The sequence below is a fragment of the Strix uralensis genome, chromosome 2, assembly GCF_047716275.1.
Source record: "Strix uralensis isolate ZFMK-TIS-50842 chromosome 2, bStrUra1, whole genome shotgun sequence".
Classification (NCBI taxonomy): domain Eukaryota; kingdom Metazoa; phylum Chordata; class Aves; order Strigiformes; family Strigidae; genus Strix; species Strix uralensis.
The window spans coordinates 62,898,224-63,042,402 of record NC_133973.1 but is presented as its reverse complement, the minus strand read 5'-3'; the positions used below and the strand labels follow the sequence as shown (position 1 = coordinate 63,042,402).

The following is a 144,179-nucleotide window of genomic DNA, read 5'->3' as shown; positions in this document are numbered from 1 at the left end:
ATTTTTTATTAAATCATTGTACTTGAGAGATGTATTCATTCCACATCAATGTGTTACCTCAACACAGGGACTTAAACATACTTTTTCAACATGAAAGTTTATGTTTTACAGAACATCTAGACAAAAAAGTAAGCCTGAACTACTCCTCTTGCACATATATAGAATAGGAATGTCAAAAAAACATACATTAAAAATCACAGTAAGTTTGAGTCCCTAAAGAATCTACAATCTAAAGAAAGTTAAAACAATCTTTTAAATATTAAGTATTCTGGGAAAGGTTAATGTTTGAGGCAATGTAAAGGTAAAAGGAAATGTAACTAAAGGAACCATCCAATATTATAACATACACTCAATGTGTCTCACTGATGTTTTAAAGTGCTGAATGCTCAGATACATATAAATGCTGTCCAGAGACACTGCACTATTTGCAAAGTTTGACTAACTTTTAATATGTAATATTTTATTGCATACATGAAAACTCATCCTCTCAAAATAACAGAAGTGCATTAAACTATTCTAGAAAACATTTCTTGTAGAAAAATTGCATTTTACCTGCTCTTTTGAAGAATTCTTGAAGCAGTTCTTTTGTTTGAAAATAAAAATCTCTGAAACAAACAAAAAAGAAGGTGCAGAGATGTTAAAAATAAGACTTGGTTCAGCTGAGGGAGCCGCAAGATGCCTGGTGTTTTCTGAATAGAGAGATCATTTGGGTAAATGACTTTGTTGCTGTGGAATTCAGCTCAGTTCTTTGTAGTAAGCATCTCTGGATGGGGAGAGAGTGACATTGCATCCTGTGCACACTCATAAATGGAGCAGGAATTCCCAGATTTGCCATCATGTGATTTCAGTGAGGAACTAGCACTTGACTTACTCCCGGCACCCGTTACTCTCTGCCCAAACACAGCTCTTCCACAGCCTGAGATGGTTGTAACAAGTGGCAAAGAGGGAAAGAGTACACAGATCATGATTAGCTTCACTGAGCAAACACTTCAGGCACTGCCCTGAGTTTGGGCAGGAAGCAGGAGAACAGAGCAAAAGTACCATCGTTAAACCACCACAGAAGTTGTAAAAGAGCAGATTTAACAGCTCTTGCTGTGAAAAAACAGTTGCATTTGAAAGGGGGGACAAAATTCACTTTTTCTGCCATCAGAAAGTACTAAAAAGATTATCCTGACAAACAGTCATTCTCATTCTTTGTACTGGAATTCCAAAGATTTACGAATTATTCTGCAGTACTCAATGCAATGTTAATTAAGCACCACACCAGCCACACTCTTTTTGCCTGTATCAGACAAAAACTGATAAAAAATAATATAATCTACACTCCCCATACAGTATATGCCAACTGGAGAAACAGATGCTACATTAATATCATAGCTACAAGCAGAATAACACAAAGGAAAATAACACAAAATTCATTCATCACAAAGAGAATGGTGCTATTGACATTTTGCCTTGAAGAACTGCAAGTTATGAAGTACTAATGATGGCTTCTACTAGCTGAGCCTTGCTAAAGAAGCGATTGTTCTTGAAAGATGAGTAACCATTTTTGACCTTCTAAGATTCAAGGCAGTGATGAACACTTCCAGCTCCCTCAGGATCATCCATAAGGTCATCAACAGTTATCTCCACAGTTATCTCCAGTGTTCTCATTTGATGTACATCATGGGTGTACATCCATGGCCTGTCTCTTCTCTCTTGCTGCTGGGAAGAGGCGCTTACTACACAAGCCTGGTGAGGAAATGCAATAAGGTGACCATTGTGCAGTTTCTATTAAATTGTTCCATTTGTGCTGTTGCTGGAGGTATTTAATTGTCCTAAAGTGTGTTTTTCAAAGCTTTTCTTTTTTCCTAGGCTATAGAACACAGTAATGGATGCCTTTTTGTTGTAAAATAGGTTCCAGTTTAATCTGATTGCTTAGAAACACCAAGATGACAATATCTTGGGCTCTAGGAAATTATTTACACCCCTGTAACTCAAGAAATGTCTGATCATACTTTGTGAATGCAAATCTATTTATACCTATCCCCAGTATCACAGGACAGCTACTCTAGATTGCTCTAGTGTGGCAATAGACCTGCCAGTGTGAGACAGGCCTTTTTAATCACAGAAAACGTAATTTCCATGAAAATATTAATTTACGGATAGATTATAAACACACAGGTGTCCTCCCATCCAATTTTATGCAGACAAGTGAATCCAGTTCTCCTTTCAAAGATTATTCTGATACAAAAAAAGAATCCTTTTATTAAGATAAATTATTCACCTCCAACTTTATGTTGTGTTTCTATTGCTTGGATTCTTCAGCCATGGCTGAAGACCCTAAAGCAGGAAAAGCTGTAAAACACAGAAAAAAAGGTAAGTTTCCCTCTATAGAGATGATGTAAAACACAGAAGACAGCAAACATGGTAAGGAACAAGTAAGACATCGCTGATCTGCATAGTAATTGTAGTATTTCAAGAGGTCACACCTCAAAGGGATGCAGAGTATTGTTTGCTATAAGACTTCACCAAACACCCATCACTTCATTTAACCTACATTTTCATTAAGATTTGTGCTACATCGCTGGGATAGCCATACTAACAGTGGAAGGCCAGGCAGAAATCCTGAAAAGTCAAAAGAAATGTTTCCTGTGAAGTTTATATGTTAAATAAGCAACTTCATGCACTCTAGTGAAACGTGAAATTAAAGTCATGCTTTTGCACGTGTTTTCTATAAAACTTTAACTGGAGACCTAGCCGTGGAAGGCAGGGCATTTCCTCATAAAGGTAGAACTAACCTAAACCTGCATATAAATTTGTGATAATTTGTAGGCTGCTGTGCACACAGAAACTACAAGCTCCTGCTGATGCCGTGGACTCACTGTGCTCTTCCAGGCTTTCTGAAGTTGCATACACCACCGGGTTGGAAGAAGCTGCAGCGTTTTGCTACCAGGTTATAAAAAGCCTGGAAGAGTCAATTCTACCCAGATGAATGTACTGAAGACATTAACTGACGTGATTCTCACCAGTCTTCAGCAGCAGAAGAAAGTTGCCCAGCATCAAAAATAGGGGCCAAGATATCCTTAGGGAAAGCAGATAAAGGTGAACGCGAGACACTCATGATGCATGGGACAAAACAAAACCGAGAAACACATAAGCACCTTATCGTAGAAAGGGGTTTCAGAATTAGGTTAGCTGCAGATCCTGTGCGAACAGCAGCTGAGCAGACCTGAAAGACTCCATGGTTCAGAAGAAGACATCAGATGCACTTCAGTACCCTGAGTTATGTCCTGAGAAGCTGAGGCTGATGTCTGAGCAAGATGAGAAATTGGAAGAAAATGCATCTACGGTTTATTATTCTTTTCCTAGATCCATGAAGCAAGAGCAATAGGAACTTCAACAAAAGTGTACAAAACCAGGCAGAGCTTGTCTCCCAGAGTGGTAGAGCCAGCAACCAGGTCTTGGCCAAAGCTGTGGCAGAAACATAAAGTATGGGAATGGCTTTATGGGTTATAGAGATGCAGGTATTAATGCAGAGGCTGGAGTATAAAGGCTGAATACAATGAGTCCAGTCAGTTGTTTAAAAAGTCTACTCCTAGGAAGGCAATCAAATGATGGCTGAGGAGAAGCAGCAGAGGGAAGAATACAACCAGTGGACATGTGGGACAGACAGGCTTATGAATTAACGTTGGAAAGCAAAAAGCAAGGTGTCAGCAAAAAGATCCAGATGAACACTGAAAGGCTGGAGGAGGCTTAGGCTGTCAGAAGTGAATAAGACACTTAAGACCACACTCCAGCACACACATGGACAATGGAGTTGGCAGAAACACCCCAGATTAGTTGGCAGGTTATTGGCGCATGAAGTGCTGTGGCCTTTGCTACGCTTGTGTGTGGGTTTGTGACATTCTCATTCCTTCCAGGAATACACTGGGCATAGGAAGTGTGAAATCTGGGGACACAATGTTGTTGGATTTGTTTATATTGCTAGTAAAAATTATTTTGCTTCCCTAATTCTTAGTAAATTTAAGAAAAAACAGCAAAGTAACATCATATATTTGCACTAGAGAAAGTGGTGCTTAGCATATGCTTCAAGTCTCTGAAAATAATGCATTCAACACGCCACTGATGTTCTACGTGGAGCAACGGACCTTACACTTGCAGAAGAATCTGCAATGGGAACAAAAAGATGCACAAAAAATACTAGTAAATTATGAAATCACATCTAGAAAAGACTGCAAAGAGACAGCTGTGATGTTGCTCAGTTTGCTTTAGTATTTCACATCCATAAGCCTGTGCAGGACCTAACTGGTGTCCAGACTCAAACAGATCATTTTTTCAAATACTGAGTTTTGAAACTTCTTCGTTTCCACAGAACTGATCAGAGCTGGGTGGCAAACCAGGCTTGGTTCTGGTTTCATTATCTGTCTTTTCAGAGCAAAAATGGGGTTTCCAACATCCCCTATAAAGGTTTTTATGAAGAAAAATCTGGTTTTGAAGTTAAGATAAATAAATAAATAGATAAATAAATAAGATCATAGCCCATGTATTCTAAACAAGTCCCCACTGTAGAGGTGGAGGAAAGACTTATTTCTCAGTAGGGAATAATATGCCTGCACAGGTTGGCCATTGTGTGAAACTTATGCAACTCAGACCAACAGAGAGGGGCTTTTGCATTGCTGATGGACTTTCCAGGCAGTAGAGCACTTCCCGCCCAACCTTGGGGGCTGGGGACGGAGGGGAACAGCTAGGAAGACCAATGCCAGTGACCTCCACCCACTGTCTCATGCCCTCCCACTGTGCTGCCATTGATGTGTGAAAGCTGGGTGCCTAGCCCAACCGCTCTCCTACACGTTAAACAACAATGCAGACATCTCTAATGGACAAATCATCCCAGCCTAAACTAGAGAGGGGTTCATACTGGAAAATTTTGGGTGTCTACACAAAAGCTGCAGGTCTAAACTCCCACTTGTAGTCCATGGAGATGAAGGGTCAATGCAGTCAGCAGAGTCTAAAAGGGACACCCTGATCACAGCCAGCTGTCCACTGCAGGATGAGATTAAAAATTCTCCAAATTGTATCAACTGTGTTGATTGAGCCTTTGCATCCCAAAATGGGTAGAATAGACAGAGTTCACATGTGGACACCTTCACCTTGGACACCTAGATTTAGGAGGGATGAAGCCTTAGGTGACAGAGTTTAGTGGTCTTCCAGAGGGAGGTGCCTACATCTCCTGCACAGTGAAAGGGAAGAGGGAGATGACTTCACAAGAGGTCTTTCTAACTAGGACCAATTTGATGCCCCTAAGGCAAGTGTCCACACTGTAGCTGCACTGCTGTTTCCCTGGATTTCCTGATTTGCACTGAACAAATGCACGCCTGGCTCAGACAAGATCAAGTCCAGCTGTGGCTGGGCTCTTTCCTCATCTATCTCTTCTGTATGCTTCTGACTCTTCCTCTTGTTTCCTACCCCTGTGAAGGCCTGGCTGCAATAGAGAGGAGATATGGAGGGGAGAAGGACAGTGAGAGCAGTAGGAGCAAGCAGAACTTATGAAAACATAGGGTAGAAAAATCCATTTTTTGAACACCAACATGAAATAGCATAACTTCTTTTCAGAAAGAAAAGTTGAAAAGTAAAAGACACAGGGAAGAGGAGAAAATATATTCTATAGTTTATACCTGCAAACCATCTAGCTGTAGTGAGTGTGACAACTGGCTGGCTTCCTCTGCAGTTACTGAACAGGAACAGCACAGTTTTCCAGCAACACTGCCTACTAGTGGCAAGTTAATAGTTGAATGTTGACTTGCCATCTTGAACTGACCATCTGAGAAGCCTGTGCCAATGTATGGCAGAGCTGAACAAATGAAACTCAATTAACCAACGAACTTCAATGAAAGATTCACCTTCTGGAGCACATGGGGACAAGCAGTCTCTCCGGGCAGGGCTGAAGCAAGAAAAAAACAGAGAAAATTCATCTCTCACAGCCAACCCTCTCCTGTCATTCAGTCCCTGGTGATATTAAACAAACCTAGCCTTCACTCTATATGGCTACTATTGGAGGTCTCTGAGTGTTTCATATCAAGCTACAGTTTTCATCACGCTTGTCAGCCCAGCACCAAGTATGCCTTGCCAGCAGCGGGAGGGCCCACAAGGAAGAGCAGAGCACCCATGAACTTTCAATCCTTGCTCACAGCACGCTGCTGGTGAGGAGATGGGCATGCATCCCAGCTCTGCTGTCTGTGCCTGGATCCACTGTGAAAGACTCCACTCACCAGGTCATGGGATGTGGTTGTGGAGGGATGCAGATAACAGTGGTGCCCTTTCAGCTCTGGGCCCTGAAAGGTGGCATTCACTGCCTGCCCAACACTGCTCCTACTCCTGGCTGTAGCCCCCAGCAGTTGCAGCCCCCCCCCGTATGCCAAATGCTGCCCATCTTCACAGACCAGGTTGCTGCCAGACATCTGTGCCTTGCTTCAGGGGCACAAGGACAGGAGAGCAGCATCCAGGTGGTACAGGGAGGGCTACTAGGACCATCATGTGACTCTGTATAAGAAGATGCAATTACAAGAGCAAACACCCTTTTATGCATGAGCACATACGTCAAAACAAGCATGAGACAGTACTCATCTCACAAGAGGAGCTTCATGCTCAAAAGTCATCCCATATCCTTAGGTTTAATCATCACTCAGCTGAGGCTTACAAAGATAAATCTTTATCTGTGTGGATCTCTCATCTACATAGAGAAACAAATACTGAGTGGTTGCAAATTCTACATCTCTCACCTATGCGAGTCTCCACATCTATTCCAGAGTAACCACGTATGCCCCCTCTCCACTTCCCCACCCTGCACTGGTCTGGAGTGGAGCAAGAAAAATAATTACTCCAGGATAGTTACACTGGTGTCCATGCAGAGGCAAACCTCAGTCTTTGGGGTTATGGAGCCATTATTTCTGTGTGAGAGGCAGAGCAGAGAATACCTCTATGTCTCTAGCAGATGTGAAATTAATTTGCTTAAACTGGGAAGTTTTCTGAATTTTTCATAAAAGAAGGTATTTGACTGGTATGATTTTTCAGTAAAGTTTAATAGTGGTTCACCAGGTTTTTTCCTCCCATCAAAGTTACATATTCCTCTCCCATTTTATTGCCATATATCTGTACAATTAATAATACATAATGATAATTAAAGATACACACATACTTTATATGCAATTCTGCGAGAAAAGTTATAGCACTATTACACATTACCTAACTTGTCCCAGACTCATTTCACAGAATCCATCATGTTAGTCTGGTTGAGCAGAAACATCTCCACCTCTGCAGGGTTTAACTCAACATTTCCCAAACTGGTGAAAATAATTTTTTTTTTCAGGCTCTTTCAAGCACAGCTGGCTCCCATAAGCTCACCTATAAGAACATCTCACCATAAATCCTCATCTCCACATCACACTTGAATGGAGAGGTGTATTTCACAAGACACTGTTTCATCTCACTTCACAGTTTTTATTTCTGACCTTTTACTCTCCATGGGAAAGGAGTGTCTTTGGGAATGGCAGAAATGTCTCACATTAACATCAGCAGGGCTGTTAAAAGGTCCAGACCCAATAATGCCCACTGGCTTTTTTCAGCTTCTCCTTTTCTATCTGCTATATTGGGGATTTTTGCCGGCCACAGACCTTGTCAAGTCTCTTCAAGTGATAACTCATCATGGGTGACGTGAGCCTTTCACTTCTTTGAGGGTCCAGTATCCTATAACAGAAAACTGCAGGATTGTAATGACTGATTAACAATTTAGTAAAAATCTATTCACCGATGCAACTCCGTCAGACCAAAAGCCATACCAAAAGGAAAGCAGTTCTGCACCACCATGAGGGGCGTCCTCCAGGGACCGTTGCCGACTTTGCATTTCTGATGCAAATGCTCATCTCTGAAGAGTGGACCTCATCACACAGAGTACTGAGGACTGCTCAACACTGGCAATCCAAAGCCCATCTCAGTGGTAAGAAATCATCATTTCACTTCATGACAATTCATAACTCACCAACCAGATGAAAGACTTCTGTCATGCCAAAATCCCACCCCCACATAGTATAGCCCCTTCTCAGAGCAGTCTGTCATCCCCAAGGTGGCTTTTCAGGCTATTTGTTGATGTTTAATCCAGAATAGACACCTTGCAATCCCTCCCAGCACAGCAGTAGCACAGTTATGATGTTATTATTAGGAGCTACTGTCTTCTTCAGGAAACAGGCAAGTTACTGAAAACTCATGAAATGGCCCCAAGACCAGCCACATCAGTAAATGAGTGCTCAGTAGTTGCAACTCACCTCTTTCCTAAAAGCAGCAGGAAAGCTGGATCTGGGCTCTGATGGGTAGAGGGGTGTGGTGGATTAATCCCTGCCGGGGTCTGAGACCACGCGGCTGCTGCCCCTCCCCCACAAAGGGAGTAAAATACAAAGCCCTGAGACTGAGATAAGGAGAGGTTTAATACAACAGTGCAACAGCAACACAACAAACAATAACAATAAGAATAACAGTGATAACAATGAACAGAGCAAAGTATATATATATATTGATACAGCAGTGAGAGAACCGGCTGAGCCAACTCACGCGATCCGATTCTTCCTGCACTCACGCTAAGATGTGACATCAGCATGGTATATGAATAACCAGGCTAGAGCTTCCCCCCCACTGCTGGGGAAACTTAACCCTATCCTGGCTAAACCAGGACATAATCCACCCCTTTATTCTATACCATGTGCGTCACATCCAGCTGCCACTTAGCAATTAGCATTGACAAAGAAAAATTAACAAAAGCACAGTATAACTCACGGTGTGTTTTCACCCACAATCAAGTCCCCTTGTGGTACGCATCGGACCTCTCCATCCTTCTGCATCACCCACCAGGTGCACCCAGGTCCTTGAGCAAAAACAATCCCGTGGATGGGTTTGCCTTTGCCCAGCGGAGGACTAACCCAGACCATTTTTCCCAGCAGGTCCCTCATGCGCACCACAGGGACTTTATCCCCGTCTACAACACATGGGAGTTTTGACTGAGCCAGGCCAGCTCGATTGGCAGATCCTCTTGTGTTGACTAACCAAGTGGCCTTTGTCAGATGTGTGTCCCAGTGTTTGAAGGTTCCACTCCCCATTGCTCTCAATGTAGTTTTTAACAGTCCATTGTAGCACTCGATCTTCCCAGAGGCTGGTGCGTGATAGGGGATGTGGTAGACCCACTCGATGCCATGTTCTTTAGCCCAGGCATCTATGAGGTTATTTCAGAAGTGAGTCCCATTGTCCGACTCAATCCTCTCTGGGGTGCCGTGTTGCCACAGGACTCGCTCTTCAAGCCCAGGATGGTATTTCAGGCGGTGGCGTGGGACACTGGATAAGTTTCGAGCCATCCAGTGGTTGCTTCCACCATTGTGAGCACGTGGCGCTTGCCTTGGCAGGTCTGTGGCAGTGTGATGTAGTCGATCTGCCAGGCCTCTCCATACTTATATTTCAGCCATCGATCTTCATTCCGCTGGGGCTTCACCCGTTTGGCTTGTTTGATTGCAGCGCACGTCTCACATCCATGGATGATGTCTGCGATGGTGTCAATGGTGAGGTCCACCCCTCGATCTCGAGCCCACCTATATGTTGCATCTCTGCCTTGGTGGCCCGAGGTCTCATGGGCTCACCGGGCTATGAACAGTTCACCTTTACGTTACCAGTCCAAGTCCACCTGAGCCACCTCGATCTTAGCATCTTGGTCCGCCTGCTGGTTATGTTGATGTTCATCAGTGGCTCGACTCTTGGGTATATGGGCGTCCACATGGCCCACCTTCACAACGAGGTTCTCCACCCGGGCTGCAATGTCCTGCCATACTTCAGCGGCCCAGATGGGTCTGCCCTTGCATTGCCAGTTGTTCTGCTTCCATTGCTGCAACCACATCCACAGGGCACTTGCCATCACCCACGAGTCAGTGTAGAGATAGAGCCTCGGCCACTTTTCTCACTCAGCAATCTCCAAAGCCATTTCGATGGCTTTCACCTCTGCAAACTGGCTCAATTCACCTTGTCCCTCAACAGCCTCAGTGGTTTCTCGTGTGGGATGCCACACTGCAGCCTTCCATCATCGATGTTTTCCCACAATGCGGCAAGACCCATCAGTGAACAGGGCATATCGTTTCTCCTCCTCTGGCAGCTCGTTATATGGTGGGGCCTCCTCAGCACGTTTCACCTCTTGTTCTGGTGACATCCCAGCATCTTTGCTCTCTGGCCAGTTCATGATCATTTCCACTAATCCTGGGGGGTCGAGGTTCCCTATTCGAGCCCGTTGTGTTACCAACGCAACCCATTTACTCCACGTGGCATCTGTTGCATGATGTGTGGAGGGAGCCTTTCCTTTGAACATCCATCCCAGCACCAGCAGTCGGGGTACCAGGATGAGCTGTGTCTCAGTGCTGACCACTTCTGAGGCAGCTCGAACTCCTTCGTACGCTGCCAGTATCTCCTTCTCAGTCAGGGTATAGTTAGCTTCAGAGCCTCTGTATCCCTGGCTCCAAAAGCCTAGAGGTCGGCCTCGGGATTCCCCATCTGCTCTCTGCCAAAGGCTCCAGGAAGGGCCATTCTCCCCGGCTGCAGTGTAGAGCACATTCTTAATCTCCTGCCCTGTCCGGACTGGCCTGAGGGCCACTGCCTGGGTAATCTCCTGCTTAATTTGTTCAAAGGCTTGTTGTTGCTCTGGGCCCCATTTAAAATCGTTCTTCTTGCGGGTTACGTGGTAGAGAGGGCTCACAATCAGGCTGTAGTTTGGGATGTGCATCCTCCAGAACCCCACAGTGCCCAGGAAGGATTGCGTCTCCTTTTTAGTGGTTGGTGGGGCCATGGCTGTTATCTTGTTTATCACCTCCATTGGGATGTGGCGACGCCCATCTTGCCATTTTATTCCTAGGAACTGAATCTCCCTTCCAGGCCCCTTAACTTTCTGTCACTTGATGGCAAAACCAGCCTTCAGGAGGATTTCAATTATCTTCTTTCCTTTCTCAAAGACTTCCTCAGCTGTGTCCCCCCATACAATGATATCATCAATGAACTGCAGGTGTTCTGGAGCCCCACCTTTCTCCAGTGCAGTATGGACCAGTCTATGGCAAATGGTGGAGCTGTGTTTCCACCCCTGGGGCAATCGATTCCAGGTGTACTGGATACCCCTCCAAGTGAATGCAAACTGTGGCCTGCACTCTGGTGCTATTGGAATGGAGAAAAACGCGTTAGCGATGTCAATCGTGGTGTACCACTTGGCTGCCTTCGACTCCAGCTCATACTGGAGCTCTAGCATGTCCGGCACTGCAGCACTCATCGCTGGCGTAACTTCATTCAGGCCACGGTAGTCCACAGTCAGTCTCCATTCGCCATTAGGTTTTCTCACTGGCCATATAGGGCTGTTGAAAGGTGAATGAGTCTTGCTGATCACCTTCTGGCTTTCTAGTTGACGGATCAGCTGATGGATGGGGACCAGGGAATCTCGGTTAGTGCGGCACTGCCGCCGGTGCACCGTCTTGGCGGCAATTGGCACTTGCTGCTCTTCAACCTTAAGCGACCCCACCACCGAGGGGTCCTCTGAGAGGCCGGGTAAGGTGGACAATTGCTCAACCTCCTCCAAGCTATACCAAAGGCCCACCGGTACCCTTTTGGGTCTTTAAAGTACCCTCTCCTGAGGTAGTCTATACCTAGGATGCACGGGGCATCTGGGCCAGTCACAATGGGGTGCTTATGCCAGTCCTTCCCAGTTAAGCTTACTTCAGCTTCCAATAGGGTCAGCTGTTGGGATCCCCCTGTCACTCCGGAGATGCAAATGGGTTCAACCCCACTGTGGCTTGATGGCATCAGGGTGCACTGTGCGCCAGTGTCTACCAAGGCCTTATATTCTTGTGGTTCTGATGTGCCACGCCATCGGATCCACACCTTCCAGTAAATCCGATTATCCCTTTCCTCCACCTGGCTGGAGGCAGGGCCCCTCTAATCCTGCTCACCATCACTCACTTGATCTAAGAGTGACTCCTGCAAGAATGACTTCCTGGTCCCCTCAAGAGGGTCAAGCATACTGTTGGCCATTCTATTCTGTCTGGGGGATTTCCGACTAGACACTGGAGCTGCATCTCTCTTGGAAGACTCCCCTTTCATGGTGGTCTTCCCTTTCAGTTGCTGTACTCGTGCAGCTAGGACGGAAGTGGGCTGTCCATGCCACCTTCTCATGTTTTCCCCATGGTCGCGGAGGAGGAACCACAGGGTGCCCCGTGGTGTGTGTCTTCCACTGCCCTTCTCTTGGGTGGGGAAATGCCTGCTTCTAATAGCTGAGACATTGGCCCGTGCAGGTGGAACATAGGACATGTCCTGTTCCACTTTCTGGAGCCTCTGAGACAGTTCCTCTACGGCTGAAACCAAAGCATGTTGGGAGGAAGGGAGACTTCCCTCATATTGCCGGAGCTCGATAATCACTTCGTCCACTGTCTGAGTCTGGGTGTCTCGCCACCAGGACGCTACTGCTAGTGCTTTGGAATGTCCCTCTGTTCCACTTTGCAGGAACTTCCGCCACATCAACTGTGTGCAAGGGGCCTGATGTGGATCCATTGGTGATTGCTCATCATTCAGATCACCATAGATCATGTCAAACACAGCCATTTCCCTGAGGTTTTGAATGCCTTTCTCCATGTCGGTCCACTTGCCTAACCGACATAGAACAACATCCTTGTAGGGGTACCTCTCCCTCACAGCGAGCAGGAGTCGCCTCCAAAGGCTGAGGGTTTGAGCCTGTTTCCCTATTGCCTTGTCAATACCAGCCTGCTTGGCTAAAGGTCCCAGCTGCTTGGCCTCTATCCCCTCCAATTCCAAACCAGCAGCTCCACTATCCCAGCAACCAGGTGCAAATTTGCTCGCCTGGACTGCGGCCGAAATCCTTCCGCATATCTCGCAACTCACTGAGGGATAGAGATCGGATGATTACCTCTGGCTCTTCCTCCTGCTCTCGTGATGGGCCTGGTTCATTGTCACCCTGTACATTGCGAGGGGATTTTTTGGTATATTTGGTATATTTGGTTTTCCGTATCGGGGCGACTGATATTGGTACTGCTTGTCCCTCCGGCTCAGCTGCTGTGCTGGTGGAGGCAACTGGTACTGGCACTGCCTGTCCCCCTGGCCCAGCTGCTGTACCAGCAGGCTCACTTTCAGACCCTGCAGCCCTTTCTCCCCCTTGAGGGCAGTGATCAGTGTTAAGGGCGATGCGGTAAGCATGGGCAAGCCCCCAGCACATCGCAAGGATTTGTGTCTCCCGGGGTTTGTCAGATTGGCAGCACACCTTTTCCAAACACTCCACCAATTTATCAGGACTCTGCACTTGTTCGGGAGTGAGATCCCAAAGCATTGGAGGTGACCACTGACTCAGGCACTTGCCCATCTTTTCCCACACACCTTGCCATTTACAACTATCTGCCCTCGGGGCAGGTTTCCGGGTGGTGCTATTATTGAAGAAGTACCGCATGGCCCAAAACAAGATCTGGCAGACATTTAGAAAGCACAGAGCCGCAAGCACACTGGCCTGGGTGCTCCATGGATAGCTGAAACTCTCAAAAACCGAGAGAATCTCTTCCCCTGGCTCACCCATGGAGGGGGTGAGACCGTTAACAAAAGCCCAGGCAGCAAACAGGTACCGGTTCACCCCCACAAACAGCGATACAAGCATATTATAAGCGGTTTGCAGCCAATACAGCAAAACAAGACCCTTGACACATTTTCCACCAAAACCAAACATCAGCACTGGGAATGCACAATTGATATAAGGATTGATCCAGCCCCACCACGCAAGCAAATTGGCCAGCATTGCAAATGTTTTTTATCAAACAAATGCAAATAAAAACAGAAAAATTACACCTAACAGATGGTTCTAACACACCTTCTCCTTTTGTCCTTATCTCAGTCTTCTCCAGCCCCACGTTGGAGCGCCAAAGTTGTGGTGGTTTAATCCCTGCCGGGGTCTGAGACCACGCGGCTGCTGCCCTTCCCCCACAAAGGGAGTCAAATACAAAGCCCTGAGACTGAGATAAGGAGAGGTTTAATACAACAGTGCAACAGCAACACAACAAACAATAACAATAACAGTGATAACAATGAACAGAGCAAAGTATATATATATGTATCGATACAGCAGTGAGAGAACCGGCTGAGCCAACTCACGCGATCCGATTCTTCCCGCGCTCGTGCCAGGAGGTGACATCAGCATGGTATATGAATAACCAGGCTAGAGCTTCCCCCCCACTGCTGGGAAAACTTAACCCTATCCTGGCTAAACCAGGACAAGGGGGCACTGACTAGTGCAAACACTACTGTCTCAGAGTAGTTTTGAGACCATAAAGTAACCTGAATCTCGCAGAGGTGCCACAGAGCAGTTGTTTTATCATCTCCTGTAAGGCCTTAGCAGTAATTGTCACCACTCTGTAAAAGATGAGAAGGTGGTAAGACAGTCTGTACCACTCCCAAACGGAGAAAAACATCTCATACAACTACCTTTCAAATTAAACAGCCTGTAAGCAAGTTCTAGTTAGGGATTCTCCTTCTATGACAGGGCGACCTGCTTACTGGATGTGGGAAAGGCTGTGGATGTTGTCTACCTTGACTTTAGTAAGGCCTTTGACACCATTTCCCACAGCATTCTCCTGGTGAAACTGGCTGCTCATGGCTTGGATGGGCACACACTTTGCTGGGTAAAAATCTGGCTGGATGGCCGGGCCCAAAGAGTTGTGGTGAACGGAGTTAAATCCAGTTGGCGGCCAGTCATGAGTGGTGTCCCCCAGGGCTCGGTTTTGGGGCCAATCCTGTTTAATATCTTTATTGATGATCTAGACGAGGGGATCGAGTGCACCCTCAGTAAGTTTGCAGATGACACCAAGTTGGGTGGGAGTGTTGATCTGCTCGAGGGTAGGGAGGCTCTGCAGAGAGATCTGGACAGGCTGGAGCCATGGGCTTGTGAGAGACTGAAATGTCATATGACTGTCTCAAAGCTTGCTTGTGTCTGTGCAAACCTCCAAGGCAAGCTGCCGCAGCCTGTGAATTGGTCTGGGGAGTGTCTACCAGAGAAGCGGGAGTGTATTGAAGGATGTACCCCCCCACTTCTTTGCAATTGCATTGTCCGGACTCTTTAGATAAGCCTCAAAGGGGCAGACTGCACTGAGTTGGCCCCATCCTGTAGCCATTTGTGGCTCTATTGTGTAGGCCAGACCCCATGCATGCATTGCTAATGAACTGGCAAGAGGCAAACGTTCCTGCCCAGAAGCCAGATGCAACAAAACCTGTGGGACCAGAGAAAAAAAAAACAAAGGTGGGCAGATATGCTAATCAGCAGATACGATGAACTTAAAAAGGCAGCAGAAAAATTTGCTCAGTGTGCATCTGAGATGAGGAGCTAGGAAATTAAAATAGAATATAGAAATTAGGCACTCAAGAAATGAAGGTATAACTTAGTTTAGAGATAAAGATGGAAGACTTAGAGATCAGGCTAGGGGCTATAGGCCCATTAGTTAAAAGATAACTAAGATTGAATAGGATAATAGATCATAGTCGATGGGCCAGAGAGCAGAACAATATGGAAACCTTGATTAACGGAAACTGTGAGGGAACGCTTCCTGATGGAATAGGAAGACAGCCCTAAAAACTGGTCAAAACCAACTCTATGGTCCGGCCTGAGTCCAGGAGGCTACAGAGACTGCACAATGAATGGAGGTAAAAAGTTCAACAGTGAGGAAGAGGAGCTACTTCATCTCTGCGACCCCAGCCCACGATCACCGGGACACACTGCGCAGACGCGACTACGAGGAGACCGAGGCGGAACATATGAAAAAGACTTTCAGGCTCATTATAATACGAAGCGGGGATAGGTCATGCATATGTATAGGCATATTATGAATATGTAATGCTTTGTAGCATAAAGTCAAGACCAGGTGCCACGAGAGGTGCGCACGTTTGTGGTGGAGCGATCCCCCGTGCGTCTCAGCGCTGAATAAACATACCTATTTTATAACCTTATAGGTTGTGGAGTTGTGTTTCCGCAAGTCACATCTACCATCGAAGCCAGATCTGTGTGCACCCACCACCAAAGAACTGAAGACTGAGGACCAACGGGACGCTGCTGGATCCATGGTGGTGACTATTCTTGCAGCCCTATCCTGCATCCTTGCTTTATTTCTGTCTTTTCCTCCCATTCTGTCCTATCGTTACCCCTCTTCACTTTTTTAATAATAAAAACCCATTTTGGGTATATGGCATTTGACCTCGTTTGTGTCTTAATCTCGCTCTTGGGATCATATCGAAACCTCCCCTGACATTGGATCGGGACAGGGCTAAGGCCAACTGTAGGAGTTTCAATAAGGCCAAGTGCCAGGTGCTGCACTTCAGCCACAACAACCCCCAGCAGCACTACAGGCTTGGGAAGGAGTGGCTGGAGAGCTGCCAGTCAGAGAGGGACCTGGGGATGTTGATTGACAGCTGGCTGAACATGAGCCAGCAGTGTGCCCAGGTGGCCAAGAAGGCCAATGGTATCCTGGCTTGTATCAGAAATAGCGTGGCCAGCAGGGACAGGGAAGTGATCTTACCCCTGTACTCGGCACTGGTGAGGCCGCACCTCGATTACTGTGTTCAGTTTTGGGCCCCTCACTACAAAAAGGACATTGAATTACTCGAGCGTGTCCAGAGAAGAGCAACGAAGCTGGTGAAGGGTCTGGAGCACATGTCGTACGAGGAGCAGCTGAGGGAACTGGGGCTGTTTAGTCTGGAGAAGAGGAGGCTGAGGGGAGACCTCATTGCCCTCTACAACTACCTGAAAGGAGGTTGCAGAGAGCTGGGGATGAGTCTCTTTAACCAAGTAACAAGCAATAGGACAAGAGGGAATGGCCTCAAGTTGTGCCAGGGAAGGTTTAGACTAGATATTAGGAAGCATTTATTTACAGAATGGGTTGTTAGGCATTGGAATGGGCTGCCCAGGGAGGTGGTGGAGTCCCCATCCCTGGAGGTGTTGAACAGTAGAGTCGACATAGCGCTGAGGGATATGGTGTAGTTGGGAACTGTCAGTGTGAGGTTAATGGTTGGACTGGATGATCTTCAAGGTCTTTTCCAACCTAGACAATTCTGTGATTCTGTGATTCTGTGATTTTGTCCTCCCCACTTCTCCCTTCAAAGCCTTGCATAAATGGATATCCCAAAAGCACGTTTTGAGCATGTGAGACATTTCTGTGGCCATCTCCTGTAAACAAATATTTGTTCAAACTGTTTTCCATTAGTTGTCTCTACATTCTCTAACTCTTACATCTTTGGCAGACAATACCCAGTTCAACATTAATTTGTTTATAAACATGTAAGGGCAATCCTACTTGCATTTCTTGGCTGTGGTTATGCTGACCACATCCTTCCCAACTCTTGTGACACAGTGTGACACGAGTAAGCACAGTCACCTTTTGCCTACTCTTTCCTCTTTCCACTCAGTGCTCACCACTTTGAGGATACTTTCACGGACATCGCGATGTACATTTTACTGGACCAGTGAGCATCGGTGCTGTTTGTCCTTGCTCCCTTTCAGGATGGCAGCCTTTTCTAGGTGGGGTGAGCCAATTCTCTGCAGTGCACTGCCTGGCAAGAGCAAAGCCTTAGCCCCATCAAAGAAATGTGTGTAACACTTCTACAAGATCACTTTTATCAATGCAGCCTATGTGTTGAAACAGCTTTTCTGTACAACACAAACTTTGATCTCCTGACTCCCAGTCCTGTGCCTTAACCACAGAGGAAGCTTGAAAACCTCCACAGGTTTCTCCTCCCCTGGTCATGCCTATACACGGGTATCTTAACCACACTGCAAACTGCCTGGGACCAAGCAAGACCATCTTGGAAGCAAACATCAAAATGGTATTGACATTCTGCAGCATGCAGCTAGTTTTATTTGTTGAACCTAGACTGAGAGGCAAACACAGAGACTGAAGTCAAAAGTGATTTCACCTGGAGCCAAGACTGTCACCTGGAGTCATACTTGCCGATTCTTATGATGAATTTTATAGCAAACATTTTTTTTTTACTCCCAGTGCCTTTCCTCCCCTGACATATAATTCCCAGTATTTATCTTCTGACAGTGCACAAAAACGGTTAAACAGAATACTGCCATTCAAAAGAGTTGCCACAAGTTTTCACAACAAACAATTTGGATTTGTGCATAACAAACTAGAAGGACAAATGACCTGGCCGCAGGATGGCATTCTCACTGAAGTAGCCAAGACCCACGATACAAAATTTGAGTCAGCTTCAAGGGGCATCCCTTGTCCATGGCCTCCCTGCCTCTTGGGGGACACCGGGAGGATCCAGCTGCTGCAGATGATGGAGGCAGTCTTGCTGCCTCACCCTTCCCCACATGCAGCCACATGCTCCCACCTCCAGCCAGCCTCCAGCCTCAACACATCCCCTTCACCAGCAGCCAAAGCGGCAGCTGTCCATGAGCTTGTTCTCTGCCAACAAGAAGCATGGCTTCCCTCCCTGCAGCCTTAAAAGAAACAGCTGTGGCCAGCACACAGCTCCCGCATCCAGGAGGAGAGCAGGCATTTCGGCAGGTATTTGTAGTTTTGGGGGGCTACTAAAGATGAACGGTAAGAAGGAGTCAAGAGCAAATCTGGCTTAGCAGTGTTTGCTCTCCCGTCCCCATCTTACTGTGCCAGTGCAATTGGTTGTGGAACCACCTAATAAACCAGAGAAAGGAAATGATCCCATTGAAAAACAGTCACCAATGGCTTTTGGGCAGGAGGTGAGGAAGGAGTCACTTTATCGATCTGGTGTATGGGTCTTCCCTGTCCCGAGAGAGAGTAGCACCACAGCCCAGCCAGAGCTCTGGATGGAGCTGCAGGAAGGCACGAGAGGACTCTTGCAGCTCAGAACGGCAGCCTGTCTCTATCCTAAATGATCAGCAAGCCCTGATGGGGTCAGGGAGAACTGTATATGCAGAGGAGTTGGCATTTGGTTAAGGAAACTGGTATTGAAAAAGAAAAGATCCTGTTGAGGCAGTGGAAAAGCAGGCAGCTGTTACTTGTAATAACCAATAAACATTTCAAGGGTCTTGTCTACAGTAAGTTCGGATGTCTCAAGGCAACCTTGGTTAGAACATGGTGGACAGGGTACCACTGCAGAGTCTATGCTACTTACTGGAAATTCATTTCTAGAGAAGCTAGTAATGAATAGGGCATTGAATTGCATTGCAGGAATACCAAATAAACTGAGAGTACTAGAGAAATTGGTTTGGGCAGCTGCCTGACTGAGGGTAGATCAAGTATCATCAGATCATCACCAAGAGATGTCTAACAAGGTTTTAAAAATTCTTATTGTCCAAAATTAATGATCTGCCTAGACTGGGCATTCTGGTGCTTAAAAGTCTCTAAAGTTAGAAAGTGGGAGGGGTGGGGTGTCAAGTATCTCTGCTGTAAGGATACTATTTCTTCTCGACCTGCTTTGGATAACTGTGGAAAACAGACCATTCCCTTTTTTATCCCAATGTTTTACATATTGAAAGATTTACTATGGCATTTTTATCCAGCATTTCTGCATCAGACATTCCCACTCTTTTTCTTTTCCTGCTCTCTTTCATCTGTTTCCTAACACTGCCAGAGATTCGCTTCCCTTTGTACTTTTTCCAGGGAGCATGCTTGCGTCTTAGGGAATATCCAGGAGTACTCCAGCCAAGGCTTTTTTTGTTATCAGGTTAAAATGGACTTTCTGCCACTGAATGCCAATGAAACTCCCCTAGAAGGATATTTGCTCCTTTTGTAACTGTTCACCACTGCTGAATTGTTTGGTCTGTGGTCCTCACATCCTTTTGTCCACTAGCATTTCTTAATCAAGAAATTTTTGTGATGTTGTTTGGCTCTGACTACAGATAAAGGGACTGCACACCCTCTTGACTTCCTCATGAAGCTGCAGGCCACAGCTTCATTTACATACATCATGGTATCTAGAAAAGCCAGTATCCAGTATCCGGGTGCGTATTCCCAGTACAGCTCACTCCTAATACAGAAAATTTTGTCCACTACACCTGCAGGTGGAAACCTTTGGAAAAAAGCTCAGTGTGCCAGACCTCCCACAAATCCTGTTAGTGTGGGCCTACCCTCAGCTATGTTGGAAGTCCTGCAGACTGTCCTCACAGCTTTCACCTCTGCAGGAAGGAGTTTGGTCTTATTACATGGGAGCCTTCTCATTAGCCTACTGCCTGCAGGCCATACCCTCCCCAAACACACATGCAGTCTGCTGGCTGCCTCTGTGCCTCTCTACGTACCTTTCAGCTGTCTACCCAGTCCTTGTCAGACACACACCAGCACTGTGAAATGGCTCTTGCAGAGAACATTTCACCCTGCTGGGTATAAATCTGCTTCTTTTCATGCTTGCCATCAACACTGACATTTGGATGTCCATTTCTCCACGCCTCAGTGATCATCTCCAGATAGTGCACCGTACAGCTAATTCCTCAGCCGCACAGCCAACTAATAAATCATGTCTGACCATACTTGCAAGGGTATGTGGAAGGAGAGTGTCTGCTCCTTTGAGGGTATCTGGTCAAAGAAGCCATAAACAAGAACAAAGACAAACCTGACAGATACACGATGGGGGAGATCGGGATGAGGACAAACCTGGTCAGTCGTACTAATTGGTAAGGACGTGTGGAGCATGGGAATGCTTATTTTATCACTCAGGAGAATAAGGAAAAGGAGGGATACAAACACACAGAGCCCTGAAACCTGAGAAATTAGCATTAATGAACACAATAACCAGAAATTAAGCTGGTCAGTCACAGTAACTGATGGGCTAGCAAGAACCTGCAGGCAAACTGGGACTTTGCAACTGATGGGGATGCAAACCTGAGAGTCCATGGTGCCAGAAGGGTTGGGTGGAATTGTGCCCACTGATGAGGGATGCACAGGGGAAGGGGAGAAGGGAGGGACAAAGGGGGCAAACACAAAAGGGTATACAGGGGCCTGGTCATGGGTAAAATGGGACCAGTCAGCCCACTTCTCTGGCTGAGCTCTGCGCCTGATCATCACAGTCTGTCCTGTATTCTTATGTCTTCTTAGAAAATCTTTTATTAACTATCTCTCTGCATGATTACACTCTCTATCCCATGTGTATGTGTGCTGCAAGGACTAAGTGCCTGCTACCAGTGAGATTTGTGTGGGTCTAAGTGAAAATTGCTGCCAGCGGTCTCAGCATCAGCTACTGGAGCAGGTGGGTGTCTCTAACCCCTAACCACTGGTGTGGGACTGGCCATGTCAGTGTCCTGTGGGTGTCCATGTCCATGTGTGTGTCTCTGGGATATATGCACAGCTTCGCCACTGCAAAGGGGAAAGAGGCAGCCACATCACTGCCCCTGGGTCCCAGGGCTGGACAGGAGGGTCCTGGACCAGAGTGGCTGGAAGAGGTAGCCACATTCTTAACATCCCTTAACAATACTGTAACAGACAGAAAATATCCCACCACGTTCCTGTCACTCTGCAAAGGTCCCATGCACCCAAGGGGACCAACATCCTCCCAGGTAGCTGGCTTCTAGACCACACTGGTCATTTTATAGTGTATTTTCTTTCTCTAGTACATGTAGTATGGTCCATCATACAACAGATCTGTGCTATTAATTTAAGTCACTTGCAGTGACAGAGACATCATGACTGTTCCCTGGGTTCCACCATCCTAAATCCCCAATCTCTCCTACCGCTATCAGTGACTTATTGTACAGTAGGTCCACATCTGCAACTAAAATGGCTTCCTTTGTTCCAAAATGAAAAATTCCAAAGGCTGCTGAGCTCTACCCCATGTGGGTAACTCTGGTCACGAGTGCCACATACTAGAGCCTGGTCAGTGTTTCTGTCAGGAAGCAACAGCCCCCAGGATCACAGGAAGGAAAGGGCCTGCTTTGCACTACAGAAAGTCCATTTCCTTCCTGTTTTTGTCCATCCAGTTCTCCGCCAGGAATTCCCCGTTCTCTGCAGGAGCATGGAGGAAGAGCAACTCAGGCCAGCCCAAATCCCACCTGGCCTCTCCACACAGGTATTTCATGCATTTGATTTCTGCCTCCTTCTATGCACAACACTTCATAACCCACTGACTTCAGCATTGCTCAGGTCAGACAGCCCTTCTCCTATCAGCTTCATTTTGGACATGGACCCTGTTCTCTAGATTATTTTTAGGAGTGCTTCTAAGATGTTGTGATGAAACCGATGAAGAACTTGAGAAGCAGCAGAACCAGGAAGAACATGGGCAGGAGACTTACTCAAAAACTTTTTCCAGTTTAGGAGGGAAGTTCACACTTTGCCTGCAGCTTTACCTCCACCTCATTTAAGAAGCCTTCTTAGTTTACTTATAAAAGAACATTACCAAGGAAGGGAGTGTATCAAAAGCCATAATAAAGCAAACCTGCCTTATCTGTTAACTACTAGATCAAAGCATTAGAACAGTTTCATAATTTGTGGTTGATAAATCACATGTTCATGCCACAAATGTCAAGCAGATCAGAACAAATGTTAGGAAAATTATCACTTGGAAATTATGAAAAGAACTTGCTCAAAACCGATCACTTTCTGAAGCTAAAGAGCATCTTTTCTTCAAAATAGTGGTGAAATACTTTACACAGAAGTATTAATTCAAAATTGAGTTTGTCTTCTAGGAAAACAAATCACAGCTTCATCTACTTCGTCATTCTTTAATTTCTCCCCTTTTAGACCTTTGAAATGGCATGCTGGTTTGGAAAGAAGCATAAACTGGCATGTCTTGGCCACAGGTCAAACTTTTCGTAAGGAGTGAGAAGGGCAAGCAGCCTCCTATGGCTTCAAGCATCCTAATTTCATGTATTTTGACTTTATACTTTCTTGCATTCTCTTTTCCTAGGAGTTGCTGCTAATCAGGGTAACAAAGCTCAGCTGACGGCTGAGACCAAACCACATAGGCATTTTTTGCCACCTCTCCCCCAGATAAAATTGTCACAGTGAAACAAGGAGTTGTACTCCTATCTCAGACTTTATTTTCTAGAGGTGCTGCACCCCATCTCTATCAAGGCTTATCATCAGCAGTAAGTATATGCAAGTGCCGAATGAGAATTAAGTTTCTTTTCACTTAACACTGACCCATTTACAAAAGAGAATCCTAGAGGATTTTATATTTTATCATGTTCATGACTCCACCTCCTCCAAACAAACTTCTCAAAATCTTCTGCTGAAACCTTTTTCAGGTCATGATGCCAGTGCACCACACTCAAACTCCCCGGAGAGAGCTGATCAAGGATGACCACAGTCAGGAAACAACTGCGACCATTTTACTGTTTTTTTTCTGAGATCTTTGCACAATCTTATTCACTGGGCATCAGATGATGCAAAGCTGAAGAACGGTGCCTTGCACATACAACATCAACATTAACATTGGAGATGAACACGCTAATCAGCAGAATCTTTTCCAAGTATTAGGAGCATCAATTCACAAATAGTTTGCGTGTCATATTCACAGTTGTGTTGCTTTGCTGCAGTTTTCACTTAAGGTAAGGACGTGACTCCACAACAGAGTAACTTTTCCACCAGTCCCACACCCTTGAAGCCCAGCTGAGTAAAAAAAACTGTGTTGGCATGTTTTAGTTAACACCATAATTTTTAACTGTAAAATTCACTGTGAGATTAAGCTTCAAAGGCAACATCTACAGGAAACCACATCTGTACGTTTCCTTTAAACTAAAAAGTGAAAATATTTTATCAGTAAGATGTTTGGAAGCCACTGCCTCCCTTTTTTCTGGAGGAGTACTGCATGGTTTAGCTTTGTCTGCTGATAAATATGCTTGCAGCAGATGCAAGTACCTATATATGCTGGCCTAAAGATTTGACTAACATGATTTAAGGAACAAATATCGTAAGTGGTACATGTTCCCTAAACTCCCTGATGGGACTCAATGACATTCTCTCCTTATTCACAGGTTGTTTACCAGCCATTAGGTGGTTTTAGACATTCAGGAATTTACCCAGGCAACAAAGCCAATTAAGAGCAAAGTCCCATTTTATGACCACTTGAAACAGTGATTTTTCAAGAACAGCTGCTGGCTACTTAGAAATGCTGTAAGTCAGGCCGTAGGCAACAAGCATTTCACACTGTAAAATGGCATCTGAGACTATTGTTAGGATTGGAAAACAAAGGAGGCTTAAAAAAAACTTTTTATGCAGTTCACTAACTAACAACGTAAACTGCTTCCTTACATAAAAGACACTTCCTTTTTGCTTTTCTTTAAAGAAAAACTCCGACATTCTTTTTCTTTCCTAAGCAAATTATAAAACTTCTCCATGTTATAGTAGTTCATATGCTCCTGAAACAGGGTTTGAAACTCAAGAATGGCAACAGAACTCCAACTCAGTCCTTGGACTTGTGGCATTTAGGCATGACTCATCCATCACATCTCCTGAAAAGTTGAGTACAAATTCCCTTTGATCAAGGTGGATGGCTACAGGGCAGGGCTCCAGTATTACCATGACAATTCCACAGCGAAGGACAGCAGACAACCACATGAGCACTTCTGTACCAGATTCTCCACTCTTTACCCTCGGGAGAAATTCAATTCCACAGCAAAGACAAAAGAGGTTGCTCAAGGCTTTGGGGTTTTGCATCTTCTTTTAAAACCCAAAAAAGACTCAGTGTTTTTCAACAGCAGACAGAGAAAATCTCTAGGACAGGGCACAGGCCTGACTTCTGGAATCTCCAAAGAGACAGAGGATCAGAACAGCAGAATTTATTGCAAGTGATCTTCAGCACTAAATAGAGGCCTCTAAAGCTAATGAAGTTCAAAACTCTGACATCTTAAGAACAAAGAGATAGTTTCACTGGTATTTTGAAATATCAAGTATGTCTCAGGAAAACTGATTTCATGACCACAGTTAATTTTACAGAAGTTGGAATAGAAGTCAAATGCACACACTAAAAAAAATGAACCCACTCTCAATTGTAAAATGTTATTCACATATACCTAATAATTAGTGAAGAAATGCTACGACATCACCTTCTACTGGATTTTAAAGGAAAATATTAGTGCCTTGGCACAACTAAATCTTATTTGCCTACTTTGAAAAACTAGTGCATACACTGTGTGGTGAACACATAATACCTGCCTGAATGCCACTTGAGTTATTCAGTGAGTTATTCAAGCAGGCCACTGGATGCACAATGTTTTGTGATCAAGCCTTGTAAAATGATCTAATTTTCTCATATGTTTCTCGTGTGTCATACAAGTGCCATCATACTCTTCCACTCGCATTCAGGTACTTGAAGACATCTGTCCCTTACACTTCCTCAAAATCAATTTTTCCCAGGTGTCCAAGAACAAATTTACCATTACTGACCACAGTATCAGTAGAAACAACTGCCTAAGCGAAGTGTCCCTAATCACTACCATTAACATGTTGTGTAGACTTGCTCTGAGTTTACTATAGCTCATGTTGTGTCTATGGCAATGCACCTACTATTGGTGGAGCAGCACCAGCAATGTTTAGTCCACAACTATAAACATAGTGTAAACAGAAACATTTCTTAGCAGAGCTATTGCAATGTTCGTCTCATGTAACTGCTGCATCACTACTAAAAAACACATCCTATTTTTTTCTGTGGCAGAACTTTTATTTGGAGGGAAATTATAACTTTTGCATTTACATGGCACAAATTATATACATTACACTTTCCATGATAAGAATTATGATGCTGTTCACAGAAAGGTATCAAATTTGAGATAAATAATGCATAAGCTAAAATATACAAACCAGGGGTGGAGGTGAAACTATTGGCAATTTTTATTATCTATAGAAGAATTTCAAGGAATAATGTTAATTCAATGTTCAAAAATTTTTAACAAACTTCTAGTAAAGTTAATTGAAATATTTATAATACTATTCAGTTGTTGCACAGTATTTCCAATATACAGTCAAGAAGATGCACAGAACACAACACTTAATAAGAAAAAACCTATTGCACCCACAATTTAAAGGTTTCACTGCCTTTTGGATGCTGCACTACCATATTTATACAAACATTTACAACACTTCAGTAAACACAAAGGTTCTAAATGTAGTGCAGCATTATGGGGGGCCACTTTCAGCTCTTAAAATAAATGTTAAATGCCCATATACTGTGCCATTTATTCTAAGCTGATGGTTTAAGCTGTAACCTTTAATTCCTACTGTGAGTAGCAAACACACACTTTCCCCACGTTCAGAAGATTACCATCCCTCTGACTACACAGTCTATATTCCAAGACCTAAACTGTCCTTGGCTTCACTGCCATTTTGGCATTTTGCCTCAGTGCTTGTGACAACTATCCCTTATATTATTTTTTTAATGTCCTGTTAAGTAGTCCTGCGTAGAATCTGAAGCAAAAGAATCTGCATCTTCATTATCAGAATCATCACTACTGTCATCAGCTGCTGGCTCTCCTGTCAGTGCTATCCGGGCATAGTCATCAGTGTCTATAGACTTGCAGAAGTGGATGGCATACTTCAGTTTTTCCTCTAGTACTTGCTTACAGGAATACCTGGGCAGCTTCAGGAGAAAGAAGCAAGTGTATGACTCGGGAAGGAAGTGGTCTGGAGGATTGTATTTATCCAATACCTGTTGAAAACAAAAAGCATAATATTTTTGATTCACTGTCCAAAGCACAAATAAATATCAAGATAATTCTTGAGAATTTTTTTAACAGTGTCTTAGATTTGCAATTCTGATGCTGAAGTTTCTTTAAAAAAAAAAATTAAGAAAAACATCCATCTTCACTACACTAAGTAAATAAATAAAACCAAACATATATGAGCTTCTTTTATTATGAATATGTGGTTGGGAACAATATAAAAAAAGATTATATTACTTCAGCAAATACTAAAATACGATTTGAAGATTGTGGGGTTTTAGCCTAGCTGCAATGATTAACTGAGCTGAATGAAATGCTAAATAAATGCCTGCACACACAGTTGATGATTGACAGCAGAAAACTATCAAAATCCAGAGAAGCAAATGGCTGGGAAAGAAACGAATGTCCACTTTGCCAAGCCAAGAGAGAAAAATATTTATGCACATTACAGGTCTCTGTTACATTGTGGATTCAACAGTGCAAAGCTGCATAAACAGTTTAATGAAATCAGCCTGTTCTCCTGTTATGTCATACTACTCTCCAGTACCAGCTTTTTTAAATAAAAACCCCGCACGCTATCCCATGCACCTTACCTGAATAACAAAGTCCCTCCCTCTAAAGTCTGCAATAGTCCTGGGCAGCCTTGTTCTACCCCACACAAAACGCAGGAAGAGAGATCGCTCTGTATTGGAGAAGGACTCCATCACTTCCCAGAACCACTGTATCAAGGAAGCAGTTGGTTCAATGCCTTTATAAGTTGCTACAGATTTCAGAAGGTGAAGTGGAATATCTGGACTTCCGCATACCTGAAAAATAAAATATAGTGATAGGCTACAAAAGTCTGATCCAATCAATTACAGGTGATTTGTTCCCCCCATTCCTTTACAATATTTACATTCCTTTACAACTCACAAAATGAACATTCAAATATTTTGAGTGCTGTGCATGGTCTCCTATTAAAATACTACTAAATATACATCTTCCCATCAGCGGGCAATAATGAACCTTCTTTCCTATTTCTTTATCACATAAAGAACTAAACATTTGGGATTAATACCTCCAATTCACCTCCTAGGTCCCTGTTTTGTGACTTTGTTTGTTTTTTCTTGTTTCTTCCAGAGACAATTCATTACACCACTGCTCAGCTCTATCAAAATAACCTTATTAACACAAAGAGGGCAATTAAACATTTTCTAGTCTTCCCTTGGACAAAATGTTTGCAATCACAGAGCGATCATTGTAAACAGTATTTAATATGGGGTTTGGATTAGTAAGATAAGTGAAGAATCTAACTCCAAGTTAGTGTGACAGAGGTAGCGAAGCAGAAATTGATACCATAGTTTCCAGTTCATATCCTGTGAAGAGTGAAAGCAAAGGAACTGGAACAACACGGGCCATCCCCTCACGAACTGCTGCAACTTGTTCGTCAAATTCATGAAGTCTGCAGAGACACATTTTCAGAGTTTCTGTGAATGCCATTTCTAGCAATTATTTCTAGCAATTACTAGAATTATCAAGGAGACCTTAACCATTCTCCTCAGCTATACACCAAGGAACATTAATAAACATTTATCACACAAGATACTTGACTTATAACAGTTTCTAAATCAATTCATATTGCAGAGCAAGCTCAGTATGGAGAGATATCTCCCAGTGTTTAGGATACTTTATTTCCAGTATTATTCATATCATGTGCCTGACAAGAACAAACCAACACCCCATTTGGAAACGACACGCTCTTGGGAAGAGAAGGGCTGTGCTTTGAAACTCTACCCTCAAACATTCCCAACACTAGACAGACATTATGGTAACAGAAAAACAGGTCTGAACTAAAACATGATGTCTGAGGGGACGAGAGCTGTTTTATTTCAAGACAGGCACAGATAAGTCTAACATTTTGCTGCTTCTACTGCCACCCATTATTTGTGTTTTGCTTTTTTTTTTCCCTGTCAAATAATTTCTGAGATGTTTTACAGAGCTCTCCAGAGCAAAGATTCACATCATTGACAAGTCCTGTCCTCAGGAACAATGATGTCAGGACAAACTTGGTCTTTTGCATCCACTTTTTCACATGGATTCTATTCAGGTGCTAGTTTTACCTCTCAAGGGTTACATATAATTAAAAAACTTGATACTTAATCTAAACATTTAAATGTTTATCCCAAAGGCCTTTAACTGTAAAATCCTTTTGAATTGCTTGTGTCCTTTGAGGACAGCCAGAACTGGCAAGAGAACAAAACTGTTTCTTCAAAGAATTGTAATATTTTATATTGACATATCATTTATCTATTCCAAATGAAACTTCTCCCTACTGTCAAAAAGAGATTTAAATATTAGTTCATAACCATTTATAGAAAAAAAAAATAAAAACAAAGACTGTAATTCAGTAGTTGTTGGCAGACACTATAACTACAAGCTAATAAGCAAGTCTTACTTATGCACTCTCTAAAACTGTTAACTATGGAAGAGAGAATAAAACAACTAATAATCAGTTTCTCATCCAAACTATCTAAATTTCCGTATTTCAATTGGCACTAGGCCCGCTGCTTCACTTAACAAGATGCCTATGGTGGCTTCTTAGATGTACTTGTCTAGATGAGCTACCTAGGTATTTAAGTAACCAAAGGCCTGTCTTCTCAAATAGCGAACAATTATTTCCCAGTGATTTCAGTGAAATGTTCAGGTTTTGGCATCTCTGGGCGAATTTACTTGTCTGCACATACGTGTCAGACATTTTATGGTGTCCAAGGAATGAACATTTTGTTTTGTGTATTCCAACTTAGATAAGAATAGAGTAAGAATTCAGCTGGGGCAGCTCTTCACTGCTATTGATCAAGGGTATTACTTTATCACATCGGAAGAACTAGATGGATGGGGCATTTCTCCACCTGTAAAACTGTCTGCCAAAACTGCTCTGTCAGGACAGCTATTCAAAGCTAGAGCCATACCTGATAGTTTATTTTGCTTCCTAAAAATCAAGTTTAATCTTTTCTCCTTGGATAGATTAAAAGAAGTCAGAAAATCAACACTGTAATCACATGAAAATATTAAAACACTTGAATACAAGATGTTTAAGTAGTATGTTGTTTAAAAGCTTTTGCATGTTTTTTAAAAGAAAATGCTTATTCGCGTCAATAATTTGAATAACTTATTCAACAAACCTGTAGTTTATTGCCAGCCTCACATACTCAGCTCTGTTATCCAGGGTAATATGGGTGTATTTTGAACTCAACTGAATATCCTGACCACTTGCGTTGGGCACAGTGAATGGGAGGCTCATAGCTTCAAACTCTTCTGAAGTAGCTTCATTGTCTCGAATGTACATAAGTCCAGGAATAAAATCTTTATCAACCTTTTGAAAATAATCCCGAGTTAAAGTCAGTTAACTAGCACTATACAACAGCATCGTTTGCATCACGTGTCATCTACCAAAAGCATTATCAAACATCTGACCACAACCCATCTAAATTAATTTCAAAGCCATAAAATGGCTTAGTATTTTACATAAAATTTCATTATCCTGGGATGTAGGAGGGTGCATGGATTCCAGATTTCAATCCTTTTGGGGAGCATTTGCCAAGAAACTCTATTAAACAAGCAAATGGATTTAAAGCTTAAAAACATAATCTTCTCTACAGAGTCTACAGGCTGGTTTTGGTACAAAAGGAATCCCCTTACTGACAAGTAAATGACTCTGCTTCTACAGTAAGTACATTTCTACATTGCAGTTCTCTTCACAGTGAAGACCTAACCCTTACTCCATGTTTACTGAGCTCAGTAAACAGAAATTGAAAGTTTGTGATGTTCAGTATGTGGGCACAAACTATTTTCAGTAGTAGTTTGAACTCATTTTCTTTCACTTCAAAACAGTGTAGGTGTGTACACCCAATCAGTTACTGCATCTTGGCACAACAGACAGTAACAGCTACAGAAAGGTCTACTGGAAAGTAGGAGTTCGACCACAAACCCATGAGAAGATTTGAGAATGCTCTAGAATTCAAATAAGCTTATTTAACTACTACTGAACAACTTAAATTTACAGTTTTAACAGTGAGTACAAAGTCATCCTTATATACTGGCTCAAAACATAAAAAGGCAGACAAAATACAAGTATATAGAAACCAGGAAAACCAATCACTGGAGAAAAATTTATGCTAGAGTCTGCTTGTCTTCTGTAAGTTACGTCTTATTCATGAACTTCACACTTACCTCACTGAGATCAGCAATTGTTAGGTTCATTCCTGCAAGCTGTTTCCACACTGGCTCAGCCAGGTTGAGGCTCAGAGGGCTGCCAGTACGGATAGCAATGCCCAAAAGTACACCTGTAATTTCAAACACAGTGTTTTCAATTTCTGTTAGATTCCCAATATTCTGATAATGTAATGCAAATAGAATGTCACAATGTTGCTAAAAAATTACCAAGAAAACGAAACATGTTCATATGCAAGAGTGACTTGGCAGCAGGATTTAATAGGAAACAATCTCTGTTTGCTCCAGATTCATCTCTTCCATTTGGTGTCACAATTAACAGAGGGGTCAGCCCATTCTGAAGCTCCTCGCACATTTCTGCTATTGATTCACTGTAACCTCCGCCGCAATCATCCACAGATTCACCTTGGAGAAGAGAAAAGGCTCAAAATTAAATGTTCTTTCAAAAACAAAGTATTGCAATAAACTGTATTTCTTTCCACAGGGATGACTGAGTAAACGGAAGTTTACTAAAAGCTACGCTGTCATATCTGTTCATATGGAAACCTTTTATGTTTTGCGTTATATTTGGATATTTCCAGTTCATTGTAAATCATATTATTTAGAAGATTATACAACACATCACAGTGTCAAAAATACTATTTTGCCAGAGTGTAACTAACATTTTTGTGTTATACACTAATTAGAGAAACTCAAAGCAACATGACTCCTAAGTGACATTTTAAAGTAGATTTATATATCTTATATACAGTTGATAGAAAGGTTCATCAATCTCAAATATTTTTCCATCAAAAAGCCTGAAGTGGTATGTTAATTGTAAAAACAACCCTACCAGTAAAATCAGCTAGCCAGGATTATTTACCAATTCAGACAGCTGAAAAACAGGTTTAGGTTTTGCAGAACATTTGTTGTCAGCAGAAGAGTTGCCCCCAGAATTTGAGAATTACAGACACATTTCCACCATCTTCAGGTTTTTTATAAAATCACTTAAGAAGACTTTTTTACTTCCTAACATTTTAAGCACCTTCCTCTGCCTACACACACAGCTTTCCTGTATCTCTTCCTTCAGGTACTCAAAAAAAAAAAAAATCTGAAGAAAATTGTAAAGTTAAGTGCAAAATAGCCGGGGAGGTGGAGAATCCTCTTACCAACAAACTTGACTTTCCAAACACGATGAGGAAGCAGAAGGCTATCAGGGCTAAAGGAACTCATTTTAGCACACATCTGTCCAAACACTGACTTTGTACCATCAGGCCCAGCCAGTCCTCCTTTACTCCTAGAACGTTTTACCTATTGAGTAAGCACATTATAGAAGTCAGTGTAAGAACATATTTCAGCTGGCATCGCTGTGCAGATCAGACCATAAGATTAAGGTTTATAAAATACTAACATGTTCAGTGAAACATTTGCAGAGGTCCAGAGTGTATTTTATATATGTGACATATACAGAAGAGGAAACAAATTTCAAATTACAGCACTACAGTATTTTTCAGTACCATTTAATATCCATCCCTAGATATGGATATCACAGACTCCTATTACTTAACACGATCCTCTCCAGGAGGATGAAAGCACTTAAAACCTCAAACTATTAGAAGCCCAGAAGTATTTCAGAATCACATGATGGTTGAGGTTGGAATGGACCTCTGGAGGTCATCTGGTCCAAACCCCCCTGCTCAAGCACGGCCACCTAGAGACAACTGCCCAGGACCATGTCAAGATGGCTTTCAAATATCTTCACAAACAGAGACTCCACTCCCTAGCCTCCCTGGGCAACCTGTGCCGGTGCTCAGTCACCGAAGGAACCTGTCAAGCTCGATCAACCTGTGCCAGTGCTCAGTCACAGTGAAAAAGTGTTTCCTGATGTTTGGAGGGAAGCTCCTGTGTTTCAGTTTGTGCCCACTGCCTCTGGTCCTGCCACTGGGCACCACTGAGCAAAGTCTGGCTCCATCCTCTCTGCACTCTCCCTTCAGGTGTGCAAAAATATACATTAAGGAGATGCCCCCCGAGCTTTCTCTTCTCCAGGCAGAACAGTGCCAGCTCTCTCAGTCTTTCCTCTTAGGAGAGATGTTCCAGTCCCTTAATCATCTTTGCAGCCCTTCACTGGACTCTCTCCAGTATGCCCATGTCTCATACTGGGGTGCCCAGCACTGGACCCAGCACTTCAGCCTCATCAGTGCTGAGGGGAACGACCACCTCCCATGACTTGCTGGCAACACTCCTCATGCAGCCCAGGACACCCATTAACCTTCTTCATGGCAAGGGTACATTGGTGGCTCATGTTCAAATTGGTGCCCACCAGGACTCCCAGCTACTTTTTCTGCCAAGCTGCTTTCCAGCTGGGCAGCCCCCAGCACATAACTGGTGCCTGGGGTTGTTCCTCCCCAGGTGCAGGACTTTGCACTTCCACTTGTTGAACTTCATGAGGTTCCTGTCAGCCCATTTCTTGAGCCTGTTGTGGTCCCTCTGGAAAGCAGCATGACCCTCTGGTGTATCAACCACCCCTCCCTGTTTTGTATCATCAGCAAACTTGCCAAGGGTACATTCTGCCCCATCATCTAGATCATTCATTAATGTTCAAAGATGTTGAACAGAACTGGAGCCAGTATTGACCCCCAGGGTACACTGCTAGTTACTGGCCTCCAATTAGACTTCACGCCACTGATCACCATCCTCTGGACCCGGCTGTTTAGCCATTTTTGAACCCAGCTCACTGTCTGCTCATCCAGCCCGTATGTTGGTCAGCTTGTTTCTGATATAAAAATAGGACATACCTAAACATTAAGGAGAAAGAATTACTGATTCCAGGATAGGCTGCACTGCAACTTCTGCAGTAGGTCCTATCTCTGTGACATAGCTGTTTAACTGTCAGTGGTTACTACAGTTATCACCATTTATAAGCACTGCAAATGCCAGCACCTCTGTAATAGAAGAAATTTTTCAACTAATGCTTGGATTTGCACAAACATGAAAAACAGTATCTGGTTATCTAGATACTTCCACTACATGTCCTGAACTGACCTGACAATGCTGAATGACTGATTATTCTGGGTAATTTCTATGACCTGACATCATTATAACTATGTGAGACAATCTTAGTTCAAACACAGCTAACCACAATGATGGTGACTTTTTTTTCGAAATGAAACTAAAAATTTCGAGGTTGATTAGGCCTTAGTAATTTTACTGTTAGAGCTGGAAACATGCAAAAACAATAGGTGTGTTCACTGCAGCTGGACAGAATGATATCAGTTGACAACCCTGTGGGTTTTCTTCCCTAGATAAGGCATTTTACGTTCTCTCAACCACCAATACCTTACTTTATCTTTAATTTCAAACAGTTCATTGTTCATCTGTCTCTGTTCAGCATTATATCTGTTCATCTTTAAAGGAAAACAGAAAAACAGAGGGGGATCAATGATAAAATTTGTTAATAAAGTTTTCTTCCCCTATTTCTGAAGCAGCCACAATTGCCTGGGTAAATTCAATTTTTCTGGATTGCAATCAACTTAGTTAATGCATCCTATCTCTACTCATACATTCAATTGTTAAATTTGGGTAATTTTTCATACACAGAGGCTTTGTTGTTGGCCAGAAAACTAAATACATGCTATTCTTACATTCATTAATTGATAATATTTAAATACGCATCTACAATAGCCTCTAAAAAATAAGTAAGCACTACCAAAATACATATATATATACACAGAGTAATGTGTTTCTTAGGCACCTACAGAAGTTTATTTTAAGATTTGATGAAGATCCATAAGGAATGACATGCATGGAAAATCCCATGTATTTTGCTGCAAGAGATGCACAAAAGTAGGTAAGAATACAAAAAGCATTTCACCAGTATAGAGAAGAAAGAAATGGAAAGTAAACAGAAGGCTGGAGAAACCCAAGATATTTTTTTTCTGTCTGGTGTTCTGCAATTTATTATTCTCAACCTGCTCTGACTGCAAAGGGATTCCTACAGTGCACATAGTTCACCATTATCCATGAGACTGTTCATTCAGAAATAACCCTGACTCATCCCACTAATCTGTATTTGGTTCCACTTCAAGCTACGGTGCATCTCAAAATCCAGTTGGTCCGATGCTGCATACTTCTAATGCTTTGGATAAAATATCCACCAGATTTCTTTCAGGTTTTATTGAATGAAATGGCTGACACACTCAAGTTCTCCTTCTGTATAAGATGTTCTGTATGAACACAAGTGGGTTTTAATTCAATGGATTTCTAAGGAATTTGGATGCCCAAGAAGTTTTTAAGTTGAGAAATCACTGAGTCTTCTCTTAAAGAGAGGAACGTATGAGCAGAAGGTCTATAAAAGCAGTAGTTAATTCACTGTTTTTTTCAAACCTCAGACCTAAAATACAAATAATCAAGTGACAATAAAAAGGCAAGCAATCTTGCCTGAACTGAACAGGATGGCATGCACATTTACTATTATACATTTTATTTAGTATTTATTTACTAGCAACACAGAATTTTCATTTAATCTGATCATTTAGATGCAAGAATGGTTGCAATTTGACTTTTAACAAAGCAATGTAAGAACACAGTGAAGGATTATTGGTATTTCTACCAGCACCTTAACATATTACTTGCTGACAAAGACAGATGCCCATATTAAAATTTATTAGGTTATTAGCAAAGAGTAAAACACTTCACTGAAAAATGGCAAAAATTCATACAAATATGTTTAGGCCACAATCCACCACGGGTGTTTTAGCTTTTTATTGTAGAGGTCTGGAGCACAGCATTTTGCTCATGTTTCCAAATCACCCCCTGTGAAATCTGTTTTACTGAATAGGGTCAGATATGACCCTCATTGAATACATGCCTTATTAAACACAGATTATGCAGCATCTCAGATTTTTAAAATACAGTTCCAGCCTTCTTGGTGATGAGGTAACTTTTTAGCATAAAACAAGTTAATATGTTGATCAGAGCCCAAGAAGCATTATCATAAAACAGTCTGCCATCAGAAGATATCAGCTTGTGGAAAACCAACATTTCTTGGACCAGAGAGAAATGCAGCAGCTCAAAAGCAGCATACAGTGAAGTGTGGAAGAATCAAGGTCAAGAACTTGCCACAGTGAATAATCACTTATTGTGAGCAGAACCATGCAAAGGGGTAGATGTACTCAAGTCAATCTGTAATCTGGTTAAAGCATTTTGAAGTGACAAAGATCAAAATTTAAGTTCTTTCTCTGAATCTAAAGAAACAATCTTTTTGTCTCAAGCAGCCTGAGAGTACCCACTGAAATACTGGCCATCCTGTGGGACTCTCCAACCCACCAGGACTTGGAAGAAATGTAGTACATGAAGCCATGCACTCAGAGACTCACAAAAAAGTCCACAAAAAGATAGCAGCTTATTAGTTGGAATCAGCTAAGAAAAATGTACTGTTAACATACAAGATAGATATATATGAAGAAAACAAACACAATTCAAAGATATGTAATGAAACCAATCTCCAGAAGAGGTAGAGAAGTATCAGTGTTATAATACAAGAGTAAAGACAGTGTCTCACCTATACCTTGAGGTTTCAGTTATCTATGCTCGAACTGAAATGCTACAGAAAAAATACAGTATAAAAAGAGGAGTAGAGAAAGACTATTCTACACAAGCAGACAAAAAAGCTTAGCCTAATGAATACAGGAAAAATGAAGTCTGTCATGAAATGACTGTTCTTTAAAAACACATTTGATAAAGGAGAAAACAATAACCAGAAAGGAGGAATGTTGTTATTTAAACTGAAATATAACACTCACAAAAGAACAAATAATTCATTGATATGCTGTGCCTACTTTAAGATCAGATTATTTTTAATCATCATGCTACTGAGATTTCTGTAACCTACATTTAATAAGAAGTCTAGTGAAGAGGAAGAAACTATTCTTAAAGTGGGATTGCATATATCCATACATGTGACATTTCTCCCATAACAGTAGAGAACATTGAACCAGGAGATCATTTGCAGCATTACATTCGTGAAAGTAGACATTCTCCTTAACAACTGAAATTTGTTTCCCTTTTAAAAGGAAGAAATTCCTTTCAACTGCTGTGATAATCTCTTTCATCTAAAGGCAAAGATATGATTTAACAGCATTATGAATATGTCTGCCTATAGGTCATAATACACTGTCCATTTGACACCACATGAGCTTAAATACTAGGTAAATCTGATCTGCTAGTTAAGAGGGTCGGTAAGTAAACTCGAGCACTGGAGCCCTGTCTGCAACTTCTAGTTCACTTTCTGGCTCAGTCTTCAATTACTACTATTACACCTTTCCAGAACAAGGCCCAGGTGCTATTTTGGAACATCTCGCTTAATGACCACTCCCAAGAAGTAATACAGATAAAACTGCATCAAGCTTGGTTTCTTCTGCCCTACACAGCCATAGAACCATAGAATCATTCAGGTTGGAAAAGACCCTTGGGATCATCGAGTCCAACCATCAGCCCTATTCTACAAAGTTCTCCCCTACACCATATCCCCCAACATCACATTCAAATGACCCTTAAACACATCCAGGGATGGTGACTCCACCACCTCCCTGGGCAGCCTATTCCACTGTCGAACCACTCGTTCTCTGAAAAATTTTTTCCTAATGTCCAGTCTGAATCTCTACTGTTGCAATTTAAAGCCATTCCCTCTTGTTCTATTGCTAATTACCTGTGAGAAGAGACCAGCACCAACCTCTCTACAATGTCCTTTCAGGTAGTTGTAGAGAGTGATGAGGTCTCCCCTCAGTCTTCTCTTCCTCAAACTAAACAGTCCCAGCTCCTTCAATCACTCCTCATAGGATCTGTTCTCCAGGCCCTTCACCAGCTTTGCTGCCCTCCTCTGCGCTCGCTCCAGCACCTCGATATCTCTCTCGTATTGAGGTGCCCAAAACTGGACACAATACTCCAGGTGTGGTCTCACCAGTGCAGAGTACAGGGGGACTATCACCTCCCTACTTCTGCTGGTCACACTATTCCTAATACAAGCCAGGATGCCGTTGGCTTTCTTGGCCACCTGGGCACACTGCCAGCTCATGTTCAGCTGCTTGTCAATTAGAACCCCCAGATCCTTCTCTTCCAGACAGCTCTCCAGCCACACCTCCCCAAGCCTGTAGCGATGCATGGGGTTGTTGTGGCCCAAGTGCAGCACCTGGCACTTGGCCTTGTTGAAGCTCATCCCGTTAACATTGGCCCACTGATCCAATCTATCCAAGTCTCTCTGTAGAGCCTCCCTATCTTCATGTAGATCAACACTCCCGCTTAACTTGGTGTCATCTGTGAATTTACTGCTAATACACTCTATGTCCTTATTAAGATCATCAATAAAGATGTTAAACAGAAATGGTCCCAACACTGAGCCCTGAGGAACACCACCTGTGACTGGCCACCAGCTGGATTTAGCTCCATTGACCACCACTCTCTGGGACCGTCCATCCAGCCAGTGCTTGACCCAGCAGACCCTTCGCTCATCCAGGCCATGGGCAGCCAGTTTTTCTATAAGAATCCTATGGGGAACTGTGTCAAATGCTTTTCGAAAGTCCAGGTAGACAATATCCACAGCTTTTCCCTCGTCCAATAGTCGGGTCATCTTGTCATAGAAGGAGATCAGGTTTGTCAGGCAGGACCTGCCTTTCATGAATCCATGCTGACCAGGCTTGATCCCCTGGTTGTCCATTATATGACTTGTGATGGCACTCAAGATGATCTGCTCCATGACCTTCCCTGGCACCGAGGTCAGACTGACAGGTCTATAGTTTCCTGGATCCTCCTTTCTGCCTCTCTTGTAGATGGGTATCACATTTGCCACCCTCCAGTCCAATGGCCATGAATTCAGTTCTCCAACAGTGTCCCAAACTGTTTCTGTGCATTCAGGCTTTCCCTCATGCTACATCTCAAAGCATAAAACATCTACTCCTCAATTCTATGCTGTAGAAATACCAGGCTGGCACTTGGGTGAGTTGCAGTACAAACATCATGTTGTATTTCATACACCATGAACAAGAGAACTACATAAAACTACTGTGTCCTACTATCACAAGGCTCCCAATAGAAAAGATGCCAGGCCAAGTAGTAAGGTGAATGCGATCTACTCTAAAGGAATCTGATCCATGTAAAACTTGACTTCAGGGCAAGGGAATGGTGTTTGGCTTGCTTTTATACCGCAAGTTAAGACAGCTGTTATGTCCAGTTCTGATACTTCCAAAGAAACCACTGAACAACAAAGTAAGCTGAGGAAATATTTTTAAAAAGTCAGTATCTGGAAGACAACTTTAAATTAAAAACTCATCTGTTTACTTGATACGAAGGAAGATGAAGTGAATTGACTGCGTATATAAATCGTAAGAAGAGTATTCTGAAAGCAAAAGGATCTTAAAAGCCTAGCTGCAGTTAAACTCACAACTTCAAATAAGATGAAAATTCTTAACACTGACAATTAGCTGTTGGAGACTATGTAAAGCAGCTTTGAATCTTCAACTAAATATTATAAAGGATCAAACAGTTTATGATCCACATTTTCATTCTCTGCAAAAGCTAACTCAAGAAATTGTGACCCATACTTCCTGCTGTGTAATCAGGCCAGATTATGAACATGGTCTTTTTTAGCCTTCACTTGGCTCAACCTAGGACAGACTTGTGTTGCAGCAATATTTCACTTCCCCCAAAAGCTATGACAAGGGAAGCCCTGCAGCTACCAGTTCTTTTCCGGAGTTCAAGACAGATTCAAGTAATGAACTGGAATTAACTCAACAGGAGGAGGAGGACACTAGGAAATGGGCCCAAAACCTACTCACACTGGTTTCCTGCTTGAAGCTAAATACTCGCACTGCTTTATTGGACTTTCTGAATTCACAGACACAAAGTAATGAGAAAATCTCTTGCACTCTCTTCAGCTTCAACTTCCCAAATAATAAACTAAAATAACACATTTTAAGCATGTAACATTATCACAAGAAATTTTAAGTGCCCATAGAAAACAGCAAAGAAGCAGAAACAGGGTCCAGCCACAATAGGATGTACTTCTGTTCACTAAGAAAAAACTAATTAGTCAAAATTTTCACAATTTCTCCATTCTAACCTTACATAGAGTAGGTTTTCTTACTTTTCACAATATACAAAAAAAGAGAAAACCACCACTAAAGGAAATAAATGCATGAGGACTCTGTAAGACCAGGCTTCAGTCCATTTAAACAAAAAGTGTTTTATTATTCTATGTTGCAGAAATATCTATAAAAAAAGACATATCTGGCCTAAGGCACAACATTACATTTTCTAACGTCAATGATAAAGAAAAAAGCCCTTTTGTATCAAAGAGTTCTGCAATCAATATGACCACATGTGATGACCAGCAAAGGACAAGAATTTATCAGCCTAATTTTTAATTATATTCAAGGACTTTTTTTTTTCCTTGCCTTTTTTTTTTCCTTCATGTTCCCTGTTATGAAAGCAACAGCTGAATAATTCATCTGACCATTTGGAAAGGGAAGAAATGCATCAGAATCACTACTCTTAAATTGTTTAACGCAGTGAGTTTTGAAAAGTGGTTCTTTGTCAAGCAGGACATACTTCCTCATTAAAGCCTAAATTGTTCACTCAGTATTTCAACAAGTGCCCCCCTCCCCCAAACTACAGTGCAGATGAAAACATACTGAAAAGAAAATGAGCAGTCCTTGCTGCATTCACTTCATTGTTTGATTCTCTGATACAAATTCAACTCTTCAGTACTCAGATACCAAACAGCTGAAACAAAGGGACTTGACAAAGGTACAGCACTGTGGGCTAAATATACAGATACTAAAAACAAAACTTCAGCTTAAGATACCTGTATTCTGTTGAGCTCTACGACTGGCCCATGCTGACGATCTCTCACCATAGTTGCCTGCACAACTTTTCTGAAAGCTGCCTCCTAAAAAAAAAAGAAAATACAGAAAGTTAAAATAGTGGCAAAACTGCAGTCAAATAAGAAAGCTGCACATATTTCAGATGAACACATACTTAGTTCAACTCAGGAAAAAATAAAGACTCTTCAGCAGAATAGAGAAACTGATCCTGCAATACTATCCTTCAGCAATTTCCTTTGAGTACACCACAAACACTAGTAAAAGTGTAACACCTCTGAGTCCTTCTTTAGAAGAAATGGAAACAAGCATCAAATACTTTTGAAATGCTAAAAATAAACAAAAGCTGTTTATAGATAAAGCTGTGAGATGTTAGTTAAGGATCATGTTATTTGTGCTAATACAATTCAAGTCTGAAACAGTCAGGATACTAAAAAAGTAAAGAAAAAAGTCTCTCCTGTATCACTCAAAACCATGGCTTGAAAGGTTGTATTGCACCCAGATTCAGTTATTACTAAGCAACCAGCATGCCGCTGAGTGCAGTTATAAATTAGTTTATACCAAAATAACATAGGTATATGGAGAATAATGAATGTCAGAGAAAAACAATCAAAAGCACCAAAGATTAGATCATCATGCTATGGAAGGCAATAAACAAACAACAAATAAAAATTTAAAAAATAAAATTTTCTTGCAGATTCAAGTACCTGAGGTTCTCTCACTGAATATTTGGATCTAATTTTACACTGTCAAGTTTCAACCAAGCTTTAAAGAGATTTTTAAGTCTTTAGAATCTCTGAAGGTAAGCTTGACTTAAAAGCCTAGATATAAATATGGCATCACAACTTCTGGTGTCTCTGGTTCAATGCTTCTGACATAACATGCCTGATATCACATTTATATCTGAAGCCTTTCTGTAACTGTTCTGCAGACTCAAAGTAAATTATGTTGAATGTGCCTCCTGCATATCCATTCCTATACGTAACATCATACACCTAAAGACTCCCTATTAATAGCACTAACATATAAAAGTGTCACGAACAGAATAGGCAGGATTTCCCTTTCCTTTTTTCCAATTTAGGTTTTGATGAAAAATGTGAGGTATTCTCTTGGTCTGTGAAGCACGTATTCTGCTGGATTGCTCTACTACACAATTTTATTGGAGTCTAGAGAAAGAAACCGTGAGACAATACATGCTACCAGTCTAGTTACAGGCCATGTGTCTTGTTTAAGGACATGGAACTGCACTGCAGAGGGAAACTTAACTGCTTCTCTAATATATCTCCCAGCAGATTTTGTCTGTTTATATAACGTTATCATATTTTGTTAGACAAGTTACTATGACAGTGAGAAAATTCAGATCCAAAACTGATGATCATACTGAAGGCAAGTCATGTTTTCAAAGGCTTTCCATATCTGAAGTTTTGAGTAAGTGTTGTAAACTTGAAGCATTATGATTATTTAACTTTTCTCATGACTTGACTTTACTTACAACTATAAAAATCCACTTTCTTTACTGATTTGAGATTGAACTCCTACGTATTCTGTCTTCACTTTTAGCTCAGTCTAAAACAAGTTTGTACCTGCACAGAGCTTTGGATCAACTAGTGTATCACCTGATCATGACAACTGAAATAGAAAAAGCAGACAATGACCATTTCATACCTACCTTACATTTTTTCCCAGGATAGCATCTACTGAATACTCTAGAAGACTTTGGCTATACTACACCTGAAGATTTACAGTGTAAAGATCAACACACAAAAGCACTGTTATGAAGAACTGAGGAGAATGTAATAAAAAGAACACATTCACAAAGAAAGAGGTTTGCATAATCAGAATGCAACTAGTTGATATACAACTTACAGAACAAATTGAGATATATAGTTCTATTTCTTCAGAAACAGTTTAAACAGTACATTTCACTTACAGTGACAAATCACTCCCTTAAAAACATTCTGATAAATACCTTTCCCTGTGATATTAGTATGCCCCGTAATGTGTCAAACCCAACTGAGGGTCCTTGGCCAGTTTCATCAAGTCTTCCTTCAAGATCAAACATTGGAATGCAAGGACAGAAGAGTTCAGAAATGTGATGCAACAGCAGAAGCCTGTTTCTCAGTGAAATGATGGGAATTTCCTGCAGATGATTGTACTCCATAGGAACCTATGATAAGGCAGTGATATCCGAATGTAGTTTAGAATTATCATATCCTTTATTTTATTAAACAGAAGAACAATTTATAAAATTTACAGGTAAGTTTGTATTAGAAATTCAGATATTTGCTTATTCACACTGTCAAAACTTAATATACGGAGTTCAGTTGTTTATAAAAGATGTTAACAGTATCCATCTAAACCGAAACAAGTATTAGGAACATGACTGACTATTCTTGCTATTCCATATTTGACAATATGGAATGGCAGGAATAGTCTCTTTATCCATAAACATTTTACATTCCTGTCTTCACTGCACCCAGGCATTATAGCTGAAAGACAGAACATTCCAAAAACAATCTTCTCAACGTAAAGCAAGAAATGAAGAACTCCCTTGGAAGGCATATTATTCATAGCTGGAATACAGAATTAAAATGCCTGCCCATTTGCAAACTGCGTTACTGTTCTGCATTGGATTAACAACTGAATGAAGAGGCTTTTCTCGCCTCAGAAAACTGGAATCTTTCTTTGGAAATATGGAAGTAAAACAAAGTAACTGGCTGAAACTCAAAGACAAATCAAAGCACACTGAGCTTATGCAGGGATTTAGAAAAGAACTAAGTCTACTGGAAGATCAGTGATAAGCATACTAAGTATGTTTAAAATCTGAATTCAATAAGACAAAAATATTACCTGTGTAGGGAGCTTGCCAGCATTAGCAGGTTTACTGGTTGACCAAGCTAAAGTATGTGCGGATCCACAGGCTACTCTGTTGATCTTTTTACCCTGAAGTGCTGCAACCAAGCGTGGTCTTTGGATGGCATTAGTTGTTCCATCTCCAAGCTGCCCCTCATCATTATCTCCCCATGTATACACTTCCCCTAAACCAGTAAAAATAATTAATTGTTCTGAAGCTAAAATAGAAGCTTTTTGCCTTTTTTTTTTTTTTAAAATCAGCGTTTATAAATCATTTAACCAAATGAGGCCTTGGACTGTAATCAAGATTTCTGGGACTGATGTCCATTTTGAGATCCACTATCTAGCGCAGATAAATCTTGAATGGCATGGTTAGGCCCATGGTCTATATAGAGCAGCTAGTGTAAGATGCATTTATTTCCTCATAGTTTGTATAACTTTTAAGTTGTTCTGTAGAAGAAGGAAATGGTGGAGCAGAAGAATAACAACAGATATACCAGAAACAGCCTGTATTTGATAGTTTCATAGCAAAAAAAAAAGCTGATATTTAGAAAAGGCTTAACATTTTGCATGAGACAGAAGAAAAGATCCTATAATAGGTTGTATTATTAGACAGGACATTAAAATGGGTGCTTATTGTTGCAAGATAATTGGAAAATACTTTTAAAATAGCAACCTTGATTCTGAGCGTTCATGTTCTGCAGCTATATCCTATTTCACTAGCACCTATAGAACACTCAGATGCTGTGCAGACTTGTTAATTACGTGTGGGAGTGAGTCTGCTACAAAGATTATTTGGTATCTCAACCTGCTCTGTAACAAGCAATATTGTTTGTGCAGTGCTTCATGTAGCAAGTTAAACACCTCAGCAGGCTCAGAAAGCCCTATAAAAAAAACCCAAGTCCATTCATTCTACTGCTTGACCAATCTGCAATTACTTTTAGAGCCCTATATTTTTCTTTGGCCATCAGCATTTATGAAACTTAAACTCTTTATTTTTTATTAATTAAAAACTTTCAGTTGGTTTTACGTTATCTTTTAAATCAATTACATGCTTGCTGCTCAAAAAATACGCAACATCTGCAAACACAACATATGTCCATGCACATAGAGGACCAGCATTTTTAGCAAGGACAACCTACAACAGAAGTTTCATTTGTTTCAAATTCAGTACGGAGAACTAAGTAAATTATTTGATTTTTATACCATCTTCAGTGCAGCAAACACAGTGCAAAGACCCAGTAGCAATTGCAATGACTTTCTTTCCTTGCAGACCCTGTACTTGTCGTGGTCTTCTAACATGGTCATCAGATCCATGGCCTAACCGATGATAATCTCCTTTGCCCCTGCACAAAGGAGGTAAAACATTTCAAAATTGTGTTTAATTGTGGAAAAAAGGAAACAACAAATTGTGTCTGATATTTGATCTGTAGATATATTTATAAACAGTCCAATACCAAAATATTCTCTCCAAATATTCAACAGTAATCACCCTAGTTCATATGACATGGATGTAATTCTGCTGATATAGTAAAAATTCTTAAACCTCTAATATGCTGTTCCTACTTATTCTGCATGGGTCCTTTAGCCACTTTTGCAGGGGGTTGTTTGGGGTTTTTTCCCCTCTTAAAAGGATCAAATGTTAGAAGCATTCATCTGCAAAAACAGTATGTCTACCAACCTCAGAGACTGTAACTTTGTACAGTTTAAGGATATCTCTAATGCCATGCAAACAAGGGAGCAGAAGGATGTTTGGAACATATTTTGCTTAGTCTTTTTAAACACTTAAGTCTAGTAAACTACAAAATTTGGAATGGCATAGGAATATTAAAACTATGAACTAAAATCAAGTTCTCAGACTACAGCCACACAAGCTAGCCACAATTTTGATAATACAGGAGAACGTTATTTATGCTATCATCTTCCACCCCACATGACACTTCGGGTTTATACTTCCACTGACATCCTTGGAACTTCCACATCTTGCAGTGGTCAATGCCTGGAATGACAACCCTGTACTTAGGTCTCCAAGACAAAATACTTTGATTTTCATTCAAATAGCACTATAAAATGTTCCCCAAAGTGGCAGATTTTATTACTAATTAAGACAGAGGAACTCAAAAAAGTTTTTCATGGGGGGGGCAGGGGAAATCAAAACAGCAAAGGCAATGCAACACTAATACCTGTTGCAGACAAGGTAACATCTAACACTGTCAAATTAACTAATACAAATTACTTACCACGTATACACTGCTCCAGATTTCGTAAGAGCCACAGAAAACTGTGATCCACATTCTACTTTAACCACTCCAAGGCCTGTGAGGGAATCAATCTAGGAAAATAATATCAAATGAAATTCAAGTTAATTAAGGAGGCTATAGTTTCATAGACTACACTGTCTTAAGTAAAATATAATGTGCAAGTGTGCTAGGTCTATATGTATATTTATAAATTAAAACGTGTACATAGATCATTTAGCAGAATTCTACTCCTTTCATCTTTCTACCATTTACTACTGAAACATTAAAAAGAAACTCAGATTTGGCAAACCGTTGAAGATCATCTCTATGTTTTGTCAATAGTTACTCAGCAATTGTCCCACAGTAGAAACGGTAAGACTCTTGTCTCCAAATACTCAACATTAATGATCTCTAGCTCATATGACATGGATGTGATTCTGCCTACACAGTAAAAACACTCTAACTTCCATTCCTGTTTATTCTGTGTAGGTCCTTATGTCACTTTACCACCAATTCTACGAGATTAATGATTGATGAAACATGAACAAGCTATTTTCATATTGTGTTACATCATGCAATAAAAAAAAAGTTATTTCAGACAGCCTGGTAGACTTTGTCCATTTGGAAACAGAATGGGGACACGTGTATCCAGGTAATAAAGTGTGATTCTGGACTAAGGATCTAAAATCCACTGTGCATTAGATATACACAGTGACACTCACATATATTTCTCAAACACAAACAATGTTCATCTTCATAACAAGTGCTGGAATTCAAATTAGATGTCTACATGGATTTCATTTGTAACATATTCCAAGTCAACCATGCATTCATATGAAAGGTTTAATATAAAATAAGATTACTTTTTAATTAATTGATACCCCTTTCTGGAATGAAGTTATGACTTCAGTAGTAGTATGGAAATTTATTAAGACATGAAAACATGAAGATTTCTTGGCAAACATAATGTTTTGACAGGAACCAAAATGAAAATGAGAAATACTGCTGGAACCAGCAATGTTCTCCAAAGAAAAAAAACCTTCAAGTGCAACTTTAACAGTCAGCACAAAATTGAAATACTCATCATTGCAGCCTACAAAGTTCATTCTTAACCATCAGAAGAATCCTGATGTCCCAGGATGGGTGAAGTCTGCACATATTGGCAAATCTGTCTTCAGCATTCATCATCAACCTTATGTTTCTAAAACAATAAAAAAATTACATTCAAATACCTTCATTGGTACTTTACAGCCATCACTGCCTCCTCTCCCAAGTTTTCCATAATCTCCATCACCCCAGGACCAGACTGTATCATCATCAGTCAGGCACAATGTCTGTGCATCTCCGCTGCCACAGGCTATGTCAATCACACGGTAGCCTTGGAGAGCTTCCACCTGTAAAGAAATTGCCCATTTTTGTTCACAATAGAAGACTCAGTCATTCAGGTTCAGAAAAGATGACAAACCCAACTTGAAGAGGTATTTCACTGGAACTACAAGTCTGAAACACCACAGGAACAAGCAAATAAAGGCAACTGAAAGGGCTTCACTCTTTTAAAACCAGCAAAATTAAAACTAACTATGTATTTTAAATACTGGATTATTCTTTTTAATTTGTGAACTAGTTATGTGTTTTCTATGAATTGTTTTCCCTGACTTTAGGTAAAAAAACTTAAGGTTATTGAAGACCTTAAGTTGAAATAATTTCAGGCTCTCTGGGTGAGCATTGTACACAGTAAGAAAAAAAAGAGTCTTATTTTCAAATACTCTTTTACTAGTTTACAATTTTCTAGCACTTGCATCACAATCTTAATCAACATCTTTTGAAATGCTGCCATCTAGTGATGAAGTATGGCATTCGGATTCCCGAAGTAAAAGGATGGTGACCCACATAGATTGCATCCTTCCCATTCTCATCCCTACTTGAAATAGATTATAGGTCACACAATCCATCATCCGAAACAGCATGGAACTTCACATACTTCAACTCATCTACAGATTATCTATTCTCATACTAACCAAGAACATGGAGGGGGGAAAGATAGATATATATATATAAAAAGATATATAGGAGAGGTGGGTAGACCTTGGTTTTTTGGGGGCAGGGGAACGAGAATATCTGGGTACAGGTGATAAGGTCCCAAAGTAGACTAGGAATGTATGATACCTCGTCCCACAAATGCAAGAACTGAAAAAAAGTTAACGCTTGTTGTGAATAGAAATATTTGCACAGAGCTATGAATAAAAATAACAAACATTCAGTTTGTTTCAACTAATGTAATCTTATCCTTTGCTGTATTCTCAGCAAGAAAACACAAGTAGCAAAATGAACTCTCATTTCAAAGGCAAGGCAGTTCTCTTAATGTTGCTATTCTAACTTAAAGCTCTTACAGTCTAGTTCACAGGAGTTCGATAGTCTGAATTAAAACTCATCAGCTAATCAGTATACTCATTCTCCCTACATTCCATACCATCCAAGTTCTTAGATTTACCACTGAAGAATCAAATGGAAACAGCTACCTTCTCCATCAATAATTGCTTAATGCAAATTTCTTTAGCAAATAGCAATTAAATACTTCATAATTACTTCGGTTAAATTCTTAATAACTTAGTATATACTTTAGTAATATCTCAGTATTCAGTCATGAGAATTAATAGTATAATTATTATGGCAGAAAAAAAGCAGTTTGCAAGCGACTAAGTGGCTATCACTGTAATCACTGGTATATTTTCCAGGAAGTAAAGAATGAGGGGACTCAGTAGATAAGGAGCTCATTTGTTATTTTCAGTGCAAACTACTTCTGTGAAGGGATGGAATTTACTTACTGGAGGGTGGGATGTTTGATTTGGGGTTTTCTTTAAGTCTTCTCTAAAACAAATTCCTTACAGCTATTTAGTGACATCTAGAAAAGTTTTGCAGCTCCATTTTCATTTTATTCTTCCAATCCATTCCTGTTTTCTAAAGCAACTGTTCATTTCTGACAAATACATGCCACCATTTTGCTCTTTGGTTCTTTATATGCAGAAATGCAAAAAGTTACGCATCAGAAGGTAAGAACTGGACTAAGACTGTATAGAACTCCAAAGGTTTCTTACCAGTTTAGGTTTTAGTTGGTCTTCACTATCTCCATGCCCAAGGCGTCCGTATCTTCCCTTTCCCCATGTAAAAAGGTCTCCTGCAGCTGTAATACATGCGCTGTGTGCTCCCCCAGCAGCAATGTCAACCACTTCTATACCTCTCAGAGATTCAATTACACGAGGACGATCACAAGGGCTGAAATGAAAATATTTGTCTTCACAAAACTTTTAGAATAGACTATTTAAGTTCACCAGTGTATGGAAAGAGGTTTTTTCAATGAGTACAAGGACACCCAAAATAACTGAGTATTTGCTTTTGCTCCGGTTTAATATCCTAAAGATTTGTTTAATTAGTCATTCAGAAATATTTTTAGAGGCCTATAAAAGCTAGAGGTATTTTACTGTATGCTATACTACAGTATTACAGGTAAGCTGAAACTACAAAACCACTTCCATTAAAATCTAGTCAAAGCTAAGCATTTACCCTGGAAAATCAGTCCAATTTAAGATACATTATCAAAATTTCTAGCACAAAATGTACTGTTGCCTCCCATGGACTTCAGCATTCCTCTTTTTTTTTTGATCAGAACACTGTTATCTCGTAACACAACAGAACTTCTCCTTTAATGTACACAACAATGCATGTGGAGATCAGAAGCAGAATGGCAGTTTTGCTCCCTAAAGTGCCTTGAAATTCCACATACCTACAAGACAGATTCCAAAGGAAGGCCACTGGACTTTAGCATCCACAGATATGTTAGAACACAGTATCTAATTACAGAAATCAGAGTAACTGTCTAGCTGAAAAATATTTTGCAGTTCCTCAATTTAAAAATGTACATTTCCACATCACTAAAAAACAACTTCTGCATACAGACAGTACTCATACAACAGTTCAAATACATAGCAACTACAATAAGTATCCATTAATAGTTTTTAAAAATAACATTTCAAAAAGTGTTACTTACCTTCGGTTTCCATGACCAAGTTTACCATCTTCTGCTTCACCCCAAGAATAAACTTCTCCCTCAGAAGACAATGCCAAACAGTGCTTTCCTCCTGAGTTCACTGCAACCTTCTTTATAAACACATGTTGAATGGATTCCAGTAAAGTTGGAGTAGAAACTGACTCTGTTCCTCCAATTCCAAGCCTACCACCTGCTCCATATCCAGTGGCATACAGCTTTAAAGTGAAGAATAAAATTTAATTTTGTTTGCCTCTTGAAGAACATTCACTAGAGCTGTAGAGAAGAATTCTTAATGAATGTATACTGGAATACAGTTAAAGGAAAGCCTGAAAAAACAGTTTCTTACATGCCTCTATACCCTTTTCTGAAAAAGTAAGAAATATTTTGAAATATTTCAGAAAAAAAGGTGAAAATATGGCTACATTCCAGTCAATATGAACTGCCACTGACTTAACAGATTTCATTGTAAAAGTATCATGAAACCACAGCTTTATGTGATAACATTACAAAATCATCTATCACCTATAGCTCTCTTCCAAGCAGCACTATTCTAGTTTTCTTTCTTCTGTGGAGTATACACAGCTAAACAGTTGCTTTTTCCCCTTCCATCCCATAAATACAGCCTTAAGTACTGTTTTTCACTCTCTTTTTGTCTATCTGAAAGTAATTTCTCTCAACAAAATGATGTCAAACAATGTCATTAATCTGTCTTTTACCCTTCTGTGAATCATTAACAAGGATGATACTGACTGCTGAGGAATCAGCAGATACTGTAGTATCTCACTAGATGAATATAACTAGATGAATATTCATCACTAGATGAATATAACTGTTACAAAAAGCTCTAGCTAAAATTCTCGATCACATCCTTAACACAAACTGCCATCTGTATCAAAATAAAAACATTTTCAAATTTGTGAACCTTTTTTTTAGCTCCTATACCTTACACTAAACTTCTGCATGGTGCTCCTTTTCACTCAGGATTTAAGCATCTGCGAATTAGATCCTGCAGTATCTAACTTACGGGCATCTAGCCAACTGTGAACAATCTCAGATTCCCATTATACCTCTCTCCTGTCAGACACACATAATCAGCATCACATTTTACCATCTGTCCTGTTTTCCGGCACTCTGTGAGCACATCACTTGTATTCAGCTTTGTTTTCCAAAATCTGATCACAGTTTTGAATTGAGAACTAAAATACATGTCTTATTTCATGTGCTTAATCCTACAGTACCCTGAATTCCTAGACTGCACTTGCAGAGTTGGTATAGTTCAGTTTCTTTAAAAAAATAAAACTACTACTACTAATAAATCTGTGCTATGCACATTGAATTTAGCGAGGATGAAATATTTCATCCTGAGGATGAAATATTTCAAGGGAGTCTAACAAACAATCATCTACTGTATCCTTACTTTCCCATCAGCAGTCACTGCAAACAGAGTCTGTTCACCACCAATTAATTGCACTGGTCTAAGTGTGGCAAGAGCTTCACATGGAGTTGGGACTTTGACTTTTGCTCCTTCAATCCCACCAAGTTGTCCTCTGTGATTATGACCCCAACCATAAATAGTTCCACTGCCTCCAGCTGAAAGTGTCCAATCATCGGGTCGTCTGTAGAAAATGCAAAACAAATAAAGTTTTAAAAGAGATTTTAAAAGTCACCAAAAGTACAGTTTATCATTGTACAACAATGAAGCAACACAAGACCAAACCAATGACAGTTGAAAGAAATAACCTATTCATCCACTGGACAAGCTGCTCATCCTGTTCTCTCTTAAAGACATCATGGCACTCATGAAGAACATCCATATTTTCATTATCTGCCATTAATTCTCGGATTTTCTTTGCCACCTGTAAAATATTTTGGATTAAACAACATTTCTCAAACTATCAGTTATTCCTATCACAGTTGGCATAAAATACTTGAAACAGTGTATCTTTTTAAGAGAAATATTTTTGTACGTTCCATGACCATTTAAAATAATCCTGCAGTACCTCATCAAGGAAAAGGCGAGGTAACGGTGTCCTTTTATCAAGAGCCACAGCAACCCTGGATGCCATACAGTATCTCCTGAACCAGGCCCATTTGTGCGTCTCTGCACAGCAAGGGAGTGTGTCCAACTCCAGATCGCAAGCAAGAGCCACAAGCACCTGCAGACAATCAAAAACATTTCAGAGATGTATCAAAAATGTGTAATAAAAAGTAATATGCATTTGATGTAGCTGAACAGCTCACAGACCACAAGAGCCCAAACACAGTCTCAAAGACACATGAAGCACAAGGAACATTAAGAGCCATGTTCATTACCCTCACTGATGGGGCAGCATCAAGTGTACCCACACCATCTCACATGGTTATGTATCTAATTTCCAATCCAGAAATTTTCACAAATCCCCTGTGAAAAACACTCCTAATTAACTTTTCTATATTGAATACCATGTGCTGAACTTTTAACCTTCCATTTCTAAACTAAGTCTCCTTCCTACAATTAAATCAATTTTCAATTGATTTTCAATTTGATTCAATTTCAACTCAATGTTACTGATGAAGATTTTGAACAATGGATTCCTTCTTCCCTGTGTAAACTTTTACATATTTTAATAATTTCTTTTCCTTAAGATAGATGAGTCCTCTCAATTTAACTTTTACTACATGGGAGGCTTTTACAGCCTTTTACTCTTGTTGCTCTTCTCTACACTTCCTCAGCCTGTCTATTTTTACTTTGAAGTACAGGATCCAAAACTGAATAGCCTTCCTTTTAAGATATAGATGTAAATAAAATCTTCAGAGTATTTAAATAAAGATATACAACACTGCTATTAGGACAACTCAAAAATCACTTATCAAGAAGTCTGTACTTTCAATATGTTTTTTCTCACCTACCTACCTCTGCCTAGCTAGGTACTCCTTATTCTTTCTTTGCATATTTGATTCTCCTTTTAGGAGTAGTAATCTGATTTTGTCAGAAAGTGCTTCTGATATAGGACTAGGTGAGCTTACCACATCTCACAAAAAATCCAGAATTACACTAATGAATTCTTTCCTGATTGTACTCTATTACCTTAAAGAAAGGGCTGTGGAGCAACTGTTTGCCACCTCTCACAATGGGGTCTTCATAGTCAAACTGTCGCTGCAAAGCTTCTGGAAGACCTTTAACCAAAGCAGCTAAAGCACTCCCTGTGAAACTCTAGAGAAACCACAGAACTGTAAAGTTAGTCTTACTCTGTATTACAAAAAGTACATTCTTTAGATGACCATGACAAAACATTAACAACTTCCCAAACTACAGTTAGCTATGTGAAGTATCCTTTCCATCCATTTCCTAATGCAAAAGTATTTCTGTCACTTTCTGGCAATTCCAAAACCACATCTATACAGTATTGGAATGAGCCATTTTTTTCTAAAATGGAGTACTTTACCAACTTGCAAACCTATGCAGGAAGGCTATTCATTTACACATTTCCTATTTTGCCATTAACAACAAAAATGTTGTACATTTTAATGCTTTCCATACATCTTAATGTGAAAAATGAGGAGAGCATCACTGCCTTCTTACCAAAGCTCGTGTTTCTCCATCATTATCCCCTAAAATTCGGTTGATGTTAATAGACTGGCCAAACTCTGTTGTGAGCAGTTTCCGTAACCTCTGCAAAGCCCACATTCTGTGGCCAGCAGCTAAGGAAACACAAAGAACTTTATTATCTAAAACAATCATTTTAACTTCAAACAAACAGACTTAATTTAAGATTATACCTACCTAAGGCACTCAGTTGAGCACAAGCTGCAAGAGAAGCTGCCAAGCGAGGAACTATACTCCTGTTGGAAGCAAAATTTAAGCGAAAATCCAACAAACACGTAACCAAATCCATTGAGGGACATGAAAGAATGCAACGATCTGAGAGAAGGTCTTTAGGACCTGCAAGAAACATAAAGCAAAAACAAACAAAAAAAAAGGTGGCAAAGATTTGTCCTCAGACTGAAATAAGAACTGAACATAGGCAGGATTTAGCTGACCAAACACAGCAGTCAAGTGCCAGTCTGCATCTGAATTGTTCCATTCCACCTCCCTCTGAAGGGATTGGAAGAAAGAGGGAATCATGTTCATTACATAACTGACCCAATTCCAAAACAGATGCATTTAATAAAAGAAAAATTTCAGATGAATTGTGTCTCGAAAGCATCCTTTCTTCACTGATGAAGAGGCAAACTAGAGTGATTACAAAATATTTTTATCTCTTCCTCATGTACAAGTGCACCTCTCAGGACTTTGTTGAAAATGTTTCCGAAGTATGAATGAAAATGTTTTCTTAGTATGAACGTAAATGAACTATTGAACTTTGGCATGTAAATATCATGAAGTAAATGCAACTGCAAAAAACAGACAAGGAAATCACTCTCTTGCCCTTTGGTAAACATCATATATGATACCTTACCTGCAGCTGGCATGATAGGGTAAACAGTGAATCGCCATCCCCATCCATTCACAGAGCCATCACTGATGAATTTCCACTTTAGTTCATCCCCTGGAATTCGCAATTCACTAGACCAGTCTGACCACTCACGACCTGTTACAGCAGGTAATATGAACATATTCATCTGTACTGTCTGAGCCAATATGCAAGCCACTCATCAAAAGCAACTTCACTCCATGGTCATATATTATAAACATCACATAAACACATTCAAGAAAAAAAGCTATGTAAAGCACATATACGTAACTATAAAGATGTTACATTAATGAAACTTAAGTAAGTCTTAAACAGATCAATTAGCACTGTTAACAGATATCCCCAGTACTTTTAATACCATATTCGAAAGACAATTATGAGATCTTACTAAAATCCTTTGTCCTATTTTCAAATTATCTTTTTATATTACAAAAATATATAACAACATATACATTAAATAAAGCTTTACAGCTTTTTCCAACCAGGAATCCAATCAGAAATATCACAATAATGAAACATATGTGCATCTGAAACAGTCTGGGGGAAAACGGGTCAACAGTAAAAGCCCACATCACGACTGCTCAGAAATGTTATTAAGCACAGGCAGTAACTACTGAGACCCTTGCACATGATGTAATGTATGGGTAGTTTCACGGTAAAATTTAATGAGATTGAAAATATTCCTCTAAAATCTACTGCAAATTAATAGTACTTAAAAATTAAATCAGAGATAACAGGATAAAAGATGTGAAGATTTCATGTAGTGTCACATACATAGGCCAGAGCAGGAAACAGAAAGAGAGCGAGTCTAGATATTATTTTAGGCATTCAACAGCAGAAGAGCATTTGTCTTGACTGTATGAAAACTCAAATTTCCATAAGTATGACTTGAAAAAGAAAAAAGCTAACAAAAGAATCCTTTTCCAAATGTATTCCAATTTGTTAAAATATACTTTAATTATACAGAAATTTAGAGATATTGGCAGGGGTGCTAAACACTGATTTTTTTTTTACACTCTGTTCCTAGGAAGAGCGTGACAACACACTCTTCTGAGAGATTCTCTATATTCAAAGATGCCAGATCACTCTTACACGTCTGTGTCTAGATGCTATATATTTTTTTATTTTAAAACAGAGTATCAATTTACATAGTTTTTCCTCTTTTTTTTATTGGCATATCCCTCACAATAAGTCAGTCACAGACAGTGGTACATTTCATTCAACTTTTAACAGTAAATTACACAAGACATCTTTGAAAAGCACTAGTTCTCATAACCTGATCGGACGGAAACAATTCTGTTGACACCATCCATTATGGTGAGTGGATCATGACGCCGCTCTGTAGAACACTGGCGATCAAATTCTACCCTCAGTCCCTCAGCACCTAAACAGCAACAAAGAGTTTACACATTTCTACACAGCAATCAATACCACAAACAAATGCAGTATTTTAGAAATTCACATGAAATCAAACACAGTTGGTTGGAAGCCACAGCACTCATTAATAAAAATAATTTCCTTTGGTTTAATGACATTATCTGTCTGCAATTTCTTCTCTTTGAAAGGCTTACATCATAGCAAGCTCATGTGAGCAGGGGCTAGCAGACAGAAGACTATATTCAGAACATTCCAAACTAAAGTTGCAACAGACAAAGTGTCTATTTACAGTTAAGGCAAATAGCTCTTTGTTGACTGTACCTTTTGATAAGTACCAGGTAACATACTGAAGGAAGTATTAAATTAAAAGACAGAGTTAAAACAAAAAAGCATTTCCCAAATGCTCAAGACTAGAAGGTAGGTGTTCAGTTACTGACCCTGAAAAAGACTCAGTCCTTCTCAGCTTCGTAACTGAACGGAAAACAGCAGTGACATACAGCTGCAGTCATAGCCAGTGGGCCCAAAAAAGCACATTTCACAGGATCAAGATATTCATGCAGCATTTAAGTGTTTTAATAAATACTTTATTACAGCAACAGGATACATAAAATGGCTTTTAAAATAGTACACATTTCTGCAAGCTAAGGAAAAAGTTTATGCATGCAGGCTTGAAATTAACTGAATTTTAGTAATCTGACTTTAATAATCCTATACCTGGTATTTTAACTGTGCCACTAGAAGATGTATCATCAGTATATGGATGGCTGCTTTCCACCACAACTGGTTGCGAAGAGAGGCGACCACTTTGTGAATCAGTTGCTACATCTTCTAGTTCAGTAACACACAGCTCCAACAACATATCAGCAACCTAAGAAAAACATACACTTTACAAAAAGTTTGATTAGTCCAAGAAATCTATGCCAACTACCATTCTTCCCAAATTTAAAATAAATGAATCCATCACTTGTTTTCTGAATTCTGATTCATAAACCATCACATTAATTCAAAAATACTTTTTTCATGTTGTTAAAGCTAGAAAAATTCCTTAAACTAAAAGTCAATGCGTTGTTACTCATTAGAAAAAAATATTTGACGGGTAAAGCTACAAGAAACATTAAACAACTTTCAGTTCATTACTGTAAGCAGATATTCTATAAATAATTTATGATTTGTAACATTCTTTCACATAGCTGCTGGTATCCAATATCACAGCATTTATTAATTCTGCCTGTCAGTTGTCCCAGAAAAAAACACACCAATGGATACTTTGTAAATAATTAGAAACTTCAATGAATCAAATGTAAATTTTAAAAATTAAGAAGAATTACTGTATCATTAACAATATATTAAAAACATTTTTAGCTAGCAATGATGACTGCATCAATTTGAGAAGTAAACCCAGGTGCAAAACAAAACCAACGTGGAAGTTTCTAAACTAACACTCCACAAATCCAGGAAACAGGGCTTGGTTAAATTCAGCTTCATTCCGATAACAACAGTCACTTCTCCAATACATACATACAGTTCATTAAGCTTCTATTTTAGTATCTAATTTCATCATGACAAATCGAGAAAATAGTCTATTACTGACATTTGTAGCACACGCATGTATTCATGTTATGTTACCTTTAAAATCATAAAGGTTCACATGCATTTAAGTTCAAATCAAATTTTCATGCTTATTAAGTTTCCCAGTATGCTGAACTGCACTTCAAATACAAGAAAAAATTCTAGTACACTTCTAATAAAAAGGACAAATTTAAAATGCAACAGAAACAAAACCTGACCTGTGGGTAAGCTGTGCCCATACCAGACAGCACAGCCGAAAGAACATCTCTTCCCTTTTCACCTGCTCGATTGGACACAGCAAGCTTTAGCAGGTCAACCATGACTCGCGTGTCATCTGGTACTAAGAGACTAGTAAACTCATCCAAGTACTGTGGTTCTGGGCCAGATACTTTACTTTGACTTTCTACATCCTAAAAAAAAAAAAGTTGCAGAAATATTTAGACAGTGAAGATGAAAAATATTCATTGAATCTGAACAAGTTAACTTGTCTGAAGAAGTTTAAAGGTATTTTAAAACTCAATTCATAAATCTGGGATTATAAGGCCCCCAAATTAACCTACTGTTAAATCCATTTCTCAACTGAAAAAGGTTTCCTAAAACTAACCTCCTTTAATGTCAGACAAAAAAAATTTAAAAAAGAAAAGTCCCTCTGTCTTTGGATAGATTTTTTAAAATGCAGTAATTTACAGAATAACTTTGAAAGCACAAAAAAAGCAAAACTGCTTGATAAAAGCATGGTAAGGACTTAGATTTTAAGGAAGGTATTGACAACATTACTTCTTTGGTTTTTGTCATGGTTTCTGCAATGATACTGGCAGCTCCAGGATCATCTGTGACTGGAATGAAAGGACGGGAAGAGGCAGCAGCAGCCGAGGGAGTTACTGCAGACGGTGTCACAGCATCTTCTGAAGAAACAACCTAGCCAAAACAAATAACTAAGAAAAGCTGCAACAAGATACTGTAAGATCTTTAAGAGTCTAATTATTTACTAGAAGGGCTTATGTTCAAATACAGCAGCAAATGAAAAACAGCCATAAATTCAAAACCAACAGATTTGCTCCCTGTATTTTTAACTTCTATTTACATTCCTAGCACAGCAAACCAGGCAACACCCCCCCAATACCAGCTGCTACAAAAACATACAATAAAACATCAGTGCCTGCAGGAAAGCATACAATGTAGAAAAGCCCTAACAATACATGTTAAACTGATAGTTTGTTAAAGGAAAAGATCTCTTCAGTAGTAAGCCTTTTCTTTTTTCTGCTTCCGTTAGCAGATGGGAATCAACAGTAGAATTCTGTCAGGCCCTTCTGTCTACATTAGTTGAAATAAGTTTACAATTACATTTTATTAAATAATGATCAAATATTCCCTTAGTCTTGACTTTCTTTTTTTTTGAAAGATCACTCCTGTAAAATGGACTTAGTATCTGGTCAAATGGTTAATATTTTCATGTTAACTCTAAAATACTACTAGAAATCATCACAAATGCATTTAAATGACAGAGTGCATTCTGAAATTTCAAAACTGATTTCACACTAAATGTTAGTTTTTCCAAATTCAACATATGCAGAGTACCCACTCCTGAAATTAGAGCATGAAAGAACTGTTTAATCTCTGCTATATCAACCTAGATGAGACAATATTTTTCAGTTTTATTGTTAAATGCTGATGGAAAAATGAATCTGACACCTTACCTCCCCTCTCCTATCCTGCCAAGGGTTTGGGCTCAGCCTCTCTTCTATATCTCCTACAAGCATGCATTCATCTCCATTTGCAGGGCTTCCTGTAGAAGTAGCATCTGATGGGGGGGCTGGCGATGAAGAAGGACATTCTACTGGTGCAATCATACTTGCAGGCATCAATGCTCCAACAACTGCATCCCTGAAATCATTTACGACAGATTAACATGAACCTAATTACAGCCCCTTGTTGAACTTAGAAAAAGTCATATTAGCTTGTCTTAATAAAATAAGGAAAGTTTTCCAAGCTCTGGAATTTAGAGTAGTTTATCTCCATTCTCCTTCGGGCCTGACACTTAAAATACTGTGTTTCAGGGCCACTATTTTACGTGAGTTTCTCTTCATAAATTTTAGCACAAATACTCTGTTGTCTACCAACAACAAGGAGGGCATTGTAAAGTTTTATTGTTCTTTCCACCCTGTCCCCCACTGCTTGCTCCATATCATCTATCATGACTGACTTACACTTTTACATGATTTACTTGAGAATTTCTAAATAAACAGTTTTTTTCCCCAGGCACTGGAAGCTTCTGTAAAGAAAACTAACAGCATAAACCTAACATCGACATCAAAAGAAAATTTAAACAAAGCTTAGGCCTATCCTGAGAAGTTCAAACTTGTGAAACAATTTACACCTGACTCAAGAGACCCTAAGAGATGGTAAGCTATGTCATCTTTTGCTCTGCAAAAGACAAGAATGTTTGCATGCCTACCTGGCATACATGATTTGTAATGCCATCAGTATATGAGACAATGCCTGTTGTTTGGCAACATTCCCATCAAGCGATAGGAGAATCTTAGCGAGGGAAGGACGATTTGGCTTGGAACTGTTTGCCCCACTAATTTTGTTACTGGCAGCAGAAGAATCTGCATCTGAAGGAACACCTGGAGCAAGAGGAAAAAAAAGAAGGCAAGCATTTTTTAATGGTGTAATATATAACTGGAACTGATTTATCTAATTTCTTGTTGAAACAGAAAGATGACTCTAAAACTAACTCCACAGTAGATTCTTAAACTGCAGTGCCTACAGTTACAACATTGAAGTCAATACTGAGGCTTTTCAGCAAGCGCTTTTATAAAATAGTCTTCCACCCTTTTACTTACACACGAAGATTAAAGTAATACAGATATAAGTATTTGGTGATCAGCATCTAAATCAGGTTTTATTTACAAAGAAATTTCTCAAATGGCAAGAGCGTTAAGTACTCTTAAAAATACTAATCAAATAAATTATATATGTAGTTCTTGCTCTTTTTTAAATACATTGTCTTGTTCATGGAAAAGCTTAATTAGCAAAATGTTTGGTGCTTTTACATTCAACACAAAACATTGCTGTTTTGCCACCCTAATTCTTAAGTCACCTACCTTAGAAACAAAAGGTAACGGTAGCATCAAGAATTGTAGCAAGAGGTTACATGTAAGACCACCAATACTACAGTAGCATCCATCTACCATTACGTCCATAAAGCTCTATCCTATATTAAAGACAAAGTCTCTGGAACATTTGATAAAGCATCTTGCATTTTGATTTCCTGAAGAACAATAAAAGTTCAAACTAATGCTACTTCTGAAAAATTCCTTTACCACTTCCACCTTCAGAAAGAGGTTTTGTTGGGTTTTCTTTTTTAGAGATGTGTAGGTTTTTTGTTGGTTTGTGGTAGACTTTTTGAAAGACATTTTTCTTTTTGCACTCTTCTAGCACATATCAAACCACATACACAACTAACTCTCCAATGGCATTAAAAAAAAGTACAGTAATAAATACCAACCAAGATAAGAAGCACCTAAAGGGTCCCTCGCTGTCTGGAAAAGTACTGGTTCATGAACAGATGGTGTAGCTACATCCACTGTTGTCCATGCTACACTGTGGGAAGACCCACAAGCAACCCGAGTGATCTTCTGGCCTTCCAAGCCCTGGACAAGAGTGGGCTTCCTATTGACTGTAGTAGTTCCATTGCCTTGTTGCCCATGGTCATTGTCACCCCAAGCATAAACCTGCCAGTAAACATTTCCACATATTATTTTGCTTCACTGGTTGCCTCATTTAACTTTTTTCTTAAAAATTCCTAAAAAAGCATCTTGGCAATTTGTATTATTCATCTAGGACACTTTAGAGAGCCTATTGCTGTGTCTTTCTTTTTCCCCATTAAATAATGCAGGCATTATTGTACATTAAAAGGAAAAAAAAAAATCAAAGCAGCACTTTATCAGATGATTCATAAGTTATTGCCAATTCATAAATCATCAGTTGATTCATAAATTAATCAGTGTTCACAGTGAACAGTAAGTTAGAAAAATTAGCTGCACAGTAATTAGATTGGGGGTCTGAATCAATAAAATGACAATGTTGGATCACAGCAGAAAAATCTGTCCAGAACTGTAACTGCTTTTGCATTTCAAGAGTGAGAAGCAGGAAACTGATGATGAGATACTACATAAAGTAGAAAAATATTACAAAAGCTACTACAACAACATTTAAACTCTAATAATAATATGAAAGCTAATATATTTTAAATTACGATAATGCTTATATTTATTCAGAACTTTAAATGGAATAAAAAGTTCTAATGATACTTATTTGCTTTTTAACCAGCACTGATGCTTTTACACTCTTCTTCCTCAACAGTTTAGTTTATTCCTTTCTGGATCAAGGGAAAATGGGAAAGGTAGGTGATACACAACGTACCTGTCCAGTGTCAGTAACCGCTAGACAATGGAGTGCACCTACAGCCACATGCACAATTTTTTTACCCCTCAGTCCTTCCACAACTTGTGGCTTTCGTACATGTACATCTGTGCCATGGCCTAGCCTGAAGTAGTCACCCTTACCCCTGCAACAGATAATAAACATAAAATTCAAAACAATTATATTGTTTACACATCCCTCTGTCAATGCAGCTTTCCAAATCAAAACCATTCTTAAAGACTGTCAAATTTCCTTTCCTCTTACTCGTTCCGTCACTACAAAAAAAGAATTTAAAGACAGGGGAATGCGACAGAGAAAAATAGTTTGCAGTGGCCACACTGAGAAATGACATCTCTGCTAAAAGCTTTTGTCCCTTTTTATAAGCTTCTGCTATTCTTAAAACATAAGTTTTGTGCACTTCGTATCATTCATCAATTGCTGACAAATAATACAACAAAAATTATCACTTTAAGACAGCTTTGACATACATCAAACAGGTCACAGTCTTATTACACAAGGATGGGGTAAAACCATCTGGTCAGAGCTCTGAAGCTGATCTGCCATACATGCTCTGAAATTTTACAGAAATGTTTATAAACTAAAAAAAAGGTGTTTGTGTTCAAAACCAAGGAGAAGCCTCAGACAAACAGAAAAATCAAAAGCGTTTCTGAATAACTCTCAGTGATCAGCTTATATGAGTTCTTGCTTCGAGGAACCATTACTGACAACTCAGTGGCCTCCCAAGCAGCAATGAGCTCTGTAGAGATCCTGTGTTTCCAAGGAAATTCTTCCCACCTCCTCTGAACTTTAGCTTATTCCTTAGTCTACTATATCCTTACTCACAGTCTCTGCTTTAGCTGTGCACCACATACTGCAAACTGATTCTCAGGTTCTCTTTTTCCCACTCCACTCCAACAAGCTCCATTGCTCTCAAGAGAGGCAATGATCTTCCACTTCCTCCACTAATTCAGTAAGACCCAGGCATCCTAATAGAGTACAATACACAATGGAGCATGCTACAAGACAGGGTGTTAGAGTAATAGAACAGAACACAGGCTGTCTCAAAGAGCCATCAATTTAAAAGAGGAAGCACACAAACAAGGCACAGATGGAGTTAAGACAGTCAAACAGCAATAAATACAACACATACTTAGCAATTACTTTGTTAATGCTTTCTGGCAAATGTAACATACCATGTCCATACCACTCCTGACTTGGTCAGTGCCAATGAGAACTGCGCACCACACTCAATTTGACAAACGCCTTGGCCATTCAGTCTCTCAATGTTCTGAGGAATGTTGCATCCTTCACTTCCTCCTCGGCCCAGTTTTCCAAAATCACCATCACCCCAAGAAAACACCAAACCTAACAAACACCAAACTGCAGGTCAAACAATGATCACAGTATTTCCATGGGCTAGAAAGCTCTGAAACAAGATATTCCTACCTTCATCTGTCAAAGCAAGAGTCTGAGCATCTCTGCTTCCACAAGCAACCTGAATGACTCTGTGGCCAAGGAGCACTTTAACCTACAAAACAGAAAAAGCAAGCAAGGCATTTCAAAGAAACTATGTTTTAAAACCTTACAGACATTTTCAAGCTCTTATGACTGATCTTCTTCATTGGCCCAGTCTGAGCCATGCCATTTAGCAAAGGATTATCAAGCCTTCCTCACTCAGGATCCAACATCGCTCAATGACAGTAGTAGCTTCCAGCTACATATCAAAGTAGATGCAGGACACGAATGTTCAAAACAGCACTAGCCATTTCACATCATTTCCCAAGAAAAAGAGACTGGATCTTTTTGGTCTTTCTGAAATAGCTTGCCTTTTATTAGAGGTATGTGTACCAAAACCTGATTTAGATCACTCCAAAATTACGTCTTCATACTGCTTTCATGGTTTTTGGCTTTACTTTAGCTTTATTTTATCATTTATTAAACACACACACACATTCACATTTCATCAGAGACAAGAAACATTTATTTTACCATCTTGGGCTTCAGCTGGGTGGTATTATCTCCATGTCCTAGCCTTCCGTATTCTCCAAGACCCCACGTATACAGTTCACCACTAGAGGTAATGGCAGCACTGTGGGAACTGCCACAAGCAATATCACGGATGCGTTTGGTTTTCAATGCTTCTATCAATCTGGGTTTATCACAGTTCCTAGAAAAAAAATGAGTAAAGAATTCATTGTGTTAACTATGAAAGAGTCGCACAATGTACTCCAACCTTCATAATCCAAAAAGTTTTGTGCACTAACAGTAATCTAAAATAAGATGCAACATTATGATTCCAAGACGTATTCTTTAGTAGCACCATAAATCTAAAGTTTACACTATTTTAATGTACTTCAAAGTTTATTTAAAGAAATATTTTATGAATACACTGCAAAACTTAGGTGACAAAGCCAAAATACCAAAGTGATGAATCAATTAAAAAGTGTGTAATACAAAGTGAAAACTGATATCCTGTCACTGCCCACAGTTGAGCTGTGGACACAGTGTCAGATAGCAAGATTAAGAGAGGACACTCCCATACCAACTTTGCTCTTTACAAGAGAGAAATTAGAACTGGAATTTACTGTTAGGCTTCTATGAGTGTACTGGAAACTTTTACTATTCATATTATTAAAATATTCTCTAAATTCAGGGAAGAGTTTCAAGTCAAGGTTTTCTAATTTTGACTATGTATCAGAGTCACTATTAATGTTTTATAAAATTATGCATGGCCTCTGCAAAATTTGCTCCCATGAGTTCCAAGTCTCACTTTTAATAAAATTACAGAAAGCATGAGACAGTCGAACAATAAGCAACACTGATCTAATCTAGACTTCCCTTTTCATTGATCTGACACACATACGCCTAACGAACATTTATTTGTTGTCACATACTAACCATCTGAGTCGGGCACTGTCATTTTTTACGTATTCTGAGCAGGTCTTCAAAATATACCAGAATGACAAACAACGATTTCCCCATGGGCTATGTTTATCTTTTTTTTTGTTTTTCCTTTCAAAACATTGTACTGTGGTGCATACAAAGAAAAATCCTGAGACAATTCAGATTTTCCTCAAAGCTGTCGTGTGGAGAATTAAATTATGTATTACTGAAAAGTGGAAGAAACCTATTTCCGGCTAACAAGTTTGGGAACAGAAGCCTAAAGAAAAGGGTTACAAAGTACTCTGTCAGGCTTACATTACAAACCGGTACAGCTCAGGAGTGTAAAACCGCTATGGTTTTACACCTCAAGGCACCTCTGTAAACCTTACCATACAAGAGTAACCAAAAACTCTACGTCCAGAAGTGTGCCATTTCATCAGTGACATTCAAAAATACTATTAAAGACTTTATCCACTAAGTATTTTCCAAGTATTATATTAACTGAATGCTTCTTTTTTAAATGACTGAAGACTGCTACAAATGCTGCACCATAAACTGACATACACTGCTGAAAAAAAAAAATCTTTTCACAACACAGTTTTTTATTCCAGTTGTATTAAAAATCCTGTCATTGTCAATAGTGGTGGTCAGCTGTGCTGTAACATATTGTCTTACTGAAATACAGACAAATTTGGTATACTTACATTCGACTGAAGTGGCCAAGTTTTCCATCATCTCCTTCACCCCACGAAAATACCTTTCCGTCAACAGTTAATGCCATAGCATGCCGGCCACCTAGAAGCGTAAAGAAAAAGTTAAATTTTCAAGCTTTCAAGCAGACAGCAGGTCTAGCAAAAGTATCAGAACTTTGGCACTGCTGTACTTCTACAATGTAATTGTGCAAGCCTCTCAAGCCAACACACATTGTTTCTTTTCTTTGGCTTTTATGTGATTTAATTTAGAACACAAAACTTTTGTTAAGAGTAGGCTTCCTGGCACATTTAAAAAAATGAAATAATCACTCAACTTGCTATTTTCAATGCTGCAAGAAAAAAAGAAAAAAACAAGCCCACCATTTAGCAATACTCAAAAATGAAAACACTTTCTTTGGATCAGACTGAAGAACTATTCAGAAGTTACCAAATTTAACTTCCAGCAAGTAAGAAACCATGTATGGTCTAAATTCATAGATTTTAATAACAGAACCATTAGCTCTAATCTGTCAGTTTATGCAACAGAATTTAGTAACCTGTATTTGTTTTAAAAAAATTTAAATATATCAGATATGATGAGGCATCACAGCACCCAAGAAAATTGCAAAGCAACTATTTTCAGGCTTAATATGTTATGATTATGTATGTAAGAGTAGCAATAGTCAGTACCTGAGTGAACAGCCACCTTCTTTACGACATAGTTACTAAGAGCTGTAATCTGGCGGGGAATAGGCACAGTTCCACTAGATATTCCTAAACCCAGCCTTCCATTTGTGGCTTCTCCACAGGCATATACTTTACCCTCTACAGTCACTAAAATGAAGGAAAAGAAGTTTGAAACACCATTAATGTTTCACAACTGGAAATCTGTTTCTGCCCTTTAATTATATTTTAAACTCACATTACCTGCAAAAAGGCTTTTGGATCCTCCAGCTACTTGTACAACATTCAAAGCAGACAGGGTTTCAGAAAAGGAAGGGACCTTTATCTAGAGCAGACAGAAAATAAAAATCATTACATTTTAAAGTTCTATGCTTTAAAAAGAAGAGCTATTCTTAAGTGAGAAACCAGTTAATCTAACAGGTACATTTTTTTTTTTAAATATATGAAACTCCCCATGTTATTCAGACACTTCACACATAACAGTTAATATCTACCAGGCAAAAGACAGTAACTAAGAAAAAGTATTTAATAATGAAACCATCATAAATACAAAACCTGAGAAAAAATTAAATGTGATATAAACAAAGACTTTCCTTACAGTAAAGTTTTCCTGAGAAAGCCAAAAAATACAGTAATGGTTAACTTTTTGTTTCTTGAAAGACACTCTAAGGATACAATAGTATACATTTATTTTACCACAAAGAAATGCTCTGTTTATATACTTTTCAGATTAACGATCTCTTAAATAGATTAAACATTTGCCATGTATCTCCCATCTTGCACTGTATTAAAAATTATGTATAAATGGCTGCAATTGGGACTGAAATTCCTCTCGAATTAGACTGAATTGCAATCAAGTTACACCAATCAAAACATTTGAAGTCATCTTTTTTTTTTTCTATGATTGCACCAGCTCAAGGTAGAAAAGTTCACCAATATCTTAATTTCATGCATGCAAACTCAAAAGGAACAGAATACATATAGAGCGCTACATTTAGAACAATTAGTTCACTATCATCTAAAACAAATGATTCAGCAGCTACTAAAAATCAAACTGGATTTCAGAGTTACAACCAAAATGCAAATTTTCTCCAATTTTCCATCAAGCACAGAGATACACGTCTTAACAGTAAAAAGACATTAAAACCTACTCTTCGCAGCTTTTGATAAACTGTAAAATTCTGATTGAATTTGAATTAATTTTGAGTTGTGTGAGACTTGTACATTTTATTTTTAGCTGTTTCTATTTTGTAGTGAAGTATGAAAACAACAAACATACCTTGGAACCTTTTAGTCCTCCCAGTTGGTCTTTGTCATTCAGTCCCCAAACAAAAACTTTGGTTCTTATTGTAGCTGCTGATTCGAGTCCAGCTGCCTTCTTTCTAACAAGACTGAACGTATTTTGAAAAAAACAAAGTCAGTTTAGCAACATGCATGTTATAGCACAGGCACCTTTTTACTGTATTACAGATTTTACAGTTTGGAACAGTTTCAGTACTCAAACTACACCACCACAGTTAATTGGTGGCTATAACAAATAAAAACAAAACAAAAACCCAGAATGTTTTGTTGAGCAGTAGTAAATATACTTGTGCCACATACCAAATATAAACACATCAAGCTTTTAGCTAGGTTTTCAACTCCAAGTATACTGCAGAAGCAGAAGAGTTGTACAAAATGCTACCACCTTACCAGTGTGATAATCTTGAAGAAGTTATCAACAAATGACCTACTTACAATTCTGACAAACTTAAGATAATGATTTCTCTTTACTACCATTCAACCTAATTAAGTTGCTCTTCTTACAAAAATCTCCTGAATTATAGGAATATATAGACACTAAGGTTCTTTACCACTTCCTCCCACCCCTGCAGTTACCTACCTCCCGGTGTTAGCTTTATCATCCTCCTCTTCCTCATTATCAGAAGCAAGGAAAGGGACTGCAGCCAAATCTTCATCCTCTGCACGTATACGTCCCAGTATGCTGAGGCCATGTATTTTGCAATCAATCCCAGAGCTCCTGCACTGCTTGATTGCAATCTCAATATATCTGTGGTACTAAGAAGAAAAAACTGAATCGCCATCTTTTGGGTCCTATATAACTTTATAAAACATAGGAAAAAAATCTGGAACTTTGCTTGACTTTGTCACCTTAACAAAATGAATCTGTAACTTTAAATATCTGGCTTTTCAGCCCTACGTAATTCATACTTTAAGATAAACATATGGCCTCGTTAATTTGAGAACGTTTTCACTTCCAATCTTCTAAAAATTCATTATGCATTCCTCCTTGCTGTTACTGAAAAAGATCAGAACTACTATCCAAAATAAGCTGTATCACCCACTAAAATTTTCCCCAAATTTAAGTTTATTGGGATGTCTGCTTGGTTCATAAGTACATTAATTTACATCAAAAACCCCTAAAATTTCTTTACTACTAACGCTATAATAGACTTACACTGGGATTACGGTAAAACTCATCAGGATCATTAACTTCAGTAAACTGCCAGAAATAGTGTTAATTTAAAGGAAAAGAAAATACCATGCTTTAGTAATCACAACAGTGCTTTTCATTCATCTCTTGCAGCAAAACATTCTTCTGTTGCATACAAGAGTAATTCTCCACAAACTTCACTTACTTCTGTACAATCACTGAGAAGAGGCACTGTGGTGTCTGTAGGATTTATATTGATTGTCTTTAGCTCTATAAGGTTATTTAAGGAATTCCCCCCTAGAAAACAAAACATGGAAAGAAGAACATTTTAAGATATGGTGTGTTTCATAAACAGGCACTATGCATATTAAATAGATGACTACATTAACTGAAACCAGATAAATAGACCTACTGTTGAATGTACCAAAAAAAAAAAAAAAAATGTTTTTCAGACTTCTCAGAGAACATACACATACCTGAAACTACAACTAAAGAGGGCATATAACTGCTGTCCGCAGGGTCCACTATCATCTTTAGTCTGTGAACAAGAACATCTGGAAAAATCTCCAAGCGAATCCAGTGCTAGGGGAAACACAGAATTTCATTTTCCGATATTGTTAGGACCACCATATGGTTAACAAGAACAAATGTGTGCTGTTTTTGAAGAAAACATGAAAAACATTTGTGAATGGTACACAACAGCTGCAGTGCATGGCAACTGGCCAAAGGAAAATGACCCTGTGAACTTCTCGCCTGTCCAACCTTCAAATACAAGAGAAACAGTTGCAGCAAATGATTTATTCCACTAAAGAGCAACACCACTGAGAAGACTGAGAAAGTACAATACCACTGGAGGTCAAGAAATGGGACATAATGTAAATGTTTGGTTACAGTCTGTAGACAACCCGAAGGAAGGGTACTTGGCAATACTCTCAGCACAGCCACCAACAGAGCATCAAAACTCACTGGACAGAAGCCTAGCTGAAAATCCCAGTGCCTAAGCTGGCCACAAAGCAGTGCTACACGCCAATAAAACTGGCCAACCATAAACTACGGAAGAATACTTTTTGTAAATGATCTGCACACAGGAGTTGAATGTACATTAAGCAAGTTTGCTGATGACACCAGGAGGAGCTGTGTACTCCCTCGAGGGTAGAGAGGCCTTATGGAGAAACCTGGGTAGATTAGAGAGCTAGGCAATCACCAACCATATGAAATTTAACAAAAGTAAATGCCAGATTCTTCACCTGGAATGGGGTAATCCTGCTTATACATATAAATTGGGGGACAAGAGACTGGAGAACAACCCCACAGAAATAAATCTGGGGGTTTGGATTGATGGCAAGTTGAATATGAGTCAGCAGTGTGCCCTGGCACCAAAAGGGCCAAGCATGTCCTGGGGTGCATCAAGCACAGCACAGCCAGCCAGTTGAGGGAGGTGATTGTCCCGCTCTACACTGCACTGGTGTGGCCTCACCTTGAGCATGGCGTGCAGTTTTGGGCACCTCAATAGAAGGACATCAAACTGTGGCCATATGAGGGCAACCAAGATGGTTAAATGTCTCAAGGACAAGACTTACGAGGTCACTCGGTTTGTTCAGCTTAGAAAAGGCTGAGGGGAAACCTCATCACCATCTACAACTTCATCAAGAGGGGCAGCAGAAGGGGAGGTGCTGATCTCCCATCTCTGGCAACCAGTGATAGGACACAAGAAAATGGAATGAAGCTGCAACAGGGTAAGTTCAGACTGGACATTAGGAAAAGGGTCTTTACTAAGAGGGTGGTCAGTCACTGCAACAGGCTCTCCAGGGAAGCGGTCATGGCACCTAGACACTCCTTGAGCTCCAACAGGTTTGAAGATGCTCTTAGTCATATGGTTTAGTTTTACGTAGCCCTGCAAGGAGCAGGGAGTTGGATTTGATGATCCTTACAGGTCCCTTCCAACTCGAGATATTCTATGATTCTGTGCAAGTGAGGGAGCACTTAGCAGCAGTTTTAGCTACTGAGAACATAGGTGCTTTTTGTATTGCAACAAACTCACGTAAGTAAAATATAATCGATGTGATTGTTAAGAACAACTGTCATCAGTTATACTGAAAAGGCAATTGTAACCATATAACCAACTACAGAATAGAATAATTACCCTGTATTTCAAAGATCACACAAGTTCCTTATAATTAACACGAAATAGTTAGGAAGATGAAGCACAGCTTTAAAATAATAGGCACATTTACTACAAAGAAACATAATTTCTTACTTCAGATGTCTGTTTTTACCACTCTTCTATCTTACACAAAGATAACAAATAAATTTCACTGAGGTGCAGACCTATCCTCTTAAGAAGAAAGCATGCCAGAATAAACCAGTTATGGCTTAAAGTTACCTTTCCTTGTGAGCCAGAAGATTGCCAGCACTGCTCACTACCATCAATAAGACGTGAAGCCTGATTCACAGAAGATGAGACATTCAAATTCTTAACTATTCTAGACCAATCATCCAGTAACATTCCCCGCTGATTACTATGCCGTCTCTTCAGCTGCTTTCCAGAACGCCCACAAAACACAGGAGACTGACCTGCATGGTTAAGTGAAACATTAAGCATGTACCTCTCAAAGAAAATTGCTTTTATTACCCCATAAGCAATGTGAAAGGAACTTAGGCTAAAACTAGAATACAGAAGCATGTCACATAGGTATGGTAATACTACTCACGCTTAAAGGGCATGGTCAAGATTAATTTTTTTTTTTTAAAAGGAGTTCCAAGCACTTTGCCTCACTATAAGTTTTCATGCCTGTCATTTGGGATAGTCACATTTTCTACTCTTACACTTATGATTGATTTTTATCAAGAAACAAAGCATAATTTAGTAAAAAATGAACATTAAAAAATTAAGGAAAATTACTCTCTTCCAGAACGTAAGACACTAAGAATAATTCCTAAAAATCAAATGATAAAACATTACAGAGGCATGTAATCTTTAAACTGACTGAATCCTTAAAAGACGTGACTAAATAGCCACTTGAAAGGGTCCTTCCTTTTGAAATACAAATCAAAATTTACGATGATACATACTTCAAAATACAGGCCCACAGCACATGAATTTCTACACCACCATAGCATATGAAAAAGATGCAACCAAGCTTCAATAAAAATCCCTCACAGGAAAATAGACACAGCTAAGTTACAACACTCAAAAATTTCAAATCTTGTTCAAGAATGAGGTGGTTTAGTGAGTTACTGATTTTCTCCTTGGAAAATCCCACTGCTACTTTCCTTCAATGATCTTTGTAGCTTCTAGAAAGCCTGACTAAAAGAATATTGTAAGTCCTCTACCCTATCCAGGGCAACAGGAAGGACTACAGATTCACACCATACTGATTTATTAATGGGAAGTCTTTCTTGCCCTTTGGACAAACCATCATACATATGCAAAGCATGGTCATGATTTCTAGTAGGGAATCAGTTTTATTCATTTTCCAAACCAATTTGACTGGCTATGTGTAAATATGAAGAGGTTTAGTCCAGAAGCCAGCATCACTTTGCAAATACTAGGGATCAGACTGCTTTTTAGACAGGTGGAGAAAAAGTAGTAAGAGCTAGCGTCAGCTAAGTTTTGCAAATTAATGCAAAACCCAGAAGTTTTGGAATTAAAATGGCTGCACCTATTCTTGCCCTAGAAACAAAAAATTCTGATTATGGGTCTTTGAAAAGGCTTCCCTTTCCTACCACACCTCTCTGGAATCTCCACATCATGGAGGAAATGAGGCAAGAGCTATCACACACTGATAGGCAAAACTGTTGAAGAGCAACTGAGATATAAGAAGGTATCGTAGGTATTTCAAGCTGCACCTGCTGTCATGAGGATTCCATTCACCTATGTTTAGGCTGATAGCAAAAGGCAGGAGGATTAAGGAATTTTATGTTTTACCCTTGGTGTAGATGAAAACACCATTCTGACATAGTTACTGTCACATAGATGTATTTTATGCTTTTTTAACACTACAAAGAAAGCTTAAGGGTTGATGTTTTGGTGTAGTCCACCATGTGCAATTGTAGCAGTGCTATGATCTGCTAAAAATGTTTTGTCTAGAGGGTCAATCCAAACACTAATTTCATTATGGTAAGGAGCTGAAATTTAAAAATGTTTATTTAAAAACAAATTCAGTGCATTTTAAATTAATATAAGAAACACTTAGATCCTGAAACTTACCCGGTTCATTTATTCTGCCAAAAGTATGTCGGGTGTTATGCTTCCTGGTTTTAAAACAGGTTTCACAAAAGTCAAAATCATCACAGTTTCTGCATTTGAATCTAGGCCCATTGATAGGAAACATCTGACAGCCATCACACCTGATTTCACAAAAGAAAAAGGAGTAAATATATTTCTAGCAGTTTTCATGGTACAATTTAATTATAGTACAAGTTAACATAATGGATCAAGACAGGGCTAAAGGATAACCCACATACACTAAGAAAAATGTAAATCATCACTTACGTGACTCCAGGATGAATGCTGGGGACCAGTTCCATTTCTGACAACAAGCCAGTCCAATGAGACTGCTGAGGAAAGTCTACAATGACATCTTTTCCATTGGCACTAAAAGCTGTGACAAAAACATGCAGAAAATACAATATGTTGCAAACCTCTACAAAATGAAGCAGAAAGTATCCAGTGCAACATCAGAGCAGAAACACATAATAAAAGTTAGTTTCAAAATTAATTTTTTAATGGAATTATGTGTTAAACTTATTAGATAGCCTGGAAAGGGGCAGAGGGAAAGGGAGTTCTAAAGATTTTTTAAAGATATATATTATTCTATTTAAATTCCTTAATTCCAATTTTTTCTTTTTTAACAGTTTCCAAAGGGAGAGAATACTTCTAGGCATAAACATAGTACGATCAAAATTTGTATCTCTTTAAGGAATCTATACCCCACAGATTACTTCTATAACATCCCATACAGCTTAACACTAGTGCACCCCACTTGCTCCTCACTTCCATATGCAGTCTTCAAGTTAGATTCACTTCTTAAAGGAAAACCATTTGTGGTTCATCCAAAGTATAAACGAGAACTACAAAAGGAAGCTGCATAGATTCTTAAAGGCCTTTGCTGTATGTGAATGGAGTGGCTCAAAAAGCAGGTGAACACATTAACAAAATGGGCTGCCACAAAGCACATGTCTGTCAAATGCATTCTATATTCTTATCATCATGTAATATTCCACAAAACAGCATGATTTGTAAGTGTGTCTAGACGATTCTCTCCTTAAACACTGCAGAAAGTCTGTGTGGTTTCCAGTTTTATTACCTCCCCATGCCCCATTTTGAATATACATTACCTTTAACAACTCCCACACTTCGGTGAGTAACTGATCCCCATTTGTATTTGGGTGTGGTAACAGAGCTTTTCACACGCACTTTGTCACCTATCTTGATATGAGAGGCAGAACTCTGCGGTGGGAATCCTAGCAGTTGCAAGAATAAATGCATGGTGAGTGGGTTTTTCCCCTCCAAAAAAGTATCTCCCTTAGTGTATCATTCATTTCTTTCATTAAAAAGCAGTTAACAGTGAACTTACCTAAAAGCTCAACATGGATATATCTGACCCAGTAAGTACCACCCTTTTGTTGCCAATCACACTGTACATTCAGGTCATGCAATCCATCTCGATCCAATTTAATAACTTTTCCTACATCTCCTTCACAAACCTCCTCATAGGTTCTGCAGCACCTAACCATCATCCCCACCTACGGAAAAAGGACAACAGAATGCCATAGCTATGTAGACTTTTGTACCAGAAAGTAGTTTCTATGTAGCTTTTGATCATCATGCTTACCTGAATATTCTCCCTCACATACACAGCATAGTCATCATTACTTAAGAAATCAGCTCGTTTCTTATAGGTCTGGCTCTCTGTTACGACAGCACCACTTGACTGAAAAAAATTCAAAATAAACACATAACAGTTACAAAATTTGGTTTCAATTCAGATAAATAAAATTGTTATCAGAGACTGAAGATAACCCAACAAAAAATGCACACATATAATATCCAAGTTACATGCCAAAATGGGAAAAATCTTTAACAGGTCAATTCACTATAGGACTAACATTTATGATCTACTTGACTTTAAACTAAAGTTTAGTTTCCAAAATGACTTGCCAAGGAACATAGCTGCAAATTTCCAAAATGCATGAAACAAACTGCAAGTTGTTTTTATGAAATCTGCTTGTCAAAGAAAATTACAACAAGAAGGATTTGTGAGTGATCTACTTAGCCTTGCAGATACACATCACATTCGGCTTCTTAGGTTATTTGTTTGGAGAGGAAAAAAACAAAAAAGTGGTGAATGGTAATCTCCTACCTAAAGTACACTACTAATTTTTTTGTTATATAATAAATGGGATTTAAAGTATTCCCTTAGAAAAACAAACTGGCAAAAAAAGACTGTAGTTATCAGAAACTTCCTTTCAAAATTTCATTAACTTAAAAATTTTTAAGAGAATCAGCTGTAATGAGAATTTTCAGAAAACTCTGTTCTGAGCATTAAATGTTTTTTCAAGACAATATACTGCAGTTTCTCACTGCAATACTGATAAAGATATCCCAACCCAACGTCAAGTTGACTTCCTTCAAAATACAATGCAGTTCTTTCAATTACAAAATCCCACATGTGCCAGAAAACTCAACATAACTCCTTAAAAAATATATATATATATAGAAATAGAGAACCCGTTTCATTTTATTGGCAAATCCTTACTGAAACAGCTCCTCAAAGTCAAAAGAAGACTAATATAAATTTATATTAAAGCCATCACACTCAATAGGCATTGTAAAGGTCATTTTATCACCAATAAGTGAAAATACTTTTTATAAGGAAAAAGCTAAGTTATTCATTGACATCTTTTTGCCATTTATTCACTAATTTCTTAGTCACTCATTGTAGCTAGCATACATTTGTCTTTCAGCCCAAAGGAAGGGATATGGAAGAATAAATTTTAAAATAAATAAATAAAGTCCTTTACAAATATTACACTGTAACACTGACTATCTTAGTTGAAACTGAGACTAACTATCAGGGACACTTATAGCTATTGAAACATCCATCTGCATCCCATTCTTCCCCTATGCTACTCATACATAAAGATTTATAGATTATTCTTGAGTTTTTATGACATGTCTTAGAAACATACAGCAAACGTGGTCCTTGTTACAGTCTTAAAAGCCTGGGACAGCAGAACGTCCTTGTACTCTAACCAAGTTCATAAAAGAACTACAAGATTTGCAGTCAGCTAGCATAACATAGGTTTTAGGAAGTTGATATTTACCACAGGGCAAGCAGCTTCAGCTTCTTCCACCTCCTCTGCTATTTCCTCATCTGAATATTCATCAGAGATAGTATCAGCATCAGAGAGATCCGTAATTTGAACATCAGGGTGATCCAACAACCAGCCAACCAAGGCTTCCACTCCTAATACAGAAAATAAACTCAGTCTATCTCTAAGGGATTCTCTGACATTCTTAATATAGTATCCAAAAAGAGAAGTAACAACTGCTCCCTTGTAAGAAGCATTTTAATGCGCTCGCAACTTTCCTTCTCCTTCTAACATCATTAATTTAACTAAATTAAATACCTGGTAATCCAGAAGCACTTCCAGAGGTTCCAGACAGAGATTTTAGTGCAAATTCTATGTTTTTCCTAGGAAATCCCATTTCCATAAGTTGAACTACAATGGGGAGGGGTGGAATTGGAGATTGCTTGCGTTTCTTGACTTTTGTGGGTCGGATATGTTGCACTGTGATGGGTGTCGTAGCTTCACTAGAGCTGCAGTCTTCAAACACTGGAGTTGAAGGATGTGTAGACTCTACAGCCAGATACTGGCATACTGCCAAAGCAGCAGCCTAAATGATAACAAGTAAATCAGTCCAAGTCAAACAAGCATATTTAGTATTGGTTTGTGTGTGTGTGTGTGTGCCTGAAACAAAAAAGTTATTTGCCAAAAAGGGTTCAGTGTCACTTTTTTTTTTTTAAAGCTATAGTTTAGCAAGTTTTAATTAGAATGTGAATTACAGAGAATTATTTATTAGATTATTTAGCAGAAAACAGACTCTACCTCAAGCTCTTGTTTGTCAAATATCGCTTTCACAGGTGATGGTTGCGTAGCAGCTGTCAAAAGTTGCTGTAAAAGAATCATGGGAGGCTGTGGTCCTTCAGGAGACATATCTCCTATGTCGGGAGAGGCAACTGCTCCATCCTCTTGAAATAAAAACATTATTTTAACCAAAACTACATAATAGAAATCAATCAGGAGACTTATTCTGGGGCCTACTGGTTGATCAAACATATTGTTCATTTCTCCTATATTTTTTCTCCACAGGAATCATGCGTTTAAGATTAAATCACGTGTGACAATCTCCATACAAAAAAGCAAATGAGACATTTGTAGATAAATAATAGTTTTACTAAAATACACCTAAAATATGTCTAGCAGAAACTGCTCAGTGGACTGATACTTGCACAAGTATCTTCTGAGTTCATCTTTTTACAATAAGATTATTCTAAAGACGTCCTTCCAGGATAAACCACTTTATACAGACAACCAACAATCTCACTGATCCCCAAAACCATGGTGCATACTTTCTGGATCGAGTCATTTCCCCCTCTAACACACCTGTTGGGAAGAGCTCCCTTTAGGTATTCATTGTGCTTCCAGAAGACTATACCTTTTCTGAATCAACTGGCTCATGATTCTGCAACTTTTATATTTGATTTCGTATTCTTGTTTGCATAAACATTCATGTTTCCTAGATCTTTACTGTGGCTATCTCAGGGAAGTGTTCCCACTCTTCATTTAACTCCAACAAAAGGAAGTTCTCATATTTGAAAAAGTAACAAAACAGCTAATAGTCCTCATGTACTTACGCTGTCCTGGTTTAAAAAAAAAAAAAATTCAGTGGGTTTTTTTTTCCCCCCTGAAAAACTGACAGTAGAAGTAAAACCATGTTCCATTCCTGAGAGAAAATTGATGATTCTGTTGGCTTAAAATTTGGCAACTGACAAAAACCCACAGAAATATACAAATAAACCAAGTATATCAACATATTTAAAGACATTACATACTTCACAAAAGCCTGAAGAATGAATATAAACTATAAAGGCATCAACAGCTATCCTGAAAGCTGACAGATCTAATTTATTTATTTTTATATGTAGAATGAATGTAAAGAATAAATTCAAGTTATTAAAACTACAATTCCTTAAAATCCTTTTAAGATTACACTTAAGACACTGTATCCTGCTACTTGGTTCACTGGAAACTGCAAAACGTTTGAAGTCAAAGGAGTAGCCAATTGGGAACTCATACTTTAAGCTTTGAAGCAGAAAAAGACACCATTGCAAAAAACCCACAGGTTTTTTAAAATTACTTACAAAGCTTACTAACTATAGAAGACTTACAAATTTAGCTAACTCCAATATTTCAAGCTTCAAACACTTGATCCACTTAATCTTCAAAATGTAAGTTAAAAAGTCAAAATACTTTTAACATAAGGTTAAAACATTCCTGAAATTTAATTTTTAGTTTTCAGCCTTCAGAGGGAAAACCTAATTTCTACCCTCCAACTGCCATTAGCAAGGGTTATAATCACATACTCTATCCACCATCTAAACAAACTGCAGTACACTGAGGTTGCATTTCAGAATACCTGCAGGATTTAATGCACACTCCTGAACAGCTGGTTGAGATAAGATCTGCCTTAGTGTATCCTGGTGAGAAAGCAGAGCTCGGCCTGCTTTCAGTATGTACAGCTTTAATTGCTGGCATCGTAGTAGATCCAAATCCACTTGACCTATTGGAAATATTAAGCGGCCATTAGCACTAAGAATCTCTTTTATCAGAGAAGAAAGTCTATCATTCATACAAGCTCAGTCTAAAAATGAGTTTACATCTTAACTCACCCTGTGAAAGCTTGTGAAAAACTGATTATATGAGGTAGTCAGAACAGCACCTGGATAAAAAGTCCACACACATTCTCTAACCCATGATATTAAAAACATCACCTTCCTACTTTTCACACCCTGGACAACCAAACAGCCCATAGCACTGTAAGTGCAGTTAAGATGTTATATGGATCCAATATTTTAAACAATTCAATAGAAGGCGGCCAGCCCCTAACCTTATTTGCATTTTCTCACCAAAGTAAAAACAGTATTCTACTTACAATGCAGAGCAATTCATCTCCTAACTAAACCTGTCTCATAAGGGCATATTATTCAACTCTGACTAAGAAAGAAGCTAAGGTTCCAGAAAACCCTTTTTCTTTACGTACACTTGCTATTACCAGTTATTTTTCCCAGAGTATATCCATCTATTTAAAAACTAAACAACAACAACAACAAAAAATAAAACAACTGTACCTGAAAGACCCTGATTGGGAGACTTCATTCTTTGCTTTTCTATTTTACTTCCAGCCAGATTTACTAGTTGAGCCCAAATGGATAGCATAGGTTCAGTGAAAGGCAAGTTATTCACATTAAAAGCCACAACTGGAAGCTAGACAGTGCAGGAAGAACCAGACAAAACAAATAAATTACAGGTAAGCATTTTCCAAAATTTAAAATAATCATTCAAAAATTTCAATTATTAACTGAAGAAGAGAAAAAGTAGCATTCATCTTATTGCTCCTGATCAGGAACAGCTGGAGAGGATTTCTATTCCCTACATAGCTCCTAAGCCTGTATTTGTACCACATAATGGCAAGTCTACTTGGTGAAAAAGCAAGAAAGAGTCAGAGCAAGGAAGAACTGCAGTCACTGAAGCAGACCAGGCACTTTGACTGTGCTTTCATTAAAGCCATATTAACCAATTTGAGATTAAGATTTAAATTAAAACACCCAAGACTTTCTACATTAGTTAGCAAATCAAATTAAATACAAGTAAATAAGCTCCTCTCATGTAAGAGCTATAAAGCACATTCTCATGTCTTGGGACTTTACCTCAAGTCAAAGGACTTCAGCTCAAATCCCTTCTCCTTTCACCTCCTCAACAAATGAGGACGGGCTTTAGAGGCCCTGTAGAGGTTTGCATGAGTACTATCTTAGATTTGCAATCAGAGCATTGTATGTGTTAAACGTTCATGTATTTACCCAATGAAGAACAAATATTTACTTTGCAGCATATCAGAATCTTTAACCATGCCTTTCCCTGTATTAAAGCCTCCATAAAGTGAACTTACGGGTTTCAGTTGATTCAGAGGGCACACTCTACATGTTCGCATGTCATAAAACTGTACAGTGATTTTCCCTTTTGGGGTGATGCGTGTCACTGTGCCTTCTCCAAATTCATCATGAACTACTTGTCCACCCAGTCTCAAGCGACTGTCTATGCCACCAATCACCGCTAACACTGCCATTAGGCCTCCCACCTCTGGATTCTCAGTGTCAGGAAAGTAGTCATCCAACAGAGCCTAACAAAGAACAATAAAATTAACTGTAGGGAGAAAACATATACTTCTATCTGCTTTAAAATACAAAGTTAATCACACATACTTCAATTTAAAAATTACAACACAGAAATAAATATATATAGATATAAATAGAAAAATGGTTTCAAAATTAAACTTAATATTTTTATAAACATTTAATATTTATAATTTCAAAATAAATATTGCTATAAAAATGAGCTTATTTTAAAACGTGGAAACTACCCCTTCTGACTGTTTTCCTGCAAAGATGTGGGTGATGGAGGTTAGCTGAGAGTTGATGTACTTGTTTATGAGTCCATTCCACTGGCTGAGCGAATGGAGCGTCCTCAGCAGTGCCACTATCTCTTCTGCTAAAGTACTACTGTGAGTGGCAGTTAGAGATGCTTGGGGCCTGGCCTTTCTCCTTCTCAGAGTAGATTCTGGAGAGACATGGTAATTGCACAACAGTTAGTAATTTAATGCACACATCTTCTATACATAAAAATAAGCCACTAAGGGAAAATTCCTCTACCTCTGAGTAGTGGGATATCTGAAGAACAAGTACTAAGCAGGCTGCCTAAAAATCCAAACAGTTTTTCCACAAGAAATTTCATGTCTCTTGACCTTTCATTTTTATCCCAGGATGGAAGTACTGCTTTCAATAGATGTACAGCAAGGATCTAAGAAGAGAACAAAATTAGTGTTATTCCATCCTAAGTCACCAAATAGTAAAGAAATTTTCAAACATATTAAGTACAGAAGAAAGACATTTTAAACGTTAGCTTTCCTTTGTAGTTTTTTCTATAATGCTCATTTCTTTCCAGCTGTGGAAATTACAGAGCTACTGATCTTCTGTTCAGTTTGCTAAGGAATATTGTAAAAGAAGTTGTGCCAGTTCAAAGTCAGTAACAATTTTACTGGCACGTTATATTAGTGAATCCAGCCTCTTCAATACTCAGGACATGGGACAAACACACACTGAGAAACAATGTAAATGACTAACACACAAACGAAAAATAGAAATACAGAACGGGAAGGTTTGTTCAGATTCCAGGCTCAGAACTTGGTACTAAGATATATTTCAGAATGAAAGTTTCCAAGTGTTCTGCAATAAAGGGATGATAATTAAAAATCATGAGATATAAAGCTGAATGATACAAGAAGGCAAAAAGCAACCAGTGACACCCAAAAGTAGTTACTGTGAAACTAGGGCCTCCGCCACAGTATAGAAGGAACAGGCTGGCATCTCTAAACCTAGACACTCAGTGCAGGACTGATGAGGAACACAGGAAGGTGTAGCGCTGCAGTATCAACGGGCAGATGAGGTTGCACATTTTGAACAGGAGTATCTCAGGTTTTGAGCTTCCTCATCTTCTACCCAGAAGACCAATACAAGTGACCAATAACAGTGAAGAGATCTCTCTTCTTGTAAACCTTTGTCAATAATACGTCTTTCTAAAACTTCAAGATCTTGTCTTTTTCTTAATAATAAGTTAGACGCTGGTACAGAAGGAGTGCTCGTTTCTCTGGAATATTCCCTGAACAGCACAGATGATCTAATTCACTAAGTCCTGGATGATGACATCATATTAAAAATACTGGCAAAAATTTGCTGCAAAAATCACACAAAAATGCACAGACCTTACTTAAAAAATGCTGATGCCTTATCAAGGAAAAGATTAAGAAAACCTTTTGATCCCTGAGCCTTAAAGCTTGGAAAAGTTATTCCATAGTAAGATTGCTTTTCAATCTCATGAAAAAGGCACTACAAGATGCTAAGGAAAGGAAAAAGAAAAAAAAAGAAAAAAAAAAAAAAAAGAAGAAAAGAGAAAAGGGGAAATACAATACCAAAGTAAGATGCAAAGATGCAGCTTATTAAGACAGACTGTAATTAAAACAGTAAGTAACAGTTTGCTATGGAAGGAGAGAGAGCAGATAATATACAATTTGATAAATTTAAAATGAAATTGCACATTTTTCCTAACCATCTTTTTGCTATTCTTTATTCAACTTCTAGGAAATGTTATATGGGAGTTTCTGGAATACGTTTTTGGAACACTGTTTTGGCCTCTCATCTATACAAGCTTTCATGCTTTCAATGGAGTCTGTAGTACCCTGAAGGCTCAAAGACTTACAGATGTATGTTTAAAACAATGAATCCTAAAAATAAGAAGACATGTTATCTTTTTTCCAGTTAATTAAAAACTGATTTAAGCATGTTTCTCATCTGGTTTTTAAAATACACTTTTTTTTTTTTTAAAGACAACTAAAGTCTACTAAATTTATTGCCTATCAAAGTAATTTGGAAATACACACATTACCTGTCTCTGTAGTGAAGCAGCAGTGAAAGATTCATGCCCCTCAACAATTTTCATTAGCAAAGTTATCCACTGAGATGTACTAAGAGTGCTGCACATCTGAGGCATGAGTGCTATACTTCGAATGAATCCCAACGTGCACCAACTCCTATGCTGTTCTTTATAAACTAATTTATTTGGCAAGGAAGCTAAAAACAAAAAGATATATACATATAACAGTTGACTTTTCCGCCAGCTACATAATTCTCTATATACTACATGGGGCTTTTTTGGACAAATCATAACACCAAGCTACTCCACTGCCTTTACATGAACTATTAACTTCCGTTTTAGAGCCTGTAAATAATTTTATTAAGCATGCCTTTAAAACAATTTTCATCCTTATACTGTTTCCTCATTTCAAAGCAGTTAACAACATTACTTCTGAAATTACAAAGCAGCTATGGAAATGAATATGACATACACAGTCATATTATTATCCCCAAACAGAAAAAGACTGCTAAGAAAGTCATTTTCTAAGCCAACCACACACATCCTGATGCTCCACATCTCATGTTTTTCTCCTGCTTTTACTGTTTATGTTCTAAGAATGCTCAAGATCATTTAATGTTGCCTTTGCTAACAATTAAGATTTTTAAAGTTCTGAAAATTTTTTAGCCTTTGGCCTTAAAGGATTAAAAACTAGTAAGAAAAGATTTACAAAGTTACAAGACAACAAAGCACAAAACAGAAGCACACAGCTGAGTCAAACTGTTTCTATATAATATACCTGATTTATCTATTGTTCCACTCTCCACAAGCATCCGGAGTAGACCACACAAAGTCCTAGTAGCATCACTTTGCATGACTTCAGCATGGACACCAGCAGAGAGACACAGTGTCTGCAACAGGTTCACAGTACTTGTCAGCATCATGGAAGTAGGGTGGAGATTCCTTTCAACTTGTTCTCCTTCTGAAGGGAGACATAAAAAGCAAAGAAATGCATTAATATCAAGTTAATCTATTTCACACAGAGCACCGAAACAAACACGATGTGAGAAATTTGTTGTAAATATTTTCTCTAAGATTGTCATAAATAAGATTCCCTATTTCCAACTGCAAGAGGAAAATATAAACCAGATAGTTTGTGCAGATATTTTCAAGTTATTCTAGCAGTATATGACTTAAAAGAAATTCTAAATGGAATGCCAAGAATAGGAAAGCAGTGTGACTAGATGTATAATTAGGCCATTTAAAAAATGCACTTTAGAATGGCATTAACATATGTTAAAATGCATACCTCCTGGTAACTGTAACTGAAACTGCTTCAGTTGGATAATACCGTTTTCTTTGGCCCCATGAATACGCAACAAATGTGATACCATCCTTTCTATCCTTCTTTCTCACAGTAAAGCTATCTTAAGAAAGATTCTGGTCAGAAATGTACACCTATTAAATTAACCTTCTTTGATGAAGCATTTTCTCCTATGAAAGAAGCTTTCTCATATTATCAATTTTGGAATTCAACTAAAACCCTGCCTCCACTTCTATAAAAAAAAATTGTTTTTTTACCAGAATCATCCTCAGTGTCTGAATCCTCTGTTGTGGGCTGTGTTGCTGGTGGTGGCTCAGCTAGTTTGAGATCATATTTTCCCTCTTTCCCCATCCTGTAAGAATTTGTACTTCCAGTGTCCCACTGCACTCTAATCCAGCCATCTTCTCCCAATTCTCCAATCACACGACCCAAACCTGGGGCGGGTCCATCCTGGCAGAAGAGAGAGGCTCAAATTACACCAACACCACTAATTCACATCCAAAGTTTGTAAAATAATAAAGCACTTGCTCTTTTTTGCTGCTAACCTAATGGTCAGGTAGTAAACATTCAATGTTTCAAAATCCAGCATAAAGTTGGAAAGCATTTCACAACCTTCAAAACAAAATCGCCCCAGTAAAGTGCAGCAACACTCATGTTTAGATCTAGTTTACTATGACCTACATAAGTGCCATACACACCTAGTTGGAAGTGTATAACACTGTAGTAAACAACTGATCCAATTTCCTGTTAAATCACGAATCAGAACAGTCTCACTAAAAAAGAATTTTCATCTCCAAAAATAAAGTTAAATAAATAATTATTTTATGTTAATTCTCCAAGTCTTTGAAATGTATAATGACCTTTAAAACTTGAACATAAAATTCACAGACAGACCACTGAACAGAGACTTTAGATTTTAACACACCCAAACCTGTATGAAAGAAGTTGTACCTGATCACCCCATTTCCAGTCTACCCCTCTCACCACTCTGGTACCAATTTTCATCATGGCTGCCAGCTCTGGTCCAGAAACAGGGAGCTGAACGGGTGTAGTTTCCTTTCTTGACTCTTCCAGGACTGTGGCAGAAGCGCCATGAGAAGAGGCAATCATATCTTCTTCAGTGTTGTCAGAACTAGGACCTAAAGAGGAAAAAAACAAAAAAAATTGAAGCCAGCTACAAGTTTGTATACATACCTTTGTCACACTTAAACATTAGGTTTGCAATATAAAAGCAGTAACAAACAGGAAAGATGACTTAACAGGTGATACAGTCAGATGAGTTTTTAGGAAACTAGGATATAATGGTTTTGAACTCAGAGGACTTTAAATACTTAATTTTGATCAGAAGCAAGTGATAAATAATAGAGGCAATGACGAGTCCAGGGGCTGAACGGTTCTGCTAACAGAATTTTTTTTAAAAAACTTCTCTTGAGCACTACAGTTAAGTACCAATTACAAGAACAAATATCTGCTATTATCTAAGAAAAACAAGAAAGAAAAAGCAGGACAACTTGAATCATAGCAAAAAACACCACAGAACTTCTTAGAACAAAGGAAGCTTCCAGCTTAAATATGCAGACTGGGAACGGTTTTAATAGGTAGAACAAATGAAACTGAATGAGTAGGGAGTAGGCAGTTTTTAATGTTTTCATTTGAAATTTTCAATTATTTGTAATGTTTCCACCAAAACTACACTATCACTCCTAAATTCTAGCAAAGGATGCCAAAGCAAAAACTTAGGAGAAAAATCATGACTGAATAAAGACTATAATCAAACTAACTTCCTTCTCAATCATGCTTACAGATGTGGGGTTTGTATCAGGGGTAAAGATAAATAGCACTAAGTACTACCTTTAAGCAGCAAAGTCATTCTGTAGCTTGGGTACACCAACAAGTTAAAAATACAGGAGATTCATAAAACATGTGCTTTCTTCCAAACAAGAAACAATTAGATCTCATACCTATCAGTCGCAGTGTTGTTTGTGTCAATGCTAGCATGCCAGAATTAAGGAGGAGGCTCAAGGTATTAGCACCGTGCTGCAGCGTCAACATGTTAAGCATGACCAGCAGAAAACGTGCTTGTGGAATAGTTCCAAGACTTGGTCCTGCTGGATTCTCATTAGTAATTGTTTGTAGAGGAACAGGCTGCACACCTAATTCAAAAGTAATATAAATAACAGAGTCAGTTGACATTTGGGAGCACTCTCTTAAACACTGAAAAGTGAGTTAAGAGGGGGTCAGGGCAGGGGGTGGGTTGTAATGACACGTTGACAGACAGAAAGTCAAAGTAGTTTTCAGCACAAACCAAGGGAACTGATGTTAAGGTCCCAATAATTGGGAACTTTTAAAAAAATGCACCAACATGTATTTAAAATAGCTTTGTCCCCAGCCAACAGTGACAAAATGAGATTCACCTAGTTCTTTAAATTTTGCATTAGCATCTAGCAAGATGTTCCGGACGTTCTGAATAGCCCACGCATACAACTTTCCAAAAGTTACTTCTAGCAGCATTCTGTTAAACGGTGGGATCAGATCAACATCCTTCAAGCAGTCAGTAAGAGGTTCCCTTCACAGAAAAACAACAAAAGTAAGTGTTTTTTTTCTTACAGAAGAATTGTGAAAGCAAAAGCAACAAAAAGTTTTACCCTATATTGGCTCCTTCTGGAATTAGCCTCTGCCATCCACAGAACATAGCATACTGCACAGATGGGAGCAAAAAATTTTTTGCTGCCAATTTCAGAATAGTATCTATTCCCTCCAGACGAACTTCTGCTCTTTCCAACTGCAAAAGAGGAAAAAAAAAATTGTCACACTTACATAAACAGCTAATACATGCAAGCCCATTTTCATCCATTTTACCTGTTTTAATAAACATTTTCTCATTTTTTCTACATCCACTGGCTCTTCTTTAAGTGCAAATTCAACAATGGTGTTAAGGAGGGCAGACTGTGGATACAAGCCTTGGACATTTTGCTTCAGCCATTTATATTTGTGGACACCTGTAACTGTACTCAGAAGTGGCTGCCACTTATCCTGCAAAACAGGAAGGTAGCACGTTAAAATATTTTAAACTATTTAATTTGAAATTACTGAAAATATAAGTTTTCATGTAAAACCGTGTCCAAATTTAAAATATTTGAGGGGGATGAGGAAGGAAACATCTTCAAAGCCAGGAAAGATCTTAGCATTATTTGTAACTCATTATCTTGTATACAATTGCTACATAAAATTTCAAATGCATTAATATTCAAAAAAAGAGGAAGCAACCCATCACAACCTTTTATTTTTAAATGAAGCTTTATCTGAACACTTTGAGATTATCAATAATCTAAAAATTAGAAGTTTCTTTACGTATTCTAAATATGCAGTACGCAGGCTTATTTTTAAGAATTATTACAGGTTTCACTAAAACAATGCCCCATACTTAATTATATATCCCAAACTCCATTATCAGAATATTAAATGTCAAGCTGTAGCAATCATGCTTTAGCTCGTATTTTCTCCTTTTGTTATTTTTATTCACAAGGTTGATTAAATCTGATATCCTACCTTGGGTGATTTGATTGGTATGGGCCTTTTATCTATAGGTACAGGACTGTGAGGTACCACACAGGATTCTTCCAAATCACTCTCTTCGTTTCCAATTTTGGATTCCTCCACATCAGCAGATTCAGATTTTTTTGGCACTGAAATAAAAAAATTATTCTTTCATGTAATCTAGTAACATTTACAGTGTCACATTTTTAGGTTTGCATGATAGCTAAGCACAGAGAATGCTCAAGATCTGCCTGTAATGAACTGTAAATATACTCCTGGTGAACTCTGTGTTCAACTATTATCAAATTAACTCTGGTAATATCTGCAATATGCTTTTATCTTTAAAGGCCAACTTCAAAAGCACTCTGGTGTTTGTATACCACATTCATTTATTTCCAGTTAAACAGTTCTTTGACTACACTGCTTTAATAAAACATGACTTTTAATAAGACGCCACTTCTAGTTAAACTTTACTAAAACAAATTCAGAGGGACTGATATTGATGGACCATTCTTAATATGCTGGAACACAAGAAGCATGCCTCGCCTAAACTTGACACTCTTGTCTGACTGTTCTTGCTGTAGGAACTGACATGTAACCATTGATTTAGAAAACTTCATGAAAATGCCGCAGAAACCAAATGGCCATGATGCTTTAGCTAACAAGAGTCTCAAATATAAAGCATTAAACCTTGGAATGAGATTGATCTTCACTGTTTCAAAGAAAAACCAACATTAATGCTGCCTTACCTCTTTTTTTCCTTTTTTCTCTAATTATTTTCTGAGCTACCCTCCGCCATCGGGGCAAGGAACTCAGAAGTTTAAATTTAGACATTATAGAGAGATCATTGCAAACTGCAGGACGTAGTTCATTGAACAAGAATCTCAAACGCTCAATGACAGGAGCACAAACTTCCTTGTAAGAACGTCCTTGTTCTTGATGGGTCTAAAAAAGGCATTGAAAAGTTAGGTTACTATTTAATATACAATAAAATGAACAATATATAACTTTTTAATAAAACACTTCAAATGAAAAATAGTCTAAACTTCAGGAGGTAAGAGGCCTACCTTAATCAGTGAGCATTTTGCTTGGTAGACAACACGACACACGTCCACTACAGATTTTGGTAAGGTTTTGTGCTTTACCTGGTCAACTCCAAGGGTACCAGGATGAACAAGAGACAGTGCTACATGACCTTAATGGGAAAAGACAATCTCTGAATATGCATTTCCAAAATCATCCATAGCAGAGTTTAAACTGGTCAAAAATGTATTCTGGGACAGCTATACCACAAGCCTACCTACCCAAATCTTCATGCTTCAGAAGACAACATAATAACAAACGTCCTACTTCTTCCACAGGATGCTCAGGAGGGAATGTGATTGGTGTTGTTAAGTGACACTGTTTACAGTATCTCTCTATTTGACACAAGAAATCCTACAAAAACACACAACAGCCTCTATTTAACTTTGTTTTTAAATACAACAAAAGGACCCAAAATACTGCAGCCAGCATTTAACACTGAATAACCTCCACAATCTGAACTAACATTCAGAACTGAGATACAACACGCTGTACGCACTATTTAATACACAGCAATTACAACCCAATACTACAAAGAATATCCTGTATCATTGTTCTTGTATGAAGAGCAACATGGCTGAATGAACAAAGCTGCTATTGCTTTTATCTCTTCCTGAGATAGCCAGGTCACCTAACACAATTTTTAATTGTCTTTTCCTGACTCATCATTATTGCTGTCCTATCCTCCCAAGGACTCATCTGGGGGTTTTTTTGATAAAGGAGCTGAACTCAAAGTATTAGAAAATCTGAAGGTATTACAGAAGACAGTGATCAATGTAAGTCTTAGGGGTTTTCATAACATCCATGATTCCAACTAGGTGAAACCTGAACCCCAAGGCACAAAGGGACTTTAAGACAAAGGCATACATGCACCTGACACACAAAATACATTTGCACTTTGACAAAGAAAACTCCATCGTAGATGAACTGAAGGTGAGCAGGGTCTGTCAATACTACTAAAACTTGACATGGGAAGTAACGCATTACTAATTTTTTTGGTAAGAATACTCTTAGGTTTTTTCATTCTCCCACTCAGTAATTTGAAAGAAAAAAATGTTGTGTTATGATAAAGTGAAATGAACAAATTTTATCCATTAGTAGTACTTAAACACTCCTTTCACAAAAAGTAATTCTGATATCACTTTTTCAATTGTTTTGCTCTAACTTTTGGAGAATTTTCACCAACAAACTGTTTCAGGCCACCACTGTCCCCCTACAGCAACATTTTTTCTGAACACAACTGAGGGCTTACCTTCACAGTGTGATCCTGAATATTATTATCTGCAATAGCTTGGAGAAAAGGTTGTGAATGGTCACTCAAAGTTAATCGATGTGTATATAGTTTTGATTTATTTGGGGTAGTGTTACCAGGTGAACTGCAATGGTCTTCATCTTTTTCCTCATTGTAACTGTAATGAATCTGACTAGTTTGCAAGCCTCCAGAAAAGATAGATGACTTCAACCATTCTAAAAGAAATAAAACAGAAATGTGTGTTCTGATGAAAGATTAAGCTATAAAGATCCAACAATTCCCTCAAAATGCATACACAGCCTCGAACAAGGTTTAGCAGCTCTTCCATTTGCTGAAACTTATTCACAGAAAAAAAAGGTTCTGCAACTAAGAAACAATTAAGTAAAAAAGCACCCATCACCTGTTTAGAGATAATAGGGCCTTAACTATTTTTCTGTGATTAATATTGAATTATACCCTCTATTCACCAAACTAAGATACCCAACAAGATAGAATCCAACACCAGATGCTTCAGGCACTCTTATTTGAACACAAATTAGTGAGATAACTGTGCTATACAGAGTCGCCTTTCTCTTCCAATATTCTACTTTGCATGTTACAAAATTCTATGTATTTAACCGTTCAAAATTATCTAATCCCCATTTAAATCTTGCTAAATTATTGGACCTTGATGAGTGTGGTAATTAATGTTGAGAATAAAGAACTTCAGAAGACAGCAAGACTAAAGAGACGCTAGTTAATTTATTTGGCGTGTGTCTTTTTCTTGCATGCTTTGACAAGTATTTATCACTTATTTAAACTCAAAATTAAGTTCTGCTTACTGGCACATTCAATTTCCAGAGGAGAAAGTGGTGTGCTCATTGCCAAGTAGGAAGCGTGCAGTCCAAGGAGAAGACCCAAATTCCTTTCTGTGTCTATTAGAGGTGATGACAAAGTACTGAGATCTGGTGTTGTAATCACTTCCTGGTCAGGCTAATTAAAAGAAATAGGAGTTCAAAGCTAGAACTGAGCTCCAACAGGAATTCTGAAAGCAAAGCAACACTTTACTTTAGAAAGCGTGTATTTATTAACATACAACATTTTTACCTCCATATACTGGCCAACACAGAAAGCATGCATTGACTCCCGTGTGTCCTCAAATTGCAAAGCAGCTTCCAAAGCAACAACTGGGTCCTCACCTGCAAACTGAGCTAAAGAAAGCATGAGGTAGTCAGTATGATATCTAAAAACTTGTTTATGCCATCCAGTTATGAAACAGAAGTAATCTGTGTCTTTAATTCAGATACTGATTCTCACCAAGTATGCTACTGCCAGTTAAAGACTGGGTTTGGAAGTCCTTTATATCATACACTTTGCCATCAATCACTGTCCAAAATCCTCCATCTTTGTTGTGGTTCTCTAGATCAGCTTTACGTATAAGTGTCACCTCCTCGTTATTTCTGCAACTCTGGCCAGTAAAAAATGAACCTACAGATATAAAACAAAAAAGAGATTTTATCAACAGAAAAACAGAAAGTAAAGTTTTTTCTAAACAGTCTTTTAACAATTGCCTTACCAAATTCTTCACTTCTGTTCAAAGGCTGCTTTGTCTTTTGATATTCTCAAAAGTCAAAATGGATATTAATATGTTCCTGTCTACCTATTATGCAATTAAATTGTCTCTAAGCTGTATTCTTTTATGCACTAATCTCCAGTGTCACACTGTCAAAGACCTAGCATTGCCCAACTATATGGCTGTTCACCTTCATCTCAGTTTGCTCTATTAGACCAGTAAGTGAATTTCCACGTAGTTTTTGCTCTCCCCAACACACTACTGTCTAGCAGTGTGACCTTTAGCTCTCTTGGGTTATGACAACCATGTTTCATTCCTCCCTCCACCAATAAAATGCTCACAGTCAGAAATGCACATTTTCTGCTTCTGTTTTCACCCCAGACACAGCTCATATTATAAAGTCTCCTGGAAAAAGAAAACTTCCTTATTTCAAAGCTTTCACGTTACTCTCCCTTTATATTATGGATAGAATTTCGTAACAAAATGCACAGATGTACTATTCACGTTTTCACTGCAACTTTTCACACTCAAAATGCAAAATGATGTGAACTACTTCTTTAAAAAGCGGCATTTGTATTCTTCTTAATGCTACATCTATACGTAACTTCCTTAAGAATTTACTGACAGAAATAAATACTGCCCTATGACTACCATATGAATTGGTTAATAAAAATTTGTACTGTAAAGTAGGATTCCCTCCTGAGAGCAGTTCATGAACGGTCACCTTTTTTATATAGTTACTGTATGAAAACATAAATAAACAATCCAGATGCTACTAGTACATACCCATTATTCCTGGCCATGCTAAATCCTCATTGTCATCCCTTTCCTTTCCAGGGGCTAAATGGTTAAATCTGTCCAGGTGTTCTAGCAGGCCAGCCAACAGAGGGATAGCACCAGCTTCCTGCATTAATCCAGCATTTTTACTGAGGAGTAGCACTATAGAAACCACCAATTCTGGAAGAAGAATGCCTAAAACACAGAAAACAGGCAAGATATTCAGATTTAATTCAAGACCTATGTTTACAGCATCACGGAAGTAAATCACCAATCAATACATTCTGCCTTCTATTATCACTTCAGCACAAAGCTCTTGCCTTCCTCATCAAATTTTCCCTCCTCTCCCATCAATCAAAAGATTAAACTGACTTTTTTTAGTCATTTAGACCTTTCAAGAACATCTACAATATAACCTTGTAATTTCGTGGAAGGGGAGGAAGGACGGACAGCAAAGAAAAACCTACCTGTTAAATCTCCATCCACAACACGAGATACTTCTGCAAAATGCCTATGACTAGTAGAAGCAATGCTGGTTGCCACAGGAAGTATATCACCAATGTGCGTGCACAGAAGAGCAGTGTATTTCTTCAGTAAAGAGCCAACACCTAAGAGGTCAGGACCTGTATAAAAAGGAGGAAGAGCACAAAAAAACTATCATCAGTCATATTTAAGAACCAGATTTCAAAAGCTGTCAAACTCTTCTGGAATGCAGCCACTCAGCACTGAATTAAGAAATTACATCTTTTTTAAATTTTTTAAAAGTTTATTATCTAGATCTTGTAACCTTCCAAAGAGAAACTTTCCTTTACAGAAAACAATTTAAAGAACCTACTTTCAAACACTTTTCAGACAGACTCAGCAACTAGGCTGATAAATGAGACAAGAAGATAAATTAAAATAAGAAACTCCTATCCTGTAAAAGAAGTATTACAGAAATACTTGGGGGGAGAGAGCGGGACTTATCTTTTTACAATAACTTACTGTATGTATTAGGGACATGCCCAATACAATCTCCTGGGTGAAGTTTACTAACAAGTAGACGCTGAAAACGGAGCAACAGGTCCAGAGAAGCGGATCTCTCTTTGCTATAATGTTCATGGTCCATGCAGGAAGAAATGCGACGAGCAACATCTTTTAGTTTGGCTATCGTCTGTGAAGCAATGTTCCTAATTGGTATAAAAGTATTGTAAAGTACTTAAAGGAAGCTGATAGCGAAGACAGTCCACAGAAACACAGGTTAAGCTTTTGCTAGAATTTCACATAAATATTTAAGAAACCTATGCAAAGTGTCTTCGTGGGATGTTCCCTTGTTTGCAACATAATACCCAAAAAGTCAATGGTTTTTGTGGAGGCATTTTGTTTAACAGGATACATAAAATACATCAAGTTTGTATTTTTTGTCATCATTCACTACAAAAACATAATCTGACAATTTTCACTGAAAGGATGCAATGAAAGTTATGGCACTATGTAGCTCAAGAGTCTCCGTACCAACTAAATGACATGGTTACCATCACAATTAAGTGAAAGAGCACAATGAATTTCTTAGTAATCTCGTAATTGCTTCCTACTACATATTAAACACTGCTGTAGCTGACAAAGAAGCTTTATTCTCAGCACCGTATTGGTCATGTCTTCACAATTCTTTCTGTGTCAAGAAATTAAAATTCAGGTTTCTTCCCCACTTCTAGCCCCAGCTAGAGTCTCCTCGAGGCAGAATATTCAGTTCTAAATAAACAGGGCAATATATTCAGTTCTAAGTAAATTTGTGCTGATTCTCATACTTTGTAAGGACAGGCTTTTGAATGTCTGTTCTGTATTTGTTACACAGACTTTCAGAGTACAGGAAGAAGTATCAAACTCCACAAAAGCAAGGCAGTAAGACTTTCTAAAATCAGGTAATTAGGTATAGAACTTTGCTCCTTAACAAACATAAAATAGCAAAACTATAGACAAGCTAGAAGAATGTCCAATATTTTGAATTCTGACAAGCTAAAATGCTAGCAGGAAACTATTTATCTGCTAACCAAAATCAGTTCTCCTTTAATTGACTAGTTCATAAAATATCTAAACAGATCTTCTGTACAAAAATAAAAGTCAAATTTGAAGTAATTACCTTAGTAACTGCTGAATTAACTGAACTAATGGTAAACTTTGTTTTCCTGCAGATTCATAGATTCCAGTATTAATAAGGTCTTTGTCCAGTGGAGTCCTGCTCCTATGAAGCGTTGATGCATTTGCTTCTTGTTCATCAATTTCTTTTTCTTTCTGTGCTTCTTTTTTTGCTTCAATATCCTAAAAAAGTAAATCAAGTTAAAGAACACGTTCAAACTGCCACTGTGATTATGATACATTTTACCTTCGAGTATTCACGATAAGATCAACATTACTTTTCCCTATGCCAGAAACGAAACAATTCCTATCAGACAAATGTGTATTGCATACTCTACAACAACCACGTGGCCACACTTTTTTTCTTTTTTTTACACAATTATAATATAAAAAGAAAGGGGGGGGAAGGTAAACAAGAGTTGAAAAAGTACAAATTCAATTTCCACCAAACTAAGTTCACTTCTCTTCTATGTATGTTTAAACATGCCAGTAACTGCTGCACAGTTCACAACTGAAGAGATGTTTACTCTGTATTTATAAAAGTAATAAATCCAGTCCACTGCAGAAGAACTTGGGTTAGATTTGCTATTGAGCTACAGTCATAGAGAACTCTATGGAAACAAATTCACTCAGGTTTTAGACAAGTAAATTAACCTGTACAGTACTGTAAGCTGCCACCTAGATCACTTTCAACATGTATCTGAAGTTGGCTCTGGCACCTCTGACTTATGCTATAACGTAAATGTGCCCTAGGAGACTTGGTTAAAAATCAAGAGTTCCTGAATGCCTTTAAATACAACAGAAAATACTAATGCTAGACTGTGCATTAAAGCAAAACTTAATACATGCATTTCCTCTGCATCATAAACCTCCCCATTTACCAACAGTAGAGAGAAATGAAGGAGAAAATATACTTGGAAAAAAAAAAACTAATGAAGAGGCAAGGGAAACGCACATTTTTGTTTTCACAGCCATACATAAATATGGCAATTTAAAGTAGTCTGTGCAGAGGATGTCCCATCTCTGAGAGGCTAATGGAGAAGACAGTACATATAGAATGTTTGTCATCAGTTGTGTAACTAGTCAGCATCTGTAGACATTAGAACCAGTCTGAAATGGAACTTATGGAAATTTGGGATGCTACGAAGAATTCATTCATCTTGAATTCATAAGCAATAAGGCTGAAATTTCTGCTTGAAAGATATGGGTGAAATCAAGAAAGTGAAGAACTCAAGAATCCCACAGACAGGTACGAAGTGCTTTGTAAAGTTATAAGCCTATTACAGAGCTTTATGAAAAAGTTTGTTACTGTTGTTAAAATCGTCACTCTAGGCAACAAAAAGAAATACCCTACTGAAAAGGAGAATATGATTCATGCTTCCATACAAACACTGGCTCAAGTTTCAGGTCAAAAGAGGATAACATCAATCCACAAACTTCAGAAAACACTCGATACATCTTCTTATTCTGTTTATACGGAACAGCAAAGTTGCCAAAACATACCTGAATTTCTGCAGTAATAGCAGCATTTAGTGCAGACTCTAAGCCTCCATCAGCCATCAAGCTGCCCACCAAGAGGTCAATCATAAATCTACGGCCTGGACTTACATTCATTTCGTTTCCTGAAACTAAGAACGGAAGAAGCTATTAATGAACTACAAAAGCAAGCACAGAACAAACAGGTTTAAATCTTAGGACCAACCTGCACTGGGTAAGAGTGCTGAGAGTGCCCTAGCCCGCTCTTCTGCTGTTGGCAGCAGCACAGACCATCCACTCTGCAGCACTGCTTGAGCGGCCGATTGCACAGTATTAAGAACACCAGCATTGCTTGCTAATGTTACCACTGTCTGTTTCAGGCTATTGAGCAGGATGCTGCCCAAACCTAAACCGAGGCATTCTGGATCCACCTGATGACTGATGGCAGCATGAAGCTGAAAAAAAGAAAGGCATGAGAAAGGCAAATTTTAATTAAAAAGAGATTGGGGGGATGGGAATCAATCCTGCAGCAATCTAGTAAATCCACTGACAAAGATACAAACTTTCATCTGTAAATTTGTAAAATTAAAGGGAAATGTGGCTTGCACATACTGAATTTAAACTAATACACAAAGATGATTAACTATATTTAACTACATCCCCTAAAACTCTGAACTAGAATAACCTAAAGAATAACCTAAACTGTTTCTAGTTTGTTATAGTATGCTAGGAAATTTGTTACCGTATGCTAGGAAAAGTAGCACATCTTCAGTGACTGTCAGACATTTTCTAAACGGAATATTCACTCTAAAAAATGCTATTTAAAATTCTTAAAAACGCTCAAAATCTCTGAGCGTATGGGCTTACTGAGTGAGTATATATCCATTTACTGAGTGAGCTTCATCCATTTACATTTTATTTCTATGGTTCATTTTTAATGAGATCCAAAAGCTCTCAAGACGACAAAAAACAACCACTAGCTGCCAAATTTCAAAGAGTAGAAAATTATATTGTACTTATTTCACTTTTTAAATCAATAAAAATATTTTAAAGCACATTAAGTCCACTGTTTTCATCCAAACAATTTACTGAAACGTTTAGCTCAACAACTGCTCAATGTGTAAGAAACTGAAGGTACCTGAAGCCTTAGAAGGTTTAATGTTGCCACTGCCATACACTCCTTTTCCTGAGGAGGGGGCCAGTCAGAGGAGCCATCCATTCCCTCTGTCACTTGTCTCAGTAACAGATCTAGCTGCTCAAATGTCATGGGGCAAACATCCACCACAAAAGGCACCCGCAACCCTATTGACCATTCTGAACATGACGACCAAGCAAAACTCTATAAACAGAAACAAAAGTTCAACAGTAATTTCCAAAACATAACATGACACTGATTAGAGATAGGAGTGTAAAGCTAACATCTGCCTTCAAACATTAGCAGAAGATGCAGAAATAATATCAGCCCATCTGTTGAAGAGAACCCTCTACTTGCATCCTTGCAAACATATAGAAAACCCCACCAATCCCAGAAAAGAACACTCTCATCACATTTTGCAAAGCTCTGTCATGCCAGTCCAGATACAACACTATTACTTTGCTGCAGGAAACACCGGGCTTGATAACTCTTTTATTGCTGTACCAGACAAAAAACCAAGAAAGGCAAATAGCTACTTCTCAGAATACCCAGCAGAGGGAAAGCTAGTCATACCTTTTTGGCAGATAAACTGCACAAGATTTGTTTTTTCCAAGCCTTCATTTATTCAGAATAAGAAAGAAGAAAACGTCATGCAAGAAGAAAAAGAGGGACTGGGATTGGTGCACTGAACTAGACTCAGTGAGAGACAAAGACAAATAGTAATTAACAATTCAAAAACAAAACTTACCTGAGCAGGCCCACAAGCAATTCCAACAATATGCTTTGTGTCTAATCCTGGGAGAGCTGCAGGCTCTGGTTTGGTGATCCGCAAAGTATCAAAATGTTGACACTGATCATTGCTTCCCCAGCTATGCACTTCACTATCTTCAGTCAGTGCTAAACAATGGGTGGATCCAGCTGCCACGTCTATCACTTTTTTCCCTGATACGAAAGTCAAATATTGAAAATATAACTTAAAGATTACAGTCATTAACAAAAAAATTATCAGAGTTAAGGAAAACTCTGCTCATTACAACCATATTTAACTATGAACACACCATGGATGTCAAGAGTCTCACCTTTGCCTTAGTAGTGGATTGGAAGAGTACAGCAAAAAAGAAAAACCAAGGAAATATTTAAAGATTTTTAAGAGACAGGTTAAGTACAAAAGTTTACAAGTTTAAAAAAATCTTCTATTTTGTATCCCTTCTACTTAGATACTTTTTCACATAAGGTTTATTAAAAGCCCTCCTCACCTATGAACAGAGACCCTAAGGTTATATTTTAGTCACAGTTCAGAAGTTACTTTCAATTAAATCATTCATCATATATGAATAACAATTTTAGGAAAGAGCAATAGAAGAGGTTTCTCTTCCTCATCCTCCCCTACAGAATCTCAGGTTTCTCACAAATGCAAAAAATAATCTTCACTCTGTTACAAACTAGTCAAAAGTATTGGCACAAACACAACTTTAATAACATTACTTGTTGCCTGTGATTTTCATTTATTCCATTCACATGCCTTAATCTAAGCACATATATATATAAAAAATATATGTATTTATTTGCAGGACAATGCAAAAATACATGCTTTAAATAAGTGTTTCTGTGAACCTAATAAAAGCAAAGCAGTAAGAATAAAGAGAGCACAAGACAAGCAGCATTTAAAGTAGTCATAACAGTGTCTCTAAGTCTGCTACAGTTTTAAAGGTATAAATGCAGAGTGATGAGAGATGTTCACTACTACCTTTTTCAATGCAACCAGCATAAAATATGGACAGAGTACATACTACCATCATTCTTAAAGTTGAGATCATTAGTGTCTGGTAAAAAGATTCCAACAACAGCAAAAAGAAATCTGAAGTATTTCCAGCTCTGATAATTACCTTTCAAGCCTTCCAGCAGTTTGGGATATCGAACATGCTCTTCCGTTCCATGCCCAAGTCTCTGATTGTCACCTTTTCCCCAGGTGTAGACCTGGCCATCTTTGGTTAAAGCAATAGAAAACTGACTCCCACAGCGTACTTTCACAATGTCCAGATCTTGAAGTTTTTCTATCAACTTAGGAGTCTTGCAACCATCACTGCCTCCTCTTCCCAGTTTTCCATAATCTCCATCACCCCAAGACCACACTTGGCCTTTAAATCAAGAGAAAAATAACAAAATATATTGCATTGCTTTTTCATGTAATGAAGTTACCTGTTTTGATAAGCAAGTTCCTAAAAATCTGAGATTCTATAACAAGCACAATTTTCAAACTGTAATTTAAGAAGAGTTATGAATTTCTAATTGTTCGTGAAAATAAGGAAGAAAAAGATTTGAAAAGTTTTCATGTTCATAAAACATAAAAAGTATAACACAACATGCTCTGAAAATTCATCAGTGTACAGAAAGTCCCTCTTAGAAACATATGAAGTATAGGATTTACTGTGAATCAAGCCTGTAGTATGATCTTTAGTTAAAAACGGCCTTCTTTTATTACAAGGTGTTAATTATAAGAACTTGCAAAAATCTTTTTCCACGTTAAATGGCCAAATTGTCTGCAAAACCCGTTTTCTTAACTTTCAGTTCTTGTCATTCAACCATTTCACAAAATGAAATTAAAAGTGCCATTGTCTACCATGTTCTTTTGAAATACACTACTAAATCTAAGCCCTGATGTAGGAACTTAGAAATTGTCAAGTCATTCTGTATGTGCATTAAATAAAAATATGGTTCAAGAATGGTAAAACCATGCATGTCCAAAAAGAAAGTCTTGTTTTACATTCCGATGCATTTATGTTCCCTACTTGCATAAGCTAGTCTCTAAGGCACTCTGATAAGCAATGGAAGCACGCAAGAAGGAGACCAAGAGGAAAAAAAAGGAAAATTAAAATCTGTGTTTCCATTTCCTGGATGAGCAAATCTTTCAGCTTTTAAAATACTGCACATCACCATAACCAGCTATATTTTAAAAGAACAACTAGCTTACAAGAACTATCTGCTTTCTAAGGGATAACTCTGGGGCTTAACCTCACACAGTGAAATTCAGGTTTTGAATCTGTCTCACCCTGGCAACCTCACTCAAGGATGCAGGAAGCAGAATTTCAATAAAGCCTCTCTTTGGCACTTCACATAGGTTAACACAGACAACTCTCCTACTCAAAATTCTGGCTGTTGTGACAACATGAGTTATTTGCACTTATATGATAATTAAATTTAGACATATATGTACATATACATAGTATTTTGTGTGTATATTATACATTTACATGAGAATTTTAAATATATATACAATAAACTAAAATATATATTTGCATATTCATAACAAATATATTGCATATCCATGCGTGGAACTATATCTGCATACATTATATGCACAACGCATGAATGCACGTACATTATTTCCGCAAAAGGAATTTCACCTTCCAACTCTTACAGAAGTCAAGCCACTAGAAATAAGTATATTTGCAGTATAAATATCTTCAGAATGAAAGGAAGAAAAGGTAAGCTTACTTAAAGTGCGAAGTTATATTTTGCTACTAACCATTTTCAGTAACTGCAAGAGTCTGAGCATCTCCACTCCCACAGGACACATCAATGACTTTGAGTCCTTTCAGCCCTGTGACCAGCATTGGGATGGTCTGATCTTCACTGGAACCTTCAAAACAAAGTAGTTTTGTGAGAAGCAAAATCAAGAAAGCCTGGTAGGTTCTTTTGTTTGGCTTTTTTTGCTTGCTTTTGGGTGTTTTGTTGTGTGGGGGTGGGGGGGAAGTTGGTTTGGTTTTGTTTTCAGATTTGAGCATCATGACTAAGCTCTCATATGGCTTCTTAGGTAACTAATATGGACTTAACCCATGAGATAGTCTTTGCTTCACAAGGAAGGTAACAGAGAACAGTGCAGATTTTTCTTCTCCATTCAATTGCTTATTTTCACACAACTCATAGAAATTTAGTGGTTTTGAGATGATCCCTCCTGTAATTATTTCAATTCATGTGAAACCACATATGGTTCTCAAATCAGCTTTAGGTAAGTCAAATAAAAGATAATTTGAGACAGGCACTAAACAATTCTTTGACAAAGAACTTTAAGGTGTCAAGTAACATACCATGACCAAGCCTGCCATAGTTTCCTCGCCCCCATGTATATAGCTCTCCTTCAGCAGTAATGGCTGCACTATAGGTGCTTCCACATGCAATATGAACAACATGTTTCCCAGCTTGCTTTCCAGATAAAGCAGATATCATCTTCGGTTCCTCCAGAGGACTATTTAAAGAGAAGGTGACATATTTCACAAAAGGTGATTTCATAAGCAGATAATAAAATCTGTGACATACTTGTCAAAAGACAATTGCTGCAATTCTACCTGCAAACCTTATTACTAGTCTGAAGTATCAAGATATAAATAGAGCTATAAGCTAAAAATTACATTCAGATTGTTCAACAACATAAAAAACACTGAAAGAGTGTCTGAACTATGACTTCTATTTCCAATTAAATTAATGCAGTATTTTTAAAAAATTATTTGTCCATTATAAACACAGATTATCTTTAATTACTATATCTGAACAATTAATTTCATGACACTGCTAACCCTTGTATAGTAACTCCCTTGCTTTATAGGGAATTCTGGGGGAAGACACTTAAAACCTTCAAAATATATTGATGTACACCCCCTATAGAATACCCCTGTAGAAGAGTGCTCCTACACAAAAGCAGGACAGTAATGTTATTGTTGAACACAAGGGAAAAAAGGAATGATATATGCAACATGACTGCACAGGAAATGATGACCTCACTCCAACAGCTGATTCAATGTTTTGTGTTGTGGATTCATAAAACCATGCAACCACTACTACAGCCTCTATCTACAAGTATTCAGAAAGTAGCATTAATACAGAACTGGGAATATTACAAGCAGAGAAAATATGCAGGGAGAATGCAGCTTTTGTTCAATAACAGAGACGAATGGCAAATGCTGTATGTGCTTATATACACAACAAAGTAGTTTTTTCTATGAATTCAGAACACTGGCAAATAAATGTTATGATTATTTTTATTACATACACTGTATCCCCATGGCCTAGTCTTCCACCATCTCCACAACCCCAAGAGAAAACTTCACCATTTGCTGACAAAGCAAGATAGTGATGCCCATCTGAATGTGCCGCTATCTTCACAATATTTCTGGAAACTAGACTCTGTACCAGCTGTGGTCCCTGTGAACCAAACAAAAGTAATACACTTACAAAAACTGCTTAAATTTTCCATCATTTGCCTATATACAGAATAACTAGGTACAGTTTTCCTAACGCTTTATCAAAACTGTGAGCTCAAATTAATGAGGTGAAGGTATAAAAAAAAAGATCAAATCGACTATTTGAGTCTGACAAAAACAATGCCTTGAAGTTATTTTGTTCCCATCTCTGTAAGGTCTTCCGTACTTAAAAAATGGTATTTACCTTAATCTTACAGGAAATGTTAGTGACAAGTGTTCCTGTTACAGTACAGTTTTGTTTGAGAAACTACGCAGTGTGGGCACTGTGTTACATCACTTTAGTAAAATCTATTTTTATCTGCCAATTTCTGAAGTTGTCACCAAGGCCAGAGTACCAATGAAAACAATTATCATTGCATTCATAACCTCTAGCCTGACAGAAATTACAGAAGCCAGATGTATTTCATCAAATCAATACAAGAGATCAAAATCAGTATTTCTGAAAGGTCAAAAACAACATAGAAGCCCATAAAAATCAGCATGTCTCCATCTACTCTTCCAAGATAATGTAAATAAAGGAGCAGACTTATCCTATGAAGTAATACAGAAGAGAACACATTTTTAAAAACATGTAAAAAAAGCTCTCACCAGAGTATCACTGTTGTACGCTTGTGTATAAACTCGTCCGTTCCTAGATAATATTAGAAAACGTTTCTCTGCACATGCAATCTGCACAACGCCAAGATTGGCAAGTCCTTCACATTGAATTGGACCACTCACATTAGCATAATATTTCCAACCTATTAAACCCCAAGCAATGACCTCTTGCAGAGATCCCTAGAAAATAAGAAATTCTGTAAGTACTGATTTTGAAATACCTATTTAATAAAATGCATAGAGCAGATCATTTTTTAAACCTTTACATGCCAAATATACTCAAATCTGTGATAGTCATTACTGCCAGCAGCCAATAAAGCTTACCTATTAGAAGATATCAAAAATAAAGACTTGCATGCATCATATTCAGTTTAGTCTGGTACTGAACAAGGTATAAATATCTACAGTAAGTGTTCAGAAATCTTTCAAGTTGGGAAGTTTAACATTCACTTTTTTCTTTTTTTTTTAATATATCAGATCCCAAACATTTGTGAAGTCCAGTCTTGAGCATTATAAACACAGGGAACAGCTCAAAATATGGCAGAATTAGCCATAGCGTTGTGATAAGAAAGAATGGTTCACAAACCATAGCATTTACTCCAAGGTTGACTGAGAGAGCGCTGATGCAATAAAAAGATACCCAAGTAAGACAAATTCAGGCAACTCAAGGTTACCTTGTGAAAATCAAAAGGAAATTTGAAGAATCTTAGGGGTCATCTTTCCTTCCAAACTGACAATCAGTTACTCTTTTAGAAAAAATATCTTACTAAATTTGATGTTGCAAACAGTTACCTTATGAGATGTAGGAGAGCTACACTGTGGAGGCATACATGGGGTGGCTAGACGATCTAAATGGGCCATGATCACTACAGCTGTTTGTCTCAGATCAATCGCTAGCTCATTGTCCTGCGGTAAAGTCAGATACCTTAAAAAACTTTCATTTGGACTCAGAGGGTAAGTCAGGAGCTAGAAAAGAAACAAGCAGTCAGAAGAGTATTCAAGGTATTACTATGCCACTACACATACAGATACACAACTTATTTTAGACTTGTCAACCAAGTGCAAGGTCCTACACCTGGGTCAGGGCAATCCCAAGCAAAAATACAGGCTGGGTGAAGAGTGGATTGAGAGCAGCCCTGGAGAGAAGGACTTGGTTGGAAAACTGACTATAAACCAGCAATATAAGCTCACAGCCCAGAAAGCCAACTGCATCCTGGGCTGCATCAAAAGAAGTGTGGCCAGCAGGTCAAGGGAGGTGATTCTCCCCCTCTACTCTGCTCAGGTGAGACCCCACCTGAAGTACTGTGTCCAGCTCTGGGGCTCCCAACATAAGGACATGGACCTGTTGGAAAGGGGCCAGAAGAGGCCACAAAGATGATCAGGGGGCTGGAACACCTTCCCTGTGAGAACAGGCTGAGAGAGTTGTGGTTGTTCAGCCTGGAGAAAGGAAAGCTCCAGGGACACCTTATAGTGGCCTTCCAGTACTTAAAGGGGGTCCTAAAGGAAAAATGAGAAGGGACTCATTATCAGGGAGTGTAGGGATAGGACAAGGGGTAACAGTTTTAAACTGAAAGACGGTAGATTTAGGTTACATATAAGGAAGAAATTCTTCACTGTGAGGGTGGTGAAACACTGGAACAGGTTGCCCAGAGAGGTTGTGGATGCTCCCTCCCTGGAAGTGTTCCAGGCCACATTGAACGGGTCTTTGAGCAACCTGGTCTAGTGGAAGGTGTCCCTGCCCCTGGCAGGGGGTTGGAACTAGATGATCTTTAAGGTCCCTTCCAACCCAAACCATTCTATGACTCTGTCTGCACAAGTTTAAGAAAAACCGAATTAACTCTGCACATCCTTTTTCTTAGTAGAGGAAAATTCCAAACACACATGTTGAGAAAATACAGTCAGATTGTGAATATAATAGAAAGTTAGAAGCATAATACAACTGATCCACTGTTTTGTCAACCTCAGTAATAATCTCCAAGAGTCATAGTTCAATTAACTTCAGACACAACTAAATAAAAACAATCCAAATATGCAGAAAAGTTAACTGGTCACATCTCTAAATTAATTATCACAAAAGAATTAACTCTGACACACAATGCTTACCTCTAACCTACTACAACATTGCTCTTCCACCTCAAGATACTCAAACGTACACATGAAAACCAAACAACAGTGGTGTATATACATCTTACGTGGAAAACACTACTAACAATTTTGTTTGGATAATTTTATAATTATTTTAGCCAGACAAATGAAACTGGATACCAACATAACGCCCCTTTCAAATAATCCATTGGTAAGTACCTGAATCTCTTCCTCAGTATTGGGCACATCTTTATTACATATTATACTCTGAAATCTTTGTAGCAAAGGTAGAAGGGGTGCACTCGTTCCCTGTGCAGATCGCTCATTATCTGTTTCCCTCGTCCCATTATCCCAAAGCTGAAGCAACAACATAACTGCAGACAACATTTGGCTGAAAGAGAATGTTTACATCTTCTATTAATAAGCATTCCGAAAACCATTATTTTAGGTTATCCATACAATTCATTTTCTACATTTTTAAGTTTAGCAATATCAGATGTCACAGCTTTCCACTTTAAACAGATTATCAAAATAATCAAAAATAGATTTTGCAAGCTAGCTAACATAAGATCTTGACCGCCACTGAATTACAGAAAATGTTCACATGCTTTGAAACAATTATTACACTAAACCCAAACCCAGGAAAACTGAAGACAGGCACTATTCAGGCCATTCCAACAGACAATGATGGTTAAAAATCACAGTGCTTATGCTTCTCACCTTAGTGTACCCCTCTGCACTGCCAGTTCTAGCAATATGGCAAGTGCCAAGTGCTGGTCTTGTAACGGAATGTTTCCTGGCCCTTTGGTACTGGGAGCTCCATGCACATCTCTATTTAAAAGTCAAACAATACACATTAACAGAAAAGTAAACGGAAACAATACGTATTTGCTTACCAAAAGCACCTACAGCACACCAAGAATCACTAAACTTACAGAAAAATGTAAAATTGGTAATGAAAGCAGGTGAGAAAAGCTGACACATTCCACACAAGATCAATTTTTAGAGGGGCAGCTAGGCTCTAAAACTGCCCCAAGCTTCACTATCTACTCTATAACTCTATTAAATATGCCAAGAACATGAAAAACATTTTTCACAGCTGAAATTTAAACATTTATGATAATCACTATAAGGATGTAGTTCCAGTATTCAAAAGACAATTAATTTCTGGTAACTACTGTAAAATGATAACTTTAAGCCTCCTTAAATAACAAGGAAAAGTGTAGGGGTGGTGATTTAAGTCCAATATGAGTGTATATTCCTTCATATGCACAGAAGTCTGCATTATTTTACTATACTAGAAAGACACAATTAAGTGTACACATATATTCTATTACCAAAGCACTCTTCATGTGGATAGTTTACATTAGTGAAACACTATTTTTCAGGTAAGTCTACATGCAGTGATACAGAACACTCAAATTAACTGTTTAAGAAAAATCTGAAAGAAACGAAATCATATTTAAAGAGCATCATTTCAACAGTTCATGTATTTTTTGCTTGCTGGTACAACAACATTAGAAAAGGAAAGCAATCTTTTCAATGTTCCATAAACTATTATAGCCTCAGCTGCTAAGAGATGCAAGTTTGCCACGTAACAGTTACTTCAGTAATGCTCAAAAAAAGAAACTTACCCAGTCACAACAGACCTTAGGAATTTAGTAGCTCTTTCCACCACTTCCAGCCATACGGAAGATACAGTCCCTTCATCAAAAAGGGATGCCTCTGGTAGAGCTCGTAGCGCATCAAGTGATTCCTGTAACAATTCACTGCACAGGTCTGCATCTTCACCTAAGGAACACAGTAATGCTAGTTATACTCTCAATCTTCACATGAACATTTTGACTGCAAGACTTCTGAAGAACTTCTCTGCTTCACAAAAAATACATTCAGAAAGGTGAAAACTCTTAAATGAGCTCTTCCCACTACGCATCACTGAGGATATCAGAAGAACTAGGGCTGGCTGGACAAAGAGTGAGCCAAACAGCTGCCATCTGAACAAACAGTGCAGACTGAGACAAACAGGTAGGTTGAAGTGGCACAGATGACAACTCTGCCAACCTCTGCAATTTGACAATTGCTGACAAGTACAGAAACTAAATGGAAGTTTCACATTACTCCTCAAAACTCCTCTTCTAAGCTGCTACTATCATGTAGTAATATATTGGATTGACCCTGTCTGAAGAATAAAACTAACTTTCCTGAAACCTGGCATTAAAAATACATTCTTTTCATGAAATCCCCATTTTCCTTCCTAAGCATAAAAGTATCCCAGCACAACACAGCCTTGGTGCTGGCTTGGATGGCTGGCTTCGGATCAGCAATAGTATTGTTGGGCATAATACCACATAAACATAAAACACAATTATGCAAATCTAACATTTAATAAACATATAGTTCTATGCAAATATTTAACACACACACATGCTTCAATGAATCATCTGTCTTATAATAAAAATATATCTGCAACATGCTACAGAGTAGACCTACCTGACCTCCAAGCTCTACGAAGGAATGCAAACGCAAATGAAAGTGCTGCTCGGGATCCGACTCGTGCAAGTCCTTCTACACCTTTGCCTATAGGTCTTGAGCTAAATAAAATTATATATGCATTGTCTTGATATAATTTATATTATAATAATATTAGTAGTTATTTGTATAACTTGCATCTTTGACAATTTTATAATTTAGCTATATGCATGCATATATATTTACACAATTTTTAAAGAATTGTAATTGTCCCTTAAGAATGAAGGTGATCAACATCAAAACATCAACAACAAAAATTCAGCTTCAGCTGCTTCAAAGAACAACCAATTCAACCCCCAACATCAAAAAAGCTTCACAGAGCAAAAATAAACTAGACTGGCATAACTGATTGCCATCAGAAAGATGCCTATAGTTACCCAGAGTGAAAATATGATGGTGTATTCAAAGTACACAGACACAAGGTACTTCATGTACTCATTTACTCAGGAAGTTTATACTTCTAGTTAATTTGGACTGCATAAACTATGCTTATAGGCATTTCTTTTTAATGAATCTTCAATTACTGGTAATTAATTCCATCAATTCTGTAATTTCTTATCTTTCCATTTAAGTGTCAATGTTACGAATCTCTTTGCAGCTTCTGTATGGGTGTGTGTGTAAGGAAGAGAGATAACTTGAACTTCTGTTAATACCCACTGGACTCACATATGTTTCTAACTTTTCTTTTTAGGCAAGCAATCACATTAAGTAAGCTTCCCTTTGTTCTTAACAGCAGGAGATTCCCTACTACATTCTCTCAGAAAGACACCAACAATTCTGTTTTCTTTTTAATCTCACATCAAAAGAAACTGAACTGTTTAGGACTTTTTCGAGAGAGAAAAAAAATTTAAACTGGCATTTTTAGCAATCTGGTAACTTAAGTATACCAGTGCTCTTTTTAATCAGAACTGAAAAAAAAAAACAATTTCAGAGAACAGACTATTCAGTGAAAGATATCACTGTCAGAACTCCAATCCCATAATAACTAGTCATGATAGCTACTTACTGTTTCCTTTCATTTTTGAAGCTAGAGACAATCTAACAAAAATTTCCCTGGCTGAACTGCTTATTCTGTCAGACAGCAACCTTGTTCAGCTACTGAATACATTCTTTAATGCCTCATCTGATCAATTTTCCTATTTTTAGGTCAATAAGCTATCTAGACATGGAAAGTAATCAGACTATTTCTTATTCAGTTAGTTCTCTGGAAACAGTTTCATATAAAATGTACTATTACAGCATTTCTTACCCAAGCAAAGGAAAAACTATGTTAAACTTTTATGTATTCTTATTTTTAAATTTGTTATGTGCCTTAACTGAGCAAATATTGACAAAAAAATATATTGTTATTAGAACCATGTAACATCCATCCGCATAACTTCCGAAATAGGCTTATCCATACTTGCTAGCTGAGTAAAACAAAAAGAATACCTCAATAGAAGTACACTTATAACTCAAAGAATAATATCTACAGCAATGTATTACAATAAAAACCCATCAGTATGAACAGAGACACTATAAGCAAACATCAGCCAAGGAGGAAAACTGTGTGGCAGGTAACACCACATAAAACCATCTTAAGAAATAAGAATAGTTTCTTTACTGCTAATGTTTCATGAGGAGGAAGAAATCACATTAAGCTCTTACACACAGGTTGATAACCTTTCTATAAGTTTCTTAATGCATTAACTTGCTCATGCGTGTGTCGTTACCTTTTCTTATCCACAGCAGGCAGAGGAATACTACTGCTTTTCCACTTAACTTTGACATTCTCCTGAAGAACTGTTCTGTTCAGTGCAATGAAATACCGTTCCAGGATAACTAGCCTCTGTTTTAGCCTCATAGCTGAAAGAGCTGTTGTAGCAGTTTGTGTGGCCAGAGTTTGCTGTTCCTTCACTAGTACATAAAGGCACTCCTTCAACTCATTCACGTCTGAGAATCAGAGAAAGATATCATTTTATGGGTGTTCATCCTATATACAGTATCAAGAAAAATCAAGACAAAGTGAAAACTGTGAACCAATCAGAAGTGTGAACCTCAAAACCCAGTGAAACTCCGTTTCCATACTTAACGTACACATTCCTAATCCAGTATTACATAACCATCATCATACTTAGGTGTTTAGATAAAGGTTATCACCCAAACTGGTTGTGTGAACACATCTGAACCTTCATATTTCATGTCTGAAATTAAAACATCATATGAAATGTTTATGCATTTAAAAAAACCAAGTTAGACAGCAAATTCTTATCATCATCCAACCTCAGAGTCAGGCTTGCAGGCAACCACCTTGCAAGTCCCCACAAGGATACACTTTCATTTTACACTGGTACACATTATCTTAAGTTTCTCAGAAGTAATAAAACTACTCTCAGAAGCTCTAGGATCACTGCCAAGAGCTGCTAAGCTTCTGAAACAAATAATGTCAGAAATTTAAGATGCTTGCAAGTACTATTAGCAAATAAAATATCTGACTTATGTACCAACACTAGAAAATTAACTCTTCACTAACCAGAAAAAGCAGTCCACAGCCCAAAGTCCTAGTAATCTAATAACAGATAGTAACAAGCACACTATCAAACAAACAAAACAAACAAAAAAAAAAAAAACAGAAAACACACACACCACTTTAAAATAAAAATTTGGACATCGTGTTTTTTACATTCTCTGGAGCTTTAATTCCTAGGACAAACATCAATGAAGCACATTTTTAGAAGGGTTCTTTTTTCTGTCCCTTTATTAACAGTCTGATCACTGGGTCACCCCACTCTGCTTTGCACAGAATCACTGTACTCGCCAACCACATTTGTTGCCTGGCTCTACACAGAAGTACCTTTGTTTTAACTGACACTTGACTAAGGGGTATTAAAAAAACCAAACATATGTCTGCATGTAGGTAACAGCGTTTATAAGAAGACGGGCACAACCTTAAAAAAATAACCACCACGAAACCAACACATTTTTTGGAACAGCTACCTCCAAGCTATAGAATTTTAGACACACTTATACTCTAGAGTTGAAAACTGTATCTAATGAGGTATAACTTTTTTTGCAACTGTAACTATATAAAGTACTTCAAAGTTTTTTCCTCTCTGCAACGCATCTTTGCGGGCGGACCCAGCAGAGAATTCAAGTGGCCTTCTCTGCCACAGGATCGTGTTGCACAGTCACTTATGGTTTGTTGTCAGCCATCACCCCAGCCTGTTTTCAACATCACTACTCACATTTCACCATTTCATAATGTGTTAGATTCCATTCCCTAAGGCAATTTACATCTTTTCACATGACTATGAGGAACAACTTGTTTTTCAACAAGAATAGATTAAAAAGTGTTCCTTGCAGTCTAGACCTTAAAAAAAAGTTAGACAAAAGCAATAGCAGCTAATACACATTCATACCTTGACTCAAACATATATACGACAAAAAAGCCATGCTGTCCTTAATATCAGCCCTACAAAATTCCCCAAAGAACTTCATAGCACAGTCAAGTACCAACAAGCTACATACATACAGCTACTTCAGATCACAATGTAAAGTAACAAATAGAAGTGTGAAGGTATGTTTGATTTGTTTGGTTTGACTTTTATAATGTCTCTTAACTTTATGGCCATATAGAAGTTTACTCAGAAGGTTTGTATGACTGGATGACTGTATCAGTACCCAGCCTGAAGCTCCAGGCTGATCCAACTAAAATTTTCTTTCATTAAATACCACAATTTTGAGGGAAAAATCTCAATTGTGAAGTGTTAGCATTACTCAGAACACCAAAGTAAAAGCTTCTACAAAATATAAACTACATGTTCTGAGGCTGCTGCTGCTACCTTAGGTGTGCCTTAACCTTTATTTTGTAAGCAAAAATACAAAAAAATCACTTGCAGCACATGGTTTCTGCACTTCAGAGTATCATAACAGAACATAATCAATACTGACATGCCAGTTTCATGATCCCTCTAAACAAACCATCAGAAGCAATAAAAATCAAGTTTTTTCTTCTTCCCTTCCTGAACACTAAAGCCCCATCAAATACCACCAGGATACAACAATGAAGTAAGAAATAACCACACTCTACACTTCACAAATAGGCTTTTCTTAACATTGTTCTTTTTTGGCAACTGATTTAATTCTTCAGATTCATTCCCCACATTATGGTCTCCTGTATCTATAAGAAAAATAAGGAAATAGTCAATGAAGAAAAAACAAGGCACTTCACTCATGCTTGGGAAAGAGAGTCTATGTTTGATGATACAGAAATCAAGCACTAGGTGCCAGACTCAGCAGAGTCTATGAGCAGAGCTATGGCATTCATCATTCCTTCCTCGATGGCAAATCATGTAAATGCAGACACCCTCTAAAATTATTCCTGAAAGTTGAAGAAGTGGTAGATGAAAAAGTCCTTCATTTCAAAATAACATGCTTATTAAACACTTGTCATGGGTACTACTGGAAAGAAACCCTTAGGACAAGCAGAGAACACCTACAATCCTCCAGTAATTACAAGGAACTTTCCCTAAAAGTCTACAACTGCATACCTTTCAAATCACTTTCAACCACAGTACTGCTGCTATCAGCATCCCAGCCATTCTGATGCAACAGGTGACACAAACTACTGTATGAACTCTGAATGCACAGAAAAGAGAATCCTGCAGAAGCATATACAATGTACGAACATGAAGCAGTACCAGTTTTAAAGCTGGCCATTGTATACACACACAATATTGTGTCTCTGCAGAAAAAAAAAAAAACTAGTTTTATAGTAGCACCTAGGAAATTAATTCCTAATGGTTCAGCAACACATAGTGAGGGTAGACACTCAACATCCTACTCAATGACTCAAGACAACCGGCTCATCTGACAAAAAAAATTAACATTACTGTAGGTTTTGAACACCTCAAACGTTCAATTCCATTTTAATACAAAAATAGTCCATAGTTCCACAGACTGTGCAATGTTTCACAAAACAAAACCTCACAATTGCTCTTTCTAAAGTAAGGGATGTTAAAAGCAAGTATTTTGCTTTCCTGACAACAAAGTCAACATCAAAGTAGTCAAATTAAGACAATTAAAAAACTAGAATAGGAATCAACTAAAATTCTGTCTTGTTATGAAGAAAAGAGGCTGGAAATAATTCAATTTTCAAGCAATTAGCCCTAAAAATCACAAAATATTTATATTTGGAAGCTAGCAATATGAAGACACATTCAGTTACAATACACTATTTTCAAAAACTTAAACAATGCATGCAAAAAAAATTTTTTATAATGGAAAATATGATTTAGCCTCACCAAGATTCAAGCCATATAAAAATAACCTGCATGAAGCATAAACTTAAGTTTACTGAATTTAGTTGTAATAAAATTACTTTCTTTCCCCCTTCTCACCTTGCCTCCACAATCTGAAATAGCTACAATTTTAGGAAGGCCTTCTACCAAAATTTAATAATTCTACCATAATTTAATAAATATTTTCTACATACTTCTTCAGCATTTCAAGAATGCAAAAGAAAGTTCATGTGCAAAGTGTGTAAAAGATGGAACAGATTATAGTAGTCCTGTATCTCAGACATCTCAAAACTGAACCAAGGACTGTCCTGTTTTATTAAGAGTAACACTATTTTTAAGTGAGAGATATCTATGCACCTCCTCACTTTAAATCTTCTCTTATTCCACAAGTAAACTTATCTCTACAAAAATTCAGATCATCTTTAGAAAGCTTTAAATGTATCTGGGAATCAGCCAGTGAAATTGGTTTCAATAAACCCTAAAGTCTGAACAACACTTTTACCGATGAACTAAATAGACTAATGAGAAAATAGCATATTAATAGTAACGATTCAAATTTCATCTGAGAAGGTTACAGGGAACTCTTTAAACAAAACTGTTCCTATGCCACTACACCAGCCCTGGATGCTAATCATCCCTTGCAATGCTTTGCTGTGTCAGTTATTTTATGAAGGGTGAAGACACACTACTTGCCTAATCCACACCTACAATATAAGAGTTGAAGTCATACCATACAAGTTTAAATTCTCAAACTATCATTAGCAGAATACTTGTTAACTGACAAATACAGTCAGATACATTTCTGGCTGCAGTAGAGATACATAAAGGTTTTTTACCATCTTCCGTTAAAATTTATTCTTCTCCCTCCCCTCAGCAACTAACATAACTACATGTCTTCACTTCTTAATTCCTCCTGCCAGAAGTTCTCTGCATTAGAAGGAAAAATACTGATAGTGTTTAACCCAGATCATCTGACAGAACAGAGTTAAGAAGTGACACGTTATTTAGGTATGCCAGCAAAACTACGGGGGCAAAACAAGCAGCTGAAGACAGTAGCTTCTTAAACCACGTCAGCCACAGCCAGAACACTAACGTGACATGAGTCTAAGACAGGTGGCCTGTCCAAAGGCATATTTGCTCCTGTTTTAGCAGCTAAAAAACAAAAACAAAAAACCAAACATCATAATAAATGGTTTCTTAACACTTATTTCTTTAGCTCCTGTAGGGAACACCACAGGCTTCTAACTGGTAAATTAAGGACCTTAAAAATGCCGACATCAAACGAAAAGTTTCAAGGACTTTGGTTGAGACACAAGGTTTACTAAAGGCAATTACAAATTTTACAGTTTGGAGAGATTTCAGACCTAAAAACTCAAAACACATTTCGAACAGAATTTGGCAAGAATCTACTGTTATAATGAGCACACATTCCTGTCAGCAGCAGAACTAATGTGCTGCAATTTCCTAGAGATTTTTATATTTTGTCTCCTCTCTCCCCACTACATGGTATTTCCACTGGACAAAGAGCAAACAGAGGATGCAGTTGGCTTGGGTTAACAGGCATCTAATGACTCTGCAAGCCATCACCACAGAATGAGCAGATTCAAAATTTAGAGGGAAAGACAAAAATGCAATCACATACACATAATTTCCTTAAGAAACAAAGCCTATAATTCCTAAAAGGTGTTCAGCTTTTAGCTTCCTTCTGTCTGCTCCTCTATTCAAAAGATGACCACCAGCAGACCTCACCTTATTAGTATTCAGCAGGAGAAATAATGAGTAGCTGAATGCACATTCAGAATGCATCTCATTATGTGGCCGGGTGCTTAATTTTCAAAGTTTTATATCAGGAGCAGAACTTGTTTAAATTGATGCTCAAATACTCACACACAGAACAAAACAGTAAGAACTGAGCCGTGTGTGTGTGTGTAAAAGTATACACACATAGGCACACACCCCTTAAGAGCATAAACAACCAAACAGATACTTGGAGCTGGGCAACAGCTTTCAAGTGGCAGGGAGGGGGGAAGGAGGGGAGTTAAAATCTGTTCCAAGTGTTAAGAAAGTAAAAAAAAAAAAAAAAACAGGGATGAAAAAAGTTCCTAGAAGAGAAAGGTAAACAGAGGAGGCCAAATTTCATCCTTTGGCTGAACCATTCTTTTACCAGCATTTCTAAATCTAAAGTACTGATCAAGAAATTTTATTAAAGTAGAAAATGTCACTATAAAGGCGGTTAAAAACAGTTTTTTCAATGCCATGACTGCTTTTAATTACTTTTGTACACAGTACAAATTTAGATTTGTGTAACTAGCAGCCCTTACAGGATGAAAGTTCTGCATGTCTCTCTCCTTTGTTCTCACAAAGCAAACATAGAAAGATTCAACTGCTGTTGGTAGTGACATGTATCTCAACAATATCTCACTGTATTCACATGGGTAATTTTAACCTGCCCTCTTAGGTACTGCCTCTAAAGCATTTCTTAGTGCAATCGGCTGTACTAACAATACTGGAAAAACAAGATGCAGCACTGTCTGTAAACAAGCTCTCACTCTTACATGAGTAAACCCCAGAAGTGCTACATCACAACACTGATTTACCAGCATAATAGTTTAATTCACAGCTAATAGAAACCAGATCTGACTACACAAGAAAGCCATATTCCCACTTCAACTGTACATTGCTCATTCATTTAGGGATGCTTGCATTAAGATTATTTCCTCATTTACTGTTTTTGTCCTACAGAGGAAACAGAACAATAGCATTCTTACTGAAACTTCCAAGCAGAAAGTAGCATTTTCCAGTTAGACACCAATTAATGTGAATTTAAACTAACTTTGTCTGTAATTATGCAATATTTAGTATCTTAAACATAGGAAATAAGATCAGATTACAGTGAACTTGAATCATAATCTATTTAACAGTTTTTAAAGTTAAGTTTTTACACACACAGTTGTTGCACCAGGTGAGCTGTTTCTATCCTTTTTTTTCCAAGAAAAAAAAAAAAATTACCTGACCTCAAGTAGTATGAAATAAATACTCAATTATACCCACAGTCTGAGCTGGCTCTACGATTTAAAGCTTTGAGAAAAATATATCCAGTGCTTTTTCTCCAAAGACCAAAAAAAAAAACCCACCAAACAACCAAAACAAAAAACCCCTCACAACATAACAACAAAAAATAAACAGGATTCATCTTAAGGGAAAACAGCATTTTTACATGGAAGTCAAAAATACCCAAACCTCTCAGATTTTGTATCTACAAAGACATTTCTAAACACCCAGTAGTGATAGTTAAGGGTTAGAACCCTTAATATTTAACCTTAACCCACTGACAGAGAAGCATACAAAATGCATCAAGGAATATGAATAAATAGCCAATATCCGCTCAGGAGCATCAACAGCAAGTCACACAGAAACCCATGTAAATTCCTCCGCTGTTCCATACATGCATCAGTTGTGTGGACATGGAGACAAATATTTAGGTCATTAAGTCTGTTGGTACTACATTAGTAAAGATGACAGCCAACTGCAAAAATATGCAGGCAATTAAGCTAGCAATAAAACAGTAGATGGACACTGATGAGCAAGGGAAAACAAAATTCCAGTTTTCCCTGTTAAAGGGGCTCCAAACAACCTTCCACTCAGGAATGAGATCTTGGGACTATGGCATGGTAGATCCAAGAAGAAACTGGTCCACTGTACAACAGCTGGAAAAAAGAGAGTATCAAGACAGAACGAAAACCAGAGATCATTATGCCACTTCATGAAACCCACGAGATACCCACAGCTGAAGTAGTATATACAGTTCCCAACTCACCTTCCCTGGCATAAAAATGTAGGAAAAAAAAAAATGAAGGGAAGAACTAAGTGTTTAGAATAGCTTCTATATGCAAAGAAGTTGCATGAAATAATATCTTCAGTGAGGGGGACAATTATGACAGAATTCTTAAAAGACAAAAAACCCACCACAGCAGCGCTGGGGAAGAGAAGTAAGGAACAACCACTCACTGCCTCTTCCAGCAGAAGAACAGAGCATTAGGTAAAACAAACAGATGCCAAAATCAAGTCAAGGACTTGATTCACGCGACAAACAGTTCAATTACAAAGCTCCTTGCTACATTCAGATGTGGATGCTAAAAGTTAAAAATGTTCAAAAGGGACTAGACAAATTAATGGGAAAATCAACATCAAAAATATTAAAGCCTATTAAGTTATGCCATGCACACATATGCTCCAGCAAAATAAAAGAGGGATGGGGAATCCAAACACACATTCACACTTCCCCATAGCACCACCTCTGGCTCATAGTCTATAGGCTACAGATAATGTATCATAAACATGGGACCTAATTATTCACTTGGCTACTGCTGTTTATGCTGTTGCTGTCAGGACACTGGACTAGACTGTCCTTTGGTTTGACTCAATATAGCCAACCTTAAGCATATCATGACTAAGAAAAAGAAGCCCAAGAAAATGAAATACTGCTCTATTTTCTGTACATTTTAAACAACCGCTTCAAAGGGTTTCCTCTTTCTCCCCATATCCAGGGCTGAAAACCTGGACTTCTCTCCAAATCATGTAAGATGCTAAAAACCAAATATTTTCTCAAAAGACAACTCATGCAAGTAGTAAAACATGATTTTTAGAAAGAATCACAAGAACTGGTTAATGAACACATAACCTGGTAGGAATAGGATAGGGGAAAGATGTTTTAAAGAAGCACTCATGTCAGAAATGAGGCCTGAATAGTTAAAACACTGACATCAGTTGAGAGCTGAATATTGAATGGATGAACACCAAGATGCAAGAAAGAAGGAAAAACACCTTAAAGTTAAATAATGACTTACCAATTTATTTATTACTATCTTACACATTTTTACAGTACTTGTCATAAGAAGACCATTCCAAAAAAAAGCTATGACCTGTTTGTCCTGTTCTGGCAGAGTAGTGATCTCAGCAAAATTAGAACTAGGGAAAGCATTTTGCTTCTCTGAACTTGTGCCAGGATTACAAAACAAGCCCAGGACTGGGGGGGGACAAAAAGTACTGCTTCTCAACACATTTTGTGAACATGGTTTTTGTGTGCTCTCAAAATCTCTCAGCCCTCATGGGGGAGGGATGTCACAAGGCCCACTGGCCTGTTGAAGTTCAATAGCATGATCCTCCACAATTCTTGGCAAAAAAAAAAGTGTATTACAGCACTTCTAAAACATAGATATATACTGTCTAACGTTTAGATACTAATTTCATAATGTAAGACTGTTTAAACTCAGTAGAAATAGCTCAGGGTATTGACCTGAAACACAGACTAAATGCCTCTTCAGTTCTTTTTGTAAACTAACTCCAAGCTCACAGCTCCAAATTATACCTTACTTATAAAGGAATATAAAGCATTAATGAAAACACAGTAAGTCTTTAATTCTTACCTGATCAGCAACAATATACTTAAGAAACAATTCTTCTTTTCAGAAGTTCCTTCATGCTTTTGACAGGCAAATGTTCAAAGGTTAATTTCATTTTTATGAAGGATGACAGAAGAAAAGCTTAAAACAGTTTTCCTCATTTTATGAAACACAATTTTCATTTTATGAAAATTGAAGTCATTCTCTGTATTTTTTTCAAAATTAATTACCAAGACACAAAAACTAGAATGGCTCAAAAGGCATCTGTTAGCTATGTTTCTGACAAATACCAACCAAAAAGTTACATACAATCATGAACAAAAGCCACCTGTAACACTTTTATAAATAAACTGCAAGTATATTTGTAGTATTGTTTAAGAATTCGTATGTCACAGCTAGGTGATGCAAACTTCAAGCACAAATGGTAACAGAGACCAAGGAACACAAATTTATTAGACAAAGTCTTCGTAAGTTATTTCTACAGTAAGTATCTATATGTGTGCCAATAAACCATACTATACATAAGCACTAAAAGTAAGTACAAGAGAGTAAGTTATTTCTTTCTGAAAACTCCAAACATACATACATGCCTTTTTTCCTAAACAACTGTTTTTTCAATTTTTTAAGAAATAATTGGAGGGAGCTTAAAGGCTAGGTCTTGTCCCAAACACCTTGGTCAGTTGGGAGAAATTTGGTAAGATACTTGGCATTTAGATTACCATTTTGTAAAATAGTTTTATTTTACTCTTCAGCAACAAACACTAAATAAAAATACAAAACAAAAATAATGTGACCTTGCATCTCATCAACACATTCAATTCTCACTCCCCCTTCCACTGTAATGGCAATTCTTTTCATTCCTCCTACAAATTCTGTCCCATTACTAGAGTGACAGCAAGTCCATCTGTCCTCCTGTCCTTAAGAAAAGGGAGCAAGCTGGCTGGCACAGAGCAGAGGACAGCAGACTGGCAGCTGACCTGTGGCTCAACAGAAACAAACAGCTTCCCTAGCAAACAGCACTACACAGATGAGGATTCTGGCGCTGAAGAGACAATACTTTTCCCAGGGATTTTCAAGTGCTGCTGGGTGAGGGGAAAGGAAAAGGGACACAACAGTTGTCTCCAAAGTCACATGCCACCATGTCAGGCAATATCATGCACCAGAACTGCAAAAAAAGCCACACTGAAGTGAAGCTTCTTCTGTTCTGCTATTTTTAAACGTACACAATGAATTGCTGCTCTGCAGTAATACACAGCCATGAACTTCAACTGTCTTCAATATCAAAATCAGTATTTTAAAGAGCCATACGTGAAGATGTGAACACACAAACCATTTTTCCACAGCCATCACAGGTGAGATTACTGTCAGCAAAGGTCGGGACAGACAGCTAACTGAATTAACCATTTCAACCTTCCTCCCATGATTCACTCAAACTTACCTACCAGACCATAAAATCAAAAAGAAAAATCACCTATTAAACCTGTAATGCCTGCAGAAAATTCAGGCTTCAAGAACTAGGCAATGTCTTTTTAGCGTCTGCAACTGAAAAGTGTTCTGAAGACATCATAACAATTCACTGTATTACTGCATTTGTTCCAAGTCAGTTTATCATTCCTTCAAGTAGCATGAAAGATGCAAATTGCCTCTTCAAGTCATGCGTCTAAATCTGGAAGTAATTATAGCAAATGTTTAAGTTCAGTCACAGTTAACCACTTATCCAACTTTTTCACTAACCTAACAGATGCATCTGTCACCAAGTACATTTGATCCGATTACTTCCTGATGCTACAAAAGTAATGATCAATATAGAATACATCATGTTTCACTAAGAATGACCAAAACAGCTGTAATACCTGGTTGTTTGCCCCACACCCAACTCTCAACAATCGATTTGGCTCTGTAAGTGGGCAGTGGAGCCTCCTCTTCATCTTTCTTTTCTTTATCGTTTTGCTCTTCTTTCTTTGATGCAGTTTGGCATTCAGTGCTATCATCTGAAGAAAAAGAAAAAGGGGGGGGGGGGTGTAGAAATTAAAAGACCATTTAAGCTACTTCCCCCCTTGAACTCAGTTCTGGATTAGAAATGTAAAGGTGAAATGCCCAGCCCACAAGTCTACAGCAGTACTGTCTATCATTAAGAGTACAGGGTGGGGAGAAGTAGTATTTTACCATGTTAACTGCCACAGGTGCTAGGTCTTGTGTTACATTTTGTATGACAGTGACCTTAGAAATCACTCCTGTAACCTCCTAGGGAGGATGAACATTTAAGATCAATAGCATCATGAAACACTTGTAAAGGATTCACAACACACAGTATCACAAAGAATGCACTTTCAGTCAGATTTTTGCTCCCATCTGCATTTCTGCAGTATTTACTTGTTTTCATATTCCAACACAGAAAAAAAAAAAAAGATAGCAACTGCCTAAATTTCAAAATCAAGGAGAGCTATATATTGACATTTACACTAATTTTATGCAGCAGTATTTCAACATCTGTAATGTATCTAGCATCTTAGTAATTACCAGCAAGTAATGAAAATAATACCACCACTTTCTGTCCAAGCAACAAAACAGCATTTGCAATCCTTTTGAGATTACTTTCATAAAGATAGAACAGACATTAGTCACTTATCTCTGTAGTCAAAGGCTGCATGAAAGTCCCAATTTTCTAAATACAGTAGAACTAGACAGCTGAAAGTCTCTCCTTATTCATATTGGGGATATAGATTTCCATATCTATACCTGCAGTCAGTTCAATGTACAAGATCACCTTGCAATTAAGGGCCACATTAGCAACTGCTTTCCTCATCCCGACCTTCTTTTCTAAGAATGTCACCCAAAATTTCTCAAGTTCCATTTGCAACTTACCCATGAAAAGTTTAGGTCCTGCCATTTTCACCAGGCTCTTGAAAATGACTGATCCTCCATTCCTATCTGCCAATCTCGTCTACAAGAGACTCTCCCCCAAAATGTCATGGCCAAAAGAAGCCAGACAAGCACTAGAATTTTGTATTTTTCTCTACCTCACCCGTGCCACCCAAAACATATACACGTATACCAGCATATTTCAGAAGACAATAATAGGCAAGAGGTTTACAGCTGTAGCCAGACACAGCACATCTGACTGCAGCCTGCCTCAGACTCATCATGACCCCACTTGGAGATCAAAGGCTCTCATTACCTCAGAACATACAAAATACACTTATCACAATGTACAAAACATTCAACTATTCTTGCCATCTGGCCTGAAAAAAAAAAATGAATGCCTAATCTGGTTGTAACTGGATCTGTGATTGCCTCTTTGTTAAAAAAATGTTAGACTAGACAATAGCACCTCCCAAATTAAACCTTTTTAAGGTGCCTTAATTATACAAGCTTTAAATTAAAGCCAGTGTTTCTTAACCTATAACCCACACTACTGCTCAGGAGATGGCAGATGAAGACTGAAGGAGAACAGGAAAAAAAGAAGAGAAGAGCATACATGCTGCAGCTGAGATTGTGGGCTAAGGAAGAGCTAGCAAAGTCACTTGAGAACAGGAAAAAACAGTTTGGATATCCCACTTGTAAGTGGCAACCATAGAGGGTATAACCGTTTCTCAAACACCAAGGAACAGCCAACAGTACAGCATGATAACACATGTCCAGAATGTGACTGAATCTAGCTGTTTCTACTTCAAGGCACAAGTAAAAAATATTAAAGGCATAGATTCCCTTCGAGAGTTAAACCAGTGACTAAGGACCCTGTTTAGCCCCAGTAGTTCAGAATATTCCCACAGTAACACCATAATCTCACTGTTTCTCCACTCACCCACACATCTAAAGACACACTCTGCAGGGTCTGGGATTTTAGTTAGTTGGTAGAAGGGTGCTGTGCCAAGACACTACATTTCGCAGGCAGCTGTAAGAGAACTTGTTACGTTTTTTAACAGATCCTTGGCAAAGGATGACAAAGGGCTACGACCTTAAATCATTCTGCCCAACTCCTCACTGCAAAGGGAGAAGGTCCCGATCCAGGTGGGAACTTAAGCTTTGTATTGTGTAAAAACAACCCTGACATGCAAATCCACATGAAGGATTTTTTTTTTCATTGTCTCTATGAACAGAAAAGGGGAGCAATGAGAGAATAAGTGGGAAGGAGCTCAGCTAAAAATCACATTAAAATCCCATGTCAAATTGTTCCACAAAGACTTTTCACTATACTTGCAAAAAACCACTTGTCCCATAAAGGACAAAGTTGGCATCAGTTATGATTGAAAGCAGCAACACAAACATCACAATTGTCAAAGCTCAGTTATGCTTGATGAGAAGGATTTTTAAAAAGGGAGCCCCAAAGATTTCTCAGAAAGAGGGGCAGGGAGAAAGAAATTTGAGTGAAGCCGGCACAGGCCAAAATAACAAGTAATAAGACAGTTTTCAAAACAAAGCATGAAAAAACATGCTGCAGTGTGACAACTTGTTTTAACTTCATCTTCCTCAGACTGAAGCATGAATATTGTGGTGGGGGAAAGCTACCATGTAACATTTCCCTGAAAGAACTTTCTCTTAACTGTGTTTTGGTTTACAACCTTAAGCCTCCAAGCTGAGGTAGCTATACTTAGCCAGTCAAAACTGAACAAGTGAAGTAACCATCATCAGTTAGAAGTTAGTTCCCAAACCCAAGTGCAGTAGCTCACCATGTGTGTGCTCTATCTTGCACAGCAATAGCCTAATCCAGTATAAACAGAGGATAAAAAGGAAGCAACTAAAGGTGGAATTTATATTTCATATTCAATGAAGAAAATAACAGACTCTGCATAGTCACCTCCAGCACCTGTTACAGTATCATCTTGTGCAGCTCTTAAATGCCAAATGAACTGATATAATTAGGAATCCCTCAGTAGAAAGAAAAAGCCTACAACAGTTTCCCAACAGATGTTGTCATTTACAAGGCAAAAAGTTACCCGGTGTGCTTTAGGCAAGGGCTGTATTTTACAATCACTCTAAAATAGTATTTGGTAGTGCCAGATCCAGGAAGTTTTTCATCTGAAATACAAAATAGTAATTTGTTTTCTGTCAAAGAGCTTTTCTTTTATATATACATATATATATAAAAACTTCAGTTGATAGTTATTTATGAAGGAACGATGCATGCCTAATGATTTGCAAACCATGTTTACACAGCCTTCCACACGTAGAAGTCCAGATGACAGAAGATTCTGATCTCATCGCCCTCATCAGAAATAAAGTTGGGTTTTTTTCTTCCTTGGTAGACTATTTTTTAAAATGCATTCTTTAAATTATCTGTTGAATGTGCAATAAAGCGTTTTACACTTAGGAAGTCAAACTGTCCAACAGGGTGACTACAGACTCTGTCCTGCAAAGAGAGTACAGCTGAGTACTGAACACTTGAGCCAGCTGGTACAGCCAATATAGCTGGGTTGGGAGAAGCAGAAAAGAGAGAGAGAAGAAGAGACACTTCTCACTCTTAACAAGTTCTTTCTTACACAAGGAAAGTAGGCTCAAAGCAGGAGCCAGCCTGTGTGCCTGCTCGCTACTACAGTTTGATACATACATGGTCTGAACGGTATAACCAATTCCCACATACCGTGTTATTCTTATCATAAAGATTTGGTTTCTGCCAGCCTCTCTGGAAGCACTTGTGGTGTTTGGACTTTACTATCTAGTTGCAGGTGCAACACTGAATGAGGTTTGTGGATTCAACAGCACTAGGCTGACAAAGGTCCAACTTTCAGGAAAGGGGGAACAGAAGATAAGAGGAAGCCCACAGTATTTACCAAAGGTAGGACAGAGGCATGAAGCTGACAATTTTATATTTTTGCCCTGAAACTTGAAATAGCTAATTGAAACAGAAATTCCCACATATACAGAGGTTTGAGGAATCAAAAATATTAAAAAAAAAAAAAAACCTGCAAGAGAGATGCCTGCATAGTCTGATATGTCTTAAAAATTTACATAAATGGTTCTCTCACTTAAAAATTAGTAAGAATAACATTATTTAATAGTTTTTATTATTTTCGGTACACTTCCAGTATACAAGATATTAATCTGATCCAAATTTCCTGAGGGCAGCCTGATTATCTTTTAAGTACATGGCATACTGCAAGTGCACCTGTATTTGGACATCACTACTGTCACAGCTGTGTCCTCAGATGATACTTGGAAACATGCAAACACATTCTGCTGAACGCATTTATCAAACATGTTTTTCTGAAAGTGCCTTGAAGAAAAAAAAAGAAGAGGTTATTCCTAACCAAATGTTCTTGCTAACAAGGGAAAAAAAAAATACACTACTTGCATATTCTTCCCAGAGAGAAGAGGAATGCTTTTTGCTATCAATAGCATGTTCTTCCAGCCTATTATCACTGCTGATATCCACTGAAAGAATGAAGTGCCTCCTCCTCTAAGCAGCCCCGTCAGCATCGACAGAGAGCTACAGCACTACTGAAGAAAAGGAGTTACAATGGATGGGCATAAATCAAAACTTCTTAAAACAAACAGACTGAACAAAAAGGACTGCTTACAGCAACCTCTCTTATTTATCTCCAAATTAGTCAATTTAGCAGCAAAATCTGAATACTGAGATTAAGATATATTGCTTTTAATATAAAAGCACTGGGTTTTATACAAACCTCATTACTTGTATGCACTTTTCCTTTTCCTCTTGAATTACATTTGTAGATCGTTTATGCAAAAAAAAGTTAACTACCAACTAAACAGACTAAAGTACTCTAGATTTTAACTTCATGAAAGTCAATTCAAGCTGCAAATTCAGAAGTGCAAACTGACCGCCAATTTCTCTGGTTCCACTGCCTAACAGAATCAAACATGCAATCTGATCAACACTGACCAAAAATAGCCTTGATTAGCTTTTTCTTCTCAAAACTCAAGTCTAGTAAGCAAAATGGTTGTATTTTACCAATCCTGTAGGCCAGCACAATGGCATTTATCGAGGTTAACTTCACTGAAAGAGAATTCATACATTAATTCTAAGAGTTAAGAGCCTGAAAAAGCTATATTTAAATTTCTAAACTACTGCAGCTTTTCAAGAAATAGATGTTTTAGAAGTACCTATGTAGAAGAGCATAGGCACTCTAATTGTGGAAAGGAAGAGACACAATCTGTGCTATATAACACCTACACTTAACCTTCCCAGAAGGAAGGGTGAGGGGAAGGTGCTGTTTTAATTTTTATCTTTGTTACTTACTCTCCAACTCTATCTGAAATGGCAATATATTAAATTAAACTAATTTTCCCCAAGTCAAGTCTGTTTTGCCTATGACAGTAACTGGTAAGTGATCTCCCTGACTTTATCTTGACCCACGAGCTTTTCTGTTTTATTTTCTCCCTCTGTCCTATTGAGGAGGGGCATCAAGCAAGAAGCTGGGTGGGCAACTGGCTAAGGTCAGCCCACCACAATACAGTACCTGAAACAAGAAGTGGCAGTTGTGCTTCAACAACAACAAAATAAAAAACAACCACACACCACCAACAAAACACACCACAGATACCAGAAAACTTTTGAAAGCCTCATCACGGCTTGGACCACTGACATTTTAAGGTAAAATAAATGCCTTATTTCTACAGTAAACAGTCAGAATTTCTGTATTTGTAAATAACGGTATCCTACAGCCTTTAACACTTTACACCTTTTTGATCCTTTAAAGTCATATGTACATGCATACATACAGCATTTTAAAAACAACGTCACACCGTTATTCAGAGTAGGTATCCCAAGTATGGATGAACACGCAGTCGTGGATGATTGACTTGCTTAGCACTTCTGGTTTTTTACTTTATACTGCTCTCTACATGTTGGATCAGAACTGACAGCTTGCATTTTCCTAGTTGGTATTTCAATGATTCCCCTGAAAACAAAACCCAATTATACTGTATCTTTCTATAAGTTTTCTTAGAATCACTGAACGCACCACAGCACCATAACTAACAAAAATCCCAATTCTCTGTGGCTACTTAGCTATAAAGATACTGGAAGAATAGTTTTCTGTCAAAGACCAGCACAAGTACAACTCTAAAAATCATGTGTATCTGGCACAAAAAGAGGCTACTGCATCAATTTCATTTGTAAAGTAGGTATTTACTTTAATACATTGTCTTATTATAGATGTTTGTTATCTTTTTGCCACATGAGAGTAGAGTGTGTTGAATCGTTATACCACAACCATGACAACACCTCTATCAGGAGCTGTCAGTGAATGAATGGGAAAGCACTTCATAGAATCACAGAATCATTCAGGTTGGAAAAGACCCTTGGGATCATTGAGTCCAACCATCAGCCCTACTCTACAAAGTTCTCCCCTACACCATATCCCCCAGCATCTCATCTAAACGACCCTTAAACACATCCAGGGATGGTGACTCCACCACCTCCCTGGGCAGCCTATTCCACTGTCTGACCACTCTTTCTGTGAAAAATTTTTTCCTAATGTCCAGTCTGAACCTCCCCTGTTGGAGTTTAAAGCCATTCCCTCTTGTTCTGTCACTAATCACCTGTGAGAAGAGACCAGCACCAACCTCTCTACAGTGTCCTTTCAGGTAAGTGTAGAGAGTGATGAGGTGTCCCCTCAGCAGAGGGGAGATTCCCACTGTTCATTTAAGGGACTACCCTTCCCTTCACTACATCAAGTTTATGATGCCTTTCCTAAACCAGTCGTAAGAAAAAAATATTACACTACCTCCACTCATTTCAGGAGCAGCTGTTATAGCAGCCTTTCTGATAAGAACAGCTGTATTTTCCTCTAGTGTTAACAATAATATTCAAAAGGGGCAGAAGCAGAATGAGGACAAAAAAAGTTTTCTAACTCTGAAACAGTTAGGAGCATAATTCTAGTCCTTACTACAGCACACAGCCACTCACAACCTACAAAGCTTTTGATAGAAATAACATATAATTCACTCTCCTCTCATAAACTATTTATTACAGCTTCTTTCCTGTAGAAATAACTTCCTCTAGTCAAAAAGACTTCCCCCTCCCCCCCATTTTTTAAAGAAGGCAATTCATAAGTACAAAAAAATTTCTCTCCATAAGTAATTGAGCATTACTGGTTTAAAATACCATGTCTATCCAACAGTACAGTTCAGGAAGTCAAAGAAGATGAAATAATAGTTCACCACTACCAAAGGCAGTATTTCCATCCCTCTCCTAGACAGAGCTCATTTATTTAGGAGTCACATAAATTACTGGCAAAACTTATCTGACTGTTTGGTGAGCCCAGTTCAGCCAGGTTAGGAAGCATAAACCTTTTCCTTTTTTGACCAGTTTAATTTTCTGTTCAATAAGGAGTCAAAAGAGCACCACAATCAGAAGGAAAAAAGGCAAGAGCAGAATCGCTCCATTTTGGCATAGCCCATCATGAAACAAAATCCACCTCCACCGAATTAATCTCTCTAAACAGATGCACTGCTCTGCCACTTGCAGAATCCACAGTGTTTAAACTGCCCTCAAGTACACTAGAAGACAAAAAAAAAAAAAAGCACTACATTCTCAGTCAGATTGTGAACAGTTATTTAGCTGACCTTTTACATACTTTATGAAGATTGTAAACAAAATTAGAAACAGCAGTATCAGCTTTACCCCATTCCTCAATCCACTTCCTTCGAACAAAGGCTTCAGCTTTCTTTTTTTCACCAAGCATATACCAAACAAAAGGACACTGCCAAGCCTCTCTCATAATAACATGCCTAGTTATGAAGTTTAATTTCAAAAGGCTAGAACAGATTTAAGCCTTCATTTGAAGGCTTAGACATTACCTTTCTGTACACTTCTAAGAAATCAGTTTCAACTGTATTTAATTCAAAACATGAACACCTGCAAATTGTATAGACAGGTGATGATAAACAAAATCTCTGTGACAGTATGAAATTTGAATTCCATTTTCATTACTGCCATGAAAGAAAAAATGAACAAAGAAAAAAATAATTTAAAAAATCCATACCTTTTCTTGGAGGTAGTTCACTACTTTGTGTTAACTCTGTTCCAGGATATACAATCTCCCCATCTTTTACCATTTCATTCCACAAGCCACATAGTCCATCTCGTGTAAAAGCGAGCTGTTAAAAATAATACATTATATATAGTTACACAACAATTTTCCCTCAAGCCAACTCAAGCTAACATACATTAAAATACATCAGACTTTATATTTTGTCCCAGATGAAGAAAACACATGTATCACCTCACTAGTATATTCAGTGTGTGTGTGTATGATAGGGATTTAAATAATCTTCAGGATCTCTGATTCTCTAGCTATGCTATTTTCAGACTAAAAGTGCAAAACAGTAACTTTTAGATAGGCTCAAACACAGCAAGATGAACTTTCGCTAAAAAACTCTCATCAAAAGCACGGATTTGGTCACCTCAGAACTATCCACATATTCAAGGTGACGTTATGCAATAATCAGGGGCGGGGTGTCCTTTTTCCCATCAGAAAAGCTATCCAAACAAAGTCAAGCTGCATAAAGACACAAAATGGGGAAGCATGAGGAAAGTCAACACAGCCCCCTCTCCAAATCATCAACTGAAGAGCTGGGCACTCAACCAGAACACATGACATCAAGGCACAGATTCATAAACGTATTTAACCAGTTCAAACTGGTCCTGCTGTGCAAAGCATCTCTCACAGCCCTCCCTCTTCCTTCCAGCTGCTACACCACCTCCTCTCACATGCAGAACCAGATTATGAAACCGATCAAGACTAGAACCAGCTGCGCCTGGGGGAAGAGCGAGGGGCCGCCTCAGTCCAGGTCAGTTCCCAACAAGCTGCATGCGCAATAGGACAAATACTTGTGATAGAACAAATGGCAGGACTCTGCTAGCTGGAAGCACTCATGAAAGCAACAGCTGTAACACGAGTCTCCTAATGATTTATGAATTTGGATCTACCTTGAAGAATCCTAATGACCAGGATAACTTGCCTTCTACCAATGTTGTTCTCTGCTTTATAAAATGCTGCAAAACAGGTGCCAACATCCCAAGCAAATTCTGTAACAACCAGGCTATAATTTGCCACAATACAGCATAAGGGAGGAGGGGAGTACATGAAATTGAAAAAACAGAATACCTTTAGCATACCAAAGTGATGTAGTGGAGACATTTTAAAAAACCCGCAAACCTGCTGAAGGCTTATTTGGAAGCATCTTTGTGTTATGTAACTATTATTCAATTCCAAAGTGTTTTAACTGAGGTGCAATACAAAAATGTTACTTACACAACTGCTGTAAAATATTTACCATTATACACAGAAGTCCACTTACACTTTATTTTGATCTATTTCCTAAAGATATTTTAATGATTAAGGATTACAGGTTTTAAGAGTTACAACCACCATCAGGGAAGCCATTCTCTGATCTAGCTAATCTGAGTTAATATGAAGAATTAAAGACACAGTGCCTGTTTTGACACCACTGCAACACATTAAATTACCATAGCAGTTTCTTGACTTCATATTGCACATATTAATGATTTCAGTCACTTTTCTTTCAGCATAAAATATGAGCTGACATGCTGTACATATTCGTCACTTGCTATTTCCTGATCTCAAGGGGATAAGAGGGAAAACAATCACACAGTGTGAGCTAGACATTATTCAACTTATCTGCAATTTATCTGTTGTGCAGCACCAGAATTACACTGTGACCATGCTTTACTGAAAAGTAGTCCCTGTTCTTCAGAGCTACACAGCACATAAAGCTTCTGCAAAGAGTCTGTCTTTTGCTAAAAGCTTTACATTTGGCTTAAATTTTTCAAAATTGGAATAGTGTGAAGTAAAGCTGCACTGCAACAATGCAAAAAAAAAATTTCAACCATTCACCACTGATTCAATTTCTTGCCTCATTCTCAGTCTATAAATATTTTAAAAACAAATGTCATTCACTTTCTCCTTCATCAGATGTGGTCATATACTTTAGTGGGGCACTTAAGGAATTTATTTTTCACAACTTTTTTCTTGCAAAAATAGCTAAACACCATTTTTAGCTCATATGTGATAGATTTTTTTTTTTAAACACATTCACCTGTCAAATGTTAAGCTATGCTAACCTATGCTAAAATACAAGCTTAAAAAATAGTGAGGCAACCCTCCAGATGGGTTGCATAATTATGGTTTTCACAAAGTTAAGATTTGTCTGATAAACTGTCTTTTCATACATTTTATTTTACATTCTCAGATCACCTTGGTATGGAAAATGATTCTCACAGTCCTTAAGCTTACAATCTAAATGCCTACAGGCTTTGAATTCAGGGTTCTTCGTAACACAGCATTGTTTTATTTCAGAAAACTTTATTTCAGAAAACTTTCGTATACACTGCTGTAAAGTAGAATCAAGAATTGTTTTCTCCATTTTAATCTCTAATCCTTTCACATGGCCCAAAATTTACCCAAGTCTTTCAAGCAACTAAAACCTGAAAAAGTAAACAAAATTTCTTTTGCCTTGGGTTTGGTGTTCAAATTCTTATCAAAGTCATTTTCTTCGTATGTTGCATGAAGATAGAGCAACCACCAAGATTACAGTTCAGAGAGAGCTTCCCCTCCTTCTCCAAATACCTCATGTGGAAGCTTACACCATAAGCAACCTTCAGATAAACAATTTTGCTTTTATTCAGGCAGTAGTTAACATTTTGACAGTGGTATATGTGTTGGGAGAGGGGAAGAAGGAGACATGTTTGAAAGTAAAGGAACACTGGACTTCTTTGGTAGCTGTAATCAAAACAACCAACTGAAAGGACAATTAAGAAACAGTATTTACAACCAATTCATCTGTCATAACTGAGGGCAACTCAATGCCAACTTAATAAGTTCATTATTAATTTACTCGATGTTCAGCAGACATATTAAACAGTGAATTGACACTACAGTAGCCAAAAGTGAAGGAAAAGTCTGAGGTTTTAAGTGATAAATTATTCAAGCAATTTTATTTTCATGATCCCAAAATTCTGGAACCATAATAGAAGTTTCACAACTCCTGTAAGAGAACTATTTCACTTAACCAACAGAAACAGGGAGGGGTAGTTGATACACCAGGGGGTCATGCTGTTTTCCAGAGGGACCACAACAGGCTCAAGAAATGGGCTGACAGGAACCAAGTAGAAGTGCAAAATCCTGCACCTGGGGAGGAACAACCCCAGGCACCAGTTATGTGCTGGGGGCTGCCCAGCTGGAAAGCAGCTTGGCAGAAAAGTAGCTGGGAGTCCTGGTGGGCACAAGTTGAACATGAGCCACCAATGTACCCTTGCCATGAAGAAGGTTAATGGGTGTCCTGGGCTGCATGAGGAGGAGTGTTGCCAGGAGGTCGAGGAAGGTGATGATGCTGATGCCAGCACTGATGAGGCCACAGCTGGAGTGCTGGTCCAGTGCTGGGCTCCCCAGTATGAGAGACATGGACGTGCTGGAGAGAGTCCAGCGAAGGCCACCAAGATGATTAAGGGACCGGAACATCTCTCCTAAGAGGAAAGACTGAGAGAGCTGGGACTGTTTCACCTGGAGAAGAGAAAGCTTGGAGGGCATCTCCTTAATGTATATTTTTGCACACCTGAAGGGAGAGTGCAGAAAGGATGGAGCCAGACTTTGCTCAGTGGTGCCCAGTGGCAGGACCAGAGGCAGTGGGCACAAACTGAAACACAGGAGCTTCCCTCCAAACATCAGGCAACACTTTTTCACTGTGAAGGTGACTGGACACTTGCACAGGCTGTCCAGGTAGATTGTGGAGTCTTCAGCCTTGGAGATATTCAAAAGCCATTCAGACATGGTCCTGGGCAGCTGGCTCTAAGTGGCTCTGCTTGAGCAGGGGCGTTGGACCAGATGACCTCCAGAGGTCCTTTCCAACCTCAACAATTTGTGATTCTGTGAAACTAGCAGCTGAAGATAACAGTAAGTCAACCATATGGTAGAAAAGTCAAATATCTGCTTTGACTACACAACCCTGCTTTTCTTTCTACAGTGTTTTAAGGCTTTCTTAGCCAGAAGAAGCACATATTACTTTCTTCTTTTGCTCCCACCAATACTTCTTGCATTCAGTCATCTGCAAGGAGTCCATCAACACATCCAAGTGCTGAAACGAGAACTAGAACTTTGTTCAAAACAAATTTGGAAAACAACTCTTTGGTTTCTATTTTCAAAAAAATATGACTCTTCAAAAATATGGCTCTTCTTCCACCAATTCTTTAAAGAAAGTTCACAAGGCAATCGATGGTGCAGCATAAGAGAAGAAAAACACATTCGGTGTCTTCATTGTTTCTGACATACTGGGGTTGCAAGTACAACAGTACCTACCTGCGTTTTGTTAAGCCTAACGCTCTCACTACACTGCTTATGTGGACATCTTTCCCTCTAATAACTTAGTAACTTAATTTGTGAATGTTTAAAGGTATGAACTTGACAAACTCAGTAAATTAACAAATTAAGAATAATTGTTTTCACTGAACTTTTGCAACTGGCAACAGTGCCAGAGCTGTACACTCTATGAAAACCCCACAAGGACCCCAAGTCCCTGCTTGCACTACCACCTACACGCTGCCTTCCCAAGACCAAAGCAACAGCAGCTCCATGCTCCATCACCACTATCCACTGCCTTACAACCTTGGCCTGTTCTCTTACTTGTTCTACTCATTCCACCGGATCAAGTGCCATTCCCCATGCCCAAAATCTCCCTTGTTCTTCCCATGGCATCTCCTGACCTCCTCTCAGATAAGACCTCAGCCACATAGCCTTATCTTCTATGCACCTCACCTTCGCAAACCCCAGGCCACTGCCACCACGTCACACATTCTCATCCCCAGACCATGTCTTGATCTCTGCACTTGTAAGACATGTATCTCACCAAATTCATACTTCCCACACAGACCTAAGTCTCAGCCCTGCTCACTTATCCCAAGCCGAAAAAAGCAAGGGCCTGAGCAGACTTCAAAGTGAACTTCTACTGTACTGTAAACTGGGCAGCCCCCACTCTAATCTTTTGCTAATCTTATCTCTGCAGTTAAACTGTAATTTATTCTGTCTGGTAGAACACTTAATTAAGTCAAAGGGATATCTAGTTTGGTTGCTGGCATACGCTGCTGCCATCCTCCAACAGGGCTGGCAGTGAAATTCCTGTCCATCCCCATCAACTCTAGAGAATAAGGCATTGGCATTAACATTTCCTTATATTTCAAGAAAATTAACTCTTGCAACCTAGCTGGATAAGCTTCTGAGAATTCTCAACGCACCACTACAATTTTGCTTCTAGTAAGTTATTTTAAGAATAATCAGCAGCTGTGATTTTGTTCTAAACTCAACTGTTTAAATCAGACAAAGCTTACTCCATGTGGTACAGCAGATCATGTTCTTGACGTGGTTTCATAAACTTTCCTGCAGAAGGCATAGAAGCCTCCACAAAAGTTAACTTGAGCTCAAGAAGAATGAAGCCAGGAAAAGAAAATGACACAAAAGAACAAGGATTGATTCAGGTAGGATTTCTGATTATATAACTGCACTGGAAATTCAAGAAAGTGAATTCATAATCACAAAGTGTCAATAGGGATTTAAAATATAAGCTACTTAAATAATCTTCGCCTCAGAATTGCTGGGGGGGGGGTGGGGGGAGAGAATCTGTTCTTCCATTCAATTACTTCTGCATTAGCCGTTGACTGTATTTTAAAGACTACATTAAAAAAATCCTTTTTCTTTAGAAATAGATTAAAAACAAACAAACTTTTTCAGCCCAATAATGGTAAAGAAAATCACAGAACAGTAAGTCCTTTCCCAAGTCTCTCTGTTGTTTACGCTTTTTTGAATCCATTCAATTTGTGTTTGCTTTTTCATTGTTGTCTCCTTCAGTATTTTGTCCTGGCTTCCTTCCTTCCCTGCTGAAGCCACAGCTGCTGAAACCTTTCCATAGTTCCCTGAAACCACAGCTGCTTATCACACCTATGCAAAGCACAATGAAACATCATTAGATCTAAACATACAGCTCTAAAGTTCTGATAGCAAAGACAGAAAAGTTCAGCAGCCCCACATTACTTCAACAGATTTGGGGGTTAAACTAGAAATGTCCCCATAATAACAGGCTACTAGTCTTCCATTTGTTGCAAGAGTTTATTAACAGTTACTGATCATATGCAAAGAAAAACTATGCAATTCCCTCAAACTTAGAAGAGACATTCTCTAACTTCCTCCATTTGCAGAACAGTAGTTCTGTTTGAGCCCAAATATTTGCAAAAACATTAAATTTCATTTCTCTGACCTATCACTCCACATATGGTCCTCAACCCATCCTCTGGAAATCACTTATCTTGGAGTGACAGCATTGCTTCACTTTTTAAATAAATAAAAAAAATCATATTGCAAACTTCACTTCCTTTAAAAATGTAGGAGTTCTCATTTGCAGTTTGCTATAAGAACTTCCACATAAGCCCTTCATTTTTTGATCAGAAAACCAAAGATAAAAAGAAAATTAACAGAAAAATCAACAAAATAGAGAAAGCAACTTTCACTAACTTGCTTTTAACAGTCCAGACATCATTTATTTACATTATTTTCCTACAAGCAAAGGCAATGATCTAGATGCTAGAAGAGTTGGATCTTCATAAAAATCAAAATGCCAAATGTAACTTTGAAAGGAAAGTAAAAAGGTTTCAGACCAATGCAACTCTTACAGGTGGCTGTTTCATTTTAAAAAGCTCACTCTCATCTCTGGCACAAGAAGATGACAGAAATAGCCTGCCAACCATGAACTCAGTGAAAACTGATAAAAATGCATCATATTCCTCTTGGCAGACAGCTCTTGCACCTTGACCGTTGCCTGAAGTTTTTTTTCCATGCTATAAGAAAATGAAAAAGTTTTTGACCTGTAACTCTTGCTATTAAGCACAATAGTTCTCTGCAGGATCCAGAATAAGCAGACTAATTAAACACCATTCAAACACACACATGCATCCCATTAGCTGACAGCAATTCTAATATTCCGTTATTCAGCCATCACTCATTAAAGTTCTCTGCATAAGGTTCTGAATTAGTAGTACAGTATATCTACTTAATCGTAATTATTTTAAGCACAGTTTGATTCAGCAAACTGGGTATCTAGGTTTAAGTGAACAATTTTAGTCTTCCCCTCCATCTGTATATTTTTTATACTTTCCTTTTTATAAAAAGAAAGATGCCTGCCTTCCATTAGGCCATTAAAGCACAGTCTCCCCATTACACAGAGATTTTGCTATAAATGTGATGGCTTCTGCTAGTAATAGACATGGACAGGTAGGTGTTTTAAAATTTATTAATTCAAATCTAAAAAAGTAAATTGGAAATCTAAGTGACAGGCTAACCGTTCTAGCAACTATGTTAAACATGACCCATGAAAAAGTGGCCTGTACTTAAATCCACCTGTTTTATAACTTCATAGGGTGATTTTATTAATTATGATTATATTCATGATTATAATACACATTACTGATATATGTAATATGAGACCATATTGCATATTGTACTACTGATGTTACCTCATATTGAGCTGAACTATCCTAATTTTTCATCTAACAGTTTGTGTTTTTTCAGAAAACACAGAATATCTTAATTTTGCTCAACCAGGAAATTTTTAATAAAACAAATGTTTCTAATCAGTTCAAAATTACACTAGCAGCTGTAAATCATGCAATAATAGGTCAATAATTACAAAGTTAGGAGAAAGACATGGAATAGTTATGGGATGCACTTGTGTCTTTGTAGAGCATTTTGGCTTCCTATAGTAAGATTTATTAGTTTCAGATAAATTCACATAAGCAAAAGATACATTGTTAAGATATAGTTCCATTAACATTTCACACCACTTCTATTACACTGCTATTACAAAAGCACTTGTGTCTTTGATATTCGCTTAAGAACAGTAATAATATTCTACATCACACTGGCTTTGTCTCTTAACAGTAACATCCCAAAACTGTATAAGAACATATAAATTTGGCCTGGATGCCTGGAACAGTGACGCACGCAAGCGACTAAACACAATCCATGCTAAAAATCCATGTGTCATTCTTTTCTTATTATATTAATACCACTATAGTATAGACTTATTAATGTACATAGCATTATAATATCGTGTATTACATTATTAATGCAACATCGTCTTGAGCCAAAGCAAAAAGAAACTGATTATTTTCAGAGAGATTTCACTGGCTTAATACATAATAACTGCCACAGCCATCAAGTCTGAAGAGCAAACTCTGGCAACAGTGACCAAAGGAAAAAAAAAAACCAGCAAGTCAGACTTGGGAGACTATTAGCCCACCAAATGAAACATTTCACTTCCAATTCTAGCTACACTCCCCAAATTTTGCAGCAGCAAAGAACTTCATTTAAAACAAAAAAACTAGTTTTAAAGACTAATGAATCTCTGTATGTCTCCCAGGGTAAGAATTCCCCACTGTAATTCTGTTTCTCCAAGTACTTTCACCTACCCATTCTTGGACCGCTGGGCAGTGAAAAGTTAAAAAAATCTAGCTGCAGAGTCCAGATTTTCAGGGTATAATTCCAAACAATAGTTTTTAGTCAGCTTGATTAATCCACATAAATTAGTGTGTCTTTCTTCAAACCTCTTCTAGGTACTATGCTCATCTTTTTGATTCCTGCTGACAGTCTCTTGAACATCAATAAGGCCCCTTCTATAGTTAGCCCGTAGCCAGTAGGAAATCAGCATATTCAGTACACCTAGAACACTAGAAGGATTAAGGGACAGGATTTATACCTATGAAGAAATTCCACATGCAGATAGGTCATGCTAGTCAACTAGTAGCTAAAACAGTCAATCATGCCATAGAAAAATTCCCTAGAGCCCCAAACCCCCTTTATTTGACAGAAGACATCTGCCATTTAATCTATTTTTTTAAAATACTGAACACATATATCCAGATAGAGTTCTGTGATGAGGACCTGTGTAATACCAAAAACAGTTTACCTAATAAGAAAATTATATTATACCCAGGAGGCCTGGCTAGTCTTCAGATTCCAGAGAAATGATGTTTGTGTCCAGCAGATCACAAATGATTACTGTTCCCTTATTTCATTAATCTCATTATTTTGACTACAGTATGACTGGAAGAAAACAAAGGGAGTACCCTGACAATTAGAGTCTAACTTGTTATTACTCATAAAGAACTCTTATAAATAAGACAGCTTATTCATAGAAATTTGTTACAAATTAAGATTTTTATTATTAAAAGGAATTATTACAACACATTAATTACACAACAGTCTCATAAAAGACAAGTATTTCATTGCATTCTACACACTCAGCTGAAAATAATCCTTGAAGTTGGATGGCAGCTGAAACTCTCTTGTCAAAAGTTTACATAAACAAAAAAAGGGGTGTAGAAAAAAAAGGCATTACAAATGAGAGGAAAAAAAAAATCTGACAAATCACATGAACAGTCACATTTTTCACCCCTTATAATACAGAAGAAAAATAGGCAATGCATAGTCATCAGCTGTTACAAACAAAGATTGCCACTTTTTCAGCTAAAATTTTCCTCCATTCTACAGTCATTGAGGCAACATATTTGTAATCCAGAAGTCCGCCTCCAGGGAACACAAAAAATATTTCTGCATTTGTTAATATGCTTATCTTCAAATTGTTTTCTAGTACATTTATTTACACATTAGCCAAAACATCTAACTTTGGATCAAAATTTTTACTTTGGTAAGAATAAAAGGTTAAAAAAGAACTAATCTAACCAAACCAAGAGCAAGCCCTGTCATTTTTTATCATTTACATACAAGACCTACTAAATAATGTAACCTCTAAGGCTATATCTGTCACTTGTGATTCCAATTTAGCTTGTTTGATGTAAAATATCGGAGAAGGGCTGCTTTTGAATCACAACTGCATGGGGAAAAACTCTTGTCTAACCACAAGAACAGCTGAACTCAATCATTCAGACTATCAGCATTTTGGGTAGTCACTCAGGATGCAACTTCTTAAATTTTTTATAATTATTATTAATCTGTAACAAAAATAATAACACTGGCTGGTCCATCCCAACAGGAATTTTGGTGTTTTGAGCAGGAACTTGGAAAGGTTATTCAAAATAAGGTATCTATTTGCAACATCAGGGGGAATGAAGAAGACAGACAAGGACTCACTCTAGTTACCCATTTCATCTGAAACAAACATAACTGACCCAAACCACTCTACTTCTCTGTATTTTCCATTTAATTTTCAAACCAGAATTGGGAAAACATGATGGTATTCTCATCCCTGTATCAGACAACTTTGATAACAGAACAGAGCATCTTTTAAGACAAAAAAAACTTTCACCAAACACCAGCACATTTCAACCGACTAGTTCCATTTCAACCACATATCTATGACAAAAAATTAACTCCCTTCAAAAATGACAAAATTTAAGTCTATACCTGTTATACAAACAACTACAGTAGAACTTAATCTGAATTCTTCAAAACAGATTAGATTTCCATCACTTTTCACTTCAATTCTCTTATGCATTAAAGCTGCATATGCATCATATGTAGACAAGAAGCTTAGCAACAACCTAAAGGAAGAGTTTCTAGGTCTAGCAGTAATGTTACATACTCAGCAACGTGTCTGACAAGTCCAGTTTGTTTCTAAGCAGAAAGGACTGAACTGACCATACAGATCTATTTGCAGATCAACATAAGTTAGTGTTTCTTCAAGATCAGTATTAAATCAGCATATGTAAAAAAAACCCTATACATCTGTCTCAAGAGCAATGCTGCAGTCTTCTGCCTGTCAGCTATTTAAACTGAAAGCATCCTTGATCTGCACCTGAAAGGTCACAAGGAAATACAACTAACTCCTTACCTGTAAGTCTGTCTTCAACCATTTGGAGTCAAATCTAGCTTGAGCAACCAGACAAAAAGATTCAGAAGACATGTTTCCTCCTCCAGCCTTCTCTCCAGGCTGGCTGAGCAGCCCAACCTGCCACAGAATGAGAAAAATAACAATCTAGCACATGAAATAAACCACGCAAGGTTATTTTTGTTCAGACTAGTATGGTTTCCCCTTGATCTTTAAAAATTTATCACGAATAAGGACCTCCCTCGTTCACATCCCCTGAAATTGCCCAGGGAGAGGAACACGCATTAAGAACACTATCTGAACCTCCCCAAACCCCCCTTCCCTTCCCGATAACACTGGTGGAAGGAAGCCTCCCTTCCACTGCACTGAGCTACATCAGAGGCCTAACGCTGCCCCTCAGACCCGTAAGTGGTGCATGAAATAAATAATTGATCGCAGATTACGCAAGCCGCAGGCCAACATAACGTGATTATCAGGGTCACCCGCACCCCCTCCTCCCCGCCGTCGCCGCCGGCAGCAGCCGAGGCCGGGGGGCTCCCCCTCGCCACACGACCCCCTCCCCCAGGCGCATTCCCCCCGGCCCTCACGGCCCTCTGTCACCGCCCATTACGGTCACCCGCCGCGGCTTGCACCCACCCGGGCCAGCCCGGGGGAGAGGGCGGCGAAGCGGGGTCCCCCGGCACCGCGGGCGGCTGGCGGGGCCTAGGGGAAAGGGGAACGGCCCCGCCCGGTCAGGGGTCGCTGCGCACGGCGCGGGGGCTGCACCGCCCCGCCCCTCCCGCGGGGCTCCCGGCTGAGGGGGGGGGCCTTCCCCCACGCCGCCAGACCGAGGCTGAGCGCGCTCACGCCCCCCCCCCCACTGCGGCCAGCTCCACCGCGGGGGGGAAGGGGGGGGGGGGGGGCGCTCCCGCCCTCTGTCTTCCCCCCCCCCCCCCCCCGCCCAGCCAGATGGAGGCGTCGGGGCGCGCGCCAGGCTCCCTCACACTCACCGGCCGGCCGCGGCGGCGGCGGCTCCTCGCCCCTCGCCTCGCCTCGTTCTACCGCCGCCCGCTCAGCCCCGGGTAATCCTCGACCCTCCTTCCCTCGCCCGCCCGCCGCCCCCCTCCCTCGCCACCGGCAGAGCCGCTCGTTCGCCCGCCCCTCCCTCGGCACTGGAGACGGGGGAAACTCGGCCAATTCGCGGCTCAGCCCCACTACGCCAGCAAAGCTTCCGGCCAATCAGAAGAGGAGGGGGAGGCGGGACATCCTGTCCCGGCGCGGGCCGCAGCGGGGAGGGGAGGGGAGGGGAGCGGCGGGGAGGGGAGGGGAGCGGAGCGGCGCGGGGGGGCCGGGCCGGGCCGAGCCGGGCCGGGGGGGCGGGCCGAGGCATCGGCCCGCCTCAGGGATGCGGCTGGGATCAAGCCGATAATAACGAAAAACAAAGTCTGCTTTTAGGTAGGATGCAGAGATTTTTTAAAAAGAGGGTTTGGGGGTTTTCTTTAAAGTCACTTTAGGGTCCATCTGCAAACTCTACTGTTAAGTTTATTTCCAAGAATAGAAGCTTTTAAACATTTCGGAGCGGAAGGGTCAATAATGAGTAGCTCAGAGGCAAACAAAATGGCAGAAACTGCCTGAAAGAGTCGAGGCTCGGAACGGGAAAATGATGCCACTACACGCAAGGGAAGAAGGATGCTGGAGAAGAGAGAGGAGCTTGGTAACGGCAGGCAGCGACCGGAGTCTGGGGGCAAACGTGGTCACCCAAGTCAGAAACTGCACGGAGGCAAATAATCATGGTTCAGCATAAGTTTGTTGGGGATGATGAAATATATCAGTAGTTTGAAATTCGAATTAACTGAAAGTAAAGTTTCTCACAATACTTAGACTCCAGTTCCCTGGTAGCTAAGGAATTAGGAGGGTAGGAGCAAAGCTTGGCAGACGGGACCATGATTGGCTTTGGCCAACGTGAAGCCATGAACTGAATGTCAATGAAATTCTTAACAGAACTGAGCCCATTTGCTGGCATTTAGGCAAAAGTACACAACATTTAGTTACTATTCTTTAAGAAGCATTGTAATAAAACATAGTGAATTTGATTCTCCTGGGTTCATTTTCAAAGTAACAAGTGCAACCGTGACCTAACTGCTTAGCCTGTTGCTTGCCACAGACCCCTCTTGGACTTTGAGTAAATGAGTCTTGGTCACTTTGAGTAAATTACTGTATGGAATTTCTGGAATGCCTGAAAATTTATATAAAAAGATAGAAATACCCAATTTCCTCACATTAATTCCTGAAACTTTAAAATACGGACCTTCAAAACCAAAAGTCATTTCCTTTGAAAAATCTGCCCAAATGCCTACATGTCAAAAGCTTTAAGTTTAACATGAGGGGACTGGAAGTTTTGCCATGAATATCATATTGTGTCTATGCTGACTAGTCCATGGCTGAGCATGAGCTAGCACACCAGGACGGGAAATATTTTAGTCTTTTCTTGCCTAGTAGACTGGAAATGAAGTAACACTGGAACAGGTTGCCCAGAGAAGCTGTGGATGTCTCATCATGGGAACTGTTCAAGGCCAGGTTGGACGGCGCTTTGAGCAACCTGATCTAGTGAAAGATGTCCCTGCCCATGGCCGGAGGGTTGGATTAGATGATCTTTAAAGGTCCCTTCCAACCCAAACCATTCCACAACTCCGTGATTCCATGAAAACAGTCATAATGCCCCCTCCCTGGAAGTGTTCAAGGCCAGGTTGGACGGGGCTTTGAGCAACCTGATCTAGTGGAAAGTGTCCCTGCCCATGGCAGGGAGGTTGGAACTAGATGATCTTTAAGGTCCCTTCTAATCCAAACCATTCTGTGATTCTATGATACTGTCTTATTCCGAGTAGGAGTAAAAACCACTTTGCAATGTATGGAGCCCAAACCAGAAGGAATTAGTAAAACTTGGTTGAAACCACAGTACCCACTGATTGTGCCTACTGCTTGCTTAAGTCATTTGCAAGTCAGATCTAAATGAGATACTTTGCATGGACAACGTTCACTGCCATTTTTTGTTTGGCTCTCCAAGAGGCATATCTTTAGAGAATCTGCATTTATTTCAGAATTTTCTTACTTTTATTAAATAATAAATGGCAAAGGCCTTTTGATGGCACTTTTGATGTGAATAATTTGAAGAGTGCATAGCTAGCTAACTTGTTAGACTTGAATAACTGACCCAATTAGCAGGTACGCTCTCACTTCAACAAAAATCAAAACATATTTGGGTGCAGTAACCATGGAAATTCAAAGCTAGATATACTTCCAAAGAATTTGTAGATTATTTTGTATTTCCAAATTTAGATTTCACTTCTGATGAATAATTTTTATTTGCATTTGAAATGCACTGTAATAGCATGGTGCAATCTCAAATGGCATTCTCATTTATAAAAATATGTACCCACCAAATTTTCCAGAGAGAAAGGTATGTCTGGTAGAACAACATGAATAAGTGCTTTGATAACATTATTAAAAATAATTTTATTTTTACAAATAATCAGAAAATTCAAAGACTCTGGAACCTGAAGTTTGTACACAGTATTTTCAGTATTAAGTCCATCAATAACTGTTACTCTGATGTTATTTAAGTAGCAATGGCATGTGTTTCACTTCAGACTGACCAAGGTAATAAAGGTGATATACTGCTCTGACAGACTTCCCAAGGCAAATTCAAGCCAAACTATTGAAGTGTTACCATTCCAAGTCTTGTGCTCCACTCTTCTGACATATATTTCCATCTTACAGCAGAGTTATATGATCTTGCGATCAGTTCTCCAGCCACCATCCTTTGTGCCCCAGCTTGCTAAAGTAACCTACTTTACACCCAAGAAAATCATTAAGTGGGTCTGATCGCCTTGCCTTAGAGGCACCGACATCCTCAGGAGCTGCAGGGCAGACCGCTAGGGAGGTGGAAATAACCAGCTTTCTGCTTTCACTGCAAGCCTGCCAAATCCCTCGCACATCCTTCTTCCTTCCTCCAGAGAAATGGCTGGACATGGAAAAATCTATTTCCTGTGGACAGACACAGTCAGTCATTTACATGTATCCACTTGTAGACATATGGTCAAATCACTGTTGTTGTAGATTAAAGCAAAAAGTACACGCATCAGAATGAAAGGGCTGCTAAAACCAAGGGGTCACATTTTCTGGTCTACCCTTAGAACTGCTACAAACAGTACAGAGTGTCTGGCTCTGGGCAGGAGACCTCTCTTTTGTTGTAAATGTGGCAGCGAACCCATACTAGCTTCTACAAGAGAAGAGGCGCTGTAGAGGTGCAGGATGTAGAGGAAGAGAAGGGTGGTGGTGCACGTGGGATCTGTGTAAATCACAAAAGGCTGAAGAGTGTAAGGTTGGTGGCATGAATGGTGCCTTCCCCTCACCTCCTTGCAGTGCCAGTTTGTAGCACGGTCAGGCAGGCCTAAGGAGATGGAGAAGAATAAAATAAAACTATCACAGTAATCTAAAGCAGAACAGGCAGAAGGAAGAGAAGTATCTTTGGACAATCTGGGCAGCACCATATTTCTTTTTATTTCATCTGTGACAATGGGATCATAAGTATTGACAAGATCAGTCTCAAAAACTGAGGCAAGTGCATTCTCAAATAACTAAATCCAAAACCTTAAGAGCCAACAAATGGTGAGAATGAACTTTTTTTTAATCATAAAGGAACAAAAATAAGCAAGTATATGTTTACATAAAAATAGTATCTAGTCCTAACTGTAGTCCTTCTAGGTATAAACATGAAATCTTTACTAATTAATAGTTATTTTAAATGTGTGAGCTCTAGGGAATCCATTCTAGTTATAACAGTGATGGAACGTGGGGTGTTTTTTTCTCTCATTAGTGAATATCAATAATTGTTATGCATGTGAATGGGATACAAAACCATCTCTGTCAGAGCAGTGCCTAACTGTTCACTGCAAGACAATGCCTTTTTTGTTTGTAATTTTTTTCAAGAGCCATTTGTGTTGAGCTCTCCCACTGCATTTAGAAGCCTCTGTGTATTATTACCCACAAAATGCAAAATCCAGTCCACTCTGGGCTTAAAACAAGTCTCAAAAAATTTCCTGACTTAGGTCTCTGATTAAGGCTTTCCCGAAGAAAGTGAGAAACTTCTACAATTAGCCTTTATTATTTTAATACTCTCTGAACTGAACTGTTGGCCAGAATTTCAGTTTTATACAATTAAAAGCTCATGATGAGGCCCATTATTTCTGGCCTCAGAGACAGAGAATGCCATCAGTTCAAATTGGTCAATACATATTATTATGCCACACCAGTGCTTTCTACAGGGGGAAAACAGGACAGTAAGGACATGAGAGGATTCTCCTCCTTCCCACATACACTAGTATTTCTAAATAATCACAATGTCACTTTCTACTAGCCATTTTTATGACTGAATAAATATTATTTACATAAGGAGAAGAATAACCAAACAAAGAAGGCAGCTTCCATGTTCAAAAACCCAAGCCTCTTGCAATCATTGTCCTAACCCTCTTTCCTCATGCCTCCTCAGGACAATGAAACAAGATCTTCTGTCTCTGTGCATGGCTTTCTGCTCCTTTCTCACTTTCAGTGGTAATAGCCCTGCTACATCTCATCTTTTTCTCTAATATATCTCTCTTCCAACCTATATCCTTCCCATTCATCCACACTTCCAAGATGATTTCACTCCTACCTTTACTGGGCAGTGATACATACCTGTTCTAGTTCGGAAATTGTATTGTTCCTCCATTAAACAGAATTAGGTTAACCCCTCCCTGCCTTTTTTTTCCCTGATTTTGAATGATGAATATTGCTTACACCCAAAATTTCAGCAAGTTCTTCTCCTG

The 144,179-nt window shown here is 38.7% G+C and overlaps 1 protein-coding gene across 7 annotated transcripts; it reads right to left on the bottom strand.

The window, feature by feature from the left end:
• Window positions 1-25,799: 25,799 nt before the first annotated feature.
• HERC2 (HECT and RLD domain containing E3 ubiquitin protein ligase 2) lies at window positions 25,800-139,471 on the bottom strand. 7 transcript variants are annotated; one of them, XM_074858981.1, is made up of 93 exons: window positions 139,326-139,471; window positions 138,340-138,456; window positions 127,473-127,587; window positions 119,376-119,513; window positions 108,554-108,773; window positions 106,803-106,903; window positions 105,947-106,103; window positions 105,033-105,143; window positions 104,532-104,703; window positions 103,020-103,193; window positions 102,219-102,407; window positions 101,420-101,571; window positions 100,461-100,618; window positions 99,899-100,012; window positions 98,259-98,510; window positions 97,121-97,314; window positions 96,376-96,576; window positions 95,464-95,692; window positions 95,265-95,389; window positions 93,766-93,944; window positions 92,631-92,815; window positions 92,114-92,269; window positions 91,656-91,841; window positions 90,614-90,784; window positions 90,404-90,507; window positions 90,139-90,289; window positions 89,318-89,532; window positions 88,287-88,419; window positions 88,050-88,177; window positions 87,732-87,927; window positions 86,995-87,131; window positions 86,305-86,478; window positions 86,091-86,227; window positions 85,860-86,011; window positions 85,407-85,598; window positions 84,397-84,584; window positions 83,703-83,895; window positions 82,921-83,103; window positions 82,155-82,339; window positions 80,366-80,513; window positions 80,077-80,273; window positions 79,606-79,836; window positions 78,788-78,923; window positions 78,076-78,219; window positions 76,485-76,627; window positions 76,005-76,272; window positions 75,699-75,841; window positions 74,207-74,305; window positions 73,949-74,117; window positions 73,710-73,835; window positions 72,865-72,973; window positions 72,580-72,719; window positions 70,753-70,943; window positions 68,846-68,951; window positions 68,575-68,666; window positions 67,818-67,993; window positions 67,215-67,326; window positions 66,179-66,260; window positions 65,942-66,085; window positions 65,264-65,354; window positions 63,666-63,843; window positions 63,123-63,204; window positions 62,870-63,041; window positions 61,677-61,821; window positions 60,760-60,985; window positions 59,704-59,875; window positions 58,946-59,132; window positions 58,026-58,166; window positions 57,467-57,658; window positions 56,394-56,547; window positions 55,579-55,686; window positions 54,288-54,419; window positions 53,612-53,770; window positions 53,411-53,529; window positions 52,916-53,041; window positions 51,849-52,004; window positions 51,589-51,704; window positions 51,266-51,464; window positions 49,849-50,063; window positions 48,899-49,076; window positions 47,036-47,197; window positions 45,804-45,895; window positions 44,770-44,909; window positions 43,561-43,748; window positions 42,680-42,877; window positions 40,695-40,778; window positions 32,008-32,149; window positions 31,070-31,264; window positions 30,860-30,972; window positions 29,812-30,002; window positions 27,986-28,091; window positions 27,244-27,456; window positions 25,800-26,637 (listed from the first exon to the last, which is right to left on the bottom strand). In XM_074858981.1, the coding sequence occupies exons 2-93, from the start codon at window positions 138,409-138,411 to the stop codon at window positions 26,365-26,367; spliced, it is 14,520 nt and encodes a 4,839-aa protein (XP_074715082.1). In that variant the 5' UTR covers window positions 138,412-138,456; window positions 139,326-139,471; the 3' UTR covers window positions 25,800-26,364. The 7 variants fall into 7 exon arrangements, 6 of the variants coding, with proteins under 6 accessions (XP_074715082.1, XP_074715084.1, XP_074715085.1 ...); XM_074858983.1 differs by having other exon boundaries at window positions 105,962-106,103; XM_074858984.1 differs by lacking the exon at window positions 55,579-55,686.
• Window positions 139,472-144,179: the final 4,708 nt, after the last annotated feature.

Coding starts and splice junctions, on each gene's coding strand:
- HERC2 (XM_074858981.1), bottom strand. CDS start 138,411: ATGTCTTCTGAATCTTTTTGTCTGGTTGCTCAAGCTAGATTTGACTCC. Junction 90,785..91,655: donor AGCATGGCCAGGAATAATGG/GTATGTACTAGT, acceptor TTATATCTGTAG/GTTCATTTTTTACTGGCCAG. Junction 44,910..45,803: donor TCTGGAGCAGTGTATACGTG/GTAAGTAATTTG, acceptor TCCTTTGTGCAG/GGGCAAAGGAGATTATCATC.